This window comes from Schistocerca piceifrons, unplaced genomic scaffold (genome assembly GCF_021461385.2).
Source record: "Schistocerca piceifrons isolate TAMUIC-IGC-003096 unplaced genomic scaffold, iqSchPice1.1 HiC_scaffold_2356, whole genome shotgun sequence".
NCBI lineage: Eukaryota > Metazoa > Arthropoda > Insecta > Orthoptera > Acrididae > Schistocerca > Schistocerca piceifrons.
In genome coordinates, this window is record NW_025728290.1 from 1587038 (window position 1) to 1731216 (window position 144179).

Below are 144179 nucleotides of genomic sequence, written 5' to 3' on the forward strand. Positions count from 1 at the left end.
ACCTGCGACCGTAGCCGTCGCGCGGTTTCAGACTGTAGCGCCTAGAACCCCTCAGCCACCGCGGCCGGCTACCGTGCACAGATATACTGCGTACAACTACATTCAATATTTGAGAGTAGTTAATACTAATCACGAATAAGCTGCCACGATTAATGAATTGTAAAAGAGAGTCATCAAATTACAAATAAAGTAGAATGTCTTGGTGTAGTGTGCCATTTATTTGGAGATAAGGAGCCGGTCGCTGTGAGTGAGGGTGACAGCGAGACGAGAGAGAGTGTAAGTGAGCGTTTAAGGCACCATTTGTAATTGCGCAGCCGGCCGCGGTAGCCGTGCGGTTTCAGGCGCTGCAGTCCGGGACAGCGAGACTGCTACTGTCGCAGGTTCGAATCCTGCCTCGGACATGGATGTGTGTGATGTCCGTAGGTTAGTTAGGTTTAAGTAGTTATAAGTTCTAGGGGACTGATGACCTAAGACGTTAAGTCCCATAGTGCTCAGAGCCATTTCAACCATTTTTGTAATTGCACTGTAAACATTAGGGCAACCAATTGTATCTTGATACTCAATGAGCACAGTGCTGGTTTATTTCAATAAAATTGTTATTGTGTGAATGACGTTCAGCGTACGGTCCAGCCCTTGCCGGCTCACCTACAATTTCATCAATAAAAAATCGTGCCAGTTATTTGTAAAATACGTCAATATAAAAGGAATACAGGTTCTTGAAGTAGTCAAAGTATATTTAAACCATGGTAAGGTCTTTATAATAAAAAATAAAACAGGAAGTACCGGTATGGTACATGTGGCCGACAAGTGATGGCGCTACACTTCTGGTGGCGGAATGTTTACACAACTGGTCATAGGTTCAGAAGGAGGCTGTGACCTGGAAGAGAATGGCAGCTTTCCACTGCTGTCCCCTGGCATTGCTATTCCATGTTATCAGGGCAGATGTACAGAAGCGAAGATGCGGCCTGGACGGCGCAGTGTGGCTCTCGGTTTCAGAGAGGTCCCATCTTAAGTAGGTCCCAGCCACTACCTCAACCGAATGGATCGTCGTAAATGTGAAAATGGGCATCTTCAACAATATATTGTTTAAGGAGCTCCGTTAACGTTTCTTTCATATTTTTCATTTACTTATTCTTCACAACCTATTATGCGGTAACTTTACGTAGGCTAGATAACTCACGTTTTATACTACACTCACTTTAAAACACTACTAAACTGCAATATAATCCCTTCATCAACTACCCAGCTGCTAACAATGGCGTTCACAGATTGTGTTCTGGTACTTCTATATATTAGGTTGCATCCAATCTGTAAATGGTTGTTTCCGCTACTAGATCTTCCATTATAACTCCATGGTCAACGTCCACTGTCTGCTGTACTACTTGTCCATAGGGCAACACATCAACGGCGTAATAAGCGGTTCTAGAATTCTTTGTAATGTCTTAGGGTCCACTCTTTTATAGCCTCTTATACCAGTGTATTGTAAATTGTTGAAGATCCATTTCGTTGACCTCAGTTATCTACACCTACTAAGTACGTTCTCTAGCTGGGATGGCACCATTCTATCGTGTAGCGGAGTGCCTAGTGAAGTCTTCATGTCTTTCCTGCTACTGCGACTGTGCTATTGCCCAAGAGGCGCGAGAGTGACTCGTTCCGTAGTGCTGTTTTGGGATCCATCATCCTAAATGCCAAACGTTCCGTATTGGCCTCAGTCCCAAGTATCCATCGAATTTCCATCTGACTGCTATACTTCAATCAATAAAGGGCTCCCCTTTCCCTGGTTTCCAAGCTTAATGGACGAATTCCTATAATTGCTATCAGTGCCTCATTCCTGCTAGAGCAGTAGGCTCCTGTTAATCTTAGTAACATTCCTCACTGGCCTCTTCTGAATAATGAATCTACCTTATCAAGGCGCAATTTTTGAGCCTAATCTCTCGTACCATAACCTACAAGTGATTCTAATATACAGGCTGTCACATTTATCTTGACCACACCAAATAACTGTTTGTGCAGATGCAAATTACAAAATGTTTGAAGCAAATGATCTTTAGTCGTGACGGGGACGTCAATCAGCATGAATGCCTTCGTCGTAGCTTTGTTTTTTACGAAGATAAGAACAGTGGCATGACTATTTCAAATGGCATCCTGTATATTTTTATTCGGTAATTCATTTCTTCTCCTAAAGACCCATTCAAATATGTATCACAGTGTGCCGTTCACTGAAACAAAACATTATTAATTACATATCACAACATTGACGTTGACGCTCCCAGCGCTTAGTGCAGGTACTCGGGCTAATGAAACACATCCACGTGCTGACGTTGACAGACGACAAATGTAGACATAAGCAGAATCCACACACGCCATTTCGTCAACCATCGTCTGTTGAAGAGTTGTGTGAGTAGAATGCACACCAACGGTGAGAAGCTAGAAATGCTACTCATCTATGTGGAATGTAAGTAAGCAGAACAGTGATTGCAATACTGTTTTCGTAAGTACGGATACATTTAGTACAGTAGTTTAGTGCTTTTAAATATTGTTGTGTAGAGCAGGCGTACAGTAACGGCTGTCCTTGGTACAAACTGCATCGACGTAACGTTTCTTTTATTGCTGTTGTTGTTGAAGGTAGGCGAATTGCTACGCAGGCAGCGGAACTGAACAGAGGGTGATATCCTGACAAGAACCCATCTTACTGACTGATGTTTTCTCGTCTTGTTACGACACTTCAGGAAACGGAAAGTTTCAACCCACGACAACGCAATCGTCGTAGCACTCGCACACACGAAGCTGCCGAAGTTACTGGTCAGTGAATCCACATGTGAGCACACGGCAGCTTGAACACGAGACTGGCATTCCTAAGACCTGTGCACATCGTATTCTTACACGATATCGGTTCCATCCTTACCATGTACACCACATCAAAAATTGCATTTGAAAGAGTTCCAGAATCGTGTACAGCTCTGTCAGTGGGCACAGCAGCAAATCCTCGCCAACCCGAACTTCTTCTCCAATGTTCTATTTACCGATGAATGTTTCTTCTCAAACAAAGGACAGGTAAATACAAGGGACATGCGTTATTGATCCAGCGACATCCCACGATGGCTTAGACAGGTGGAACATCAGCGTCAATGGACAGCTAACGTCTGGTGTGGGATGCTTGGTACTACAATTATTGGCCCTTCTTTCATCAATGGTAGTCTAAACGGCACAGCGTATGCCAACTTCCTCAGACGAATTCTGCCTCCTCTTCTGGATGAAGCGCCGCCAAGAACCAGAATGGATGTCCAGCACATAATGCCTTGCGTGCACATCGTGTTCTGAACCTGCGAGATGAATTGTTCGAGGAGAAACAATTACTTGGCCTGTTAGGTCTCCTGATTTAAATCCTCTGAACGTTTTTATCTGTGGATGCATTAAAGACGTTGTTTATCGCGATATTCCAACAACCCCATAGGACATGCAGGAAAGTATCATGCTTGCTTGTAATTCTCTTCAGGAGGCAATACTGGAAGCAGTAAATAATTCTTTCATTCAAAGACTGCACCAGTGTATCGGTGTCCAGGGTCACCACTATGAGCACCTTTGAATGTTCTACTCAAAGGCAATGGTACAGGAGGGTCAATGTCAATAATGTATTATGTTTCTAACAGGTTTTCATTTGTTTTTTGACAACTCCAGCAAGTTTGTGATCCCGGGCTCAAGGTCAATGGTATGTTATGTAATTAACAACGTTGTGTTTCAGTGAATGGTACATTGTGATACATTTTGAATAGGACTTTCGGAAAGGAAATTAATTACCGAATAGAAAATATAGGCTGTCATTTAAAAAAGTCATACCGCTGATCATATCTTTATAAAAAAACATGCTGATTGATGTCTCCCTGACGGCTAAAGAACATTTATTTGAAACATTTTGAAATTTGCATCTGGACAAACAGTTATTTAGGGTGGGCAAGATAAATGGGACACCCTGTATATTGGCGGTAGGCTATGAATGCTTTCAAGTGAACAAGAAATGCAAGCAGTGGCTGGGGAGTGACACACGGTTGTAGCTTATCCGCGATGATATTCAATCTGTACACTGAATGAGCGGTACAGGAAAGGAAAGAAAACTTTGTAGTAGGAATCAAAGCTCAAGCAGAAGAAAGAAAAGCTTTGGGGTTGGCCGATGATATTGCAGTTCTGTCAGAGACAGCGAAGGACTTGGATTAGCATTTCAATGAAACGGACAGTGTCTCAAAAGGAAGACATAAGATTAGCACCAGGAAAAAGAAAACAAGGGTGAAGGAATGTAATGGAATTAAATCGGATGATTCTAATGGAAATAGATTAGGAAATGAAGCACTTGAAGTAAATGAGTTTTGCTACATGGGCAGCAAAGTAACTGATGCTGGCCGAAGTAGAGAGGATATAAAATGTATAATGCCAATGGACAAAAAAAGCATTTCTGAGGAAGAGACCATTTATTAACACAGAATATAGATTTAAGGGTAAGGAAGTATTTCGTGAAGATATTTGTCTGGTGTGTAGCCATGTATGGAAGTGAAACATGGAAATCAAACTGTTTAAACAGAAAGAAAATAGCTTTCGAAATGTGGCACTAGAGCGAAATGGTGAAAAGTAGATGGATCGATCACATAATTTATGAGGGGGTAATGAATACATGGAAAAATCCTGGAGATACTAGAAGGTATCAGATAGATTACATAATGGTAAGACAGAGATTTAGGAACCAGGTTTTAAATTGTAAGACATTTCCAGGGGCAGATGTGGACTCTGACCACAATCTATTTGTTATGAACTGTAGGTCAAAACTTAAGAAACTGCAAAAAGGTGGGAATTTAAGGAGATCGGACCTGGATAAACTGACTAAACCAGAGGTGGTACAGAGTTTCAGGGAGAGCGTAAGGAAACAATTGACAGGAAGGGGGGAAAGAAGTACAGTAGAAGAAGAATGGGTAGCTCTGAGGGATGAAGTAGTGAAGGCAGCAGAAGATGAAGTAGGTAAGAAGACGAGGACTAGTAGGAATCTTTGGGTATCAGAAGAAATATTGAATTTAATTGATGAAAGGAGAAAATATAAAAATGCAGTAAATGAAGCAGGCAAAAAGAAATACAGACGTCTCAAAAACGAGATCGACAGGAAGTGCCAAATGGCTAAGCAGGGATGGTTAGATGACAAATGTAAGGATGCCGAGGCTTATCTCGCTAGGGGTAAGATAGATACTGCCTACAGGAAAATTAAAGCGACCTTTGGAGAAAAGACAACCACTTGTATGAATATCAAGAGCTCAGATGGAAACCCAGTTCTAAGCAAAGAAGGGAAAGCAGAAAGGTGGAAGGAGTATATAGAGGGTCTATACAAGGGTGATGTACTTGAGGACAATATTATGGAAATGGAAGAGGAAGTAGAAGATGAAATTGGAGATAAGATACTGCGTGAAGAATGTGACAGAGCACTGAAAGACCTGAGTCGAAACAAGGCCCTGGGAGCAGACAACATTCCATTAGAACTACTGATGGCCTTGGGAGAGCCAGTCCTGACAAAACTCTACCATCTGGTGAGCAAGATGTTTGAGACAGGCGAAATACCCTCAGACTTCAAGAAGAATATAATAATTCCAATCCCAAAGAGACCAGGGGTAGACCGATGTGAAAATTACCGAACTATTAGTTTAATAAGTCACAGCTGCATAATACTAACACGAAATCTTTAGAGACGAATGGAAAAACTGGTAGAAGCCGACCTCGTGGAAGATCAGTTTGGATTCCGTAGAAATATTGGAACACGTGAGGCAATACCGACCTTACGACTTATCTTAGAAGAAAGATTAAGGAAAGGCAAACCTACGTTTCTAGCATTTGTCGACTTAGAGAAAGCTATTGACAATGTTGACTGGAATATTCTCTTTCAAATTCTGAAGGTGGCTGGGGTAAAATACAGGGAGCGAAAGGCTATTTACAATTTGTACAGAAAGCAGACGGCAGTTATAAGAGTTGAGGGGCATGAAAGGGACGCAGTTGTTGGGAAGGGAGTGAGACAGGGTTGTAGCCTCTCCCCGATGTTATTCAATCTGTATATTGAGCAAGCAGTAAAGGAAACAAAAGAAAAATTCGGAGTAGGTATTAAAATCCATGGAGAAGAAATAAAAACTTTGAGGTTCGCCGATGACATTGTAATTCTATCAGAGACAGCAAAGGACTTGGAAGAGCAGCTGAACGGAATGGACAGTGTCTTGAAAGGAGGATATAAGGTGAACATCAACATAAGCAAAACGAGGATAATGGAATGTAGTCGAATTAAGTCGGGTGATGCTGAGGGAATTAGATTAGGAAATGAGACACTTAGAGTAGTAAAGGAGTTTTGCTATTTGGGAAGCAAAATAACTGATGACGGTCGAAGTAGAGAAGACATAAAACGTAGACTGGCAATGGCAGGGAAAGCGTTTCTGAAGAAGAGAAATTTCTCAACATCGAGTATAGATTTAAGTGTCAGGGAGACGTTTCTGAAAGTACTTGTATGGAGTGTAGCCATGTATGGAAGTGAAACATGGACGATAAATAGTTTGGACAAGAAGAGAATAGAAGCTTTCGAAATGTGGTGCTACAGTAGACTGCTGAAGATTAGATGGGTAGATCACATAACTAATGATGAAGTATTGAATATAATTGGGGAGAAGAGGAGTTTGTGGCACAACTTGACTAGAAGAAGGTATCGGTTCGTGGGACACATTCTGAGGCATCAAGGGATCACAAATTTAGCATTGGAGGGCAGCATGGAGGGTAAAAATCGTAGAGGGAGACCAAGAGATGAATACACCAAGCAGATTTAGAAGGATGTGGGTTGCAGTAGGTACTCTGGAGATGAAGAATCTTTCACGGGATAGGGTAGCATGGAGAGCTGCATCAAACCAGTCTCAGGACTGAAGACCACAACAACAACAATCAATAGAATTGGAGAGAGAAGTAACTTGTGGCACAACTTGACCAAAGTAAAGGATCAGTTGATAGCGCACATTCCGAGGCACAAAAGAATCACCACTTTAGTATTGGAGGGAAAAGTGAGAGAGAAATCGTACGGGGAGAGGGGGAGAGCAAGAGATAAATAAACGAATGCAGGAAGCAGTTGAGAAAGATGCAGGTTCAGCAGATCCTTATGAGGAACTAGCCCTGAATATTCTTCTGCACGATCATGCTTTTGCTTATTGTTAATTACTGCGTCTTTTAGGTTCAGAGTAGGAGAGTCTTCTCTCACAATTGCTGATGATTTTTGTTCACAATCTAAACAGTCACTGGGATCGCACCTGCACCCAGGACGTATGGATCACTAGTGAAAAACGCTAGCAAGAGACAACGGTGAATCCATGTCTGGTTGCAGCTTCGACAACCTGGTACCCGTCATGTCTGGTGCCAGTGTTCTGTATGTACATCAGGGTTGGGCAAAAGGATAGAAAACAGAAATTGGAACACACATATGTATTTGGAGGTGCATACACTTAAACTCTGTACTTGTAGTGTTGGTTGCAGGAGGTCAAACAATGCTCACAGTTGTAAGCTCCCCACTGTAAGTTTCTGTACGAAATTTAGCCCAACTTTACCTCCCACTTTACAGAAGTCTAAGTATTACCAAAACTAAGTCACCACAAACTGCTATGCAACTTGAACTCATGTGTTAACCTTTGACTGAACAGAATCTAATTTGAACTGAACTGTATTTAGTGTCAGTACACCTTGTGCGCAACTGAAGTAAAACAAAATATCTGACACTAATCATTTCCATTCACGTCTCGTCTTGACAAAGGCAACAAGAAAACACACAGCTTCTACGCTAGATTTCTATTTTTAAATAAAATTTCCAAACAATATTCAAACTGATGCATACCACATGGTGCAATGCGGTAATGTGTAAAGGGAAACGTTCTTTATATAGTGGAATGGGGAGAGTAACTATTCCTGTGAAATGACATTTCAAAACGACGATTATAGAATGAAGCGTTTCTCATTATCTTCACACAGAGCGTTGGTCTGAACAACACTATGTTTAGCAAAGTGAACAATGATCTGAGAAAGGTCCAGTGTTAACAGATAATTCCTATAAAAACCAAACAGCTTAATCAGTTAATAACTTAATGTATGACTCAGTGGAGTGGGGTGATCTTTCTCTCAGCTCTGAGCAAATTATCTATGCGAACTATTACTCCCCAAATTAGATGCGCAATGCTGTAGTCATCTCAAATTTCTTCTCGTTACAATTAATAACATTATTCAAAATTTATGTTCTTTTCACCTTCCAGTATACAGATTATATTCGTGCTTGTTGTCCTTACACTAAATATTTCTTCACCTAACTGATACAATCACAAGTCAACACGGCACTACTGAGTACGCCCATCACCCGCAACACTTCCACTAAGAATGTATCAGACTGCGCAGAGGCAAAGACTGTGCCACAAAAGTAGTTTAACGTTATTATAACTTGCTCTCTCTCTGTGATGTAGACTTCAATAACTTACAAGAATCAAAATTACAGCCCACCTTGCGTATCCTCCATCTTCCCCGATAAGGACTTTAGACAAACGTCATCTCATATAGGAATAAGACGAGGACAAAGTTTTAAACATTATAAATAGGAACACTCAAGACATGTTAGAAATATTAAGAGAAAAATCGCTTTACATGAATATGAGTTGAAGAACTATAAGTAAAATATATTTGCAAAATTTCAGAACATGTGAATGAAGTAATCAACAAAAATCACCACAGCTAGGTTATTATGTTTCACGATGTATACGAGAATGTTCTGCACAGGACTGTTTTGAATTTTTATATCACAGTTTGTACTGAAGTGGTATGGTGACCTATGCTGTTTTTGAAGTACACAGGAAGTACGCTGGAGTGTCTGTATCACACAAGGCCCACATTTCTGAAGCATCGTCACATACGACAGCAGTAGTTTGCACGATGTGTCCTTGTCGCAAGCAGCCATGCTTTCTATAGCTCGTTGAAATAGTGTCACTGTTGTGGGAAGTTATGTGGAAGCAGTCTCAGGTGAGACTAAGCACATTCCTAAACTGCTAACTCTATACATACACAAAAAGTAAAATAGGTAGTAGTATCTGTTTGAAACATATTAGATCTATTGAGGACTCCAAAACCATCTTGTAGTATCGAAGAGTTCCTCATAAAGGTCAGTTGCAGCTTGTATCGCTGAAGTAACCCGGCATTTGGCACATAATTAGTAGACATATTTCTTTTGCCCTGGTTAGTCTCAATATTTATGGTGAATGGTCAATCAGTTAGAGTTTGCTACATTTACAATATACAGCTACCTATATTAAGACAGGAGTAATAAGATTTTACACAGTTGTACATATGGACTTCACCTGTAATGTAATGGTTACAACAAAAAGTAAGAAAATAATCGCATCACTGTTTTACAACATTGAATCACAGAAACATTAGAGAAGTAAATCATGCATAACAGTGTACAGTAATGTGCTTGATGAGAAACATTATTAAATGTATGTAGACTGACATATATAAAATACTAAATCTATTCATATAAATATGTGTGTGTGGACATCAGTGAAATACACGAAAGTATAGGGAGTAAGGTAGAAGGAGAAACATAAGGATAGTGATGACACACGAGAAATAAACACATGAGGATAGTGGTCATACACAGAGATAAGGAGAAACATAATGATTAGAAACACGGTTTAGGGAGTACCAAGGTTCACATCAAAGAATTTTATGCAGCCAGCCAAACATCAGTCTGTTATTGTACTTAACACAGTGAGTAATTAGCATGGTATCTAGTTATAAATTATTTTTTAGTTTGTGCACCTTTTAGTCGTTTTACCCACGATTTCTACAAAATTCCAACAAATACCACTATTTACTTTACCTCTTTGCTTTTTTCTGTCATATAGTTCATACATTTTTATAAGTTCATATTATTTAGCTCCATGGCCATTCCTAACCATATGTCATCTTTGTGCTTCCTAACCATCTCTCTTATTTGTCCTACATAACAATATTTCGTCTGATATTTACTCTGATTAATCATGTCATCTAAAACTCGTCTTTTTAATCATTTCTTTGCTAATGTAAATGTCGTACAACTTCCCTTTTTACCGTTATTTCTTTGCTTCCTCTGTACACCTGTTTCTTGATTTCTTACACATCTTTCTTAACTTAAGGGAGCTTACTGCAGTAATACGCTTAACGTAATTATTTTACTAATGGCGCTGCATCCTACAATGAAAATTTATACAGAGTATATGCATTATAAAGAGACTCAATAAATAGAATAGGAGACAAATACAACCCGAAAATTCCTTAAGCTAAAACAATGCATGTTATTACGTTACATCACATGTTAATACAAGAAGACAGTTTGACTGCATTGTCACACATGTGAGCATATATATAAAAGAATCTTATTTCATGCCATGGCAAAAAGAATAGAGCTGAATAGCAAAAAGAAAATCATTACTATCTTGCGTATGCCCGGTATCTCCTTTCTCTTCTTGGTTCACTTTTTATTCTAAGTAAATTGTCACACCACACGATTTATGAGTTTCATCATCATTGAGTATAGTCAAAAATATTTCTCAGATGAACAATACAATGCTGATGACCTGTGTAGTCCCTGAGAAATGGTTTATAAAATACTGTCAGTGTTCATTTTATTAGAAATTACTTATTCGGATTCCACACGAAATTTTGAAGTTTGTTGAATTTGTTGCGTAATAAATGAAAGTCTCCCGATTCTTGTCAAAGTTTACCTCACACGCAACGAGAGCCGCTCTGGGATATGGTGCACTAGCATTGTTCATTGCTAAGTGTTGCTGTGCGCTGCAATGCAAGAAATATATTGGAAATAGGTGACATGTAGTTCTATCATCTGGATACAGCTTTAGTACATTGAGTCTAGCCCTTCCCAAATTTTGTCACTGTGAGTTGTGATGTGTATTTCTTTGACAGTGTTGGTTGCTAATTGCAAAATTTTTGATGTGCTATGTGTTCTGCCGATTTCGTCTACCTGAATTGTGCCCGTGAGAATTTATATAATTACCATCTAAGTTACATTATTGATTATTTTTATTATTGTGGTAATTGTAATTACACCTGTTCAGCTGCGAGAATAGTGCTTCGTATGGACGATGTCAGTTATCCCATCTGTAATTGTTTCTGTGGTTGTGTCTGTTTCGCAAGTTCCTATAGTTTTTCTTTTCACGAGGCATAAAAGAATCTTAGTTTCTCTTGTGATTTTTATTGTTTTTTTTATGAAGCCGTTGTTCAAAAATGGTTCAAATGGCCCTGAGCACTATGGGACTTAACATCTGAGGCCATCAGTCCGCTAGGAACTTAGAACTACTTAAACCCAACTAACCTAAGGACATCACACACATCCATGCCCGAGGCAGGATTCGAACCTACGACCGTAGCGGTTGCGCGGTTCCAGAATGACGCGCCCAGAACCACTCGGCCGGTGAAGCCGTTGTCACTGTCCTACTGTAATTTCTGAAGTAACGTTTGAAATGCTTCTAAATCACCTTTACATCTGTTGGCCTAAATTACGTGGCTCAAACGTGTACGAAACTTTCTTGAACAAATGCGAATTAAGTCCGACGAACTCCATGTGTTTGATAAGTACTGATTTCTGCGTACCACGTTTTCAAAATATTTCCTGGGCAAGAAAGGTCAGACTGTTCAAAGGTTCCTAATAGTCTACAAAAGGGCTTGGTAGAAATCATGTACCCTTTGGATGTCTCTCACATGTGACAGCATTCTTGCTAGAGGTTCATTTTCCGAATAACCGTGTTCAAGTTGCCAGTTTGGTGGTAGAGAATGAAGGAACTGAGTAATCCAAGTTTGGGGATGAACTTCGTTACTCTGATTCCTGAAAACGTTTAACTTACATCCTGTCAATAAGAGACGCTAACAAAATTTACCATTTTTGTGTGAACCAGATTATTGATATTGCACCACGTTTGCGATTCGTTGTCGTATATGGATGTGAGTTTTCTCGTACAAAATCACCTTAACGCCACAAATTGTATGGTCACCAAAGGTTTCTGAATATGCATGTAAACGGTCAAATCAGTCCTTTTGGTAGTCATTGTTCAGCTTTCTTTCAATACACTCGACTTTTTCATGCATAGTGTTCCTATAACCCTTATTTTTTTCGATTAATGTTCTCATGATTTTCTTTAAAATTTGTTAATGACTATTATTCTGTCCGCCTTCGTAGCGCAGCGGTAGCGTTACCGCCTAACACGCAATGGGGGCCTGGGGTTGATTCTCGGCAGGGGAGTGGGTGTTGTGTGCCCTTAATCATCATTTTCATTATCACTGACACGCAAGTAGCCGAAGTGGAGTCAGCTACAAAGACTTGCAATACGGCCGCCGAACCCAGAAGGGGATATCCCGGCCAATACATGCCATACGAAAATTTCATTTGAACCTCTGTCTGCACTGGCTGACAAATTTCCCATTTTCATTGTCAGTTCACTAACTTTATCTTTCATTGTGCTTAACTGTTCTTTTCGTTCTTCAGAATTTAGTGTCAAAGTTTCCACTTGTTCGGTAATCTCTTTTACCGTTGTGTTAAGCTATTCATTTTGTTCTTTTGTGAGCGTAGGTATCGCACACGGAACTACAGTGCTGAATTTAGCTAACAATTCGTCCTTGTCATTACGCTAGTTCATTTTCATGTTTTCGTGTTCTGTTTCAAGATTATGTTATCTAATTTCAAAACTGCTAATTATTGGTTGAAGGTCATCTTTAATTTCTTCTCTAGTCTAATTCAGAATATCGACGTGCATGTCTTTCTTCTCACGAACGAGGACACCTTACTCAATCCAAGCATGCCTCTCCAATTCCCTAAATATAGGCTCCTCTGTCCTAAGACACCACAGCAGTAACACATGAGCAGTGGAGTAGTGTAATACAAACGCTTTGTCTTATTACCGACCGTGCTACTCATGTCGATTGGTAATGAAGACAGACAAGTCAAATGTATCTTCGTAAATATCATATATCTTAAGAAAACTTGCAGCAGGGCAATACGACACACCATACGTCCAAAACTGCTACAGAGTGGCTGCAGGAACATTCTTCTGAGTTTAAACACTTCCGCTGGCCAACAAACTCCCCAGACATGAACATTATTGAGCATATCTCGGATACCATGCTATTCAGAAGAGATATCCACCCCCTCGTGTTCTTACTGATTTATGGACAGCCCTGCAGGATTCATGGTGCATTTCCCTGCAGCACTACTTCAGACATTAGTCTAGTCCATGCAACGTCGTGTCGCTGCACTTCTACGTGCTCGGGAGGTCTCTACACGATGTTAGGCAGGTGTACCAGTTTCTTCGGCTCTTCAGTGTATATACAAGAACAATGTGAAATGCTTTTTCAACGTATTACATGTTATTTCTTTATATACCTCAGTCACACTTCTCAAACCCTTTATTCGTGTTCCTGGTTGCTAGCTCAACTACTTGACACGTACGTAGATGTCATTCAGTTACAGTAAATTTTCAATCTGTGTTTATAATAATAACATACATTTTCGAACACTACACTGCGTTATGGTTCTATAAAGAAGATATTGGCATCTGCTAAACAAACAGTAAGTACTTTAATGTAATAAACTTCTTGTATTGCGCATAAAAGCATATCGAAGGTAATGCTTCTGGGGATACAAGATAATTTGTCAAAAGTGGTAAAGAGAAATAAAACTCTATTTGCAACTGACTACTGAATTTTGTTCGGAAAAACGTTTCTTATTTTTCACACACAATGTAGTGCAAAGAATACGTATTGCATATGTAGATGGTTTGAGTGCACAGGATGTGAAATTCAGCATACAGAGCTACCACTTATATCAGGAACAATGGCTGTAAGGGTCGAGATGTGACCCTTGCTGCGAGGAATGATCGACTGATAAAGTTGGGTGGAGCGCTGTCTCTCGGTCTGGACGCGGGTTGTGGAAGTGGTGGCGACTGCACTCACTCACTGGACTCCTAGAATCCAGAGTTCTCATCAGTAACATGAGTGCAACTAATTGTATATAAACAAAAGATATATGTCAAATATCTACAGGAGAAGTAGCTCAACGATGTATAACCTGAATATAGTTATCTTCGATTTATATTTTATACTTTCAAAGAGCCTGTTCGTTAAATTTAATTATTTATGCAGTATTATAAAGAATTTTCGCTGATATTTTGTTAAGTCACAAAGCCGGTCTTACGTTTGGAAGGTTGCGTCGTTTACTGTCGTGGTACACGCTTTTTCCTGTTGTTGTTTTGAAAGTAATGGTTGAAAAGATGTAAATTTGCTACTTGCCTACCTAAGATTGTCGTAGTCAACGCTACAGAAAGGTGAGTGTCGTGACGTCTGACTGCCACGATGCAGCTTGACCAAGTTAGTGAGAAGATAGTGTCTATACTCGCTTGAGGCTTTGTTGCACAGAAATACTAACATTCCATGGCTACAACGCAATCGCACAGTAGATTTATTTGACGAGTGAGATGCTTCAATACTTTCAAACACATTCCTTCTATGCCCTCACGGTCAAATCGAAGTAGATTCATATGTCACAGATTCCGTTAAACTGCATGCTGTACAAAGTACAAATGCCCTTCCACCTCTCTGTACATAATTTCATGCTCCTTAAAACACAATCCTTTCACCTGACCTAGTCGTCAGATGTAATTCAGATTTCAGTTAGCTGCTCTAGTATTGAAACTCTTCATGTGCCGTCCTCCATCAACTATTCTTAATATCCTTCTTCTCTTCCCATTTTTCATTGAAATCTTCGATAGTAATTAGGTTCGATTCATTCTTCCATCAGTAGATCTTCTTCTCTTGTTTTCTGGAACCTCCTTCACCATTTTGGTGTACTTCATATACTTGATGTTTGATTACAAGCTCAACAATTCGTTACACCAATAGGCCATTTCTCAGTGTCTAGCAACAGCATCTGTCCTTTGCGTCTACAGTTTTGCGAAACCAGTTTATTGTAATGTCTTCTCACTTGTCAGGACAGCGTTTCTTTGTCGTTCTACTCTGTACCTAACCTTGTCTCAAGGTACTGCTTCAATGTCTCTCCCCGTCTTTCACCGCTCAACGGTCTCCTTCTTCACTGAATTACATAGATATAAAATTTTATCATATAACGCATGCCATTTAAAGGGTTTTTTAGTTATTTCGTCAGCTTCAAAGTGTAATCGAACTATTAGTGTAGCTTCACAATGATACTGTATTCTCACAATATGGAACCCACCTCTCTGCGCAGTGTCACGTACATCAGGAGTCCATGCTCCTTTATTTTCGCTTGCATCATACGAGAAATCACAATGTTTGAATGCAGTTGTATACCCTCTGAAATTACGTGGTTCATCTCATACATAGGCGTAGTGGAGTGCTATTTCAAACTACCATCCATTCGTTAGTCACTACTCGTGACTGTTTGTGCTTCCCTGTTTCGGGTCCACCGTTTTTCTCTATATCTGGTGTACTGGATCTAATAAGCAGTGTCTTACTATAGTACACAACCACCAAATTTCTGTTATTACCTGTGATTAGTTTATTTATTTCCTTTTGTCTAATTGACTGAGGTTCGATTGCTAGAACATCTAAGGGATAAGAGAAATGGTTGTGAGCATATATGTTTGATGGTTCAGTGCGTTGAGACAAGATATTCAAGTCGTTAAATGCATTAGCCTCCCTATTTACTGTTTTATATACTTATTTTTTAAAATTTTTAAATCTCTGTAATTTATAATTGTGTCTTTGTAGATTTGATACCTTTATCAGAGGTTCTCTCTATACTGCTCTGCCAAAGAAGTGTACAGGATCAAGAATGTACAACTGACACTTTATTTATGATTTCATATAATGCCAAAATAAAATGTAATGAAAATAGTGCCATTTCAGAGTTTATCTTAATTTACCAAACTGCTCTGTCCTTAAGAAAGACTACGAAAATATATACATTAATCTACTTGATTTTATTGTTATAAGCTATGCGCAACAACTGTTGCAGAAACAGTATTACTAGAACAGTACTTCTGGTTGGTATCAGTTATGATTGTTGTAGACAGATAATTAGGAAATGCCCTCAAGTCGTTAAGTGTGTAAGTTTCCAGTTCTCTGTTTTACATTATTGCTTTTATTTATAATTATATTTTCTGCTTATATTTTTGTAGGTTTGACACTTTTATCTGGAGTTTAGGGAGTGTACAGAAGCATGACCATGACCATGAACTTCACCTGTCTTTATTTTTACATATGGTATCAACCTAAAATGTAATTAAATCAGTGTTGGGTTTAGCTATATTGTTTATCGGGAATGTGGACATCTTTACGTTCTCTCATTTCATTTAATAGTTGAAAATTTTGTATCACAACTTCTACACAAACAGTGTCACTGGAACCAGTTGTATTTCGTCAGTATCTGTTACCATCCTTGTACACAGAATGAAGAGAAAATTGTTCTTCCCTTCCTAACACTACCTATCTTAAAGAACGTACGCCACACACAGGCTGTACATGTCCATACGTTAATGTTTGACTTGTGAACGATGAGGTGGCGCTGTACGTATTTCAGAGCTCTCTCATGATGTAAATGTCTTGGTTGTGTGCTGTCATTTGTATTGAAGCACATATCATGGTTGCAGCTTGCAAGCCCGATAATTTCGTAAACCATTTATATTCAATTTTTACCTGTACTTTTAGTGTTCAAGCTTTACTTTATCGTAAATGAGGCCAGCAGCGGTTACCAATGAAAACGTATATGGCTCTGACCCGAAACGTGTGTAGCCAAAGAAATAAACTTTTTCTTCTGTTTCAAATCTGACTTCTAGGCTCTCTAACCAATAGTTGCTGTATGATTTTTATTCCAATTATGTTTCTCTAATATGCATGCAGTTGCTTGATAATGGCTACACAGCTGAAACGTAGTAGTAGACAAAATAAAAATTAAATAGAGATGAAATGCAATCTATGCAGGAAACTTATTTCTTTCAAAAAGTCATAATATACAGTACATCTGTTTTACATGAGAAATTTAAGTGAAGGCTACTATAAATTCTCAGATAAATACTTGAAATGTACCTCCATCTGACATTGGTGAGTAGATGGTCCGTGTGGAATGACCATAAAAGCCATGAGACACTAAACTCTGAAACTCCTTTCCTACATTGCTGTGCACTAAGCGTGTTCAAAAATAGTGTTCTGTCGAAGAAGAAGGATATTGTTTCTGAGCAATAGTAAGCAGCGGTAAAGATCAATTCATCATCTGATTCGTATTTCCACAGTCGAGTACATAGAAGAGAAATCACTCAGATGACTGATGGCTGTTATTCCTAGAAGCATTTACCAATCACTAGGCCAGTTTCTGAATCGAAAGTGGTGCAGTAAACAGTAATGTATTGGTAAACTTTCTGCACACAATGTAAGTCGACCACTAGTTCGAAGTTAAGCTCCACTGAGTAATAAGGCACGTTTCCTACGTTTTTGACTGTAATGCATTTTATCTTGTAGGAACTTGCTGTTAATTTACATTTGTCAATAGATGGTTGTCTTATGGCGGCCGCTTTTCTGCTTCTGAATTAGTATTGAGTCCCCCAGTAAACTGAATTTTTTTAAGATGTTTAATTCTCAACTTCAGTCCAAGAGAAGTATTATTTGACTGCAGGTAAGGAAACCCTAAACCAGTTTTGGTTCTGGAGAGTAAACTACATAATTTTATTTAACTCAAAATGACTCCAAGACTTTAGTGTATGTTTTTGGAAGTTGAGTTTAACAATCGAAACAGATATTTTTCATACATCTAAAGAACGGGTGATCATAAGGTTACAAAAATAATACAAAAATAATATCCTAACACGATTAGCAGAATAAATTTTATTTTTTTCACGAATAAATCATTCAGCGTTTCTGTGGTATTTACCCTTGGTTCCCTGTTGTTACTGAACAGATATTTATATTGCACAGCTTTCAGTCTCAGTCTGCGTGAGTCTTCCTTATCAGCAATGTGAGTAGTTGCCATGGTATTGTTTTTACATAAATCATACCTTCTAGAACCAATAGGGAAACATACGTGACACATGGAAGCAAGTGAATTATGTACATTTTAAATATAATGCTTTGTAATTACCAAGTTTCATGCGTGAGTATAATGTGTCAGTATTGATAAGTGCGATGCAATGTATATATTTAATGAGTTACACTAAACTTGTCTTTTGCTACATTTTAACGTTAGCTCAACAAGTTTTATAGTTCGTTTTTGATTCCCTTACACTGCCTTCATATTATATCATGATACCGTTTGAGAAAGTGTATAAGGAAAACATACTTTAGTTCGTGACGAATGATTTTAATAACATTATTTGTGGTGAGTGATTTGTGGTAATACCAAGTTGTTTGGATATATATCAGTAGAATATGCCCTTTCTAGTAATGGAAATTATTTTTGTACTACACATCTGTTATTTGGAAGTATTATCTACATTTCATAGCCAGGAATAACACAGTAAATATGTCACCGTTTTATGGTTTATTCACTCAGTATTGATACAAGTAATTCAGTTATCCAGCGCCAAGTTGTAGATCAACACTTTGTGGAAAGTTATATAAATTGATGTTGGTTACACCAATGTCCAGGAAGTGCAAGTGAAATGTAGAATTCAGGCGGAATTACACGTCCATTGGCATACGAAGCGTAGTGGACGCTGAAGACCAAGTTCCAGTATACCATTCGGATTGAAAGTCCAGAGCGCAGCCAAATCGGCATCGAACAGCGGGTCCACCGCAATGTAGCTTTCCGGAGTTGTGGAGTAGAACATAGCACAATGATAAATGGCTTGAAGACGTCAGTAGCGGCGTTAAATGAGGCTCCATAGTTAATGGAGCCAGCGGCTGGAGTCACTTTATATTCCGGGCTGCCAGTCGCTGAATGTTACGGGTGGCCAGTCTCTGTGGTTTGAAGTGCGGGCGCGCGAATGCGGCATGCGATGTTAGCAGCGGGCTGCGCTCCGAGAAGTGAGCCGGCGACGCGTTTCTCGGCCGCGCGTAATGGAGTACGTCGCTGCTCGATGCGGAGATTTAGTAGTGGTGGATACCTCACTACAAAAGTCGCGTTTTCACTTACAATGTTTCTTTAATTAATTCTTGAATTGAAATATATAAAATAAACCGATTTCGTTATTGGCAATGCAGATTCAGCTGTTATCAAGTGTACAGAACAAGTAATTGACCTAAGGGTTATTATTAACTATAGAATGTGAGTTTTTCAGTTCAGATTGTAGTCCGTTAAGTAGTGAACATTTTATTGGTAGCGGTTGCACATAGCTGAATTTCATAAATTTGCTGAGAAACATGTTTGGTTAGAAAAGATAGGTTGAATTTAAATACCTGAGACGTATTCGCAGTTGCAGATATAGACAACAGTCAGCTGGATAGTGGAGTGGTGGGAACGAAAATTTGTGCCAGACTGGGAAACGAACCCGGATTTCCCGCTTTCCTTAGGCTCGCCAAGCATGACTTATGGCCAGGCACAAACTTCCATCCACTACCTGCACTTGCACATTCATTGTGTGTATTCCCGTACAAGCGAGATATTTTAATCGAAAGTTGCTTTCCCATAGTCAGTGAATAAATATGTTTTTAAATAAGTCACAAATTAAATTATCTGCCAGTAGAATGCTTAAGTTTTTAAAAGTTTCCATAGCTTGAGAGCAACCACAGATATCTTTAAAATATACCCATGTTGGTTATTCACTTAAAGTTTATCAATGTTTAGTTTATTGCAAACAGTTTTTACTCGATTTTTTTCCCTATAAAACATTTAAACACGAATATTCTGATGAGCCTTTGATCATTAGTTTTTATTCATGCTGAGTAAAGGTTTTGCTGATTATGCTAAATATTTTGCTACAATCTGAATCTCACATCATCATGGTCTGAGAAGTCGTTGACAATATGATCTATACTTTGAGGTTAGAATGTTGATGCATCAACAACAATGGTGTAAGCCTCAGTTGTGTTACATCCTATTTCCCTGATTGCTAGCAATATGAAAGTAATTTTCACGAAATGCCAAGGGATCTGTTAAAGCATAAGACATGGTATGGTATACAAAATTCAAACTTCATAATTACATCTCATTTTTCTTACAAGCTACATAATTTAACAATATTTGAAATTGTTATATTAATTTTTCAGTATACCCCGTTATGCTTTCTTTGACTCGTTTTATGTGTGTGTGTGTGTGTGTGTGTGTGTGTGTGTGTATTCTGTTCAATTATGTACTATGTTTAGCCATCCTGTAGGGCTCAGACCTTACGTTTGTGTCTCAACTGTGGAAATCATTGTGTTCTTTTCTCACTAGGTGTCCACCTGCAATGCGCAAGAAGTTGTTGCGGATACTAGCTACATAAAAGAACCGCCTCAGTGGACAGAGAGTTTTGGCAAAGCTGCAATTTCTTAATCATAATCTTCTTAGTCACAACTTTTCTTCTTTGGTGCTCGCAGTGCCCAAACGTTTTGTAATGAGATGATTACTAAGTGATATACCAGTTGCAGCAATCGAATGTACAATACCTTTAGCTCGTGGTTACAGTCTACAATATCTATTAATGTATTTCCAAAAAACTGACGATCACAATACACCGAAATGAGATCGTTATGATTTACTCTATAAAACCCATAAGAAGCAGTGTAATTGCTATATCAGTATCGTAATTATCTTAGTCAAATGGTGTGATGTCTCTCATATACAAAACATTCACACTAAATTATGTGAAGTGGAATGTATTAGTTGCACATAAGATTGTAATACTTATTATCTATAAGTTTTGGTGCAGAAGCGAAATATAAAAATTATACCAAGCAGATGTTGGTTTGCTGCTAGGGGCAAGTTAACCGGCACAGCTGACTTTTTTGTAAATTTGTTCATTACGAAGATATGAGCAGTAGTGAATCTTTTTTTAAGAAGACCTAGCATTTTTATTCAGTAATCCGCTTTCTCGACTTAAGACCATTTCAAAAACGTATCAAAATGTAGCATTCTCGTAAACTTGACGTTATTAAAAACATAATGTAAAATTTATGTAATAGCCCACAGTGTACATATCCAGAGAAATGTAACTCATCATTTGCAGGAGACGGCAGAAAAGAAATGGGAAGAAAAGTCCTCATCGATCATTTAGTCATCTCTCTTCACGATTCTATGAGTACAAAGTATACTAGCAAAGAGAAGGTAGAACTGCTACTACTGCGATTAATATTACTAGAAGTAGTAGAAGCAACAGTGCTTATAGTATTATTATAGTAATATCAGTACTGCTATTGCAAACCCGTTAAGACCGTTTTATGACTGTTTATGATATTACGATCTGTATGATTTTTCAGTAAAATATGACGCAAATATTTTGTATTTCACTTAGGCAAGATATCCATGAAAAAATTCAATACAAATTAAGTCTTCCGTGTTGTACCAAACAACTCCCCCCAAGTTGACCTGATTACTAAAAGTACAACGAAACTGACTATATATGAATGTACGCACATATAGAAGAAAGCATTTACCTAAACACACATGTGCAGATTTCCATTTTAAAGATTGGATCAACAGTATTATACTTTCATATCACTAACTGTGCTTAGCTGATATTTTTGTTCATGTACTGCTATTTGGTATACCATACGCATACCAGCAGTTGCGAAGGCAAATAGAGGCCACAGGGGCGTAGAACTGCCAGAGAGGGCGCACACACCAGTTTCCATGGCGCAAGTCACAGGCAGAAGGGGGCCACTGGCCAACCTAGCATGTTGTATGTACATGACTCGGAGTGGCGCGTTAGCGAAACAGAGGCGTGCAGCAGAGTATAAATAGGTGTTGTTTTTTAATAAGAGTCCCTCAAGTGTGGTAGCTCTCCTGGACGACGAGGAGTGTCACACCGCCGGGCTACACGCAGCAACAGATTAGGCGGCAGCATCCCAGTCCATGGCGGGTCGTTGGATCAATCCTCTGAGGCTGACGTGGGGTCTGCAGCCAACCAGCGGGGGGCAACTCTTCGGCTCGCTACCGCGAGCAGTCGTCTTGTCTCCCGACATATGCCGTAGACTTCTGAGGCGAGGGCCGCAGATTCGGATGCCGGATCTCGGGTGGTCGTTGCCGCCATGTTCTCAGCTACACAAACGAGAAAGAAGCAGCAGAGGGCCAGGCCTACGACTCCCGGCGGAGCAGCACGGAAACAACTGGGACGGTGGCCACTGAGTCGGCTGCTGGCGCAGCCATCCTGAGGTAATCGGAACTCTGTATCTGGCGTACAAGTCTGGCACGACTCAGCGTTGCGTTGCACAGGCTGCTGGAGTGCTTCCACAGCATTGCGGGGCCCTGTGACGCATACCGAGGTGAACAGACACTATAGTGGAAACAAATACATCATGTGGAAAGTTCTCGCAGACTTTCAATACGCCACATTTGGCGTCTGATACCACAGCATTTGGTGTTAGAATAGCGAAAGTCGTCTGTGCAGTACGACGTTGGAGCCTACTGACTGCAGTACAGTCACAAGATGTGGTGAGTGCTGACAAAACTGTCCTTTTGAGTGTTGGACGTTTTCTTTCCTTTTTTGTTTGTGTTTCGAGTATGGCTCCTGGCAAGCCACCTTTTAGATGTTTTGCTTATGCATATTATTTATTTTGTCAGAATAAGTGTTAGTGTGTTTGGCGCAGTAAGATGTTGTTTTTCGTGCCATTTGATTACTTTTGCATGGGGCTATGATGATACTGAGTTTGTTAATACAGAGGTGTAGGAAGTCAGATTGTTCTTGTACTTAAATGTTTTTGTTTGGATTAACTGTGAACGAAAGCAACACAATGGCAGAGTCAAGGACGCAAGGTGTGTAAGAATCAGAAGCGGGGCCCATTTTGATGGAAAATATAGCACAATTGACAGTGGACAATACGCAGTTGAGAAATGAATTAAAATCTAGAAGTGGACGGGAAGCCGCATCTGATCAGTTGTTGACGCCTAGGGTGCAGAAGATTGATCCAGCCGCCACAAGTTTCATTATTCTGTTTTCTGGCAAGGCATCTGAGGATGTGCGTTCGTTTGTGGAAGACTTGGAGACTTCAGCGGTGATGAATGATGAGCAGTTGTTACATATAGCCAAGATTAGATTAACGGGTGAAGTGAAAACATATGTAAGGTGTTCTGAGGCCTTAAGGAAGGCAGGACAGTTTAAGCAGTTAAAGGAAGGGCTTTCACAAAGGTACAAGATACAGAATAACGTTCGGTACTTTAGGGAAAGGTTAAGTATAATGACAAAGAGACAGGGGGAGACGGAGGACAAATTTGCTGACAGAAAAAGGGAAACTAATGAGTATACTTACGAGTTGGGTCAGACCAATGAAGCGAAGCGCATGATTCACGGAAAGTGCGTGAAGGGACTCCAAAAGATTTGTACACGGCCATTCATCTGGCAATTCAATGTGAGGAAACAGACATGGTAACATGGGTATGCGAGAGGCAAACAGTATTTGCAGCGGGTATAAAATGTTGTAAGTGTGGTCGTACGGGAAATGTGCAGAGGAATAGAGGAAGGGGTGGAAATCAGCAGCGAGGAGGATGGAGAAGTGGAGATAGAAGAAGTGGACAATCGTTAAATGACAGAGGAGGCCCAAGACCCACCTAAGGGACTCCCATCTAATTTCAATGCTACGAATACGTATGCAGAGGTGGAATGTCTAGTGATAGGATCCCTAGGAACTAAAAAGTTTAATTTTGTTGGACACAGGGGCGCAAGTGTCAGTGGCTACTAAGAAAATAATGGGACGAAGGAATTTAGACCCACCATGTTATGGGTTGCGCGGAGTGGGGGATAAGGAGGTCACGCCTTTGCGGTCGGTGACAGTTGACTTTCGCGTAGGGAAAGTCCGATTTAATGCATACATGGAGGTAGTACCATGGGTAAACGAGGGCTAGACATGATCCTAGGAATAGATTTTTTGCGTCAGCATCATGCCAAGATTGACCCAGGGCAACAAACTGTGGAACTTCGTGGAATGTTATTTTAGCTAGGGAAAACTGCTGTCGAAGCACTGCTGCCGCGAGGGGTATTCAACGTAATGAACAATTAGCATTAAGGCTTAATTCGCATTAGTGTATGTCCAGTGGCACCGGGAAGTTGCTTTGGGTAAGTGTGGAGTCGAATCTACCTGTGGGTACAGTATGTGTTATTGAACCATTGGAAGATAATGAAGATTTGATCTTCGTTGATCCATTATGGATCGTGGGACGACGGCTGGCATGAACTTCGTGATGCAATAATTTATCAACAGCCGTATGTATTGTAGAAATTTATTTTATTTTATGAACTTCTATGTGCTACCATCCCGAAACTGGTAGCACATAGAAGTTCATAAAATAAAATAAATTTCTACAATACATAAGGCTATTGGTAAATTATTGCATCAAGAATGAAGATTTGGTTTCATTGGGTTGTTTTGTGAAACGTAGTGTTGTACGCGTAAAGGAGGGGAACGACTGGCGAGTACTTCTCGTGAACGTGGATAATTTTACCGCTGTAGACGCGAATTTGGGGAAAGGAGTTTTAGTAGCAAATTTGGATCCAGATGAAGAAGACTGGTGTTCGAGAGGTAGGCGAAGCGATCAACCACTAACTGCCGATAGAACTGCATTGTGTAACAAAATTAAGCATTTGAAAGGAGGAGAAAGAGAGCATATGAAAGAATTTTTTTGGGAATATAAGGATTTGTTTTTTCCACAAGGGCCGTTACCAGCAACTCCATTAGCTCAACATAGGATACCAGCAGGGAATGAAGCACCTGATTACCGTGAACCACACAGAATACCGAGGTATTTGCAGCCGATTGTAGAGGATTCAATTGATCAGAGGGTATTATAGAGCATAGTGATAGTTGCTGGGGAGCAGGCCGTGTCGTTGTGCCTAAAAAATCTACGGTTGGAACTAAGAAATACAGGTTCTGTTGTGACTACCGATACCTCAACAATAAGACAGTAACGGACGCATACCCCATTCCAAACTATCGGAGACTTTGGATCACTTAAGACAGCGCCAGTACTTTTCTACGATGGATTTGACAAGTGGTTATCATCAGTTAGAGGTGGCTCCAGAGGATCGTCCAAAACCTGCTTTCTCTAAACCTGAAGGTACATTAAAATGCCATTCCGTTTGAAAAACGCTCCAGCGACGCTTCAGAGGTTGCTAGACAGTGTCTTGAGGGGTTTGAAACCACGGCAGTGTCTTGTCTATTTGAATGACACTATAGTCTGTTCATGTAGTATGGAGCAACATAGACAGCGGTTAAGGGAAGTCTTTATGAGGCTAAGAGCAGCTCGTTTGACGTTGAACCTGGAGAAGTGTCATTTCGCATTAGAAGAATATTTGGGTCATATTGTCAGTAAGGACGGAGTGCGAACAGATCCGAGGTTGTTACAGGCTGTAAGGGATTTTCGGGAACCGAAAACAGTTCAGGAAGTGCAGTCATTCATCGGCATTGGCAATTTATATCGAAAGTTCATTAAGGGTTATGCAGATTTAGCACAGCTGTTGACGCGATTGTTACGGAAGGGTGTGAAATTTGAGTGGACAGAAGAATGTCAGAAAGCGTTTGACAAACTGAAAGAAGTGTTAACATCAAGTCCGGTTCTTGTGTTTCCAGATTTTGAAAAGGAGTTCATACTAGCATGCGATGCATCGAATCAAGCATTGCGGTGTGTTATTTGTCAGGAAATTGATGGGAAAGAACATCCTGTACCCTACGTGTCTAGGCAGTTGAATGCAGCAGAGATGAATTAGTCAACAACAAAGAGGGAGATGTTTAACGTAATCTATGGAGTCACATATTTTAAATGTTATTTATATGGGAGAAGATTTCGGGTAGTGACAGATCGTGCTGCGTTGAAATGGTTGATGGGGTTGAAGGATCCATCCGCTAGACTCGCTAGATGGGCTGTGAGGCTTAGTGAATTCGGCTACGAGGTGGTGCACAAGCCTGGGAAGAAGCACGGTAATGTGAATGCACTAAGTAGGAAGGTGGCAAAAGTAGAAGTAATAGGTTATGACCTACCAGTATGGCAAAAATTACAAGACGCGGACAACGATTGTAAACTGTATCGGACTCAGCCACAATTGAATATGTACGACGGTCTTCTGTGCAGGGAAACGAAGTTAGGGCCAAGGGTAGTAGTATCAGCGAAACTGAAGGATGAGATTTTAAAGGAAGCACACGATTACATGTTATCTGGTCATGGAGGGTGCAGAACGACGAATAGGAGAGTGGCGCAAAGGTATTGGTGGAGAGGTAGGGAAGGAGATTTGGATCAGTATGTCAAGAATTGTATACAAGTGCGCAGAGAGCAGTTTTGAGTCGGAAACAGATGCAGCTACAACTACTACTGGAAGCGACATGTCCATTTTCTTTGCTCGGGATCGATGTCTTAGTACCTTTTAGGTGAACACCATCGGGGAACAGATTCGTTCTCACGATAATAGACCATTTTTAAAGGTATGTTGAGATGGTGGCTATGCCAAATCAACAGGCAGCAATGGTCGCGCAAGCGTTAGTAAATAACTGGATTTTGAAGTTTGGTTTACCAGAGACAATAATTACTGACCAAGGGACCAACTTCAAGTCGAATTTAATGAGGGAACTGCGTAAATTGTTGAACGTAAAGATGTTGAGGACGAGCTCGTTGCATCCACAGGAGAACGGAAGGACAGTACGGGTACACAGAACAATCGGGAAGATGCTGAGTTTTTATGTGGATTCCCATCACCGTCAGTAGGACGAGTATTTGCAGCATATTGTATGCGCGTACAATACAAAAGTTCATACCAACACTGGTTTGTCTCCATATGAGGTAGTGTATGGACGAAAAATGTCGTCACCGTTTGATTTAGTGAAGCTACAGACAGGAAGGACCGGTGACTCTGTACGTTAATTCGCAAGGACCATTCGGGATGTTTGAAAACGGATACAAAAGGCGAATACGAAGGCTTTGGAAATGCAGCAAGACGCAGTGAAGCAGGAAGAAAGTTTACCGCAGTATAGGGTGGGGCAATGAGTAATGCTGTCCAGCCCCTATACACAAGAAGAGAATACGAAGTAGTTCCTCACGATGGATGAAGGGCGATACCAAGTTGTTGAAACCACATCTCCTGTTAATGTTAAGCTTCAGCAGCCAACTAGAACGACGATAGCACACGTTTTGCGGTTATGGCCATTTAAGGGTTGCCCGGATATGATTCAAGGCGTGTCGCAGGAACGAAAGAAAGAGAGAGTGAAGAGAGGTGTTAAACGTAGAGAAAAACAGGAAGATAGAGTTCAGCATGAAGTACCGTATGCTCTGCGATCCAGAAAGTGGTAGAGAATTTGTAGTTTTTTTTTCGTGTCATGTACCATTGGGTTTGCGTAGACTAATTATGCATTGTATTTAATATATGTTTTCGAGTATTGTGAGCCTGCTAGGGACAGCAGTCTTTTTCAAAAGGGAGGAAGGGTGATGGTGATCCCTTTCATCAGGTTAGTGAAAAGGGAAATGTAGCGTCTGATGTATGTGGAGTGTTGTTGGAGGAGAAATCGAACGCAGTTCTGGAGAAATAGATGCGTCGGAGTAAATTTTGCGGCAAAGCCTTAATAAATATGTGTTGAACGATGTCAGAGTAGTACGATTTCTTGATTAAACTTATAGTTATTGACAGTGCTGGGTCAGGATAGTCGTGTTTATTAGAGGCACCAATTCACATAATGTAAACTTAAGAATGAATGTGGTCAGACATTCGGTGTTGAGTTTGGATCAAAAATAGTGAATGTCAGAGGAAAATCTGTGAAACTAAAAATACGGGACACATGCACGATGCAGTTAGTTTTAGCTGGGGGGAAAGGAATAGACTGTCCAAGGGACGTCGTGGAGACAAAATTGAGCTTCAATGCGTCGGGATGCATTGGACCTTCTCCACCTACCAGAATTTGGTAGTAGTAGTAGTAGGTTGATTTGAGCAAGGAGTGTTTCCAGAAGCGAAACGTGTAGACCTCAAAGGACGCGGTATTTTAATCAATGGAACTTAGTGTAACATAATAGGACCAACCTTCTATCTGTCAGCGTCAATTTCAGGAGTTACGCAATTGAATGTTATGCAGCCACAGCTGTACTGGATAAAAGCCACTTTAGAGTTTTGGCCAAGACAGAATCTGACCTTGTTAAATCAAACTCTGGAGCCAGGTCTGTTGAGATCCGTAAACCAGTTCATTTTAGAGCAAGAGGGACGCATATCAACCGGACAGCTTGTTCAGCATGTCGCTCAGTATAGGGAAAGGCAATGGCAAATAACGATCATTTTGAGCACCCCTGTGCCTGAACTTTGTTATGTGTTGTTTTCTTTCTACTCTAGCAGAGAGCCAATTCCCAGAGGGATCTGGGTGTAGTCCCAGTAGATTGGATAAAATGGTTCAAATGACTCTGAGCACTATGGGCCATAACTTCTGAGGTCATCAGTCTCCTAGAACTTACAATTACTTAAACCTAAGGACATCACACACATCCATGCCCGAGGCAGGATTCGAACCTGCGACCATAGTGGTCTCGCGGTTACAGACTGTAGCGCCTAGAACCGAGGGCATAGGCAAAGGGCACTAGACCACATTCAAGTTTTCTAATAGTAAGGAAATATGCCGACCCAAATAAGTAAAGAGCTAGTTAAGGGTCGACCTGGGGACCGGGTCTTTCTAAAGAGGGGAGTAATGTAACGGCACCACCGTTTAGGATAGGGAAAGCTAGAAAGTCTTTTCGGGTTTGCTGCCGGATCCTAAAATCAACTTGACTCGATATTTCGGCGATCCAACTGTTCGCCATCTTCAGGATCAAACGTAAGACACTTTCACTGCTGAAAAAGAGTTCGTTGTCAGATCATTTACGTAAAAAACTTCATCCTGGTGCTGCCGTTCCACCTAGGTTGTATGGTTTGCCTAAGTTGCATAAGGAAGGGGTTCCTCTACGCCCTATTGTTAGTAATTTGGGTGCACCGACCTATAACCTGGCAAAGTACTTATCATCTGCTCTCAGTCCATTTGTTGGCAAATGTGAACACCATATATCCAGTTCGGTGGATTTTATTCGACGATTGGGATCTTTGAAGTTGAGTCCTTCAGATCTGTTAGTGAGTTTCGATGTGGTATCCCTATTTACACGAGTTCCTCTGGAAGAGTCCCTTAGTCTGATCAGTGAAAAACTGGATGAAGAGCGGGTGAAGCTTTGTCGTCATGTGCTGACCTCCACGTATTTTTTATTTAACGGTAACATTTTTGAACAGAAGGAGTGGCTATGGGTAGTCCTTTGTCACCCATAGTCGCCAATTTATTTGTGGAGGACTTCGAGGCTATGGCACTGAGGACTTCAGCTTTGTAACCAACGTGCTTCTGGAGATACGTGGACGATACCTTCTTCGTATGGCCGCATGGACGTGATGCTCTTAACAGGTTTTTGGACCACTTCAACTGTCTTCATCCCCGTATCAAATTTACTATGGAGGTTGAAAATGATGGGATGCTTCCATTTTTAGACGTAATGGTTAATAAAAAACCATATGGAACTTTGGGACACAGCGTTCACCGAAAGCCAACACACACAGATTTGTATCTGCACCCTAAGAGTTGTCACCCACCACACCAACGTAGTGGCGTCCTTAGGACTTTGGTACGGAGAGCATATGCCGTTTCCGACGAAGACAGCTTAACTCAAGAACTTGAGCATTTGATGACTGTTTTTAAGGAAAATGGATACACCGAGAATCAGATTCGTCGGGCTATGGAATTTGGACCGTCTCCGGAGGTGTCCGAAGAGGAACATAGATCTGTGGCCTTTCTTCCTTATGCTGGAGGCTTATCGTTTAAGATTGGACGAATTTTAAGGAGATTTAACATTAAGAGTGTGTTCCGTCCACCCTCTAAGATTAGGGCTCTGCTCGGCTCTGTGAAGGATGATTTGGGACTTAGGAAACCCGGGGTGTACAAAATCCCGTGTCAATGTGGGAAAGCTTACGTTGGCCGTTCTATTCGCACAGTGAATGACAGGTGTGTGGAACATCGCCGTCACACGAGGCTACAACAGCCGGAAAAATCGGCCGTAGCAGAACACTGTCTGAATGAGAGACACAAAATGAAATTTGAGGAAACTGTTGTAATTGCCAACATTTCTGGTTTTTGGAATAGTGTGTATAAAGGGGCGATCGAAATTAGGTTTGCTGATAATTTAATCAACAGGGACAATGGGTTTCCTCTTAGCAAAACGTGGAATCCTGTATTATCTCGCATCAAAACTGAACGTTCTTCGGTGCGGCCTTGATTGCGATATATCGTTGCCAGCAGTGTTTCACTAAGGGCGGCGCCACCTCCCTGTTTTGGAAGTCAGAAACCGTGATGGGCGGCGCATGCGCCGTGTACTGAACGGTGGCCTATATAGGACGTCGAATTGCAATCTTGCGTCAGTTCTCAGCGGGATTCATCAGCAGAAGCAGCATTTCCTGAAGATGGCGAACAGTTGGATCGCCGAAATATCGAGTCAAGTTGATTTTAGGATCCGGCAGCAAACCTGAAAAGACTTTCAAGACTTATTACGCCGGGAAAGCCTACGTAGTTACATAGGGAAAGCTAGTTTTGTACGATATTCGCAGCAAGAGCGACAGCCAGGTGCGGGCCGGATTACAGTAAGTTATGCATTCCAGCAGCTGCGAAGGCAAATAAAAGCCACAGGGGCCTAGAACTGCCAGAGAGGGCGCACACAGCAGTTTCCATGGTGCAAGTCACAGGCAGAAGGGGGCCACTGGCCAACCTAAGTGTTATGCGTACGTGACACGGAGCAGTACATTAGCGAAACAGAGGCGTGCAGGTGTTGATGTCTAACGAGATTCATTCAAGTGTGGCAGCTCTTCTGGATGGCGAGGCGTGTCACATCGCCAGGCTACACACAGCAACAGACGGAGCGAGTGTCCCAGTCCATGGTTCGACCCTCTGAGGCCGACGTGGGGTCTGCAGCCAGCCAGCGGATGAAGCACTCTTCGGCTCGCTACAGGGCTGTGGCTGTCGTCTCGGCTCCCGACACCCGCTGGAGACATCCGAGGTGAGGGCCGCAGATTCGGACGCCGGATCGCAGGCTGTCGTTGTCACAGCGTTCTCAGTTATGCCAGCGAGGAAGAATCAGACACAAATTTCAATTCATACTTATTTTGCCCTTACATTGTCACTATTACCAGGGCTCTTCGTCATTTTAATTCATTTCTTCAGCTTCCAACGTTATCGTAGACAAGGATGAGACTTCAGTGTCTCACGGAAAATTTAATTATAAAGATCTATATGATCACATGTAGTACAGGACTTCCCCATTACGTCCAACGCTGGGGTTCTATTCCAATGGCGGAGAGCCGTGGTAATAGTGACAGTGTAAGAGTAAAATAAGCTGGAGGAGTTTGTGTGGGGGAGGGCATTCGAGACTTGGTTAGTTCGTGCACGGGTGATGCAGTGGTCTGCTTTTCTGCCTAGTAAGCGAGAAGACCTGGGTTCACGTCCTGGCCATAATATGAATTTAAATTCACTTCTTCTGCTTCCAGCGTCATCATAGACTCTTAGAAACATAAAGCATTTCCACTATGCAAATGATCTTAACCTTACTGTGCAGGTAAAAATGTATAACTCAGCTAAGACCAACTTAAAGGGACCCTGTCTAACAAAATAAAAGAGCAGAGACTATACCCTTTAAAAACTGAACTAAGCGCATTTACTTTAAGATACAGACAGAAATTTTAATCATATTGGGAGGAATAGCAACTAGGACACAAAGAAACACCTAAATATCTACGAGTATTCCTTGACAGGACTTTGACCAATGAAGGTCATTGCATCCAAACTGCTAAGAAAGTAGAAATTACAAAGAAATTAACCTCATATACCGGGGGAGAAAATCCTACCGTCCACAAAAGAATCGACAAAGGCCTGTTCTTCCCACTTCAGAGTACACCCGTCAAATCTGGACTAAATCTGCCCACAGGGGTATAGTGGGTGTCATCCGGAAACAAACGTCCCTTCTCACGGCCGCCTACACCCTACGGTAAAATCTATAACGTAGATGGTTTCCATGCTTCGTGTATTCAACGAGCAGCAACAGAATACAGTGAAGAGTCCTTAGATGAAAATCGTGTAATGTACCTTGCAGAGGGCACGATTCCAAAGACACTGAAATCCAGATGGATTTTCCTGAACAGTATGGGCATCATACCTCCAGAATTTATGCACCACAGGGAACTGAACCAATAAGAACCAAACTGCAGTGGCGATCTCGGATTATGTTCAGAAGACCATGAACACGTCTTGACCAGTAAAAACAAACCTATGAACGTAGAGATAACAAGATGAAAGCAACATTTTCTGTGTTTGTGGTGACGTGCGGCATGTGACCGACACACTAGATAGGCCAATCGGCACTAATAGCTGCACGCTCAAAGGTCTGTGGGTTCATGAACAATGCAGCCGTTGACGTCACCAATACTGAAACGAAATTATTAGAAGCGATGACAACGATGACAGACCATTGATGATGACAGATGATATCAGGCTAGCATGCTCAGTATATGTAATGTCAATGGTGACTATACAGTATTATGTTTCATTCACAGACTGATAATCAGGTAATTGAAAGAAATTCGCGTTCTCAGACTTTTCAGTTGTCACTGTGGATCAGAGATGCTACAAACTACTTGTTTTGCAATTTGTGAGCAGTTGTCGAGTGTGGACCATTAGAGCAATACTTTTACTGTGACATATTCAGGTATATACATAATTTTACCAACAACATGTCATCAAATAGAATACATCATAATGTTTCATTCTGTTAACAGTTAATATGACTTGAGTGCTCCTCAACAGACATAAATCTGCTCTCTGGTAATACGCTGGAAACATAAGAGTACAAGATGACCAACACAACAAGTGCTTCCCTAAAGTGTGAGCTGCAAATAACTTACGTATTGATGGTACTTCTGTGGTGGAAAAATGAAAAATACATAGACAAAGAACATTTGATAGAATTCAGCCCATGCCGTTCACAGTAGAAAACTGTTTTACAGTAGACAGACAAAAAGCTATCTAGAGAGATATTAAAGTTGCCATCTCTTGTATTTGACGACTCAGACATTTACCTTCGATATAATTCTTATCTTCATACATACATTTACAAACTCGAGTGGAAGTCATAAAAACAATAATTTGACCCATTTCAATAAAAAATTTACAGGTATCAGCATTAATTAGAGCGGGACAATTTACATTTACCGTAAAAAGCCGTGCATTTCAGTGGTGAACTTCTTTCATGACTCCTCTGTCTGTTGGAAATAAATACACCGTACAGTCGTGAAGTGGCCTATTATCTCTTTACATACAATATAAACTGAAGTATGTAAAAACTGAAAATACACAATACAAAATTGAAAGGCATGTGAAGTTGTCATTTATGTTACCTACAGGTAAAACTTACGTTAGAATTTAATAAAACATTTTGAAATGTTGTTGCAAGGAATCTAAAGAAGGCGAAACACTAATGTTTGTAGTATTATATTCCACGGCACAGTACAGGTAATAATTACCCACACTGTAGATTATTGTCAATAGTAGTGTTGATTAATCACTGAATATAGACATGTGTCCTCCATATCGTCTACAGTTCATTACTTCTTAAACACCAGAATAGCTTTATCAGCTATGGCTGCGCTGTAGTAAGTACGAAAACCATCAGTCCATTTGACGGACTGTCTAGAAGAGCTGAGAGGACAAGCACAGGACAACGAACTGCAACGCTTTCATTGTAGACGCTGATTTAACAGCAACATTCATACTGTTTTTTCTGAAATGCATCCGTAGTTTTATAAATTGTCCAGGGTGTCCCCAATAGCACTGCAGATGTAAGGAATATGGGCCGTACGTTTTGTAAAGCTAGTCTCTTGATACCGCTTTGATAATACCTGAGCGACTGCCACAGATGATGATAGTTCGTGACAATATTGGTGGAGATCAAACTCTAGACTGTAAAAGTCATTTAAAATTGATTGGTTCCCTAGATATGGTACTACAACAGATTTTTGTGATTAGAGAGAATGATTAAACCTCCTTTTCTAGCTGTTGGTAGACGTTTTATCGAGGGAAGTGTGCAGTGGTTGTAATAAGAAACATTGTCCTAATGCAGTATGTTTTATAAATATCTTCAGCGGCTCCTGTATGTGAGCAACCAGACAGTCCTAACTTTCATTTTTGTGCTATAGAATATGAATTGTATTGCTAACGCGGTAATGAGTAGTAACATGGGTAACTGAAATGTATGGAGAAGTGTAAGGCCGGACTTTGCTCACAAGTGGGTATCAGTACAGAAATAAATCTTCTTATTCTGCGGTATACAGGATGCACAGCGGTCCAAATGTGCAGTGCCTTCAAAAACCACACGTGAGATTTTCGTACTCCGTCGGCCATTAAGCACTCACTACACTGACGAGATCACAACACCTAAAAATAATTAATGTGGTGCGGTGAAATTTCGTTAATACATTTGTCTTTCGTCTATGTAACACATTTTAATGATTAACATTTCAAGATGACAAGTTAATATTAGTGTGAGATAAGCGATTCCAAGTGTTAAGAACAGGTGTAACCGTCAGAATGTTGAATGCAAGCACGCATTGTATTGGACAATTGCTGTATGATAATTTGTGGGATGGAGTCCTGTGCCTGTTGCAAGCGGTCGGTCAATACAGGAGCGGTTAAAGCTGTTTGTGGAAGATGTCTCCTATGTGCTCGATTAGAGACAGATCCGAGTGATCGGTCGGGTCAAGGCAACACGTCTATACTGTGCACAGTTCAAAATGGTTCAAGCGGCTCTGACCACTATGCGACTTAACTTCTGAGGTCATCAGTCCCCTAGAACTTAGAACTATTTAAACCTAACTAACCTAAGAACATCAGATATATCCATGCCCGAGGCAGGATTCGAACCTGCGACCGTAGCGGTCGTGCGGTTCCAGACTGTAGCGCCTAGAACCGCCCCGCAACTGTGCATAGTACGTAGGGTTACAACAGCGGTATATGGGTGGGAGTCATAATGTTTATAAATGTCCCTGGAATGTTGTTCATTAACGGCAGGTCTAATCACCAGACTAACGTACAGATCTGTAGCCAGGGTGTGTGGGATAACCGCGAGAGTGTTCCTACTGTCATACGACATTGCACGCCAGATAAAACTGCAGGTGCAAGACCAGTGAGTCTAGCACGCAGACAGGTTGGCTACAGGCCTCAACTGGTCTCCTTTCAACCAACACACGTCACTGGTACCGAGGCAGAACCAGCTTTCATCAGAAGACACATGAAAAGTCCATCGTGCTCCCCAGTGAGCTCTCGCTTGACACAACTGAAGACACAAATGGCAGTTCTTTGGAGTCAGTAAAATGCATGCTACAGTGCGTCTGGCTTGGAGATGAAGTAACCGAATGGTAATTTTTTGTTTATTCACTTTGGTGCCAACTGCTGCTCACATGTAGAAACACGCCTTGCAACTTTCCTTCTTGGCAATGCAGTTTATTTCGGTCAGTGTACTACTCCTACGGAAAAAATGGATAAGACGTTTTTGTAGGAAACTTAATGTAATTTTGCAATAGCATAAGTTTCTGCTAGAGGCCACATTTTTCGAGATACTCAAGAAAAACGAATTTAAAGGTCACTTTTGTACATCTTTCTTGAATAATTAGAAAAATACGGCCTCTGGCGAGGTTGGAGGTTGCATAAAACCCGTATGTAGAGGCAGCTGAATCACATCGTGTATAAGTCTTGATTAAGGTAAGGAAGGGGTGAGTTTTGGACTTGTCGTGCATCTTGAATCGAAAATGATAGGTGAACAGAAGCACACTTGTCATCTTCGTAGGAATCTACAATCGCAGAGCAATGCCAGTCTGACAGATCTGCTGGCTTTTAAAATTGCAAAATCATGCAGGACAGAAAATAACCAAATTTTACTAATTGTGCCTATACGGTACAGTACGAAAAAGATATGTCTAAATTTGTTAGTGTATTTGGATTATACAGCGAGTAAAATTTAATAAACAGCACTGCAACATAAGGGTGCAACTAAGGCTATAACCTGCCTGGTTATGTAGTCCAACTGAGCATGAATACAATCCGATGCTGCTTCAGTTTTATATCAGATTTCATCGACGGTAATGGCTGAAGAGTCGCAGTGTATCAGACTTAATGCAACGAGTGACCAAATATTTCAAATGAATGTGTGTTGGAGAAATTTCTGTGCGAAGCAACAGACGTACCACGTCTGTATGGAAGTGGGTACGGACGATGCAGGCGACTTACGGCCTTGAAGTATCTTATTGAAAGATAACGTCTAGGAGACCCGATCTTAATGCACAGCCATTCAGTTTACACAGAAATGTATTGGCTGCTGTCAAAACTACAAGCTACTCGAAGGTGAGTTGACTGTATTATGTACCCAATGATGGCCATATAATCGCCCCAGATTCAGGGCTTCTACAAATATGAAGGACATGTACGCAGTTTGGCAATTTTCGCTCTCCTCCCCGCTTCCAGAAGCGAATATGTCCATCGCAATACTGTTGGCAGGACAGAGACTTCACTGAAAAGACGACATGTTGCTATTTCTTGTCAAGTGGTTCCACAACAATGGTAGCTGTCTGGACAGTTTAGGTTCTGTAGATCCCGTTGTTCTTGCTGTGTGGCGGCTTATATTTGACTTTGTCATGGCCCTACGATTCGGCACGTTTGCGCAAACTATATACATGCTAAGACAAAAAAAACGACACGCAGCGGAAGGATTACCCGAATAGGACGGAAACCAGTAGATGTTATGTACAGGTACAGGCACCCAAATGATTACAATATCAGAATAATTGGATGATTTATTCAAGGGAAATGGCTTCACAAATGATGCAAGTCAAAAAAGCGTTGGTCCTTTTCTGACCTTTATGCACGTAGTTATTCGGCTTGACATTGATTGATAGAGTTATTGGATGTCCTCCTGAGGGACGTGCCAAATTTTGTCCAATTGGCACTTTAGATTGTCAGAATCCCGAGAACATTGGATGGTCCTCGTGGTAATCCTCTTCTCAGTTGATGAGAGATCCGGTGACCTTGCTGGTGAAGGTAGGATCTAACAAGCACGATGACATGCAGTAGAAACTCTTGCCGTGTGTGCGCAGGCATTATCTTGCTGAAAAGTTGTTTTCGTGCCTGTACAACCCTATCTTGGCCAGTAAAGTCGCCGGATCTCTCCCCAACTGACAATTTTTGGAGCATTGTGGTGATGTCCCCTCCCCCCCCCCCAGCCAGTTCGGTATTTTGACTACCTGGAGCTCCAGTTGGACAGAATGTTGCATAACACGATATCCATCAGTACGATGTCATCCAACAACTGTATCAAACAATGGAAAGCCAAATCATTGTTTGCACAAGGGCCAGACGTGGAGAGGCGCACCAACACGCATAACTACCTGTACATGTGTACCACATCAACTGACTTCCATCAAATTCGGATAGTTGGATAATTATTCCGTGCTTTTTTTTTTTTTTTAGTGTGTCACGACTCGATAGCGCTAGTTACGTGGGAACGTTGAGGTGCGTCATGGACTCAGTGACTCCATATTTGCTAGAGAATTTCCTTAAGCACGTCAGACGATACCTGAATGACACAAATGCAGGACGTTGGTTTGGAAGAGAAGTTGAAGAAGATGGACTTTATCGCCGGCGGCCTCCCCGGTCTCCAGACTTCACACCCATTGACTTTTCTCAATGTGGTTACGTAAAAAACCGTTATTTTATCCCCCTTACGCCTGACACTCTTGAAAGTCTGAGATATCGCATTGTTGAAGCTGTGGATTCGATAACGAGGGACCAGCTGCTCCATGTGTGGCAGGAAATGAGCCACCATTTTGATACTTGTCGTGGTGCTCTCACTGAACGCATAAAAATTTCCTCTTACCAGGAACGTTGGAATTGTGTTTATATCTTTTGTAGACTCTGATGCGGGTACACAAGCACCGACGTGTAGGCAAGCTGTTAGTGTGGCCCCTTGCAGTAAGTTCCACTTCTTCCGATGAAAAATGAATGAAAATGGGTATGTGTGGTACGGTATTATGTCATGAAGTTCCTATTTTCCAAAAGCATTTACTTGCGATCGATGCGGTTTTACATGCCTGCATGACGGTGCTACAACTACCTTTTGTGACGAGAGGCCCATCACGTCTTTTAACGCTCAGGGAGCTTTTGGCGGTATTAGCTAGGTGATCAGTACATTCTACCCATTGTTTTCAGTTTCATGAATCCCAGCTGATACATTCATCAAGTACAGGGAAAACTTATCGGTGCTTTTCCCGGAAATAAGAGACTCTCGAAAGTAGTCATCCTGTCGATTCCGATGCAAACTCTAATGAATCACTCTCTCTAAATGAAGCGACAGCTACAGGCTGTAGCAATGACCTACATTCATTGTCATTATACTATTAACTGTCTTTTCTAACTACTACAAAAATCTGTGCAGTGTGATACGACGTCGTGCCTAAAATTAAAAGAATAGACGTATTCTTTGCATATGCTCAAAATTAAAATCCGTTTGATGAGTAGCCATGTTCACTTTGTCGCCTTTTTATGTTTCATGCATCCAAGTGAATAGCCGCGAACCTATAAATGCTCAGCTTGTGACCATAAGTTGGTCCCACAAGAATGATTGATGTGTTGAGCCCAAATTCGTAGGACTTTTTTTCGCAGAACACCACATTATTGTGATTAATTGCATACTGATTTGTCCAGGTTCGGAGAAAAATTCTACGCATGACTCAGATATTTCAATAGATCGATAAGTACCACGGCATATGATTTGTGGATGTCCATGAGGAAATCTGTGCATGCAGATCTTTTCCTTGGCTACTGTGTTTTGAATTTATAGAAGTGGTATTTTGACTGGAAATTTCATATATTTCGCAACTTACATCAGTACCCCCAAATCAACACATAAAAATGCGAGCATTTCGTAAATTAATTAGATCCTGGGACTCCGTGTATGGAATGGAAACGGATATTAAAAATTAATATGATAATGAATGTTGTTCTTTATGTGTATAATTAAGCTATGGACAGTGTCTAATATTCTAAGAAAGAAGTATGTTCCAAGATTAAGGAGCCTAAAGCAGTCACCAGAAAATCACTAAGAGAACTCCAAGGCCTGATTTGTTGATGAATTGTTTTGAGCAGCAGAATGTTTACTAAAACTAACAACTTCGCTGTCATGACTATGCGCACAGAATAGTTGCTTATCTCTTACGTTGGACCAGATACATTTGAATTTTACGTCAACAGCATCTATGGAGTCACTATCTACTGAAGAAACTGCTTTCTGGAAAGTAAAAGTATATAGATGTGTTGGTATATTCTAGAGAGCTGGAAGCAACTTTTGACTATTTGTGTGACAGGGTGATAAAATTAGAAATTGTGTATTTCTACAAAATTTTAAGATGCTTAGATACGGATACTAATACCTTAAAATAGTGGTACAGCAAAATGTAGCATAAAAATGAACGTATATAAGTATAATTATTGGAATTACCATTATCAGCTGACGTTAAGGGTTGTCTGCGCTCTTTCAGTAAGATTTATATTAAAGTTTCAACTGTTCGCTGTCTGTTAAGGCATAAGCAGTTATAGCCAAAACTAGTTTCGGCGTATGTTTACGCATATAAATAAGAATTAAGAAATGATTTTGCGTTGTTTGCAATTGCGGAAAACTTATGTTGTTTATGTTTCAGCTTACAACTAGTTGCTGTTTGTGATGCCTGTATTAGAGAGAAGTAATACACAGACCGAAAACCTATTACAGTGACATACATTTATTAGGCGCTCAGCAGCGTTGTAATCTAGCGTTATGTGTGACAAGGGGCTATAACGGTTTTGACAGCAGAACTGCAAAGTTAAGATTTTCGATGGTAAAACATTGCACTCGTTTGCGGTTCTTTTGTGCATATGTGTGTGTGTGTGTGTGTGTGTGTGTGTGTATGTTTGTGTGTGTGTGTGCGTGTGTGTGTATTAAATATCATTGGTTAGGTCGGTACTATTAAATTCTCACGCTGCAGAACTGTTTCACCTGATTTTACCATTACATAGGACTCTTCAAACACTTAACTGAAACAATGGTTCTTGCTAAGTGGCACATCAAATTGTAGGTATCACTTAACGTTATCATCTGTCGTTGTCCGCCCCTGGTAGCTGAGTGGTTACTGCGACGAAATGTCATGCCTAACGGCCCGGGTTCAATTCCCGGCTGGTTCGGAGATTTTCTCCGCTCAGGGACTGGGTGTTGTGTCGTCCATATCATCATCATTACATTCCCATCGACACGCAAGTCGCCGAAATGGCGTCAACTCGAAAGACTTGCACCAGGCGAACGGTCTACCCGACGGGAGGCCCTAGCCATACGGCATTTCCATTATCTGTCGTTAACACTTCAACAGCAATGTGTAGCGTAAGGTAAATGTTCGTTAGTCCTATAGCCAGTACGATGTATTATCTTTGAAGATACTACACGGAAGTGACAAAAGTCATGGGATACCTCCTTATGTAGTGTCGAAGCTCCTACTGCCTGACGTAGTGCAGAAATTCGACTTGGCCTGTACTCAACAAGTCGTTGGAAGGCCCCTGGAGAAACAGTGACCCATTCTGCCTCTGTAGCAGTTCAAAACTGCGAACGTGTTACCGGGGCAGGATTTTATGCACGAACTAGCCCCTCAGATATGTCCTACAAATGTTCGATGGGATTGATGTCCTATGGTCTAGGTGGCCAAATCTTTCACTCGAATTGTCCAGACCATTCTTGAAATCAGTCGTGAACAATTGTGGCCCATTGACAAAGCGCATTCTCATCCATAAAATATCTATTGTAGTTAGGGAACATGAAGTCAATGAATGGCTGCAAATGGTCTCCAAGAAGCGAAACAGAATCATTTCCAGTCAATGATCAGCTCTGTTGTACCAGAGGACCCATTCCATTCCATATAAACACATTCCACACCATTATATAACCACCACCAGATGCACAGTGTGTTACTAGGAGCCTGGGTGGTTAACGCACCTGCCTAGAAAGCAGGACATCCCGGCTTCGAATCCCGATCTGGTAAACATTTTCAATCGTCGTCGCTGATTCCGCGTAATGTCACGCTGCGGATGGCATCAGTGATCCCCTTCAGTTTACATATAAAGTTCTGCGTGGCGTATGTTCTTTCAGACATGTCCGAAGTAACAGACACCACGCATTCATAGAATTTACATTATTGTTGGGCTGCAGCCTTCTTGGCAACTCAGGAAAGAAGAAAGGCACTTACAGGTAATCTCAGAGATTATCACCAGAAAGTCATACAGGCCATAGGGAGCCTGCAGCACGCTAGGAAGTGCTGCAACATGAAACAGAGTAAGACCAGAACTTACACTCCAGTCACTGCAAGATCAGAAACTTTGGATCCCTGTACGAAGACTGGTAGGTATTGTTAGTGTGTATCGTTCTTTGGGTGAATTTACAATTGAGATCACTAATGACGAAGACGATAAGGACAGTGTGGTGTAAAACAATAAAATTGCTTAGCAGGTGCTATGGAGATATGGGTAATTAATCAATGAGAATCAATGAGAGAAATTACTGGGTCTTCAATGGCTGTTAGCTGTAGACAATGGAGTGTCGGTCAATCAACGAGGAATCATTTGAAGAGCAGTGACGACTGAAAAGGAAACTTTTACGTTCTGTGGATTGATCAGATGTTATGCTGAGTGGTTTGTATGCTCTTTCACTAAAAAGCATTCTGACTTTACGTTCGAGTGGTATCTCAGTCTATTGTTGAAGCAGTTTTCAGGCTTGGAGTCGAATCCCTACACCCATTCTGATATACATTGTGACTTTCACACACCCTAATTTTCCATCCCATGATAGGTAATCTTTATTGTTGTGTGATATTTGAATCTTGAAGCATGTAATTGCTATTTCCTTGAGTTACGTCAGCCTACATATCTCATGTTGACGTCGCATCCAAGAAGCAATTGAATACTGACAATGGACATCATTCCGCAGATAACACGACTGTGTCCGCTGGCGGGTGGCAGCTGTGTGGTAAGGGAAGGTGTGGAATAAATCGCGCTGTCGAGAGCGTCACCTCAGAATCGCAGGATACGGAATATTTTGAGTGTTGGCTGTCTTCCATTTGCCACTTGGCGCCGAAGGAGACTGACGCTTCGTGCCGACATCGAATGTTGCCTATACGTGGTCGAAACACCAAGTCATGTGGTGAAAGGATGTGGTTAATTCCTCTCCACCTACTTGCTCTATTGCGGAGGTGATTCTACCCTGAAGTTATATTTGTACTGTCACTTTTTGAGCGACAAAAGTAAAATGAATTTATCATGTCTTATTTCATTTACTACATACTTGTCGCCCTGCATGGGGCGACTCTATTTTCAAATCAGTTTGCACTAATTTACTACATTATTGGCGCCCAACACACGGTGACATCATTTGCATTTCATTCCTTATTTACTATAATTTATTAAATTTTTGACTCCAAGCAAGGGGTCATGTCGTACGAACTCTTGCATTCAACAACGTACACTACTATGTGTACATCTACATCTAATATTTACTCTGCAATTTACAGATATATGTTTTGCAGTGAGATCATAGAACGAATTTCATACTATTTCCCGATCTTTCTATTTTCGAATAACGTGAGTGGAAAATGAACACACAGAACCTTTAATGACAGTTCTATTTTCTCTTATTTTATTACAATGGTCACTTCTCCCTACGTAGGTCGGAATCAATGAAAGGTTGTGATAACACTTGGACAAAATTGCTGACTTCAATTCTGGAAAAAGATTTCGTGATAATATTAAACTATATGCGCCTATTTAAGCATTTTTCGATGTCCTCCGTCAGTAAATTTGGTAAGGATTCCATGCTACAATGTAATACTCTAGAAACAAAAATACAAGACTATTCTGGGCAGACACTTTGTTAGTTTTACTACACCTTTTAAATATTCTGCCCATAAAATAAAATATTTGGTTCTCTATAACCACAGATTTTTTGATGTGATGGTGCCACTTTAAAATGTTTCCTATTGTAAACCCTATATATTTAGGTAAATACACAATTTTTAGTCTTCTTTCTCCGCCGTCGCTGCCATTAAGGTCTTCACCCGCAACCCTGGGCATGGGTTCCGTGTTATACCCCACAGGATTGGGTCCCTGCCTGAACTCAGCCATCCTAGCACTCCGGCCTACTGAAGTGTAGGATGCCCACCCCCGCGACGAGGACGCGCCAGGCAGGAATTATCCCAGTGGAGGAATAGGGAAGGGCACCCTACCTCCCTGGAGCCAGGTTAATGATTGTGTATGGTGCCACAATCAATGTGCTGAGAAGTACAGAGAATTAATAACACAAAAATTTCCAAAAGAAGTTTTCTGTGATGTAGAAAAAGAATGGAGTTTATTCAAATACACTTTAGTCGAAGCAGCAGAAAAAGTATGTGGCAGAACATATGGAAAGGAGAAAACCAGACAGACAAGTTGGTGGGATGATACCACAATCCAAGCAGTTAGAAGAAATAATGGAGCATGCAGAAAATGGTGGAAAACTAAAAATGACGAAGACCATAAAAGATATATAGAGGAAAAGAAGAAGTGCAAAGAAATAGTGGAAACAGCAAAGAAAGAGGCATGGGAAGAGTTTACAAAAAAACTTGAAGAAGATGCGAAGAGCAATAAGAAAATGTTCTATAAAATGATGAAAAATAAAAGGAAGGCTTCTGAAGTACCAGTAAAGTTGGAAACAGAGGACGGTACCATTATTGAAGATCCAGGGAATATAAAAGATCTCTGGAGAGGACATTTTAAGAAGCTGTTAAACGCTGAGGAGCAGGTACATGAGGAAACAACAAATAATGAAGAAATTGAGAGAAGTTCGGAAGCAGAATTAGGGCAAATTACACGGGAAGAAATGGAAAAAACTGTTAAGAAGATGAATGGGGGGAAAGCCCCAGCACCTGATGAAGTATCAGTGGACATGATAAGAGCAGCAGGTCCAGTGGGAATGCAGTGGCTGTATAGAGTACTATCAAGCGTGTGGAGAAATAGTAAAATACCTGACGACTGGAGAACAGGAGACATTGTTCCCATCTTCAAGAAAGGCAATAAAAGACTTTGTAAAAACTACAGAGGAATAACCCTCATGAGTCATACAGCCAAGAATTTTGAAAGAATTTTACTAAATCGAATAAGTGAAAAGATAGAAAAGGAGCTGAGTGAAGAACAGCATGGGTTTAGGAAAGGAATCAACACGATCGACCTGATATTTTCTATCCGTCAACTGATAGGAAAAAGTTGGGAGTATAACAAAAGGGTGATAATGGTTTTTATAGACATAGAAAAGGCATATGACTCAGTTGGCAGGAAAGACTCTGGGAAGAACTGAAGAAGATAGATATAGTAGATGGATACATTAATGTTATAAAGACAATGTACAGAGGCCACAATTGTAGAATTAGAACACCATTGGGGAACTCTGAATACCTCGAAATAAGACAAGGACTTAAGCAAGGAAGTATTCTATCTCCTGCGCTTTTTAATGTTGTGATGGAGGGAATGAACAGGGCAGTTAAAAATATAGTAAAAGAAAAAGACAAAAAGATGATTTTTTGCAGATGATATGGTAATATGGGGTGATAAAGAGGTAGATGTACAGTTGCAGCTTGATGCGTGGAAGGAAATAATGACAAGGTATGGATTAAAAATAAATAAAGATAAGAGTGAAGTAATGGTATTTGGAAGGGAGAAATATTACCTTGAATGGAGAACCTCTCAAAGTGGTAGAAAGTTTCACTTATTTAGGGAGTGAAATATCTAGGGATGGAAGAATAACTAACGAAATTAATATGAGGTTACAGAAGGGAGGCAATTTCTACCAAACAATAAAACATCTGATTTGGAATAAAGAAGTTTCAGAAAGAGCGAAACTCCTTATGTATAACAATTATTACATCCCTATTGTCACCTATGGTGGAGAAACATGGACAATGACAGAAAGGGACTGGAGCAGACTGCAAGCAGGGGAAATGAAATTTCTCAGAGCAGTTAAGGGAAGAACAAGAATGGACAGAGTAAGGAATGTAGAGATTAGAAAGACCTCAAACAAAATAGTATGAGAGAAGAAATTGAAAGAAAGAGATTAAGATGGTATGGGCATGTTAAGAGGATGCATGGGCAGAGACTCCCCAAAATTATGGAAGAACTAAAGATGGATGGGAAACGACCTAGAGGGCGCCCAAGAACACGGTGGAAAATGGGAGTGAGAATATCTGTTGAAAGGAGAGGTGTGACCTGGCAGCAAGTGGAGGAAGAAAAGTGGTGGGAGGACCGAGCCAAATGGAGAGGACTCGTCAGCACCCAGACCCGGCAGTAGCCGGAGCGGGATTCGGATATAGATAAACTTTTAAATTTGTGTTATCTTGTCACCGAAATTTAAGGAAAACCTTTTATCATTCTTGTAGAGACTCTCAGAAATTTTGCCCATTATGGTCTTGGGTAGCGACTTTGATTAGTAATCAAAACGTCCTCGGTCCCGGGTTCGAAACACACCATCGCTTGAATTTTGATTAATAATCAGCATTGGCGACCGAAGACTTCCGGCATAAGAAGTCACCCTCATTCTGCCAACGGCCTTGTCAAATAGGGTGGAAGAGAGGAGAGATCTTCAGGACCATCTCTTGAACTTGGGGTGGGAAACTACTCCTAAAGGTGGATGAATCAGCAACGACCAACGACATGAAAACGCAGAAGGCAATGGAAACCAATGCATTAAAGACACTTAATGTGTATCCACAGGACACGTGGCCTGTAACTGAAAAAGTGTCATGATGATCACTCCATTTGCAAAAGATTCCGAAATAGTCCCTGATACGGATCTCCGGGAATGGATTGGCAATGGAGAGGTGACCATGAGAAAACAGATTGAATAACCAACGAAACGATACCGATTTACGACTCAGGGTGCAGAATGACAGAAGCTTGACGTGGCAGGGGAAGCTAGAAAATCTGAAAAGGGAGATCCGAAGAATCGATCTAGATATAGTAAGGGTCAGTGAAGTGAAATGGAAAGAAGGCAAGTATTTCTGGTCAGATGAGTATAGGGTAATATCAACAGCAGCAGAAAATGGGGAGTAACGGGAGTTGGATTCGTCATGAATAGGATGGTAGGGCAGAGAGTATGTTACTGTGAACACTTCAGTGATAGGGTTGTTCTTGTGAGAATTGACAGGAAAGAAACATCGACAACGATATTTCAGGTATACATTCCGACGTCGCAAGGCGAAGACGAAGAGATAGAGAAAGTAAAGGAGGATATTGAAAGGGTAATACAATATGTAAAGGGAGATGAAAATCTGATAGTCTTGGGGGACTGAAATGCAATTCAGGTAAAGGAGTGGAAGAACAAGTTCGAAGAGAATACGGGCGTGGGACAAGGAATGAGACAGTAGAAAGACTAATTCAGTCCTATAAAAAATTTCATATAGTAATACTGAATACTCGGTGCAAGAATCATAGGAGGAGTAGGTATACATGGAAAAGGCCGGGTGATGCGAGGAGATTTCAGTTAGATTACATTATGGTCAGGCAGAGATTTCCAAATCTGATATTGGACTGCAAGGCGTACCTAGGGACAGATATAGACTTAGATCACAATGTAGAAGTGATGTAGAAGTGATGAAGTGTAGGCTGAAGTTTAAGAGAAAAGTTAGGAAGAATCAACACTCGAATAAATGGGTTACGAAAGTACCAATGAATGACGAGATACGCTTGAAGTTCTCTAAGGTTATAGGTACAACAATAAGCGATAGATCAGTGCGCAGTACAGTTGAAAAGGAATACACATCTCAAAAAAGGGGAATCACAGAAGTTGGAAAGGAAAACATAGGTCCAAAGAAGGTAACTGGGAAGAAACCATGGGTAACAAAAAGAAATACTTCAGTTGGTCGATGAAAGAAAGTAGTACTAAAATATTCAGGGAAATTCAAGAATAAAGAAATACACGTCGCTGAGGAATGAAATAAGTAGGAAGTGCAGGACAGCTAAGACAAAATGGCTGCATGAAAAATGTGAAGGAATCGAGATGAAAATGGTTGTCGAAAGGATAGATTCAGCATATAGGAAAGTTAAAACTACCTTCCGTGAAATTAAAAGCAAGGGTTGTAACATTAAGAGTGCAAATGGAATACCGCTATTAAATGCAGAGGAAAGAGTGGCAGAGGATTTGTTTAATGTCGTAGAAGAAGTAACAGAAGTCGATTTAGAAGAAACAGGGTACCCAGTATTGGAATCAGAATTTAAGAGAGTTTTGAAGGACTTTCGATCAAATAAGGCAGAAGGGGTGGATAACATTCTATGGGAATTCCTAATATCATTGAGGGAAGTAACAACAAAACGATTATTCACGTCGGCGTGTAGAATTTATGAGTCTGGTGACATACCATCTGACTTTCCGACAAGTATCATCCACACAATTCCGAAGACTGCAAGAGCTGACAAGTGCGAGAATTATTGCACAATCAGCTTAACAGCTCATGCATCCAAGTTGCTAACAAAAATAATTTGCTGAAGAATGGAAAAGAAAATTGAGAGTATGTTAGATGACAATCAGTTTCGCTTTAGGAAAGGTAAACGCATGGGAGGAGCAATTCTGACGTTACGGTTGACAATGAAAGCAAGACTAAAGACAAATCATGATACGTTCATAGGATTTGTTGACCTGGTAAAAGTGTTTGACAATTTAAAATGGTGTAAGGCGCTCGAAATTTTGAGCAAAATATTGGTGAGCTATAGGAAGAGACCGGTAATACGCAATATATACAAGAGCCAAGAGAGATTAATAAGAGTGGACGGCCAAGAACGAAGTGCTCAGATTACAAAGGGAATAAAACAGGGATGTACTCTTTCACCCCTACTGGTTGGTTGTTTTGGGGAAGGAGACCAGACAGCGTGGTCATCGGTCTCATCGGATTAGGGAAGGATGGGAAGAACGTCGGCCGTGCCCTTTCAGAGGAACCATCCCGGCGTTTGCCTGGAGTGATTTAGGGAAATCGCGGAAAACCTAAATCAGGATGGCCGGACGTGGGATTGAACCGTCGTCCTCCCGAATGCGAGACCAGTGTCTAACCACTGCGCCACCTCGCTCGGTCACCCCTACTGTTCAATCTGTACATAGAAGAAGCAATGATGGAAATTCAAGGTGAAGGGATATCAGTGAGACGATTCGCCGATGAGAGTGCTATCCTGAGTGAAAGTGAAGAAGAACTACAGGATCTGCTGTATGGAATGAACTGTCTAATTAGTACAAGATGTGGATTGAGAGTATAACGAAGAAAGGCGAAAGTAATACGACGTGTCAAAAATGAGAACAGCAAGAAACATAATATCAGGACTGATGATCACGAAGTAGATGAAGTTAAGGAATTCAGCTACCTAGGCAGCAAAATAACCAGTGACGAACCGAGCAAGGAGGACATCAAAAGGAAGTTAGCAGTCGCAAAACGGGCATTCCTGGCCAAGAGAAGTCTACTAGTATCAAACATAGGCCTTGATTTGAGGAACAAATTTCTGAGAATATTTGTTTTGAGCACAGCATTGGTATGGATGTGAAACATTGGTGACAAACTGCCTGTTGGCTTCCGTCTCGGGTTCTTCGGCAGACGTTCATCTCATGATGTTACTGACGTTTCGCCAGCACGAGTGGTTGACATTGTCAAAGCTTCACCTTCCACTGCCGGTGGTGAACTGGAGCCGAGCTCGCGGTCGCAGACTACATGTACCTGGCGCGCCAACGTCAGAGGGCTTCTCCGCGGTCATTTCCGGTGCGGTTCTCCTCTTGCTACCTGCGACGGTCGTTCGCTGCAGTACGGGAAGCCAGGATCCGTTTGCCTTAAGGCCTTCCTCTTTCTTGTTGAAACTGTTCGCGTGTTTTTGTAATTCTACAGCTTCTCTGAACAAGTGCGTGTGATAGTGCTTCTCTACAGCCAGAACTTCCGTGTAGTCGAATTTTATTACGAGGTCGGTCTCACTCAGTGCGTGCTCTGCCACGGACGATTTCTCCACCTGCCCCAACCTGTAGTTTCAAAACAACCATGTTTTCTGAATCCGTACTGTCATGTGCCAAGACATCGTTTTCAGATACTTCATTAAATTAATACAAACTATATGTACAAAAATCCTACCACAAAGCAATGTTGACAATATACAGCTATATCCTTTTTTGTGTAGGTGTGACCTAAACCACGTTGCAGTCATTAGGTACGGATCTTTCGGGTAGCGAGAGGTTGTATTCGATTGCTAAATTGGAGCTCCTTCATCAGTATACTCCGAAAGAATAGCAGTTTGTGGGAAGACTTGCCTTTGTTAAGTGACTTAATTTGCTTCGCCATATCGAGGGAATTCCAAATTTCTGATGCTGGCAACTACTTCAGATTCGAACTCGGTAATGTTTAGAGCATCCCTTTTGGTAAGGAATGCCGGAAAACCGTGGTTAACAACCTTAGTATCGCTGTCGTCGGTAACATTATCATTGCCTTATGTTGTTAAGAAATTGATTTTGTCTTGCCGCTGGAATAATTTACATACGACCAGGCTGTCTGAATTTTCTGCCAGATTTCGAGAGAGGGTTTCATTGTGGTAGCTCTGCCATGTCTGCAGCTCGGAAGACAAGATATCCGGCCGAGCGGTTCTAGGCGCTTCAGTCCGGAACTGCGCAGCTGCTACGGTCACAGGTTCGAATCCTGCCTCGGGCATGGATGTGTGTGATGTCTTTAGGTTAGTCAGGTTTAAGTAGTTCTAAGTCTAGGGTACTGATGACCTCAGATGTTCAGTCCCATAGTGCTCAGAGCCATACGAACCATTTTTGGACCAGATATCGCGTACAGAATTTGTCATATTATTTCAAATGCTTCACGAGGCCACACGAAAAATATTCTGCAATAATGGTAGTATCTGAGTAGTATAGAATATAACATTAGGTAGTTAATGCAATTTTTTGCCTGTCTGTGAATACCACCTCAAATTATTAGACGTGAAAAACTTTAAAGAAAACACAATACGTTGACATTAATTTTCACTGCTCCTGGATATGTAATAAATAAATCCTAAGTCTAATCTTCTCATCATTTTTCACATTATGACAACTGACCAAACACTATTATTGGGTTCTGTGTGCAATATCTTTGACGTCCCCTCTCGGTGAACTCACATAATCCCAATTTACACAACACTGTAAAGTAACCCATTGTGGGTGTAAGACCCTCCTGGATGTAAACACATTACACTTTATCAAGGCGGTTTTCTTGCCTTTTACCACTAAAGCTACATTTTAGCAAGCACACAATGTTTTGTTACTGTCATACGACGACTGAGTTGAGTTTTGTACAAGCGCGAGCTGCTGACAGAAGTTTTTGCATGGGTTGACACAGAAGCCAAATACAAGTTTCAGCAGCTGTATAGGGAAGAGTCTGCCAGAATCTGTGTTAATAGGCATGCATACATGTATATAATATGAGTCACTCTTCCTGCTCGCATATAGCGGGTGTTAGGGGTATAGGAGCAGACATTTGGTCACTGATAATTTTATATGTGTCCACTGCAGTGCGTTAGTTTTTTTTTCTCTGTGTGTAACATGATTACCGCAAACCATTAATTTACTAATTTCCACTCCTTTAACATCAATTTGTCGCTGAGATAGTCCCAGGATATATCTGTGGTACAAAATTGATTAATATGTAGAATTACTGCAGAGATAGAAGGTGGTCAGAAACAATTTTAAATGCTTGTAGCGGTGTTGAGGGCTAGGTAGTGCTGATAAACAATTGTTAAGTAAAATACTGGATACGATACGCCTTTTCCGCACTCACCAACAATGAAGTTAGACCATCAGGATGTTGTGAGCCCAGTTCAAGTGGCCCGCCACAGACGATGTCATCAAACGTTTAGTTCGTTTGTTTTCCTAAAACCGAACAAGAGAGCAGTTCGAAGATCGGACATGAGTAGAATGATTTTACCGGTTCTAGCTCACTAGCTCACTGACTAGCTCAATACCGCAATTTCTGACTGATTTAAGCGACTTTTTTTAAACTCACTCTATTTAAACCGTTCCCATCGATTTCTGAGCTTTAGCTCAATACCTCAATTTCAGTCTAACTCTACCGATTTTAGCTATTTACCTCATTTTTTCGTTCACCAACCGATTTCTAAGTTCTTCATTTCATATAAAAGGTGAATGTAAGAAAAAAAAAGTGTACGTCAAATTCATTCATTTTTTTTCATTCTATAAAAGGCGAACGTAAGAAAATAAATTTAATGACTCATTTCCCTAGGTGAAAGTAAGAAATTAAATTTAATATAATTTGTTATTAAAGGTGAACGTAAGAAATTAGAAGGTGAATGTATAAAATTATTCGATTTCCTCTTTAGCAGCCATAAACATTTTGTTCTCTCCTGCTGTCTGATTGCACATTTCATATAGGTAAGAAAGTCACATCGCTATGCTTTCAACTACCTAGGTTCAACTACTTTTTGAAAACAATTAAATCTTATCTATTTTAGTAATTAAATTTGGAACAATGATCAGTTAAATGGAAGTTAATGTAAATGGACAACAAAATGGAAATGGACAACAATGACTGTTGATATGCGAACGTTCGAACAGAACAGCAACTGAACTAAGGGGCTACAGACAGTGTCTCTTGAAAGACAATTCAGCGGACATTGCTGCGTTGGGCCTCCGCAGCAGTCGCCATGTTCATTCACTCCAACTTAATGCTGTTCGTCGGTGACGATAAACCGCGACGGGACGTCCACTGAGCGGCGACAGGAGGCATTTTCAGGTGAATCACATTTTCTGCTCCATCCGGCAGATTGCAGTTGGCATGTACGGCTTGAAACGTTTGAAAGGGAACACCCTCTAACAATAGTCGCAAGGGTCCAGTTTGTAGGAGATGGCGTTGTGGTCTGGGGAATGTTTTTGTACAATCCTCGAGGTGATCTCGTTATTATAGAAGCCACAACGAATCGACACAAGTATGCATCTCTCCCCGGGGGCAATGTACACACCTATATCCAGTTTTTTTTCCTTGGTACGATAGCACAGCTGGACAATACAACGCCCCTCAAAGTTCGCAGTGGATATGTTTGGTTCGAAAAATACCACTATGAGTTCACAGTACATCCCTGCCCACCATCCTCCCCGGCTGTAAATCCAATCACACCGTGGATCCCGAACCGAGAAAGTTAGCGCAGCTGACCACAATACTGGAGTTAGCATGACTCCCTATTCCTAACCTCACTGACGCTCTTCCTGCACCTCCCACAGTGTTCCTCTCTGTTAAAGGTGGTCACATTAATATTTGTGTCCAGTGGATGCGTTGGGGTAAAGTGATAAATCCTTCACTTGGCAAAGGCGGTGACGTGCTTTGAAAAAGACATGTGGATTGGATGAACACAGCTAATGGGATAACTGTGGGCAAGGTGACGTAATTGCATGTGACGTCCAAACTCTGTGCACCTCGTGAAATATGCTCTTATACATTCAATCACCGTGTAGTCTATCTTCTACATAATTTTGGCACAATAGTGTATTTATGTGGGAATGTGAATATCCTGGAGGTTATCTGTTTCTATCCATATGCTAGTACCACCGTCTCCATTACAAGAAAGAGACGTAATGTGGGCAACTGAGGGATGGTCTTCACTCCAGCGATGAATGTGCAGCTAATTCCACCCGTTACACTTAGACACGCCGTTCTCTGGAACTTCTTGAGCTCCTTAGCTGTAACTTCTACTTTATTCCACCCTACTGAAACCGCATTAGTTATAAGTCTGATTGCAGAAGTTGGTAGCCAGCATTTGCTCTTGGTACATGGACCACAATTATTTCCCACTGCCCGTTATAATGAACATAAGAGCGTTTTCCATCTTAGAACTTACATCCGAGAAACCCATGTTAGTTTTAGCTTCCACTGATAGAATTTTGTCGAAAGGCTTAGCCTACCAGCCAATGTCCTGGATATGTTTACTCATGGACAGTTTTACTGCGACTGGCTATTAGATCCTGTTCCTGTTCCTTCCATAATTCTTGTGCAATGTCAAAATCAGATTGTGCCTTTGTTCTAACTGTACTTTCACCATCATTCTGGCTCCTGAATATCGTACATAATCTGCCAATCTGCCAACATATAATAGTCCCAATGTCATGCTCTTATGCAGCTCTAACAATGCATTGGAAGGTTGTATTTCTAAAAAGCTATACAATATCCAAAACGAGGCAGAGAGCAATTTCTGGAAAATATACGGTTTCTTCTATCTCTCCAGTAAGTTAGTGAGCTACTGTTTCTCATGATTTACCTACTAGGTATGAATGTTGGCTTCCATGTAAGGGGACCTCAGTTAACCTTCTTTCCCTAATGTGCAAATTAAGCAGTTTTTATAATCCCCTTGATTTGATAAGTTTTCCCTGGCTTTGAATTTAAAACAATACTCATAGTCCTACAACAATTTGGACTGATTGTTGCTGCTACACTGACTTCAAAAGGTCTACATGGGAGTCTGATTAATTTTGGTCATGCTGGCTGTAGCAGAGCATTTCCATCTGGGCCCGCTGACCTGAACAGAGACACATTCTATCGACCACAGAAGTTTCTTGAAGCCACCACACTCTTTGGCAGATTCCCAGTTCTCCTGAATGTTACCTGCAACCCAGTAACTCGCTGGGATTGAATCCTGGTCTGCGTTACCTGTCAGAGTGCCAGGAGGGAAGTGAGTCTTGAGGAGCACATCCCACGTTTCATGTGCAGTCCTTGTACAACCATCCTCCTTCCTTAGTATGTCTCTTGAAATTGCCGGTGTTCTGGTGAGGATAATGGGAAGTCTGGCTTCATCTGTTCATGAAATACCTTCATTTCTACTGCTCAATAAAAACACTGGATTAGGTGAGCGCATCCCAACATTTGACCCTTTGTCCTTTCCTTCTTAGCTGCTTTCTTCGCAGTTCAATGTTATTATTCGACCAAGGTACATTCCTGTTTGTGCACTTAATGATGATAGAAAAGTTTTCATTGTACAAGGTCACAATGACAGACCTCCCTACTTCTGCCACTTTCTATAAAGCTACTGGACTTATTATCGAAATTTTAAAGCGAACTAACAGTGAGTATAGATCTTTCTTATACGAGTCACGGTCTGTGTTCCTAGGATTTCTATATGCCATGGACTGTTTATCACCCACTGAAATCCCAATGAAGTGATTTGATAATTTATTATCTTTCTTATTAAAGTAGATCAAAACCTGTATAACTCAACTATTCCCTTCTTCGGTTCAAGGGTGTATGTTCCCTACCACAATTCCAAACAACTAGATTGATCTCCATTCGGTATTTAAGTAGGTAATCACCTGTGCTGTTAGCATTACAGCCAACAACCAGTTGTTCATGCATGTGCAGTCAACTACCAGTCTCCTGACTTCCTAGGAAGGAGGAACACTGTTCTTGCAAGGAAGGAAGTCCAGTACAATTTGCCCCGTTCTCACACCCAAACACTGTTTCATCCTGATAGTCACAAAGTCCCTAGAAAGGAAGTTCACCTTCGGTATGAATGAAGTTCCGTTTTTAATATAAAGAGATATTTTGAGGTATTCAGGTTTCTGCTATAAATCAGTTTATCTTCAGTTACTCCAAGTCATGGTACGCCCTCTTTATGTAAAACATGTTCCTGGATGAGTGCTACATCCACCTCCTGTTTTCCAAGAACGCGTCTCAAAATGACAGATATCACATTAATACGTTGCAGGTTTATCTGCAACATTTCCATTCGCCAGCTTGCCTCTTCTGATATCCTTAGTCATCCTGCCGGTAACCTGTGAAAATCCTAAGTACGGTTTCTGGTCCTGTTCTCGTACTGCTTTCAGGGATTTCTCAACCACTTCCACTACTGTGAATTGGCGATTTGATGCGTCTTTCGGTTTATTTTTATCCCTGTCGAAACTTGCTTGCTCTGCGCTTGTAATTTCGAATAGGGTCTTTGGAGAAAGGCCCTTATCCAGAACCGCCTCTTCGTGGTCTTGAATAGTTCCTCTGCGGTCCTGACCAGTAGCTTCTCATCTTCCTGTGGAGCTATATTGGCAACTGTCCCCCCTCCCCCCTCCCCAGACACACAGATAATGATTAGAGCACCCATGTCCAGAGAGACTAGATTATATTAGATTAGATTAGTACTTGTCCCATAGATCATGAATACGACACTTCGTGATGATGTGGAATTCGGGGCTTTTGCATTCTCCAAAATTTTCAGCGAGAGCTTTCTGAATTAGCTCTTTCAGCTACGTGGTGTTAAAATATGGGTATTCTATTTGGATTGTCACCATCCAAAAACCGAGACTGCAGCACTAATGAAAGTGACGGACTTCTCTGTCCCGTCCTCGTGTAGCAAGCGGAATGGGGCTGTTTACCCCTTGTAGACATAGGCTTTTCTTGGTGGTCTTCAGTTCAAATTATTTTAATTTCCTATTTTTGTTTTCAGGTAGCTTTGCCTTCGTTTTCTCTTCGTTCTCTTAGAAGTGTGCTTCTCTTTGCTACAGACAGGTTTTAGGTCTGGATTTATTGCAGCTTCTCAGTGTCGTTATCCATTCCTTGGACTGTTCTGTCGTTTGATCCAATTGCGGAACGGCTTCCATCAGCTCAAAACAAAATGTCTTGGTATTCAAGGTACCATAAACCCTAGCAGTTTTTCAGTTAATTCCTGTATGCTCCATCTTACGTCCCACGAGAACTCGGAATGTATCACATTAACACAAGGGGATACCACATCGGTGTAGAGTAATGAATCAGGGAGTTTACCCAGTATCCTCGACATAGGTTCCTATCTGCTACGCATCATTCACTAATAATGGAATCACATCTTGCGTTAATCTTCCTATAGTGTTTCAAAGAGAAACGCACTTATTGTGAAAGGGTCAGTTAGATCCGCTGAAAAGGAAAATGCATTCTTAAAAGGCACTTAAAAGTATCTTTTGTAGATGGTTTTCTACGTAGAAGAAATGACATTGGAAATGATCAACATTTATTGAACATAATTATTACAAAATTTTAATAGAAAAATAAATTATTGTTACACGTAACTTCAAAATACTTTTTTGTAGCAAAACAAACATTAGAACTTAAATTTCAACTTTTGTTGCAGGCAATATTTGTTATTAAATTTAAATTCAATTACAAAACTTGACTTTGGGGAAATATATTGAACTCAATGTGTATGCCTGTCGCTTTAACTTATTCAGTTCTTGCAATATATGTTTGCGTGTTCTAGGCAGTGCAATGATTGATGGCACTTTGGGACATGAAGTGTATGGGAAGCCGACGCACACCGATCTGTATTTACGTGCAAATAGCTGCCACCATCTTGCCCAGACAATGAGTGTTCTCCGAACTTTGAACCACAGGGCGCATATTATTTCTGACGAAAGCAGTCTGCAAGATGAACTTTCCCACTTACGAAGAGTGTTTGCCGACAATGGGTACTCTCCACAACATACACAGAGGGCACTGAAAATGAAACGGAAAGAGGCCACAAAGAAAGCAGAGGAAGATGAAGAAACCCTTAAATCGATGGCCTTCCTGCCACATGTGGGTAGCCTCTCATCAAAAATAGGACGGATTCTCGGCAGACACAATGTAAAAGCGATTTTTCGTCCTTCACCCAAGACAGCTGCACTCGTGGGCTCCGTCAAAGATGATTTGCTACTCCGAAAATCTGGAGTTTACAAATTTCCATGTGAATGTGGCTTTTCTTACATCGGACAAACAACTCGTACTGTTCAAGAAAGATGTACAGAACACCGGAGGTGCACACGACTTTTACAAGCTAACAAGTTGGCAGTGGCAGAGCATTGTATTTATAATGGTCACAGTATGTTGTATGACAACGTCGAAATTTTGGCAACTACATCATCCTTTTGGGACTCGATAGTGAAGGAGGCACCTGAAATTCACTTGACGACGAATTTAATTAATAGAGATAGTGGTTTCTATCTTGATAAATCATGGAATCCGGCACTCGCTGCAATAAACTCACAAAGACGTCGTCACAGTGCAGCTCACGTTGATGTATTGATATGCCAACACAGATCGACTGCAGAGTCATAGATACAACTCGTGCATTATGCATGTCTCTGCCGCCGACTAACGTCTCTGGCACATATGCATCTGTGGCCGCACGCGCAGTCGCGCGGTACACGAGTATAAATGGACGGAGCGAGCACTGGAGCGGCAGTCTTGCGACTCACTCTGAAGATGACTGGACGGTATACAGCCGAAATATTAGAAGAAGAAGGAGATTTCTTGCGGTTGAACACCCGAAACTTAATGGAACTAACTTTGGTCGTGTTAAAACCTTTTTGGTTATTCTGTGCTCTCGCATTTGTTTGGGTAGCTCATGTTCAAATTCTCTTAGGAATAACCGCCTTCTGAACAATTTATTTTGATTGCAATCTGGGTTGAGATGTACATACAACACACAGGTATTTATTGCAGCAATATTTAGCACGTTATAGAACAAACAGACGGGTCATCGTATGGTACACCTTTTACAGGAATAAGTGCTGGCGAGTTTATCTGTTGTGCCAACTCCTCCTTTCGGTTTGTTGCAATGTCGTATTATTTCAGGCTTCTTATGCTTTCTAGAGACAAAATACAGCATGGTGTATTGTAAAGAGTTATAGAATAGCTTTATTTTCCTTTTTGGCTCGTACGACCAAAGTTACATCCCTCTGGAACCCAAAGATGATTGAACGTACAGGTCTGGTATTGCTTGGCTGCATTTCGTCTGCAATCCCAGAATTGCTGTTCTGAGAGTTCCTACTCATATTACATTTTTCTTAGAAGTTTCTTGGCAAGATTATACACCGTAAAGCATTTATCTGTGGTAATGTTTTCCTCAGTTTCCTCAGCATTTTCAACAAACCTCAAAAGAACATTTGTTTCTCGTGGTCCATTTTCCAGTTTTTACGTCAGATAACAATCACAATTTTACCTCATATTTTTCTCTGCGTTTTGAAGGTATATACTGCCGGAAGGTACGCCTTCCTCTGAATGGAACCACTTGCTTATCCAGTGTGACATCTTCGTGAGGAACGAACATTATGGGCAACTGTTCCAAAAACATTTCAAAGAAATTTCTGGTAGCAGCCAGTTTATCATGATGTCGCCTAGCTGGTCGATCTTTTTTGTTGTCAAATCTGAGAAATCTGTTGACCGTATGGAAACGCTGAAGTGACATCGTTGCGCGAGAAACTGGTGGAGCATTCCTGTTGTCCCATAGCTCTTTAAGAGATTCTCCAGTAGGTTTGTACAGACAAGATAATGTAAGATGTCCCAAGTAAGCCTTCAGTTCCTGAATTGTTTTAGGAGTGGAAGTCGCATTTTTGACTTGCGATACCCATCTCATTTCTCTGTTGGTTTCGTTCAAAATCAATATCATCTTCTCTTCGGTTATGAACAGATACTTTAGCTTCGTCAATCCGTTAAAGAGCAAACCCCATAGGCCCTGGAACAGGATGGAAAATGTTTTCACGTCTAAATTAAAAATCTAAAACAAAGAAACATAAAGTATACTAGAATTAAATACAGTGCAATAAAATAAATTACAAAGAAACACCATAACACCTAAACCTGACAATAAGCAAAAAGTAAAAATACAGTGCATACAAACCCCAAGGATTTTTACATGATAGAGGTTTTCATCTCCTTAGACAGCCTACACAGAGAAGGTAAAAGGATAACCGTGAGAAGCCCTGTCCCAGCATCGCGTTCTCCACCAAAACAATCACTAATGCTTGGACCGGGTTCCGAACCCAGAAATACAACTATGACAGCCCAGCGCATTAGTCTCTAGACTATGATGCAGTGCAATAATAAACATAGTATTCCCATAAAATACATTTTCGTATAATATATTTATTATGCTCACCTTGCTGTTGACTCTGTAGGAAGATTTGTAGACTAATTGTGCCATTACTCCTCCAACTACATCAGTTTCTGTATACAACGATACACCGCTTTTATCTGCTTCACAATCACATCAATATCCTCTCTTCCAGCTGATACGTCATCATCATTACTTGAACCATCAAGAAAATCTAGAAAAATCAGAATTAACGACGGAATCATCTACCATTTCATCTTCTGACTCATTCAAAAGCCTTTCTAACTGATAGCCACTTATGAAACTTCTACCCATTTTGGCACGCAAAATCTGGCTAATGACGTACTTGTTATACTTGTACCTATTCCTACCAAAATAACAATGTGAAATGCGTCTGAACCATTGTAGACCATACAGTGACAATCCCATTTATTTCAAATAAAATGTTGTTAGAATTCAAACGACATCTTTTGCCTGAGTCTAAACGACCCATTCACAATATGTGTGTCAAAGCTGTGTGTGTCCGATATTATTTTACATTTTCAAATAAAACTGAGGATTAAGCAACGTCCTTTAGGATATAAATATTAATCGTGGTTTTCAGTTAATTTTAGTAAACTAACTGAGTAAGTTAGATCCATTCACAATAAGAAGGTTAAACGGCCAGTGTTTTAGGAAAAGAACTATGGGTAAAGATGCTGGGAGCAATAGGGGGTCTTCAGACATGTGTCTTCAGGTTAATCCAATGAGACCTGTCTGGCTTGGGAGAGCCTGCCAGCAACCATGGTCAGCCTAGCGACAGGACAGTGACATACGGAAATCTATCATTGATTAAAATTTATTTATTTACTAGTCAATTCTAACACATAATAAACATCTGTGTATATGTACTCCTCCAAATCTCGTCATGTTATGTAGGTTTTATTGCCTAATTGGCAAACGTTCTGCCCTATTTTACGATATTTCGTATTTCGTTACTTGTACAAAATATTTACGTCTCGGGTGGAAGGACCTTTCGGTAACAACTCAACAAAGAAAGTAAATAAGAAAGGCGAGATACACTGTAGGTTTGGTTTGTGTTCTCGTTCAAAATGGGCAGGTAATATAGCGACCTACATAAAAGAGTATTGGAGTGTACGCTACATTTGCCTCTCCATCCTGCTTCTTAGAAGTAAATACGATGATGCAGCCGTCCTAACCAGACTTCGGTTGCTGGGTAATGGGTATGTAACAATAACTACTTCTCATCTACTGAAAGTGCTTTCACTCAACCTGAGGGCCAAAAGGTGAGGAAAAGGGTGCTGTAGGTAGTCACTATGGACACGAAAGCAGCAATGAGGCTCAGCCGCACGCTGAGAACTCCCAGCAGGTTGGCCTCTGGGCGTCCAGAGGACACCTGCCGCGCCAGCAGCCGCAGCTCGCGGTGGGCGGCGCCGCCCACACGCCGCCCCTCCAGCAGCAGCTGTGAGCACAGCCTCTGCGTGCGCCTCGCTTCTGTCTCCACACAGTGGGCGAGCACGACGAGTATCGTCAGATGAGCAAGACTGAGGAACATACTCAGATTCCCTTGCCAGCTATTGATATTACTCATAGCTAGGTACGATAATTTTGTTCCAAGGAAGTATACCTGAACAGTCACAAACATTGAAATTGATATGAAATATGACACTAGAAAAACCTCATGAGCAGAGACAGCTAATTCTGACAATTCATGCAGTTTTACATGCACTATTGTGAGAGTTCGCACATAGTCTGGTACCCTCCAAAGAATTCTAGGGTGTGGTTGTAGACTCCCTCTGTACAAAGACTGTTTCTTTACAGAAATGTTACCAATATATGCAACGTCGTTACTTATATCGCGAACGCAAACATTCAAAAGTGAAAGTCTGTACCTAATCACAAATTGTAAATTTGCAAATCTCAAAAGTGACAAAGTGGTAGCAATAAAACCGCCCACAGTAAAGACTAGACTTAGCCTATGGTCATGAGATTTAATAATCGTCAACATTGGTAAGTAGTATGAACAACCGTAAAAAAATAGCAAAACCAGTTGTAGTTTTACTATCTTCTTCTCACTTGTATTCACAGGACCAATATGAGTCATCAGAAGTTTGTCACATGATACTATCAAGTTAACCATTGTCTCGTATTTTTGTGTATTGAAGAAAACATCTGACACTATCGAAACTAACGTCATTGTTGACAAACTCACTAATCTGAAAAGTGATATGACGTTCACTATAGATATTGTAGGGAACGGTCTGCAGTAGAAGTGTGCGGAGAAAAACCCAGAAATCAGGTGTGATATGCTGGTGAGAGTTTCAATAACTAGATCCGATTTTAATTTCTTCACAGATCCAGTTTTCATATCAACCGTAAATGGCATGAGACCAAGCAACTTGCATGTGAAGTGGAATGGCTTGGTGGCCAATAGAAGTGCCTTAGTGTTTCCTGGCAGCAATGGGTGAGATTCATTCGCTGACATCACCTGCAAGAGGGAACAAGAAAAAAAAATACACAGTAATCATACTTCACAATAACACCTATTTTAAAGGTAGTAATGAACCGGTTTTCAGATTTCTGGGCCATCGTCAGATAACCTGACTAAATAGGAAGCCAATATATCACAAGTACATGACATTTAGCAAAGATATAGCGAAACAAAAACACAAATACAATGAATTTAATAAATAACATACGAATGAACATTTTTTATATTACTTTATAGTGAAAGATCTAAAGTATAAGAATGTACAGGCAATAACGGCACACACTTGAGAATCGTCACAGAGTATTATGTTACATAAACAAAATAACTAATGTATGGAATGATCACACACGAGAAAGTGGTAGCAGAGCAGATGAAAGAGTCTGTGGAATGTGGAGAATAACAGTTATACAATTCATTGAAGGGGAACTAACATATATAAAAATTATAATCTTATAAACTGGACACACAAATATTGGTACATGTAAAATGTAGGTAATGAAGAGGTGGATTAGAATCCAAAAATACTCCTGCTGAGAGATGATAGGAGAAAGTACACAAAAGTTCAGGTAAACTATGTGATCAAAAATATCCGGACACCCCCAAATACATACGTTTTTCACATTACGTGCATTGTGCTGCGACCTACTGCCAGGTACTCCTTATGCGAGATCTCAGTAGTCATTAGACAACGCGAGGGAGAAGAATGGGATGCTCCGCGGAACTCACGAGCTTCGAACGTGGTCAGGTGCTTGAGTGTCACCTCTGACATATGTCTGTACGTGAGATGTCTACAATCCTAAACATCCCTAGATCCATTCTTTCCGATGTGATAGTGAAATGGAAACGTGAAGGAACACGTACAGCACGAAAGCGTACAGGCTGACCTCGTCCGTTGACTGACAGAAACCGTCGACAGTTCGTAATGTGTAGTGGGCAGACATCTGTCCAGACCATCACACAGGAATTCCAAAGTGCATCAGGATCCACTGCAACTACTATGACAGTTAGGTGGGAGGTGAGAAAACTTGGATTTCATGGTCGAGCGGCTTCTCATAAGCCAAACATCACGCCGGATAATGCCAACCGACGCCTGGCTTAGTATAAGGACCATAAACATTGGACAGCTGAACGGTGGGAAAACGTTGTGTGCAGTGAAGAATCATAGTACATAATGTGGCGATCCGAGGGTGTGAGTATGGCGAATGCCCGGTGAACGTCATCTGCCAACGTATGTAATGCCAACAGTAAAATTCGAAGGCTATGGTATTATGGTGTGGTCGTGTTATCCATGGAGAGGACTTGCACCTCTTGTCGTTTTGCGTGGCACTGTCACAGCACCGGCCTACACTGATGTTTTAAGCACCTTCTTGCTTCCCAATGTTGAAGAGCAATTCGGGGATGGCGACTGCATCTTTCAACACGATGGAGCACCTGCTCATAACCCATAACGCATAACGCTAAGGGTGGGCCAACACAATATTGAATTCCAGCATTACCGATGGAGGGTGTCATGAACTTGTAAGTCATTTTCAGCCAGGTGTCCGGATACTTTTGATCACACAGTGTACAGAAAGAAATAGTGCAGTATTACAGACTAAGATAAGTAATCAATCGGGAGTAACAATAGTTAAAAAGAAATGTCTGCAGGAAAAAATTACGGTATAGAAAAGAAAACGGTCGCCCGAAGGGCAGACTCAACTCATAGAAAGGTCAAAATAGCTTCCGGTTAACTTAAAAGCAAACATGTCCAAATTAGGAGTGTAAAAGGAACTCCAACGTCAACCACAAACGAAAGCGAACATCAGTGGAGGTAGTACTATGTTTCGTATGTGGATAGAAGAACATAAAATAGATATGCGTATGTAAGGCATTAGGGATCCATTATTAATATCTGAGATTGAAAGAACTTTACAGGACATGTGATCGAACGAATCACAAAGCATAGATAACAATCGTTCGGAGTTTCTGAAGTGACTGCAGGAATTGGCAGCCAAATGTTTCTCCAAATTAGTGTGTGGAATCTCCAGGCAGTCTTTTGGACTTTCAGAAGAGTGTCAGCCACACAGTTCCTAAGGGAACAGGGTAAGTAAGTGGCGAGAACGGCTGCCCAATACGTCTGACAGGACAGGCGTTAAACTTTCTGACCAAATGAGTAGAAAGAATTTTGTGAACCTGTTACACAGGACAAACGAAACTAAGCCACGGCAAAGGCTTTTGAAATTCCCGAAACAATAAGAACGATATATATGGAACGACGGGTGATGAACAATAAGAATGGTAAAATAAGAGAGAAGGGCGTTAGGCAGGAACACAGTCAACTTTACCAGTGTTCAATCCTCAAAGTAAAGAATTAACGAAATAAATAAAAGGAAGATTCTAAAGTGGGATTAAATTTCGGGGTGGGAGGATGTCGCACAAGACTTGCGGCTGACATAGCTCCCGTCTCTAATAGGATCTTTTTTATGTGATGAACTGTCTATTGACTACACTGTTTGAACTGAGAGTAAATCAAAGAAAGACGAACGTGTTAAGCAGTTGCGGAAATGTGATTAGGAGTAAAAATAACATCGACAATGGGGATAACAATGTCGACGAAGTAGAAGCATTCTGCTAAAGGAAGTACACTAGTATCAAATGTATGTCAATTTGAGGAACAAATCTCTACGAATGTTAGTTACGAGCTCATCAATCTGTGAAGGTGCGTCATGGACTGTGAGAAGATAGGAAGGAAATGGAAGAGTCTGAAACTTGTTATACTGAAAGATGCTGAATATTACATAGACTGATATAAGTATCCAGGTGGTAGCCACAGAATTGACTAACGGAGCAATATACGAAAAATAGATTAGAAGATATGAAGTTATTTATCAAGATATCAGAGAACATTCCCTATGTTACTATACGATAAAAAATGAAGGGGACTAGAGGGATGAGAATAACACAATTAATAACTGGTTACGTATGATCGAGATGCCACGATGTAATAAGCAGGTCGTGACAAGGGGGCGGGTTGAGGAGCGAGGGGAAATCGTCTGAGGTCGCGCCATCCAGTGTGCTGACGACCAAACTAAAGAAAAAAAACACTTTTATGGATAATAATGGGAACTCCACACCAAAGGTTTCCTAATATTTTGTGCTGTCTTCTCAGTGTCCAGAAAACTTGAATTTTTGTTAAATGTCACAGTCTTTAAATAGTTCTTCATTCAGTGAAATGCCACCTAAATGGTAGATGTACCAAATGAGGAAAATGCTTGTTATGATAACTTATTACTATTGTAGAAAGCAATAAGCGGAAGAGTAAAACTGGCCCAGAGTTTTCAAAGAGAAGTATCTAGTGAAACTGTACCCATCATTGAGTGTTATTGGTTTCGACTCACGGCAGGGAAATATGAACTTAACTAGCAGAAAGCATTCAAGAATGAGGATCGTTTTGTGAGAGAGGGATGTATGCATGATTCGAATTACTACGAGAGTAAGAGGAAATAAGATTCAAATGTAGTAAATAGCAGAGACCTAATCCGCGCAATACTAAAATTTAAATGTATATGGTCTGGAGATAAATGGAGGCGAGAGGACAACTGGTGAAGTTTCTTGTTCCAGTCGAAGAGGCAGGCAAAGACTGGTTCTACGTGGTAATGGATGTCGAATATCGTCTCACAGTAGGAAATACGGAAGATCATCGTGTATGAGTGTCACTGAAGATCACACTATTCCAGGAAAAGTCAAGGAGAGAAATTCACCCAATAGTGGGTGCTTATTTGCTGATGACTGTTGTAACTGTGGTGCTCTGTTTGACTTCCTAAATGTGTCAGACAACCAGTCTTAAAGTATCAAAGTCGTTAGTTTCTTCAGAGCTTAAGAGAATTCTAAATTACAAATGGTTAGAACGGAGCATGGTGTCAGCTAGACTGAGTCAGCAGAGAATTACAGCTTGGTCCGAAGCGGCCTTCCTCCTGCCGACAGTGTGTGACGTCAGCAGCTCCGTCAATATGTGTGCCTTCTTATATAGTCTCCAGGCGGTCGGTGAAATATCTATAGGTATGCAAATCTTAGGCTATCGATTTCACTGTGCAAAGGCAGACACGATAAGAAATAGTATATCCCGAATTCATTAGTAATACGACTACACGATAAATACACAAGTTTTGCTATTATCCTCAAAAGATTTAATTTCAAGCCATAGTGAATAATTATTACCAGGGTGGAAACACTACTTTAGCGCAAATGCAACGTGTCGCCACTTTTCATGTACGAAACTATTGATTGCATCCGATTGTGAGGGTGTGGATGTGAATCCACAGCAGAAGTTTATATCTCCTTGGCCCGACTGCATAGATCGTACAGTAACATAAAATAGTTTCAGTACAAGATTCTGTTTGTAAATTTGACTGTAGAACACGAATGGTACGAAGTTATTAAATTGAACTAGTAACTGGCGTGAATTTAAACAACTATAATACCACGACTAGCAGGTTTGAATTCGAATATACCATTACCGAACCTTAAAGAGTTGCGAGACAAATAAAGTATTATCTAGATACGAAAAAGAACAATAAAACCGAGTAACCTAGATGGAGGCATACAGCGTCTGTTGCTTTAAAACGCCAGTCGCTTTCGTCATTTCAGCATGAGGTCATACGAAATAATGAATAGCCAGTTTCACGCTCGCTGGTGGCGAATTCAGCGCAAAAGCTGACACAGTCACGTACCGCATGTAACCAAACAGCTCCAAATGCAGGATATATGGACGCTACCAGAGGGCTTGCATGAATGAGTTCCAGCCAGCAGCAAAGCTGCATCCCGCCAGCTACTCTGATGATCAACAACCGACAACAGAAACTACGTGAGTGACAACTAAGAAGGTGCGCTAATAAAAGAAAAACAAGCCTTACGGGTTTCCGGACTGCGATTAGTGGTTTGATTTGTACAAATATTCCTCTATACGTTTGTCATTTCCATTGTGACATGCATCTGAACCTAGAGGTAGAATTACAGCGATAGAAACTGGTCCCTCTTCATGATTCGTGACCTGGAAAAACATCGTCAGACGTTCCTGTGTGTTGTCTAATCCTAACAGAGTGTTAGGTCTGTGTGACCGCTTGTTTTCATAATTAGTTGAAGTATGACGTAGGATAGAAATGCCGTCTGTGTTTTACATATACGATATGTGGGTTTTCATACACTAGTAGTTAGCTAGTGTCTGTGCTTCTCGGCACACTTTATGTAGACAGGTGTTTCTTTAGCTTAGTAACTGTTTCAGAAGACCAGAAAGCTAAGATCATCAGTCTCCTATTCACTCCCCCCATGAGTGTGCATACTGAGATATTGAGTAATTTTTTGCATGCAAATTGGAAGAAAGCGTTTAAAATATTTGCATGCATCTACATCACATCTACATCGATACCCCGAAAGCCGCCGTATGGTGTGCGACGGAGTGTAGCCCTACCCCGTACCGCTAGTAGCCATTTCCTTTCCTGTTCTACTTGCAAATAAAGCGAGGAAAAAACGACCATTCATATGCCTCCGCATGAGGCCTGATTTCTTGTATCTTCTCTTCGTAGTCCTTACGCGCATTGCGTGATGGTGGCAGAAGAATCGTCCTGCAGTCAGTTTCAAACACAGGTTCTCTACATTTTCTTCACTGCTGTTTCTCAAATAGAACGTCACCTACCCTCCAGCGATTTCCATTTGAGTTCTCGAAGCATCTCCGTCAGACTTATGTGTTGTTCAAACCTGTTGGTAACGTATCTAGCAGCTTGCCTCTGATCTGCTGCGATGTCTTCCTTCAGTCCGACTTGGTGCGGATCCCAATCACTCGAGCAGCACTCAAGAATATGTCGCACTCGCGTACTATATGACGTCTCCTTTGCTGGTGAACCGTTCATTGCTAAGATTCTCCGAATTAACCGAATTAGACGATTCGTCCTCCCCACCACAGTTCTCACATGCTAGTTCCACCTCATCTCGCTTTGACTGTGTCAAGTAGGACACTAGTAATACTGTGTGCAAAAATTACAGGTTTGTTCATCCTACTCATCCGCATTACCTTAAATTTTTCTACGTTTAGGGCTAGCTGCCATTCATCACACCAACCGGAAATTTTGTCTAGTCGTCTTGTATCTATCTACAGTCACGCGACTTCGACACCTTACCATACAGTACGGCATCATCAGCAAATAACCGCAGACTGCTGACCAGTCTGTCCACCAAATCATTTAGGCCTATGTATATAGAGAACAACATCGGTCCCATCACATATCCCTGGGGCACTCCTGACTACGCCCTTGTCTCTGATGAACACTCACCATCGAGGACACCATACTGGGTTCTGTTACCTAATAATGGGTAGCCTTGAGGGATGAAATAGTGAAGGCAGCAGAGGATCAAGTAAATAAAAAGACGAGGGCTATGAGAAATCATTGGGTAACCGAATAGATATTGAATTTAACTGATGAAAGAAGAAAATATAGAAATGCGGTAAATGGAGCAGGCGAAAAGGAATACAAAAGTATCAATAAATGAGCTCAACAGAAAGTGCAAAATGGTTAAGAGGGATGGCTAGAGGACAAATTTATGGATGTAGAGGCAGATATCACAAGAGGAAGACAGATACTGCCTACAGGAAAATTAAAGAGACCTTCGGAGAAAAGAGAACCACCTGTATGAATATCAAGAGCTGAAGTGGTAAACCAGTTCTAAGCAAAGAACGGAAAGCACAAAGGCATCCGCACAGGATCGCGGCACGGTCTATGATGCCTTGCCACGGTAGGCGCGGCTCCACCGTAGGAGGTTCGAGTCCTTCCTCGGGCTAGGTTGTGTATGTTGTATTTAGAGTAAGTTAGTTTAAGTTAGGTTAATTAGTGTATAAGCCTAGGGACCGATGACTTCAGCAGTTTGGTCCCTTAGGAACTTAACACTAATAAAAAAAAAAAAAATTGCAGGAAGCCGGAAGGAGTGTATAGAGAGTCTATACAACGGTGATGTACTTGAGGGCAATAGTCTGGAAATGGAAGAGGACGTAGATGAAGATAATGTGTGAGATATGATACTGCGTGAAGAATTTGACTGAGCACTGAAATACCTAAGTCGAAACAAGAGCACGGAAGTAGACAACATTCCATTAGAGCTACTGATAGCCTTGGGAGGGCCAGTCAAGACAAAACTCTACCATCTGGTGAACAAGATGTATGAGACAGTCGAAATACCCTCAGACGTCAAGAAGAATATAATAATTCCAATCCCAAAGTAAGAAGGTGGTTATGGGTGTGAAAATTACCGAACTGTCGGTTTAATAGGTCACGGCGGCAGAATACTAACACGGATTCTATACAAAAGAAAGGAAAAGCTGGTAGAAGCCCACCTCGGGGAAGATCAGTTTGGATTCCGTAGAAATATAGGAACACGCGAGGCAATACTGACGTATCATAAGACAGGTTAAAGAAAGGCAAATTCATGTTTCTAGCATTTGTAGACTTAGAAAAACTTTTGACAATGTTGACTGGAACACTCTCCATCTAATTCTGAAGGTGGCAGGTGTAAAATACAGGGAGCGAAAGGCTATTTACAATTTGTACAGAAAACAGAAGGCAGTTATAAGAGTCGAATGGCGTGAAAAGGAAGCAGTGAAGGCGAAGGGAGTGAGACAGGGTTGTAGCCTGTCCCAGATGTTATTCAATCTGTGTACTGAGCAAGCAGTAAAAGAAATGAAAGAAAAATTTGAAATAGGATTTGAAATCCATGGAGAAGAAATAAAAGCTATGAGGTCTGCTGACGACATTGTAATGCTGTCAGAGACAGCAAAAGGCCTGGAAGACCAGCTTAACGGAATGGACAGTGACTTGAAAGAAGGATATAAGATGAACATAAAAAAACGAGGATAATGGAATGTAGTCGAATAAAATCAGGGGATTCTGAGGGAACTAGATTAAGAAATGAGACACTAAAAGTAGAAGATGTGTTTTGCTATTTGGGGAGCAAAATAACGTATGTTGATCGAAGTAGAGAGGATATAAAATGTAGATGGGCTATGGCAAAGAAAGCGTTTCTGAAGAAATTTGTTAAGATCCGTTTAAATTTAAGTGTCAGGAAGTCTTTTCTGAAAGCATTTGTACGGAGTGTAGCCACGGATGGAAGTGAAACATGGATGATAACCAGCTTAGATAAGAAGAGAATAAAAGCTTTCGAAATGTGGTGTTACAGAATAATGTTGAGGATTAGATGTGTAGATCACGTAAAAAATGAAGAGGTACTGAACAGAATCAGGTAGAAGAGGAATTTATGGCACAACTTGAATAATAGAAAGAATCGATTGGTAGGAGACGTTATGAGGCACCAATTTACTTTTGAACGGAAGTGTGGAGGGCAAAAGTCGTAGAGACAGGCCAAGGGATGAATACACTAAGAGGATTCAGAAGGATGCAGGTTGCACAAGCTATTCGGAAATGAAGAGGCTTGCTCAGGTTAGAGTATCATGCAGAGTTGAAACTAACCAGTCTCTGGACTGAAGACCAAAAGAACACAACATGCTAGATGAGGGGCCAATGCCGAAGGCTCCTCTCTGTAAAATCGAACTGGTATTCCATCCGAACCTGATGATTTATTTCCTTTCAAATCTTTCAGTTGTTTCTCCACTCCAGTTACGCTTAATACTATGTAATACATACATACGAGAGTCTGTCCGACAGTCAAATGATGGTATGTTAGTACGGTTCCCTTGTAGCTGGTGTTCTCACGTTATACGCTAGCCCCCACCCACGAATTTCTCGAAGCAAGTTTGGAAACATTAAACTTTCTGGCAGATTAAAACTGTGTGCCGGACCGAGACTCGAACTCGGGACCTGTGCCTTTCGCGCGCAAGTGCTCTACCATCTGAGCTGTCCAAGCGCGACTCCCGCCCCGTCCTCACAGCTTTACTTCTACCAGTACCTCGTCTACTACCTTCCAAACTTTACTGAGGCTGTCCTGCGAACCTTGCAGAACTACCACTCCTGAAAGAAAGGATTTTGCGGAGACATGGCTTAACCGAATTCGAGTCTCGGTCCGGCACACAGTTTTAATCTGCAAGGAAGTTTTATGTCAGTACACACTCCGCTGCAGAGTGAAAATCTCATTCTGGAAACTTCTCCCAGGCTGTGGCTAAGGCATGTCTCCGCAATATCCTTTCTTTCAGCAGTGCTAGATCTGCAACGTTCGCAGGAGAGCTTCTGTAAAGTTTGGAAGGTAGGAGACGAGGTACTGGCAGAAGTAAAGCTGTGAGGACGGGGCGTGAGTCGTGCTTGGATAGCTCAGATGGTACAGCACTTGCCCGCGAAAGGCAAATGTCCAGAGTTGGAGTGTCGGTCCGGCACACAGTTTTAATCTGCCAGGAAGGTTCAAGTTTGGAAAGTTTGTCACCCTACAGCAAAACTGGCAGAAGTAAATACCTAGAAACTGTAGTTGACTGGGTGCCACGGCAAACGTATCCTACCAATGACTAATTGGATGTGGCAGGAAATTCATCACCGTGATGGACAACGTTGGGGGAAAATGTACAGAGTTGTCGGCGCAGGCAGCCTCAAGTGTAGTCACGCTGAAGAGTCTGGTTCCCTTTTGGACGATGGGTGAGAGATAAATCGGAGGATTATGAGAAGAGATGAAGTATCCAAGAGCGTCCTGACTTTGGCTTTTGGAGGCTTCTCATTTCTACTGAGTTTTCAGACTTTTCGTCTGGTCCTTGCATTCATTCAGATTATCCCCGTTATCCTGTGACATCCTGAGTCAAACGACCCTTACTGTTGTTCTATGCTTGAATCTTTAGGAACCCGCCTGTTTCACCTCCTCTGACCTCAAATTCCGAATATAACATAGACAATGAGGGGGTCATGATCGCAAACAATATATGCGGCGTGTACGTTAGGAACTTCCAGGTATCCGCTCTCGGAGAGGACAATAGCACCGTATCCGCCGCCGCTGTGCAGCTGTTTTACCTGACGAGTACGTAGGGAGGTTACGCGTCACGAAGGAAGAAGTTTGGACGCTTTGAGTGACACCTCGAAAGCTGTGACAGACGCTAAAAAAATTGACACTGAGATTCGGCAGGAAGCAACGTACTCGCAACGTCCGTGACTGCACATAACACCAACTCACGTCGTGTGATGAGAGAAAGTGGCTAAATTCGTGCACTACATACCTTATTACTGAATTGTGTCTATGTCCAGGCAATCTGGTCCAAATTCAATGTCAGTGTTTATAATTTCTTAGATATTGTAAGAAATGTAAATATTTTGCAGCTCTGTGTTTTATCATTTTAGTTTCCTACATTTTGGCACCAAGTGTAGTTCCATTATCATTTCATTTCCTTATTTTATTGCAGTGAAGGGTGATTCAGTATTTTATGTAAGTCTGCACGCAGTCCGTTCACATTATAAATACTGGTTGTATGTATGTACGTCCCACATCTTCTCCTAAACCACTGGAGCGATTTTAAACACACCTGGTCCACATATCCATCGCTGAGCGGCAACAGTCGCTGAGTAGGGGAGCGGGGGTGGGCGAAAGAACCATCTACCTATTTCAAAAGATATTGTGTCATAAACAATGAGATGCGTGGAAAACTGCTGCATCATGTTTGATCTTTAATTTGATTGCTTCTTTGCTACTCACCCTATTCCTAACATATTTCGCAGACAGCATCCACATATGTCGGAGAATGTACCAACAGAAATCTATCACTGTACGACACATATTTGTAGACATATGAAGTCATAAGCATTGATATGTGTGAAGAACTTAGGCTTCTTGCAAAAAGTTTTAATACATTTATTCTTTACTACTATGACACTCCTGCAGTCGAGTCAACTTCAGGAAATCCCTGTCGTCTGCTTCTGCCACTGACAACTTTCAACTACGAGACGAATACGGCCATAGGTGAAAATAATAGCATTCTGTAGAGCTGTGAAGAGGCGTTGCCATGGTGACTTGTACGAAACTGCGTTGTAGACGTGTGAAACCACAGCGTCTAGCTTACAGAAACAGTCGGGAGACACTGTAATTATACATTTCTACATTATGCATATTTCTTTGTATGACTGTTTCATGTTTTAAAAGACTTTTTTCACGAATACGTAGAAATCAAACATTTTTGATATTACGATACGAATAAATTTCATTTTTTTGTTTTCGCTTCTAATAGAAAAATTACGAAATGAATACCTAGGCCCTATAGGTTTTTCACCTACTTGTCTATAAAACAGTGTTTCAATTTTCCCTAATTGCTAGTAGAAAGTAAGTTATTATCGATTTCATACTATCGTTATATGACACTCTTCGGACAGCAAGTGTACATTAAAGGAAGCTTTAGAGACGGCTGCTTGTCACTCGGGCAAACCTCTAAGGTGAACGCGGTTTCCAGCTTGAGCTTTCTGATCTTTCATGTATTTTAAGGGCTGTACTCCACTCAATGTTGTTCGAGTACAGATTTTACCTTAAGCCAGACAATCTCTCAATCAGAGAACCTATCATCTCGTTTTCCATTAATCAAATAACCTTGTGGTAAGCGATTGTCACGACTATAGCTTACACGCTACATATCCTTCGCTATCGAATGCACATCTCTGGTAGTTTACCACTTCATATGGTTCGCAATTGCTCATTTTGTTGTTAAGACTTTCGGGACCGACATAACGTTGGTTAATCAAGATGCCTCTTTGAAAACTCATTGCGAAACACGTATTTCAAAAACTTTGAGAGATTTTATTGAACTAAGGATGCCCTGTGGTCTAGGGATAGCGTCTTCGGCTACTGATCAAAACGACTTTGGACCAGGATTCGATCACATCCACCGATTCAATTTTCAGTAGAGTATTCATCAGCAGTGGTCACTGAAGGCTACCAAAGCATAGGCAGTCACTCTTCATCAGCCAACGGCCTTGTCAGCGCGGCGGAGCAGGGTTGTGGTGGGAGAAAGCCCCTAAATGTCGGGATAATTAGTAACGATTCACGACAAGTTTCAGAAGCCACATCTAAATAAATATTACATAATAAGTATGGGCAGAACACTCGATTAGTTAGTGAAAAAAGAGTGATGATGATCACGCCATCACTCAAAGATTACGGATTAGTCCCCCAAATTCGAGCTAATTGCAGGGGAGATCCAAGTGGGTACTGAATATGGGAGACAGACTGAATAACCAGTTCTAGTGTAAACTTCCCCGACTTGCAATGTGGGATCTTCAAAGTTTACTTCTGATAAGGAAGGTAGAAAATATTATAATGCTCAGTCTGGATATAGTTTGTGGATCAGTGAAGCGAAATGAACGGAAGAAAAGATTTTCTAGTCACACGAATATAGGGAATATCACCAGCATTAGAATGTGGTATACAGGTTTGGGACTCTTTATTAATAGCACGGCAAGGCCGATCTGATTTAAGCCATCATTAATACTTCAGATGTACAATCCAAGGTTTCAGGGTTCACACGGTGCCCCATACTAACAGACTGTTAACCAAGGTCGAAGCATACACAACAGGGTCCCAGACATGTGAGTGGCTCGAGGACAAGTTACGTAATAGAATCCAGTACGTTGTCCTCGACGGCGAATGTTTATCAGAGACAGGATTGCCCAAGAAATGTGTGGCTGTTTGCTGATGACGCTGCGGTGTACGCGAAGATGTGTTTGTAGGGTAACTGTAAGAGGATACATGACGGCTTACGAGTAGACAAATGTCCTATTTCGTGTGGTGAACAGCAGCTTGATCTAAATGTGGAAGTTTTTGCAGACGAGTAGGAAGAAAAATCCCATCACATCCTAGCACAGCGTTGGCAGTGTGTTACGTGCACAGTCACGTCGATTAAATACCTAGGCGTAGCGTTGCAAAGCAATCTAAAATGGAACGAGCACGTAAGGATGGTATTAGGGAAGGCGAATGATCTACTCCAGTTATTGGGAGAATCTTAGGAGTGTGTAGTTCATCAATAAAGGAAACCGCGTGTAGAAAACCATTGCGGCACATTTTTGAGTACTATTCAACTTTTTGGAATCTCCGCCAGTCCGGAGTAAGACTGACGTCGGGGAAATTCAGAGGCCGTATGTTTCAGCGATAACTTTGATCGACAGATGAGTTTTACCGAGATGCTTTGTTACCTTAAATGGGTATCCCTGGAAGGATGACGACGCTCATTTAGAGAAATATCTTCAACACTTCGAGGTTCTGTCGGCAAATGTGTAAATATTAATTTTAATTTTAATAATTAACAGCATCAGTTGCACCGTTTACCTTGAACTTACCTAGGTTTCAATCGGAATAACTCAACGTCCTTCAGAAAACAGTGACTACCGTTTGTCCATAGTGGACATCGTCAAGCTAAAAAGAAATTAACATTTCGAGAAACACAATTGAGAACATTTAGACAACCGGTTTTTAATCTGACTGCACATCGAATCTACTGCTGCCGGCGAACATTTCGCTTAAGGACGAAAAACATAAGATAAGAAAAATTAGGGCCGTTATGGAAGCAAATAGTCGGCAGTTTCTCCCTCGATCTGTATGCGGGTGGAACAGGAAAAGATGTGACCCATAATGTTACGAGGTACTCTCCGCTATATGCCATATAGCGACTTGTAGAGTATCTGTTTTGTTGTAGACGTAGATAACGCAAGCAGAATATGAGTTATACGTCGACACTGACCGGGTAACCCAGTATAATATAGGAGAGATGAGGGTATGATGACCGTGGTGGATTGGATCGTTGCTACAGGGGAAGGGATAGCGAAAGGAGTTGTGAGAGAATATGGGCTCGGTAGTAGCAATGAGACAACAGATAAAAGTATTTAAATTTACAATACGTTTTAGCTGCAAATAATGGACACAATGTTCAATAATCACAGCAGGACTACTACTACATGAAAACTCATGGAGACGCAGGCATCTACGGCTGGATTATATCATGGTGAGATAGAGCTACCGATATAACACACCAATAATTACAGTAATGTACGCTTTACTGTTTGGAATTACAATTTCGTAGTGCTAAATCCGCATGAAATGGACAATGTAGAAGAGATTTTTAAATCTCGTTGACTATGTAATACATTTGCAGTTAAAGTTCTTTACCCACAGAATAACCGATGAGAATATAAGTCTAGTTGTACCTGTAAGTTAGTTACAATTTTGTTGTAGCTCCTGTTTCCCGTAATTTATGGACACTCAAACACTGATCGTCGTGTATGGGACGGTGACAAGTACGCTGTATGGTCTTGAAGTACAAATTATTGATCAAACTTTTCACGAATAACAATATAACTTAGTAACGGATACTTACTGCTTCAACTGAATGATGGCGTACCAAGAAGTTCTATAGAGCTACTTGACTGTACAGTTTCCAGTATCTTGGCGTACATACGATGCAACTAATGACGTAAAAACAGATGGATCCGGCACAGACGTCGCGGTGACGCGTCGTCGATCCGCACCTGCTGCTGTCTCTAATTAATGACGTCAATATACGCTACCTCCATTACTTAAATGAGCACAGCTCGTAAGATATCGACAACGGAACATTATGCAGCAGCGTAACGAGTTGACTGCATAAAACTGAATCGTTGAAAAATGATTAATGTGAAATATGTGGAGGTTGAGGAGTTACTTATTACTTTAAATTGAGTGTTAGATCAGTATTTTCAACGGTTAGTTTAGCTGTTTCTTTACTTCCATTACTTCATGAAGTAGTTATCGCGGCATTACCGCAAAGATGACTTAGTAACCAGAATCAACTACAAAAAGACGGCCGCTGTGGCCGAGCTGATCTAGGCGCTTCAGTCTGGAACCGAGCGACCGCTACGGTCGCAGGTTCGAACCCTGCCTCGGGTATGGATGTGTGTGATGTCCTTAGGTTAGTTAGGTTTAAGTAGTTCTAAGTTCTAGGGGACTAATGACCTCAGATGTTAAGTTCCACAGTGCTCAGAGCCACTTGAACCATATCTGAACTACAAAAAGCGTTTCACTGTGAGGACTGCGGTAGCCGTGGTTTGGTGCTCCCGAGCGTCCGGACGAATGAGGACATTCGTCACACACAAAGGATGCTGGAGCACAGATTTCAAACACACTGTTTTGGTGTCGAACTGGAGGGTCACTGGTTTGCTGCTCGGTAAGTTGTTGTAATTCATCGTCGGCATTGCGAAACTGCAAAATTTTGTCGTTGACCATTCGGTGAGGTAGTTAAGTTTTATCGTTAAATTTTAATCAGTTCAAGTTGTGTAATTGCTATGGACAGTTGGAATAGACTTGCTCTACTTGTTTCATTAGTAATATTTTGTTTCTCTGCGAGGTCAGTAGCTAAGAGGCTTGTAACAGAATTCGACTTAATCACTTAATCTGAAGACTATTACAGTCAGTTCAGTCCCTTTTCCATCAGTTTAATTTACAAAATTCCTTGTATCAACCATACAGGATTCGTTCACATTATAAGTACGTATTTAAGTTTTACCTAACATGTATCGCTTGTAAATTAAGGCTGCCATATAATTTTATTTACTTGGTTTCACAAGTCGGTTGTACGACGTGGTATCTAAATACTCCCACGTCGTACGATTTCTTTGCCACTGGTTTGTTATTTAGAAGCATCACCATGACTGATACTCTGCAGCTAATATACGATCTCACCATGCCGTACGGTAATTTTGGCTCTACGAAGAGAGAAATTCCAACACTTTCACATAATATTTCAAATCAAAGATCGCTTTCAGTATTATCAATATTACGTATGCCCTACTACGAACGCATTTTTCGGGGTGTGACAGCGTAGCAACTAGCGGAGACGATGTACTTGGCTCTACACAAATGTACGTGTTCGATGTTTCGTATTGGACCATCACGATTACTAATCAGTGGACACTGCTTATAGGTCGAGTTGCTAAAATACATTCACTACCGCTAAAATATTACAGATCGTTTTTCTTACTTACTTACCTTCAGTTTACATCATCTATGCTCACTATTTACCATAGAGCTACTGAAGTAAGTATGAACAGGTACTACTATTTTTCATTTTGTAGGTCGTTTTTATTGATCTACTTCCTTCTTTGTAATTTGGGGTTTACTGTTGATTATTGTGACGGAATGTTGATTATTCGTCTGCAATCGCTTATCTGTTGAATATATATAGAGATTTCGGCGATTTAGTGGAAAGTTATTATCATTTTTCTATTAGCAGCTGTTCCGCTTATGTTCTACAGCGGATTAGTGTCCTATACGGTAGAAGTTTTTTTTTTGTTTCTCTCGGTATTCATTCATGTGTGGCTCGGTTCTCCCGTCAGGTAAACTCGTCGCAAGTCTTATAACTGATGCCACTTTGGCGAATTGTGTGTTCATGATGAAATGATCATGAAGACAACACGACACCCAGTCTCCGGGAGGATAAAATCTCCGAACCGGCATGGGAATCAAACTCGAGCTCCTAGCATAGTATTTTGCTACTCTGATGACTCACCTATCGCGGTGGACGTCAGGAGATGGAGAGAACTTGTAACGAAAAGCAGTAGTTTGGTAGGAATCTAGATAGGTGTGAGAAGTCCAAACTGCTGTAGCAGACTGATTGTAATAACATTTAACCGTTGTAGTGTTGCTTTGAGGGGGGGAGCAGGTGATAAGTAGTGTTGACACTGCAGTCTAGAAATTTACCTGCTGTGATGCTTTGTTAGATAACCCTGCAGATTCTACCACCTGTCATGTTCAAATTGAAAAACCGAATGTTGGACTTATTTGCTTACCGGACTTGATATGAATGTTAGCAGCATAAAGGATAAAATAGAGGCTAAGTAACAGAATAAGCGGAATAATTAATGGGCTATGACAAGATATAACAACAATAACAAAATAACTATAACAAGAAATGGTGCAGGTAAATTAAAAGACCAAGTAGGAGATAAAGCAAAGGCACATAATGATAAGTTAGAGGTTACTGCTGGCAGATTAAGTGAAATGGTGGAAACTAATTCAAGAGAGCAGCACACTAACATTAATGCATTAGAAGCACAAATTCAAGATTTAGAACAAAAATTAGACTCCAGTGAGGAAACTGCTTGAGGCAGGTTTACTGTCCTCACTATTTAGGGTAGTCGCATTCTGAGTAGGAGAAAATCTGTACCAGAAAACAGATTTGTTACTGTAGATTTTTAATGAAGATGTGAATAGATATCATGAGTCATTACAATGACGTTTCCATGTTTCATTTAATTAGAGGAGTGTGTGAAATCTGAGACAAATCTGTCAGGGAGAATGACACTATTCCAAGTCAGTAATATTAAAGGAAAGGGTTTACTGATACACGTCTCTTGGACTTGGTCTGTATTTGTTATCATATGCTTCTACAATGATGAGCTACCTGTCATGTTACTTGTCAGTAAAATGGCCTTGACCTTAAGGGTCTCCACTTTTTTCGGCAGTGTATTCAAGTTCAGTGAATTTAATTCTTTTATTACGCCGCCTTCGTTCCAACGGTCACCCACCCCGCTTTACATTCTGTACGCTATAATCCGTAACCCACCTTGCACGTGGAAGTTCATAGTTCTGAGACCGATATCTTTTTCATTCTGTCCTGCTCCATTTACGAATGATGCATAAGCAAACTGTTAAAAAGCCAGTTCATGAGCTCTGTTTTCTCAGGTTTTCCCACTGTACTCATTTCGCGGAACATATTTGGGAGAAAGCAATGTGTTTTCTGTTTTAAGAAATTTGAACACTAAATCTGCCTGTCAAGCAAATCACTTGTCTTGTAAGTTTACCACTATAGCTTCATGAGCATCAAGTAACAGTCTGACGCATACTAAACTAAACTGTGACAAAACTTATTGCCCCTCTTTGACTATTCTATATACTCCTGTGGATATTATCCCAAAACATTGGCAGAATCAGCAACGATCAGCGGGCATGAGGAAGAAGTGAAATACTGTGTCATGATGATCTGTCCATTGGCAAAATATTCCGGATTTGGTCCCACATTCGGGTCCCCAGGAGGTGCTGCCGAGTGGGCGGTGATCATGAGAAAGAGATGGAATAACCAATGAAAGGGTGACACTTTACGAGCCGGAGTGTGAAATGTCGTAAGTTTGAACGTAGTAGGAAAGCTAGGACATCTGAAACGGAAAAATGCAAATGCTCAGTCTAGATATAGAGCAGATCAGTGCACTGAAATGGAAAGGATTTCGGCTCAGACGACCACAGGATAATATTAACAGCAACAAAGAATCGTGTAACGGGAGTACGATTTGTTATGAATGGAAAAACATGACAGAGACTGAGCTACTGTAAAGAAATCAGCGACCGGGTTTGTGTCATCATATGCGACATCAAATCAACGCATACAAAGATTGTTCAGGCGTAAATGACGACACCGAAAACACCAGACGAAGAGATACAGAAAGTATGTGAGAATACGGTTATTCACCATGTGAAGCGAAATAATAGTCTGATAATCATGAGGAATTAGCACGCGAATGTATGGAACGGAACAGGAGAAAGAGTTCCTGGAGAATGTAGGATAGGTCGCAGAAGTGAGGGAGGAGAAAGACAAGTTGAGTCCTGCAACAAATTTCAAATTGTGATAGCGAATACTCTGTTTAAGAGTCAGAAGAAGAAAAGGTGCTCTAAGAAAAGAGCCGGGAACATGGGAAGATTCCACGGTCAGACACAGATTCGGAATTCAGGTATTGGATTGTAAGGCGTAAGGTTGCGCGATATTTCTGTAGTGGAGAATGATACGACGCTTTTGGAGATCGCTAATGGTGGGGAACTCCTGTAAAGAATGTCCCTCTAGGCAATTCAATTGAAAAGGATTGGACATCGCTAAGACGGGCAGTCGCAGATGTTAGACTGTCGGACATCGATACAAGGTAAGTAACTCCCAAGAAACCCTGGGTTACAGAAGAAATATTGTAACTGAGGAGGAAGTTGATAAATGTTCAGGGAGAAACAGTAGTACAGCAATATAAATAATTTGATAATGAAATAAAGAGAAAGTGCACGGCAGCCAAGGCAAAATGGTGACAAGAAAAATCTGAAGGAGCCGTAAATGAAATTACCGTCAGAAGGACTGACTCAGCATATAGAAAAGTCAAAATAACTTCCTTGTAATGAAAAGCAAGGATTCAACGGTAATTCCTTTGTTACAAGCAGATAAAACAACGAATAGGTGGAAAGAGCGCACTGAACGCCTGTATTAGGGGGGACTGCTATTCTGACTTGATAAAATACGGTACTGAAGTCGGTAACGGACACGTAAAAATTTCAGCATTAGAATCAGAATTTAAACCAGCTCTGGAAGACTTGAGATCAAATAAAGCAGCTGGGATAGAAAACATTCCCTCGGAATTTCTAAAATCATTGTGGGAAATGGCGACGAAACGACTATTCAGGTTAGTGTGTAGACTCCATGACACTGGCGATATAAAATCAGACTTTCTGAATAATGTCTTCCACACATTATCTAAGATAGCAAGGGCAAAGGGATGCGAAAACTATCGCACAATCAAGTTAACATTGCGTGCATTCAAGCCGCTGACATGTGTAATGTACAGAAGAACGGAAAAGAAAACTGAGGCTATATTAGATGACGATCGATATGGCTGTAAGAAAGGTACAGATAACAAACGGCAGTTTTGACTTCGCGCTTTATACGAGAAGCAAGACAGAAGAAAAATCAAGATATGCCCATAGGATATATGGAAGAAGGGTTCGAAGATGTGAAATGGTGAAACTTCCGAGAATAATAGAAGTAAGTTACAAGGAATTACGGGTTGCATACAATATTCATAAGGACCAGGAGGGAGTAAAAGATAGGAAGACCATAAACGAAATACTCGGATACGAAAGGGTGTAAGGCAGGGATTCAGTATTTCGCTCCTACTGATCGATTTATACTTCGAAGAAGCAATGACGGAAGGTTCAAGAGTGCCATTAAAATTTAGGGTGAAAGGATAGCAGTGACGAAATTCGCTGATGACATCATTATTCTCAGTGAAAGCGAAGAAGAATTACAGGATCAATTGAATCGAATGAATAATGATAACAGACTGTGGATTGAGGATAAATGAAAATAAGACAACGAAATGAGATGCAGCAAAAACGTGAATAGTGAGAAATTCAACATGAAACTGATAGTCACGAATCAGGTGAAGTTAAGTAGTTCTGCATAAAATTCTGACTAGCGCAGACAATGGTGGTATTTCTATCCAAGAGCATTCTATTGGTATCAAACGTATTTAATCTGAGTTAGTATTTTCTGACAATATATGTTTGGAACATGGCATCGCGTCGTAGTGAATCATGGACAGTGCGAAAACTGGAACAGAGGACAATCGAATCGCTTGATATGTGATGGTACAGATGAACGATGGATATCAGATGGACTCTGTGTCTGACTCCGTGGGTGCTCTAATGCTCGCGGACCGCACGTCACCCGCTCCCCTCACCCCCCCCCCCCTCATCATCAAAATTTTATTGTGGTACACAGTCTCTGACCTCTCCCCCCCCCCCCCATCCGTAATCGAAATGTTTCAGGTACGCAGTACAAACACAACGTGGGCAACATAAATGAAACAGAATAAATGAAAAACAGAGTAAGTAGGGAAAACTGAAAGCTGTCAGTTCTGCTGTGGCGTTGGTTCTTGCAAGTAAGGGGTAGCGGTTTTTCGTCCTCCGGGAACATATAACAAGTGCTTAGCAGGATAAAGATTTCAGCCGCCTGATTTGCGTCAATGGATATTCACTCACTCAGCAACGTTCTTAATGGAGTAGTATGTTTTAGTTTATTTTTTATTGCGTAATACAGATTCAATACAATAGTTTACTGTCACCATTTATTTGGTTTATTTCTTTGTTGTAGTTAATTTTTGTAATGCATGAAGTCATTGTTCGCTCATTAGTGAATAAAAGTGATTCGGCTACATTTCCTGGCAGTGGTTGAGATGGCTCCGATCCAGCTGCTTTATCGAATGAAAAAATGAAAATTGGTCACATTGGTGGAGGCCGTTCTTTCAAAAGGCTTTGGAAACACGGAGATAAGTGAATGCTGTATGACAAAAAGTGTGGCAAATAGATTTATTCTGTGTGTGATTAAGTGAGTTCCTTTTGCGAAGAAAACTAAACTAGACGAAAATAAAATAAAAGCATTCGATCACGTCGAGTTTTGTGCTTGGAACAAACATTAGAGGGGCGTACTTGTCATGAAAAGGTGTAATGATCATAAGTCTTGCAATAGTTAGTCTCAGAGGGTAAGGTGGGAAAATGAAAGTCTGCAAGAGCAGCTCTGTTGAGTGTTATCTACACTGCTTTGTGTCACAGTCCATCGGTTAGTAATCCGTCTTGTGTAGTTGAAAATGTAATTATAATGCATTGTTAGTGTTAGTTTTTGAACATAACTACAATTTGTCCTCTTGGCGGCGGTGTTTATAGTACAAATGACTATCGGAAAATATATCAGACGAAGTAAGTCTTGTTGTGGCTCACGATCTATGTATTTTCAAAAAGGTTGTAATATGCTGACAATACTATTCGATAATTGTGGATGAAAATCTTCATGTACGTCGACACAATACAGTCCACAATAAGAAGTGTCAAATATTCATTGCATTTTTACTTTTGGTGGTCATTCACACAGTTTTTCCATACACGTCCTGTGATTCATTTGTGACTTTTAGCTATTTTACTTAGTTATAATGTAATCGTAAGCATTAATCTAGTTTAACTTCTTGTTCTTGAAACTGGACGCCAAGTTTAGTAACTCCTATTTTAATAAGTATTATGTTTCAGTTAAAGGGATTTTTACAAAATTTACTGTCTTCAGAGCATTAGTAATGTTATTAGAGTATTAGTAATGTTAACAGCTACAAGCAACACCTGCTGTTATTGTATAATTTATCGTTAATTGTCAATTTCATTTGTAAAACGACTCCCAACATTCGAAAAATATGGATAACAATCTTATACAATTATTCTCATGCTCACTATTGTCAACTACAAGCATTCAAGTGGCAGGTGTGGACCACTGGCGGCGTCAGTTACTGCTATGATTCACTCGCTGCTGCACCTCCACAAGATGTCGTAATGTTTTCATCTCAGCTGAGACAGCTGTTTTTCTAGATACTATCAGGAGTTCAACATTTGTAAGTTGCTACCATACTATACTTACGAAACTCTGATACCGCAGTTTCGAGTTCTTTGGCTTATCCAGATTATTTTTCAGGTTCAAATAATATACCCCTCAGTGATGACTCATAATTATCTAAGATTAATGATACAGCTTCCGATATCCATTTCGTTTGATATCGCATGATATGTGCCTTTTACAACTTTGGGAAACAATATTGGTTTAAGGGATGAAAATAATCGAGTAATGTGAATACTTTCTGTCTCCTTCACAGTAGTGCTCTTAGTTTATTAACGACCTCTACTTCCTATGTATTTTGCATTATATTAACCTGAAGATGCGATTTAATATCGAGAAACCAGTCACAGTTTGACCTCACAACAAATGAGAATTCACAGATACAAGCAGACTCTTCAATTTTTCGGAAGACTTTACCACAACATTTTTAAAAATATCTTTCGAGTTTCGATTTGCTTTCGGTCTCTCAGTGGTCACAATTTTTTAATTAATAAATTATTTTCTTACTACTATGGCCTGTTTGATGAACTTCGTGGCCATTCCATGAACCACTCCACTAGAACTCCCACAAACTAAAAAATCTTAAAATATAAAAAAGAAATTCTGGAAGTTTAAAATTAGAAATTCGATATCATAAAATTCTTGATCATTATTTTTAACCTTCTTCATCACCTTATATCTCAGTTTAATAACACAGTCTTCAAAAAATTTAAAATCCTAACCATTAAGTAATTTCTAGTATCTGCTTGGCAAAATAATTTTCTATTTATTATAAGGCACCATTCAAATTTTTCACCATATCTGGTTTTGAAATATTTACAGCAATAAATGTAATATAAATTTTTTACTTCTAACTCAATAACATTTTAAAAAAAATTTTAACAGTGTGCATCACTGAGCTTCTTCCATAGACGCCCCATTAATGTAGATTCAAATTTTATTAAGATTCAAATTTTTCACTCAAAATTCTGTGTTGAGGACCATGTGTTAAATTTTTTCATACCATACAAGTGTACGATTCCGAATTTTATCACTGTATTTGGGACATATCTTTGTTGTAGTTTTCTCTGTACTTAATACATACATTCTCACACAACATGTTTATGACATAGCTAATGTAGACTCTATGTGTAAAAGGCAGTGTCCTGACTGACCATCTGGCTGACTGTCTCATCATCACCCAGCCCAAACTGCTGAAGATAAAAACTTGAAAGTTGGAGACTATGTCGACGTTATACTGTAGGCTCAATTGAAGAAGACGTTTATCCAAATTTCAACAATAAAGGGGTGAAATAAGTGTTGAAGTTTTTTCCAGGAATGTCGCTATTAATGTAATTTTGAAGCTAGACGTTTGAAAATTGGTATTTGGTTTCTCAGTCGGATATAAAGAAATACACATTTCAGCTTTTTCTGGAAATTTGACCCTATAGGGGTGAAATAGTGAGTGAAAGCTTTTTTTGGAAATACATTATTGTTAAAGAACAATTTAAGCATTTTTAAAGCTGTATTTATGAACACAGGTATTTGACTTCTATGTTACAAATAAATAAATGTGTTTCTGTGTTCTCAGAAACTGAACCCCTAAATAAGTGTAATAGGAGATGATGCTTTTCATGAAAATCATTTCTAAGGCTATGTCTATGAAAATTTTAATTTGGCTTATGACTTAGAAATGAAAAAAATGTGTATCAGTTCTTTGGAAATTCAACCCCTTGAGGGTGAAATCGGAGACGAAATTTTTCATGGAAATATTTTAACGTGCAAGCATTTTTTAACATAAATTTATAAAAAATTTTATTTGGTTTGTCTATTAAAAATAGAGCATATCCATCTTACTCTTCTTGGAAATTCAAACCCTAAGGGAGTGAAATAGGTGGTGAATAGTTTTATTAAATATTTCATTGCAAAAGCATTTTTAAAGCTAAGTCCTTTAAAACTGCTATTTGGCTTATCGGTTGGAGATGAAAAATTATGTGTTTCAGTGATTTTGGAAATTCAGTCGCCAAGGAGGTGAAAGAGGGACAGACTGATTTACTGATTCATCATCACTGAGTCCAAACCGCTATGGATAGAAACTTGAGGCTTGGAGAGAGTGTGGGACCTATAATATAGTTATCATTTAAGAAGGGACTGTCTGAAATGCCATTCCTAAGTGAGTGAAATAGATGATGAATAGGTTTCTGGAAGTATGTCGCTGTTAATGGAATTTAGGTCGCTATTAAGGGAATGTTGAAGCTACAACTACGAAAGCTGGTATTTACTTTCTCAATCAGAAAATAAATAATGCATGTTCCAGAATTTTAGTAAAGTCAACTACAAAGGGGGTAAAGTAGTAGGTGAATGTTTTTTTGAAAATATATATTTGCTGATGAACTACTAAATGATTTTTAAGGTTATATCTAAGACACCTGATATTTGACATCACAGTTAGAAAAAAATACATGTTACAATGTTTTATGGGAATTCAGCACCTAAGAGTGTGCAGTAGGGGATAAATATTATCAATAAAATACTTCGTTACTTTAAAAAAATTTAATCGAAAGCTAAATTTATGAAAACTGGCATAACTCCTCCGTTAGATGTAAAGAAACGTTTTTAGGGGGTCAATGTTGCTATGTAAATATCCCTACAACAACGAAAAAAGCCATGATCAATAAAAACTTCCGACTTCAGTTACCAGATTCGTTTTTTGGTCAGAAGAACATGCAAAATATATCATGATTGTATAGTCTTAATGAATGTGAAAAACTTAGAAGCTGTTGCAATTTGTGGAAAACATCAAAATTAGTCTAAGGAAAAGAAATCTCTGTAGACCATATAGCATATGTCAGCAAAGCATCAGCCACTAACCCAGTTTTAAACAAGATGGAAGGGTCTTATGTTGATAACACTGTCTGATTGTGGACTCTCTTTAAATCTAGAATTGCAGCAGAGGCACCCAGATAATTATTTCAAGGATCTAAATTCTAAATTTACAGAGGAGAAACTCCATATCTTCCATTCTTCATAGAGATATTTTGTAATTTGGTGTGATCGACCAAGAGTCAACTGATTAGTTCTGCTTCTTGTCTGAAAAGAAACGAAAATGAAATAAGGCATATCGAAATCGGCAGAATTTTAGTAATTGGCGATATCTAGTTCTAAACTGTTCTTTCCATTGAATTCCACTATCTCTATGGTTTGTGGTTAAAATATATGTATGGGGCTCTTCAAGTTTTTTGGTCCTTCTCATCCTAGCTAGAGTGATTATTCTGGTTCTTATCTAACCACAGGAATTTCCATTTATTCGACATATATTTGTCTTCCTTAGGAAATGTTGTCACATGTTGAACACCAGCATCATTACAGTCAGACCATCAAAAAATGGCATCTCCATCATTTCAGGCTCATTTAAAAATTACAGTTAAATCTACTTCTCAAAAAATTTGTTTTGTAGTCTCTGAATAACCCGCGAAATATTTCCAAACGATAATGTGTTTAATTTCTCTTAGTTTTCATCTTCCTATCATTAAACATGTGACACTTCGTGGGTTATTCATTGACTGCGAATGAAGTCAATTGCCTAAGGACAGATGAAGAACTTAAACGATGTTCCATTCTAGATAAAATATTGTTTCGATTCTGTATAGTGAAAACCTCACAGAGCTTTGTCACATAGTTGTCAATCAATTTTTTGTTGGATTTTCCCTCTTATGTTGGATAATCTGTACCACAGCCTCCAATAATACTAAATCTAATTTGATCCATTATTAGTGGATTTTGAAAGCCTGCAACTGTGACAACAATAGGTTTGTTTATAAATAAATCTTCTGCTACCAGCCATGAATTTTCCTTATTTACTTTTCACACAATGAGTTTTGAGAAATGATAGCCATTTTTAAGTGCTTTTTTTCTTGTGTATTAAGAAATTTCTGTTGATGTTGTCAATGTGTGAGAGTCTGTTTCATTTTGTTGACTTGTACCGCAATATATAAGAAACACACGACTTTTTAGTTGTTTATCGATTCTTTTGATGAAGTTATTGGCGAAATTTAGAAGAATTTGTACTTACAGTTTTCTAATGGTCCATTTGTGCAGTTTACATACACTAAACATCACACAGGTTGTATTAGTTTTTGTTACTTTTTTGTTTATTAAATGTGAAAAACCCAATCTTTATTTTGTGATTTTTTAAAATATTTGCAACTTTCTGTGACACATTGCCCATGTATGGGATACTAGATATACATTTGTTTTACCCTTTTTCTTCTGTATTGCATTTTGCACCTGGCTCTTTCTTCAATTTGTCTCAGGATTGTGCCAACCATGGAAACACTGTAACCACTGGCAACTCCAACCTATTTCGCTGTGTTTATTTATTGTTTTATGTTTTCTTGGTTGAATGGTAGATCTGTTGGCCTATGTAGCACTGACCTGTATGCTGCCTGTTATTGGATATTTGGGTGATGTGAGGTTGCAGGGATTGTGGTGTCAGTCCTTGTGTTTTCCTATAAATATTGAATGTGCATGCATTGTTGTGTCTTGTAATATTTAGGTCCACAAATCTGATGCTTTTATTTTGTCCATGTTCCACTGTAAATTTGATTTTCTCTTGTAGATTACTGAAATAACTTAGAATGTCTGTGATGTGTTTTTATATCCTCTTCCCCTAGTGTGTCATCTACATATGTCCGATAAAATTCTATTTTCTTTAGGCAAGGTTCTTGGCTGTTAAATAATTTTTGGTGTAACTGATTTATGTATATGTCAGATCTGGAACCACATATACACGATCCTATTTGCTAGGCCATCTGATTGTTTGTAAATGTTGCCATTAAAGGTAAAGTAGTTGTAACTTAGGGTTAGCTGAAGGAGTTCTATAAATTCGACAATCTCTGTGTATGAAAGTTTCTTGTGTTGAATAAGGTTCTTTTGTATTCTGTTAGAGCTTTTTGTATGGGCATGTTTGAGTAAAGGTTAGAGATATCAAGTGATATAAATTGTGTATCTATGGAGAGCTTTCTTGTTCTTAGTTACTATTATGTTGTTTTTTATGGAATATGTTGTTTCATATGTATAATTTTTCATCATTCTTTTATTCAGTTTTTGTGATAGTTTGTGTACTAGGTTATTTATTGACTTGACCATGGGATGTATCGGATTTCCATCTTTGTGTATTCTAGGCTGTGCTCGTAGGTGCGGTGCTTTTGGATTCATGCATGTAAGGTATTTCTTTTCAGTTGCCCTCAATAGCAAACGTGTGTTCTCTAATTGTTCCTTAATTTTGCTTTAATATGGTTTGGTTGAGTCTTTTCCAATGTGCTGAATATTATTAGCAGCAAAAAATTAATTTGTTTTGACAATGTATTCTTTTTCTTTAACCACAACTAATGTATTGCTTTTCTCTGACTTTACAGATATGGACTGGTTATTTTTCAGTTTATTATTTATAGATTTTACATATTTTTCATAGTTTATTGTATATTGGAGCTAAACTTATCTTTATTCATTTGTTTCTCAAGAAGCTTGCTTACTTTGTGACCTGTTGCCGCTTTTGTACTTGAATGTAACTTTGCAATGTCTGTTGCATTTCTAGGTGCACCAATAACTTGTTTCAGTGTGTGGTTGTTGAGCAGATTGTTTTCCTTTGGTTGAATTTTCTGTCTGTGTTGTTCACCACTCTACTTTAAAAATGAGTGTGTGCCTTTGTCAGTTAACTTCAGGTTGGACCTCTTATCTTGTTTGAAGGTCATGGTCTGTAGCTTTTGTTATGTGTGTTGCAAGTACTCCACCAACTAAATAAAGGTCATGATATGGATTTGCGAGAAGAACTGGAGACATATTCACATTTCAGATAATAAGAAGATAAAATATTAAATGAAAAACTCAATAGTGAATCAGTGAATTTCTTCAGATGTTTCGATTGTCTACTTACAGGTAAATAGTAAAATTATTGTAAAATAGATTTAAGTAATTTATGAGCCATATTGTTAAGATAAATAACCTCTGTACAAAAGCACATCTTAATCTGTAGAAGGCCAATATTATTATCTGTGTGGACTACTTGTAAGAGCATCTTTGTAACTGTTTTCTTTATATAAGATAGTTGCGTTGTGTTAAGTGTAAAACAAGTTGTGTGTGATGTTTAGTGTGTGTGAGACTTAGCACAAATGAACCATTAGAAAACTGTAAATACAAATTCTTCTAAATTTCGCTGTTAACTTTACCAAAAGTATCGATAAGAAAAATGTCATGTGATATATATATATATATATATATATATATATATATATATATATATATATATTGCAGTACAACTCAACGAAATGACGCAGACTCGGACATATTGTCAACATCAATAGAAATGGCTTAATAGCAAATAAAAGCTCTAAAAATGGGAATCATTTCCTGAAATGCTTGTGGGTAAAAATTAAATAATGAACAATCGTGACTGGTAGCAGAAGATTTATTTATAAACAAACCTATTAATAATACTAAAGCTCATGTACAATTGAGATGATTAGGATAAACCAAACTATCTCTAAATTTTATATTAATCATTATGGGCTTGAAGGGAATATATAGACAGGGAATGTGTAAAACTGACACCTCTCTGTTTTGTTCATTATTTATTAAAGATAAAAATTGATGAGATCATTTTTAAATTAACTGTTGCAGTAGCGCCACTGAAGGCAACTAAATTAATAATTCCATTCATAACACAAATGTCTAAATTCTGAATAGGATCAAAAATTTGAGCATACACACGATAATGTGTTTCTTGAGTTAGTGTCCCTCCAATTTCAAAATTTTTCTTAAATGAAATAGGAATATAAGTTTCTGAATGAAAATTATCAGCAAGCTTTACAAATGTCAACTAAGTTACTAATTTTTATTAGTTGATTCAAGTTGAATAAATTTAAGCACATCATTAGCAACATTTTTTATCAGCATCAGTAGCTTGACCACTAAATCCAAGCACACCTCCAGTACAATCTTTTACATCTATATATATATAATTCAGTATTGCTCTCCTACCTTCCAAACCTCAGAGAAGCTCTCCTGCAAACCCTGCAGGACGAGCACTCCTGGTAGAAAGGATATTTCAGAGACATGGCTTAGCTACAGCCTGAGGGATATATCCAGAATGAGTTCGAGTCTTGGTCTGGCACCTACTTCTCATCTGCCAGGAAGTTTCGTGTCAGTGCACCATCTGCTGCAAAGTGTATATCTCATTCATTACTAAAACCATAGGTAAAGCCCATCTATCTTTAAAAAAAAAAGATTGTGTACCACTCAACTGAAATTTGAACTTATCTAATATTAATAAGTATTTATAACATTAAATGGAAATAGATAGGGATCCTAGGACAAATATTACAAAAATTAAAGTTGTAGGTCTTCAACGAACTCTATTTGATGTGTAATAATAGTTGTAAGAAATTGTGGAAAAACAACATTAACCACTGACATTTATGTTTTAAATTGATAGCAGCTCAACTGGAATAAAATGATGCACTTTAAATTTATTAAAAATGTTTAGAACGACCAAAATGTTCGGAGTTGATAAAAATATGTAAAAAAATTCAAAGCTAAAATAATTAAATAAGCTACTTTTATTGAAAAGAATAATGGCATTTTACCACTGAATGAATATGAACGTAAACCAATTCTTATGTTTGATGAGTTCATTCATGAGAATCAGGATGTAGTGAGAGAATGATTTACAAGTTGCAGTTAAAGGAAATAGACTGTTTTGATTTAGCTGTGACATGTTCAAAATGACAAAACAATTAATAAGGCTTATCTACATCCTTAAATATTATTACACAAGATGGTGCCAATTTAATTCACAGGTATCATAGTTTCTTTCGTGGCGATTTAAAATCTGAAGATTTTAAAGACAAACTTAGTAAATGTTGGTATGAGGACCAGTTCCTTTTTTTTTAAATAAACATGACTAGGAAGCCTAAACAAGAAAAGTACAGATATAAAGTAATAAATTTCTAAACTAATAAAAATTATTTCTATTAATGTTCTTATCTATAATAAATGTTAACAAATTATGGCCAATATGTTGTTAAAAAAGCTATACACTGTTAATAAATAAAGGAAGAATGAAAAGAAAAATTTAAAAACTGGAAGACAAACCTAAAACACGGTATGAATCCTATAAAAACGAGATCAACCTCTTATTGACACTTTGTAAGGGATAGGAGATAAAATCTTGAAAGTTGTTGAAGATAAGAGAGGATGAATTACAAATTGTGCGTTATCAACACCACCACCACTATTCTGATGAATCTGACAACATACCACCCATAAAACACTACAGAAGTGCACAGGATCACACTATGATAAGTGAGTTACAAGTATAAGCTGTGATGAAGGGTCATAAAGAGTTTAATTAAGATAAGGGAGGGTGATGTTAAAATGTCTATAAGTGAAAGAATACTGGAATATATCAACCATAGTGAAGATCAGGTTTTTGGATTAATACCTGTTCGCTCATTTAAATTTGTAGGCAAGTTATGAATAAAATTTAATGGTGATATATTAACTGTGAGTGATAGGATGTATGAAGGTACAAATGGGTTGATTAATCATTTACCTAAAACAGATCTGAAGATATAAATCCAAAAATTGATGCTGTTGATTTATTAAATTTTGTAGATATTTTGTACCATTCATAAGCTTTATATTCTGAAAAGAATCCAAATAAAATAAAATGAAGTAGCGGTAAAAACAATAACTGTTTGATACAATACATTGTCGATATCTGTTTCCCAACATTGCTGCAGATTTGGACTCAAGTGTAGATGAGAAAACAGGTCAAGGTTTAATAGAAAGTGTAAAGCAAATCCACTTGACAATACCTGGTTAACTAGCACATGGTGATAAAGGTATAAATTCATTAAATGGAGCTTGTAAAAAGCATCATATAATATACACAGTTAATGAAGATTAACAATTTAGACATCAAGTCGATAAAGAACATCAGTTAGCTACAAAAGAGAGAATGTATGCCAAAGATACATTACTTGGCGAAAAATCAGCAGCAAGAACAGTTGGAGAAAAATATACAGGAAACGAAAATTCATTGTGGATGTTAATGAAAACATGATGTATAAATATACTAATCATTATAAAAGAAATTTTGTGTATAAATGATTAAGTCCTGCATTTATTATACTTTGCTACCTGAAACCAAACAAGAGTCAGTTAAAATTAAACTAAATCATCATCAGTTCATATGATTAATAATTTTAAACTGATGCACAAAGCGACAGAGAGGTAAAACAACAGTTGGTAATCTGCTCATAAGACTAGGAATAGTTGTTGGAATATTATCATTGAATACCAGACCAAAAGAAAGAAGGTTCAGAACTAACAAATTATTAAGGTGGTTTTCAAACATTACTATTATCTGCACTGTAATATTCACAACTATTTGTTCACAAGTTGGTGGAGCAGCTGATATGGAAAAAGCAGCAATGGGCAAGAAAAATGGTGATGCAGAATTAGAAGAACAAAAAGAAATAATTTAGCATTGGGGAAGAATATCCTCAAATGTTAAGTAAAATTTGATACAGAAAAAGTTGCTATGAAATTAAAAACTAAACACTTGTGTGGTATATTCATGACTGATAAATTATCTAATAAACAAAATATATTTGTGGAATAGTTAATTTGGTTACATCTGATCATGTGCATACAGATTGGATGAGTTGTCATAAGAATAATGATAAAAGATTTGTATTTGAATCATTTGCTGATAGTTTACAAAGCCAACTAATTAACTACTTGGAAAAAATGAATTTTACTTCAATACTGAGAGAAAAGATAATTTTAATGTCATATATATGGTCTAATATGTGTACTTGTGCTAAAGCTAATGTCAGATAATTATAGGTTTAATAAAATTTTGACTCTGATAAATGGACATTTTTGGAAATAAAGGGTAGCTAAAAGGCGGCATCAACAATGTAAAATTAAAGTTAGACATAAAAATGTCCTATAGTGAGTAACATCGGCGCTCCCACATATCGTGTAGCGAAGCATCTTACTTCTCTGTTGAGTCAACAAGGAAGATACGTTGATGATACCTTTGTTGTTTGGCCTCATGGTAGGGATAATTTGAATGTCTTTCTAGAACATCTGAACTTGATCCACCCGAACATTCGTTTTACAATGGAGGTGGACAAGGATGGTTGCCTTCCCTTTCTTGACGTGTTGGTGGACGATGGATCAGTCTACAGGAAACGTACTCACACCAACTTGTACTTACAGGCTAATAGATGTCAGCATCTGGCTCAGCGTGAAGGGGTACTTCGTACCTTGGTATACAAGGCACATGTCGTTTCTGATGCTGAGACTTTGCCAGCTGAGCTGTCCCATCTTGAAGTTACATTTCGTCAAAATGGTTATAGTGATAGACAGATTGAACGTGCATTGCGCTATCGATCAACTGTACATAGGGTGATTGGTGATAATTCTGAGTCAACACCTAAGTCTACTGCCTTTTTGCCTCATGCAGGAAACACGTACAACAAGATCGGTCGTATTTTACGGGAATACGATGTGAAATGTGTTTTTCGACCTCCATCTAAATTTAGAGCACTTTTTAGTTCCGTTAAGGATGATCTTGGACTGCATAAGGCGGATGTATATCGTATTCCTCGTAGCTGCGGCATGGCATATATTGGTCAAACTATCAGGACTGTGGAGGACCGACGTACTGAGCATAAACGGCACACACGATTACAGCAGCCAAATGGATCTGCTATTGCCGAACATTGCTTGGATACTGGTCACCCTATGTTACATAATAACACCGAGATATTGGCATGAACATCCAGCTATTGGGACAGTGTTATTAGGGAGGCAGTTATGATTAAATTAGCGACCAACCTCGTTAACAGGGAGGGAGGTTCCTGTTTAAACTCTGTTTGGAATGCAGCTCTCTCCCTTGTCAAAAAACAGAGGGACAGAGTCAATGCTAACTCACCTGCATATTCATAGTCTCACTATCGATTGCTCTGACTTTGGTCATCTTTGGTGGTACTAGTGTTCAGTGTGTGTGTTAAGTTTCGTGCTTCAGTCCGAGACTGAGGTTTTCAATCTTTGCATGTACGCCACCTATCCATTGCAGTTTGCCTTGAAGATGGCGGGGTGATCTCCAGCCGAAATATTGGTGGTCACTGAAGGTGTTACCTGGCTGTATTCCTGGAAGTTATTTGAAATATATAATTGTAATCAATCAATAATGGTACAAAAATAATTTTGTTATTGTAAGATCAAAAGACAGTGAAGTAATTTAAAATTTAATAAATTTTAATCTATATAAATGGATAACAATTTCTGGTGCCTCTAGTGCAGAAAATTCACTGAAATCTATAATCCTCATGGAGCAACAATTAAAAATAGAAGACTGAGGACTGAAGGAATTTGCACAATATGTAAAACTAAAAAAATAAATATTGTGACAGATATTTGAAGATGATGGTCTGAATATTCGTGAAGAAATTACTATCGAATTACTTAAACTACTGAGAAAATTTTTTAAGAATTAGTGGATTTTCGTTTAGTATAGGTGCTGTGTGGCAAGCTGATGTAATAGAAATGGGTTCTGGGAACTTAATATCTAAAATAAATAAAGTAGATAAATATTTTTAACTGTTATTGGCGTTTCTTCCAAAATTTGCGTGAGATATACCAGTTAAAGTTGAAAAGACCTAAAAATGTGGCTGAACTTTCTGATAGGATGTTTAAAGTATGAACGTCAAGAAATGAGCAAACAGATAGTCGAATAGAATTCTGCAATAAAGATTTTAAAGAACTCATTAAAAAATACAACATCAACCATAACTGAACTTTTTCAAAAATAAAAATATGTTTTGCAGAAAGTTTTAACTACACACTCAAAGGAAGAATGTGGAACAACATTGACTTGCAGGGGAACAATACATGGATCAGTGTAATTTCAAAATTAGTTGATGAATAGAATAACACAAAACATTGAAGAATAAAAATTAAGCAGATAGAAATTAATGAAAAGAATTATGAGTGTACTGTCATTGTATCTAATGATCAACAAAAATTAAAAATAAGAGATAAAGGGAGAATCAGTAAAATTGATGTAACTTTTGATAAAAGTACTTAGCCAATTGGTCAACATAAATTTTTGATACTGGAAGTGTTACATTTCTGATCCAGTCAGAAAAGATATAAACCATATGTTAAATGGTTGGGTCTTGGTAATTCACATAACAGTTGGGTAATTAAAAAGAAATTTTTTATAAAAATTTTTATATAAAAATGCAATTTGTTATTGAAAATTTACAACTGTTGGACACTGATTACAATATTAGATACGCTTATTGTTCAATAAAGGGAGTATATTTGGATACTGAAGTAAAAGTTCATAAAAGTGATATATGGTTTGAATTATTTAAGAATTGTTAACTTAAAGGGTTCAATCAGATGACGGATTTAGTGAATTTATTTTTTTAGGTGTATATTAACATTTTTGTGAACCTTATATTAAATAAGTAGTTGGACTTCTCTTTCATCGATAGTGATTAACTATATTACCAAGCAATTCTTCTTGTATGTAGCCATATATATTATTGCACTAATTGTGCCAGCAAATAATGTTTAAACTTTCTTTCATTCTCTGGTGCAATTTCATTTGGTTGGGATCATAACTATGTCATAATATTTCTTCAGTATTTGGCTGATTGCCCCTAATATTGTTCAGCTATTCTTGTTGGTTTCTTCTTTGTACTCTAATGACATAACAGTTGTACTCACAGGTATCATCGAAAATTCTTAATAGAATGAAAGCCTGTCTTAAATTTTTATTGGTTATCTCAGGTACAACATGGAGTAACAGTACATCTGTTTCTTTAGTTTATTGTCTCTAAAACAATATTAACAGTTTCACTCAGATTTTCTATTCATTCCTTCTCTGCTTTGAATATTTCTTCATTATTTTTATTTACGTCATGTATTCGTTCTACAAAATAAATTTTGTTCTATTTGGTTTGTGAGGGAACGATAATTTCCTTATTTATCTTATATCCTCCATGTTCAGGAAACGATGGCAAAATTTCTTTAGGTACCTAGTCTTGGAATTAAAAAGTTAATTTCATTTATGATTGTATAATTAATGAATATAAATCCAGTTCACTGCTAATATTGGTACCTGGATATGAGATAAGCGGTTTGTTACCCTCAAATCTTTATTACTTTCTATGTATGTATTTTTCTCCAGTGTGATATAAGATTATTTTATTTGTATTTGTATTGTGTAATATTTCAGCTACATCTTCGACTTTAAACCAAGGATTACTATTTTCATCAATAATCATACATGCGAACTTATCATTGTACATGACATCATTGTTGATGAGGTCTACAACTGACTTCATTTACATAAAATAAAAATGTCAGATATCTTGAGCCAAATTCTATGGGAGGTTCAGTCAAAATTTGATCATAAATACTTGGCGTGTTCTCCACAAACTAAGACAGACTGTTGAAGCAAATATTGAACATTCCTTTAATTTTACACCAAAATAAATGTTAAGTATGCATTTACCAATTTACAGCCTGTACATTCATATTCTCTGATGTAAAGTATTTCGTCTTCTTTAGGTCTTCCACTATTACAACCAAATAAACTTCCTAAAAGAAGATTTTTAGATAATACATCACCAACTATAAATACTTTTTCTTGGCTTACTGGATAGATGTGAGAATGTAATTAATTTGTTATTTCTTCATGTCTACCATACCAAAAATTATATTTTTAAGTTTAACACATTCTTCATCTTTTTTTAAATTGTTGTTTATAACTCCCTATCATGTGAAAGGTAAATTTTACTGAGTGGTAATGATTCATGAGAGGAGTCATTGTTTTACGCTGAACCCAGTTATTGTATGGCGATATGTGTGGAAAATTTCCTTTCAGAGTTAAAAGTAATCTCAATGAACTCCTTTTACTCCTCTTTTTATTATTAATCATTTAATTACTGCTTCCAATTAATAATTGTTATTGCTGATTCAAGGAAGTAGTTGTTTAGTATTCAGCCTACCTTAGAAGAGAATTTACATCTTTGAAATGAATGACTAACAAAACAGACTTCACTATACGACATTTATGTTCAAGGGAATATGCTATGTAGAATAGGGATGTGCTGACACCCATTGACTGTAAACAGTAACCGATGACTCTGCCGGTCGTCGAACTGTGTGACGAATCTGTAGGAATCTTAGTCTACATTAACTAAGGTCCAATTCTCCAGTCTATCGAAGTGGATTTGTTTAGAAGTCTTTAAATTAATGACCATATAGAAATTCCATAGTCCAAAGAAATATCTCATATGCATGAAAAAATATTAAAAAATGTGAAACCATAATCCTTATGCTGTCAAGAAAAAGTTTCATTAGCTTATTATTCTCGCATAAAATCAGAAAATGTCTTTCAATTAAAGATGACAGCCTCGCAAACATGCCTTCTCTCTTAAGCCATAATACATTTGTTCATTTCATTAACATCAGAAACTAAACTATAGCTTTTCACAACAGTTAACATTGAACCAAAGCTCTCTTAATTCAAGTAATAGAGAGATAATCAGCGATAATGCTTCTTTCTCACAGTCAGTTGTGCACAGGTATGCTTCAAATAATATCTTGTTAAACTATGTATCTTTCATTCCCAAGTGACGTGAACTGCTACAATGTCCCTCCTGAGCGAAATTTTCTCAATCACACAATGGTCGTCCATGAAATATTATTTTGGAAGGGACAATGCAGTTACTGTATGATCTTAATAGCAATAGCTTAGCTGGTGTGCTACAGGAGAACAAGGTAAGTCTATCATAAATTGCCTCTGTATGTTGAAGCAATTCATGTAGCCTGGGATATTCGCAAATTTTGCCACCTCATTCGAGCTCCTGTCCCCACGAAAACCCAGAAAATTGTTGGGCACAATGGTTAGTTAACCTTGCCCACATTTCTAAGTTCTACAAAAATAACATAGAACCGAACAAAATTTAAATACATCAATTGTACAAAAAATATGATATGTTTTGAATTTAAGTGATTGAAATTAACTTGATAGCGGAATACTAATATTGTAAATTGAATGTTCATTATGTAAATGCACAAATGAGAAACATTTTTTTCGACAGTATTTTTATGGAAGAGACAGCATGAGAGGTGGTTTTTGGTGGTGGAGCTATCACTTTGAAATCAAATGCATGAAAAGACTAGTACTCATCAAATACGAATTGCCAGTAATAACTTTCTACTGAATAAATTTCACTGAAAACTCATATGTTCATTGACACAGTCAGAAACATCTTCACCCTTAACTTTGAATAATTATCTTATTATTAATTACCCAACATTTCACACTGATATTTTCATCAGAGTCTCTCTTTCTTTCATGTGGTGTTTCATAAACTGCTACTCATAACAGCATTTTAGATGTTGGTGGGTGACCTTCCACTCTACATTCCCTGACCCGATGTACTATCATACATATGCACCAGGGTTTGGTACTTTGATAATTATATATGGCCCTGTACACAATCTTTGCCACATCCTGTACTTCTTGTTTAATAATAAAGACCTGGGGTATGTCCTCGATAAAACATTGTTTCCGATCTTGTTTCCTAATACTCTCTTTAATTTGTTGTTAGAATTCGCTTTTCTTATCCTTGCATTTTCAGTAATGTTCATCTCCTCATTCTTTTCTAGCTTACTGAACATTAATTCAACTGGTGTAAATTCTCTTGTACTGTGAACTTCTTTACAATACTCTAGTATACATCCAAATAATCAATCCATCTTGAATGTTTTTTGGACAGTATGTCTGCAAGAACAATTTAATTCTTTAGATATTCTCTCCACTGGACTCCCTTGTGGATTGCAGTGCTAGGTAAGAACAAGTGTAGCTTATGCTCCTGACAATGCTCTCTCCTAGGTAAAACTTGTGAAGGTAGAAGCAGTGTCAAATATCACTGCCTCCAGTTTCCCCACACTTGGAATGTATTCCTGTATTAGCTTTCTCACTATGGGTGAACTCATTGTGGCCTTTACCAGTTACAGTTTCACTTACTTCCTGAATACATCTAGAAAACCAATGACATATTTACAACCATCCCTCGATTTCGGAAGAAGGCCACAAACATCAAATGAAACCAAAGAAAGTGGCCTGTCAGGTATAATCAGGTTCAACCAGCCTTTTTACCTTGATGATCTTCCTTCAATCTTTGGCACAAATCACATGACCTTAATGTAGTGGCTATTCTTCTTTTACCATTGGATATTTAGAAATATCGCCTAATCTTCGATGCACACTAAGAGGCACTGAAGTGGCTCCATGCTAAATGTGTGTACCACAACAGATTTTCTACTCTATCGTAGGGTATAAATGCACACCTGTTTCTAGACTTTTCACACCCCCTGTGAAACAGTACTCCATCTACTACCTTGAAATATTCTCCCAGATTGGCGTCGCTTTTTTGTTCCAGCAGCCATTTGATCATACTCCAAAGCAGAACCTGCTCTTGCAGTCCTCTATGTTATTATGTAAATATAAATAATACCATTGGCACGCTGCAACCTTTATTAACAAAATCTGAAGTACATCTTCTGCTTATCTTACATACACATCCCCTTGTAAGCTTTCCAGCTTCCATCATAATGCATCCGCAATCAGGTTACCTTTGCCACTGATATATTCAAAGGTAAAATTCTACTCTTTTAGAAACACTGTCCAACAACTCAACCTCGTGGGTAGCATCTTCCGTGCCTGTAGGAAACTTAATGCCTGATGATCACAGAATACTTTAGAGATTGGTATAGGTAATAGTGAAATTTTGTAAATCCTCATATTATTGCTAACGCTTCTGTTTCAGGAGGTGGTGTAACCTCTTTTGCAACTGCTTAAGATCCTACTAGCAAATAATATTGTATAGAATGTTATGTGCCCTTCAGTTTCCCTGACTTGGAATAGGCATGCACACAAACACAAAATTTGATTCATCTGTCTTTAATCCAAATTCCTCATTCATATGAGGATAATACAGTCATTGTGCGTTTACCAAACTTTATTTGATTTTCTCAAAGCCTCGCTGACATTTTCTGGTCCACTGTCAATGTGCATTTATCCTCAGTAAATTCAAAAAATGTTCAATAAGGACTGGTCAGATACAAATGTGTTGAAAAATGATGATAGGCCCATAAAACCTGTCAGCTATCTCTTTGTACATGGCGTTGGGAAATTCTTTATTGCACTGATCTTCTTCACATGGCTTAAAAATTTAATCCTATTTAAATCGAAGTGATACTTCTGCAAGTTAGCTGTGATTCCTGATTCTTAAAATTTCGTGTGTAATCTTTTCAGAGTTTTGATATGCCCATCCCATGATCTTGTAGCAATCAAAACATCATCGACAAACCAAGTTAGGCTGCTTCTCAGTTCAGGTCCTAAGACATAATCCAAAGCTGCAATAAGCATTCCTGCAATTATGGTTAGTCTGAAGGGAAAATCTTTAAACTGATAACTTGGTCTGGCATAAATTAATATGGTGTACTTCCTCGAGTTTTAGTGCAGTTTTATTTGCCCATAAGAGGCATGCACTCACACTGGTATTATTATAGTATAGATTAATCATGCATCCAGTGAAACATGAACTTTTTCTCCCAGTTTGGGAATTACTAAAATGGGGCTACAATATGGACTTGTGAAAGGTTTAATCAGATCCCACTTTAACATTGTTTGTATCTCTTAATTTACAGCTGCTGCTAGCATCCATGGGACAGGATATTAACTTTGGCAATATGTCTTGTGTGGTTTGATGTCTAATTTACATAAACAGTCATTTATCACACTGGGTCTTTCATTAAATACATTGATAAATTTAGACGACAGTCTCATCACTTGAACTGTCTGTTCACCAGCTCGGGTGATTCGTTGATTTTTCGTTGTAAATGGTTAAATAGCTCATTCACATCTGTTACTTTTCCCTGTTCTGGACACATGCTCCAGCCATAATTTCTCAGCAGCTGTATGCAAGCTCCCTCCCAATACTTCCCACGTATATTTCCTATTGGCAAAAGTGGTATCCCGATATCTTGTGCTTCACTCTCCATTCTCAAAATATCATGTGCAAAATTTATGTTGGCGCGTGATTCCCTAAAACGAACCAGCCCTAGGATTCGGTCAACAATTAAACCCTCAGCAATTAGAAATGAGCTCTTATAGGTTCCATTCCCAAAATAAACAATTATAAGTGCTGCCTGTTAACGTGTTTGGAGTTGGTTCAGAAATCACCTATGAGTTTGCAATTACTAACTGGATATGCTGGAAATTTTGCTTCCTGGCTGAATCTGTCAAAACAATTGGCTGAAACCGCATTTATTGTTGCACCTGTGTCCAGAATGGTCTTTACTTCATTATTTTCAATTCTGCCCTTAACTGCTGACATCGGAGGCAGCCTCTGTAGAACCTTACACCTTGTCTGTTCTGAGAGTAATTCATTTCTAAGTAAATGCCTGTCATTGTATCGTGGCATAGCCAAGTTACTATCACTTGATTTCCAATTCTTTTCGACCCTAACACTGGAGCTGGTGCAAGTCCTTAGGCGTTTTCCTGATTTGTGTTGGTAGTCCTGTTTATATTTTCACGCACATCTGTTGTTACAGGCATGTTCAGATGTCAGTCCATCGGATTCGCATTCAATGTTACACTCATACTTGGTTCTGTACATTCACTTGGTTATTGTTCCAGGTTTTATTTTCACTGTTGTACCTTGCACAACATGAGTGATATCTACTGTTGGGTCTTCTGTTTCTGCCTCGGTTCAGCCTATAATTTGGCCTGTAACCTTATTGTCTTTGGTTATATCCATTCACAATCACCCGTGGCTGCGCTCACACCTCATTTGTTGACACCGGCTGCGCGCCGATCGTTTGTCGCAAACCGTTGACATTTTTGTTTATTGTCTGTCCATTATTCTTTGCAAGCTTCTTATCATCATCTTGGATCATATCACACTTGCAAATGTTGACAAAAATTTTACAGTGTCATGTTCTGGAATTGTCATGAGCTTTTCTCTCGTGGCGATGGGCAATTTTGACTGTACTATCTGCATGATATATTCTTTGCTCATCGGATTATCCCAGTATTTTGCTTTCTTCAGGTATTTTTCGAAATATTTACACAATTCGCCAGATGTCACTGTAAATAATTCTGTGTTTTGTACCTCTTTCTTTAACCTCTCTTGCGCTCCCAACGACCAATATTTCGACAGGAATGCTCGCTCAAAGCTCTTCATACACAGTGCACGATTTTATGGCATCAAGAACCCACATTTTGCTTTCTTCGTGCATGTATCCTGTTACATGCTGTTTCTTTTGGTAGTCGCTCCAATCTCTTTGTGACTAGTCAGTAAAACACCTTGGGAAGACATGAAACAAATCACACATTCATTAATCTATTGTAATAGTAATGCATACACAAATGACAAAAGTTAGACTATGACACATGTATTAATACATTTTCATTTAATCTGATTAGCCTTCAAGTTTAACTTTGTTGTGATTACTTCTTAGCACTCAGAAAAAGGAATTTACACAAATTAAAATTCAGTATTATTCAATTCTCACACCACGTCTAGATGTCCTGCCATATAGGACTACATTGTAACTCCCACTAATCTGAAAGGTAAATTGTTGAAATTTTACTGAGATGTAATGATTCATAAAAGGAGTCATTATTTCACCTTGATTTCATTTTATGGAGAATGATGTTGAAAATTTCATTTCGAGACAAATGTATCCTCAATGAACTGCTTTTATTCTTCTCATTATTATTAATCATTTAATTACTGCTTTCAACTTATTATTATTATTATTACTGATTCAAGGAATTAGTTCTTTAGTACTCATTCTCTCTAGGAAAAGGGTTTACGTCTCCGAAATGAAAAAATAGCCTAACAGACCGCAGTAGATGACGTTTATGTTCAGAGGAATGTACATGGTAGAATAGAGGTCAGCTGCCACATACTGACTGTAAACAGTACTGCCTCTGCCAGGTGTCGAATTGATTGCTGAATCTGTAGGAATCTTAGTCTACGTTAACCATGGTCCAACTCATCTTTTTGTAAAAGTCTCTCCATCAAAGTAGATTTGCTTAAAAGTCTTAAAATTAATGACCATATAGAGTTTGAGGGTAAGAGCTGCCACAGTCCAAAGAAACGTCTCGTACGCATGAACAAATATTTGAAAAAGCGAAACTATAGAATGGAGAATAATTTACCCAATAAACACTTTGTTTACACTGCCAGGGAATTGGTATATTGGCTTATTATTCTCACACAAAATCACAAAATGCCTTTCAATTAAAGATAGTGGCCTCACAACCATTCCTTCTTCCATAACCTGTAATCATTCAGCCCTACTCATTAAGGTCAGAAGCTAAACTATACCTTTTGCAATAGTTAATATTGAACTAAATCTCTCTTAGTTCAAGGAATGGAGAGAGCATCAGTGATAATGCTGATATCTCACAGCCAGTTGTACGTGAGCATGCTTCACATAATATCTTGTTCGGTAAATTCTCTTTTACTCTAGCATGACACAAACTTTTACATGCTGTACTTGAGGTTTTCTTTATGTATCAATTTCATAGATTCTTTTAGTTTATATTCACCATACCTTCATATGGATGCTGAAACTTCACGTGTAAATTTTGGAATAATTCAGCTTCTTTCGTTTTAGATAATAAAATGTAAGAATACAAACTATATTCATATGTAAATATACTTCTGTTTTTGCTGTATTTTGGAAGCACCTCCGAAGGGAGTCTGGAAATTTTCGCTAAGCTTATTTTGTCTTCTGGGCTCATATAATTTTATTTTTAAACTTTTGCAGTTCTCAAGTGGTTGACCATAAAAGTATATATTTTAAATTTTCTTGTGTGGAAAGCAATTTCACTCGAGTTAGAAAAGAGTCAGCTAAATCAGAAACTGTTTTACTGTAATGTAAGTGATTATCATGTTTCTTTTCCCAATATTCAATAGGTTCCTACATTTGTTAGTGTTGTCTTCATTATTAAGTGATATAAACCATTTTAAAATTTTCCAATTTGTTTCTCAACACGTTTTCCATCTTTTTTTCTTCAATAATATAATAATGATTTTTTAATTGATATCTTTTGGGTTTTTTGTTGCCAACTGTAACAACTTTTTAGAGCTCAACTCTAATGATTTAAAGAGTAATTTCAATTAAACTAATAAAAATTATTCTAAACAAATGGAAGTGTCCAAGAAGTCTAAAAAAATTGAAATAGCCATGAAAACTGGCAATTTTCACTCACATAAGTGTACAATATATTTTATAAATATAAAAAATGTGTTAGCAAATACAAACTGAAGAACGAAAGAAAGTGGTACAGATGCTTAATATTGTTTAGAGCCTCCGTGAGAGTGGAGATATGCCACAACACGATGTGGCATGGACTTGACTAATATCTGAAGTAGTGCTGTAGGGAAATGACACCATGAAACATGCAGGGCTGTTCATAAATCCGTGAACGTACGAGGGTATGGATGTCGCTTCTGAACAGCACCCTGCAAGGCATCCCAGACATGCTTAATAATGATCTTGTATCAGTAGTCTGGTGGCTGGCGGAAATGTTTAGATTCAGAAGAGTGTTATAGGAGCCACTATGTAGCAGTTCTGGATGTCTGGGGTATCGCATTGTCCTACCGGAATTGCCAAGTCAGTCGGAAAGCACAGTGGACATGAATGGATGCGGATGATCAGACATGATGCTTACATATATGTGTCATCTGTCAGCTCATATCTAGAAATATCAAGGTTCCCATATCACTCCAACTGCACAAGCTCAACACCTTTACAGATCCTCCAGCAGTTTGAACAGACGTCTGCTGACATGCAGGGTACATGGATTCATGAGGTAATTTCCATATCCTGCACGTCCATGTGCTTGATGCAGTTTGGGAAGAGACTCGTCCAACCACGATACATGTTTCCAGTCATCAACAGTCCAATTTCGATGTTGACAGCACAGGTGAGGCATAAAACTTTTTGTAATGCAGTCATCAAGAATACACGAGTGAGCCTTCATATCCGAAAGCCCATATCAATGATGTTTAGTTCAATGGTTTGCACACTGACACTTGTTGATGGCCCACCTTTGAAATCTGCAGCAGTTTGTGAAAGAGTTGCACTACTGTAACACTGAACGATTGTCTTCAATCGATGTTACTCTCGTTCTTGCAGGATTTTGTACTGGGCACAGAGATGTTGGAGATTTGATGTTTCACAGAGTTCCTAGTATTCACGGTACACTCGTCAAATGGTCGTACAGGAAAATACCCACTTCATTGCTACTTTGGAGATGCTGCATCTCATCACTCGTGCACCAACTATAGCAGCACATACAAACAGTAAACTGCCATTGTAGCTCCTATTACCGATATAACTGTGGCAAACTCTTGTCTTATATAGGTGTTGCCCACCACAGCGCCACATTCTGCCTCTTGACATATATCTGTATTTGAATAAGCATGTCTATACTAGTTACTCTTTTGCTTCAAGGTAAAAAATAGGTGTAGTGCTTTGCAACTGTGGAAAATATGTCAACTCTAAATATTTTACAGATAATTTAAAAATAATTTCGAGCAATGAAGATTCTAAAATTTCACTATTGACGATAAATGATGGACAACAAATGCACTGTAATAAAATTATTACTTATCAAGAAATTAAAGATTTTGGTTGTCTGATTTAAATAATACAACAATTGACAGTGTTCCAGTAGATGTAAGATTTTCTTCCGGATTACAATAAATAAAGATGGAAGTTAAATAAAATTAGTTGATGTTCACATGATTTCAAGCTTTTCACTAATGTAATAAAAATTTTAATTTATAAATAGTGTTTGAAAATGGATCTTTCCTAGATGAAGTTTATGCCTAAGAAATTTGTAATCATTATAAAAGAAATAATGTAAATAGATATAGCAGAGTAAAGATTTGATTAATTTTATTACATTAAATAACTGACTTATTCCTTCAAAGATTATCAATAATATGAGAGTAGCTGAGTTCAAATCTGCAGCTATAAATCTTGCTAATAGAGGCTACTACAAATTAAAGGAATCAGAATTAATTAATTAATTAAACTATGTTATCAGAATTTGCATTTCATCGAAAAGAGTAAATCAAGGCTAAAATGTGGAGCTAATACAACATACTTTTACAGATTTGATGATGATGTTTTTTGGAAAAAGTCGACCACCTAGGGAATGAAAAGCAGTTAGACTGGACCCTGTGTATCCATTTAGTAGTAAACTGTTTGAGCAAGAAAAAGAGGGCAAACCATCCAAGAAGGATTAATTTCATATTTAAGAAATAAACTCCAGATTTAATGAAAAATTTAAAGCTCATCAGTTGACTATAAAATTGTGGTTGGTGATGTAATATTGGGAAACTCGATTAAGATAGTGAGAAAACATATTGTGTAACAAAAGCATTCAATTCTATGGTGCAATTAGCTAAAAAAGCAACTAATTTTTGTACAGGATATAAGTTGTATATTGCACTTGAAAATCCAAAAATGGATACCCAATTCCTTAGGTTATAAGGCATCAGATAATATTCGAGAATATGTCCAAGTTTGATACAATAAATTGAGATATATATACTATCATTTGATGGAACTATACATACAGTAGTTGCTTTATATAGTGGTAGACATATTAAAATAATAAATTTAGCAGATTATAAAAATGTTTATTGGAAGAATTAATAATATTGATAAGTTGTTTTGTCCTAGAATAACAATAATGATCGTAACACATCACACAAATATCATCTTTGGAAGAAGATAAACTAGTGGTCAGATTATGAAAATCAGAGTAGGACTTAAATACAAATTACAAAAAGAGTTAACCAACTTATTATGTAATATTTTTACTCTGTTAAAAAAATTTGAGCAACTACTTGATATTCAGATAAATGTTGTATTTGCTGAGAATATGAATCCAGTTATCTATCATGGTCCTGGGAAAGCAATTATGATATATTTGTATGATAACACAAAACACAATACAGAAGAAAATAATATATCTATGAAAATTGCTAAAATGTACTGTTATAATAAAGAATGCTGAATAACTGACCTAGATGTTTGGGATAGAGATTATAGATGTAGAGAATTTACGCGCAATTTGTTGGACACCTCCAGAAGATAGAGTGGCTTTAAACTATTTAAAAACTGTAAACAAGCGGTAAAATTAGAAATAATAATGTTGTATCCAATAGAAACTGCAAAAAAGGGTATTTTTGGAGGACAATTTAATGTTGAAGATATATTCACTGGTAGCCAAAATTGTAGCAAATACAGTTGTTACATTAATGGAGACTTCAGCAAATATTATGTTTTCTAGGGCTCGTAAAGCCTTAAAATAGTCACAGGCAAAGAGTTTAAATGTTCTGAAAAAGAATTCCCGAAGAGAATTTCTCTCAGCTACATTGAAAGTAGGTGTGGTTTGACTGTGAAGTTCAGCCAGAAGCAAGTATACATTTCCAAATCTCATAAAAGTCACTGTTTTAATAGTGCTACTCTTTATAAATTCAATACAAATGATGAATTCCTTAGGTATCAGATATCTGAAGAAAACAGGAATTATGCATTTGTAGCTCAATATGCTAAAGGTTATTACTCACAATTCATTCTAAAGTATTGTGTTGCCAATACTACATACTCTGGAAGTAAACTGATGTTATTGAAGAAAAACAATCACATTTAAAAAAATGGATAACAGTAATTTTGGACCAGATTCTCTTAGTACCTTCCCAAAAACATTTAATTTGGAAAAAATGGAGTAACGTTATTTCCACAATTGTTCAATACATATGAAAATGAAAATTACATGGGAGCTGTAGCCCTGAAATATTTCTCAAATCGCATACTCAACAAATTGTGTTCAATATGCTGAAAAAGTTAACGATTATCGTAATTCTGATGTAGATATGTTGAGAAGAGGTAGTTTAGAGCTAAGGAAACAATACCTGGAGATAGCTAATATTGATCAATTCTCTTATTTAACAGTAGCTGAAGTCAAGAGAAAACAGCTACATTGCATAGAGAAAAAAATTACAGTTAAAGATCTACATCGAGATAAATAGTTTAAAGCATAATATTTGACAACCTCTTAATGGTGGTGAAGTAAATATAGCTGGGGCAAGAGCATACAATTTTGAAAGGAAATCATTGTTTATCAATATCATCGTTGTATTTGGTATGGCTGCTAAAAGTGTTTTAAAAAGAGACAATTATGACAAAAATAAAGTTTTGATGGAAGCGATATATCAAAAGACTTTAGCAAGAATTAGTGTGTACGAAATTCTGTATACATATTAGCGGAGATGAGGGAATGTGACTGGCTTAGCTCAGCAGAATGTAAAGTAATTAAGAAACTAAAACAGTTACTTGAAGTAGTCGCACCTTTAGATCCTAGAGATGCTTTTTATAGTGGCCACACAAATACCATAAATTTAAGAGGTAAAGCAATTTATGTTAACACAAATATAAGTTTTGATGATGTTTGTAGTCTTTATTCAACTGTGCACTGTCATGGTTATTATCCTAACAGATATGAAACTAAAATATCTTAACCATGATATTATTCTAAAAATGGTATGGATTGACCAAATGTAAAATATTAGCACAAAGAGGATTATATCATTCAGTTTTGCCAGTATGAATACAGACCAATAAAAATGAAAAGAAGTCCCCTACTTTGTAAGCAACATGTACAGAAGAGAAGGTAAGTAAGTGTAATTGCAACTTTGATAAACGAAGTTTTATTGGAACTTTGGTAACAGATGAAGTTAGGAAGTCAGTGGAAAAAGGATGCAAAATTTTAGATGTCAATGTGGTGAGGGATTTTAAAAATTACAGCAGCACACTGTTTAAAAGCTTTGTGAAAATAAGGTTAGAAACCAGTCCCCTCTATTTTAAAATTAAGAATATATATATATATATATATATATATATATATATATATATATATATATATATAAATCCATCTATATATAACTGGATATTGACAAAAGAAACTCCAGGAAAACCAACTGTTGCTAAGGTTTGTCCGAGTATGTTACAGTGTTACAAGAATTTCATAAAGTACTACAGGATTACTAGTTACATAATATAGACGTAAATTACATTAATGGTAATGTGGTGCATCCCCTCCCACACCCCCCCCCCCCCCCCACGCCTCAGCGATACAGATATCTGTACTGTAGATGCAACCACAATGAAGGGGTATCTGTTGTTGAGAGGCCAGGCAAATGTGTGGTTCCTGAAGAGGGCAGCAGCCTTTTCAGTAGTTGCAGGGGCAACAGTCTGGAAGATGGACTGATCTGGCCTTGTAACACTAACCAAAACGCCCTTGCTGCGCTGGTACTATGAACGGCTCTAAGCAAATGGAAACTACAGCTGTAGCTTTTCCCAAAGGCATGCACCTTTACTTTATAGTTAAATTATTATGGTGTCCTTTTGGGTAAAATATTCCGAAGGTAAAATAGTTCCCCATTCAGATCTCTGGGCAGGGACGTCTCAGGAGGACGTCGTTATCAAGAGAAAGAAAACTGGCGTTCTATAGATAGGATCATGGAATGTCAGATCCCTTAAACTGGTGGGTAGGCTAGAAAATTTATAAAGGGAAATGGATAGATTAAAGTTATATATAGTTGGAATTAGTGAAGTTCTGTATACAAGGTTATAAATACAAAATCGAATAGTGGTAATAAAGGAGCAGGTCTAATAATGAATAAAAAATAGGAGTGTGGGTAAGCTACTACAAACAACATAGTAAACGCATAATTTTGGTCAAGACAGACACGAAGCCCATAACTACCATAGTATTACAAGTTTATATGCCAACTAACTCAGCAGATGACGAAGAGATTGCTGAAATGTATGATGAGATAAAAGAAATCATTCATATAGTACAAGGAGACTAAAATTTAGTAGTTAAGGGTGACTGGAATTCGATAGTAGGAAAAGAAAGGGAAGGAAACGTAGTAGGTGAATATGAAATGGGGGTAAGAAATGAAAGAAGAAGCCGCCAGGTAGAATTTTGCACAGAGCATAACTCAATCATAGTGAACACTTGGTTCAAGAATTATGAAGGAAAGTTGTATACTTGGAAGAGGCCTGGAGATACTGGAAGGTTTCAAACAGATTATATAATAGTAAGACTGAGCTCTAGGAACCAGGATTTAAATTGTAAGGCATTTCCAGGGACAAATGTGGACTCTGACCACAATGTATTGGTTATGAACTGTAGATTAAAACTGAAGAAACTGCAAAAAGGTGGCAACTTAAGGAGGTAGGAACTGGATAAACTGACAGAACCAGAGGTTGTAGAGAGTTTCCTGGAGAGCATTTGGGAACGATTGACAGGTATGAGGTAAAAAATACAGTAGAAGAAGAATGGGTAACTTAGAGGGCTGAAATAGTGTAGGCAGCAGAGGATAAAGTAGGTAAAAAGACGAGGGCTAGTAGAAATCCTTGGATAACAGAAGATACATTGAATTTAGTTGATGAAAGGAGAAAATATAGAAATGCAGTAAATGAAGCAGGCAAAACAGAATACAAACGTGGCAAAAATGAGATTGACAGGAAGTGCAAAATGGTTAAGCAGGGATGGCTAGAGGACAAACGTAAGCATGTAGAAGCACATCTCACTAGGGGTAAGACAGATACTGCCTACAGGAAAATTAAAGAGACCTTTGGAGAAAAGAGAACCACCTGCATGAATATCAAGAGCTCAGATGGAAACCCAGTTCTAAGCAAAGAAGGGAAAGCAGAAAGGTGGAAGGAGTATATAGAGAGTCTATACAAGGGCGATATACTTGAGGACAGTATTATGGAAATGGAAGAGGATGTAGATGAAGATCAAATGCGAGATATGACACTGCGTGATGAGTTTGACACAGCACTGGAACACCTAAGTCTAAACAAAGCCCTGGGGGTAGGCAACGTTCCATTAGAACTACTGACAGCCTTGGGCGAGCCATCCCTCACATAACTCTGCCATCTGGTGAGCAAGATGTATGCGAAAGACCCTCAGACTTCTAGAAGAATATAATAATTCCAATCCCAAAGAAAGCAGGTGTTGACAGATGTGAAAATTACCGAACTGTCAGATTAATAAGATTTGTCCCTGATTCCAGAACAAAGAAGTGTTGTTTATGCTAAATTTACTTAGGTAAAATGGGGTAAATAACAGAATGAAACCTTATTTTAACATTACTCTGTCGAAATCTACAAAGTTCAAGTAGCAAATATGAGAAATTGGAAGTTCTGCTAAGTAAATAACAATAGGACATTGACATGCATGCCTCATGTAGTAACATACTCTATAATTCATTTTTCTGTATTTAGAAATATTTCTGTAATGTATTATACTCAGTGAAGAAATTAGAAGCTTAGATAAAGGCATATGTATGGATTACAGCTGGCATTAGAAACTAATCAGAAATTATTGCAATACAGCACCATTTAAATGCAGCTTTGAAATCACATGCAAAGTATATCAAGATGGCAAAAAATTGGAGGAAAAATATCAGGAAATGATTCAACTACGAAACAAGGAAGTAACAAAATGAAGTAAGTATTCAAAATTATTAACGTATCACTGTGGGCAGGAATATAGGAAGGCTCAATAATTCACTGTAAAAAGTGCAGGAAAACTGCTGAAGATAAGTACAAGTTTCTACCATATCAAATAATAATTTTGAAAATGTAATATAAAATTTAATTACAAACCGATGTAACACACAGGATGAGTTGAAAGTTTCAAAAAATGAAGATAACATGCATCAGTTACAAATAGAACAATTTTTCATTTTCTGTATTTACATAGTACTACGCAATGTCCTTGACACATGGACGCTTGTCTGAAGGAGCAGACAATTCAGACCATTTATGGCTGTCTGGAACAGAAGATATATATTTGTAAATTGTAAATATGACTAGACTTCAGCTGTAAACTTATTGGTGACACATGAAAATTTGTGCCAGACCAGGACTAAAACCAGGATTTCTCACTTATTACCTGGAAATGTAATTAAACTTTTTCGTATCTATATTTGACAGTGTCTTTATGCTATTATCCGGTGTCCTTCAGACGTGCATGTATGTCTCTGCGACATTACATTCTGTGGGCCTGATGGTATCCCAAATAATTCCATTAAATGAAGTTCAAAAACTCTCAGCTAAATATCATAATTTATCGTTAAATGTGGGAATATTCTCAACGAGCGTAAGACATTGAATAGTAGAGATATCTCGCTTAAAGGATGGAAATAATACATACAAAACTAGAGAACATTCTCATACTTCCAGATTTTTTCTAAAATAACAGATGGTGTCGGGCACAAGAGGCTACATAGATTTGCGAATGTGACTCCTCCTGCCGCAACCTCCCCATCCCTACGGCTACACTGCCTCCTGCACGTGGATACTTTGCTGATGAACCATGGGGTTAAATAACTGGATACAAGAGACGACATATTTCGATTTCTGATAACCACAGCACTCTCCTGTGGTATATTTTTGCAGCTGCGATGACTCGTTGAGGTCTTCCTGACCCTCATTTATGAAGAGATCAGTCCAATGATGCTGGCTTTCTCTGGCCTTTTACGAGGAAAGATTTTGGTTTAAACATCATTCAGGGATGACAGGAATAGACAAACGTGATTTTTCTTTAAATTAGAAAGGTCAACGTTTCAGAGTGACTGTTAGAACGGACCATCCCAACACAAAATGAATATGTAGTAGTAGAAGTTTCATTAATCGGTACAAGGCCAGTCTGTGTAAAAGAGCGTAACCTCAGTCGATCTCCCCTTAGTGTACAATAAACTTTAGGGAACAAATCACGTAATGACGTTTTCACTCTGAAATGGAGTATGCACTGATATGAAACTTGCTGGTAGATTAAAACTGTGTGCCATACGGAAACTCGATCTTGGGATCTTTAGCTTTCCCGGGCCAATGGTCTACCGATTAAGCCACCGAAGCACTACTCACAGTCCCACATTCCACCAGTATCTCATCTCCTACCTTTCAAACTTCACAGAAACTCTCCTGTGAACGTTGCGGGACTAACAATCTTGCAAGTAACGATATTTCGGGCACACGACTTAACCCAGCCTGGGGGGATGTTTCCAGAACGAAATTTGCACTCAGAAGCGGAGTGTGTGCTGGTATGAAACTTCTTCGGAGGTTAAAAGTTTGGAAGTAGGAGATGAGGTACTGGCGGAAGTCATTTAGTATGTAAAAGACTAGTGCTCGCCCTTTCATTCACGACTCGCTGCCAGTCACCACACACAGTATGCATATATAAATTGATAATGGAACAGCATACATGCTATCAACTGACAGAAGGGCCACAACGACGATGTTTTGTTTCCACATGGGTCTCTAACTTTCCATTTGCTTCTCTGAAAAACTAAGTCAGTATCCCTCTCCCGGAGATGTTGAAGCCAGAAAGAGGATAAGGGGTGAGTATTATAGCTTGCCGTCATTTGAGAGTAAGGTTTTAAAGAGAATATTAAAAATTGAATAAAACATTATAGTACGAAAGTATTGAGTGAAACGATAGAGCTGTCTTATTATCATTATTTACTTTTGTTACATTTATTACCAAATACTTACTCTGTGTTAGTCCAGGTAGTCTTTGCTGTGTGGAATACATTGTTTAACAGGTACTTTTCATCTGTCTTTTTAAATAAATGTGTTTGATTAACATCTTAAATCTCTGTGGGAAAACTGGAGCACAATTTTATTCCACGGTAAAAATTGTTGTTTCAAACTTTACGTCTATATTTTTTGGTAAGTGTGAGTTCAGTTTATTTATTGTTCCACGGCCATGGACAGAGTCTTCTATTTAGTAATCACCAATGTTATTTTTGATGTGCATAACTGACCATTAAATGTACTCATATTGAGTAGTTCACATCCACAGTGTTGTGATAATCTGTTCTCAATGATCCCAATTTATAATGTTGGTTACAGTGCTTTCTGTATTTTAAAAGCATCACTCACATTTTACAAATTAGGTCTCCAGCAAACGAATGCGTTGCTAATATTTGAGTGCACATATGAACAGCAAGGAATTAAAAGACACAGACAGTGACAACACTATATGTGCTCACCATGCTGGTGACAATGTGTTTACAACTATCTTTGTGTATTCACACCACACAAGATGAGGATAAGTTAGCCCGCAATTCTAGGGAGTTATTTGTCTTGGTATATAAGTGCACGGTGGTTCTTGTATCCATAAACATATCCTAACGTGGTGACAAATTTAACTAAAATGTATTAGCTCAGTGCCTGTTGGAAAACATCCATATGCTTACCATGTGCCGAAAAGCGGGGAAATGGCAGAGTTCCTGTACGGACTGGAGGAGAACCACACACGTTAATGTTTGGAACAGTGGAAGAAACAATGCAGACGTGTAACGAGTGTGGACCCATTGGGCTCCTCTTCAAAGATAGCCACCGCTATTTAACATCCCTGGTAACGATATAAATTTGTAGCATAATTTGCGTTTGTTTTGTGAAGGCCTCGTATGGATTTTCAAGTGGATAGCCAGATCACACATGTATAAACCATTCCTCCTCTGGTTCTGAATTGACAAATTTTGCTGAAACCTATCACAGTTTAAGAACAGAGTTCAGGACAGAAAAAGACTCATCTACTAACACTGAACAAGTACTTAGCAATGCGAACAGGCTCCTTTTGCGTAGCAATAGTGTATGTACCTTGCATTATTAATTAAATACATAATTAATATGTTGATGTTTAGCCTGTTTCTTTAATTCCGAATCTGTTTCATTATTGTGAACAATGTACACACGTAAATCATAGCTGTGTGAGTGTTAAGAATTTTAAAATTTCTCGTTTAGAGTGTGTACAACTGACTAAAAGTGATTTCAAAAATGGTTAAAATGGCTCTGAGCACTATGGGACTTAACATCTGAAGTCATCAGTCCCCTAGAACTTAGAACTACTTAAACCTAACTAACCTAAGGACATCACAGACATCCATGCCCGAAGTAGGATTCGAACCTGCGACCGTAACGGTCACGGGGCTCCACACTGAAGCGCCTAAAACCTCTCGGCCCCACCGGCCGGCAAAAGTGATTTCCTTTTATATCTCCCCCAAAACATCAGTAACAGATAAGCGAAAGTTTACAACATGCAAAGTGGTGCATTTAAGAGAATAAATCACTGAGAGGCAAAATAAAAAAAATTAAAATTTACAGGAATCGAAGAAAACGTGAGGGTACTGACTGGATGTATGGCTTTACGTTATAGTATTTCTGTGACTCCACAATGAAAAAGACTTTTTTTAAAACTTAAAGCTTGGTGGCGAGCAATGTACAGGTAGAGGGAAAAAAATTATAGAAACAAACAAAAATAATCTACAAAGCTTCAGTTGGAGTGATTTTAACGACTTTTTACTAGGCAATGAATCATAGTAGATAGCTTGTGTTTTGGCGAAAAGTAATTAAATACGAGATATGTACTGTATGTATTTCAGTAAACGACAAATTGTATCAAGTTGCATCATTTGCGGTATCTACACAGTGAAGAAAGTGATACAAAGCTCGCACATTACCTACGTCTTCTACATAAAAAAGCACAGTCTGTACCTAAATAGAAATTATAAAGCTATATGAATTGACATACTTGAACAAGTTACTGATACTGGACAACTAGAATGTCACAGGAATGTATCAGTGTATGACCCAAATATTACGTTTTCATGAATGTACTGTTAAAAAGGGACAGATAATATTTACTTGTCGTATGAACAGTGTGTCACTTCACATATTTCTGGTAAAAAATATTCGTCGGGAACATAAAGAAAACTGCTAATATACGGAGACGCAAAAACCACTGTTGGAGTATCAACTGTGATGGAGAAGAATAAAACGTTATAATAAACTCTATATGCTACCATTGTTTCGTGTAAACTTTTTTGTGGCTATTATACAGTGGGTACCTATTTTGGCGGTGTTGTTAGTCAAACCGTTATCGATAATATACATATATATTTATAACATTTATTTTGCCATTAAAATACATCATTAATATTGGTTTTACTGGTATTTCTGGTTAGGAATGATTCTCTTCCTTCAAATTCACCAAAGTAATATATTCCACTATTTGTTTTATGCAGGCAGCAGATAATAATGGAAACCTTATGTGTGTTTTTAAGTGTCTTAGAGCCACTCAACAATGACGTGAATATCGAAAGGCTCTATAGAGTGCGCCTTCTCATCGGTTCATACGCTGTAACAGAGTGCGATTGCATGTACTAAGAGATCTAAATGTTTTCTCTTCTGTTCTAACCGGAATACTGTGGAAATAAATACGTTTCGTCAGGGAGCTTTGTCTGCCAGTGTTTATCGTTGTTAGTCAGCTGTCCAAATGTGCACTTGATTTTCTGTGATGTACAATATGATAATTTGTTGAAAATAGGAACCCAAATGTATTTACTGAATATGATGTTTTCTTTTTTTTCGTGTTGATCCTCTATGAACTGTGCGGTAACAACCAACTTCATTTTAGTGTCTAGGTCTTGCTCTTGTTCCAGCTTTGTCTTCCTGGCAGTATCATTTGCGTCCACCAAGAAGTGCCTGTTTATGCTCTTCAGACAAAGATCCTCTCCGTCTTTTGGACGTTGATGCCATTTTAAAACCTTGGTAGTTGTTCACCAATCTTCTAAATAGGTTCCTGTCAGGAATTTCTCTCTCTGACATACCAATCTGCCTAAGACATTCTTTACATTCATCAAACCATCTTGGCCTTGTTTTCTTACAATGGAAGAACCTCATATTCTAATTCTTGGTCAGTCACCGTCCATCCTCATGAGATGACCATAAAATAACAATCGTCGATTCTTAATGGATGGTGTGATAAGTTCTGTCATGTTGCACAAGTCCTCATTTGCTCTCATTCGCCATTGTCCATCAACCCATTTATTACCTAGGTTATTCCTTAATATCCTACACTCTCCCTTTTCCAGACACTCTTCTTGGTCAGTTGTAATGCCTGGTCTAACTTCCTCATCCTGACATTAATTGCTTCTTCTTCTAATCCATTCTCCTAGACGACTTTACCGAAATACCTGAAATTCTCAACTCGTCAGATTTTTCCCAGATTTCCATTCAGGTCCATGACAGATGTTCGTCATATTTTTTAATTTTTTGATCACATCCACGTACAACTACAACAATTATAGTTTAATTGTTAAAAAGGGCACACAGTTATATATTCGAATTTTTTTGGTTTTTTGACGTAGTCATGTGCCTGGTCATCTACATCACAGAGAACTTTGTTTGAATCATTTGTTGCCGCTAGTATGAACATTGCTGACGCAAACTAAGACTGAAGAGTAAGTGATGGACGATAGTCTCACTCACAGAGAGCACAATGTATGTTGTTCAACTGCAGTGCCTGCTATGATCCTACAACTTATTTCTGTGACTGAAATTTGTATTTTACAAGAAGAAACTGGGTTGTTTATAAACTTTAAAAATTCTATTTGTATGTGTATCTCAATAGTGTTAGGCACAAAACGAAACAATGTCTAGTTGTATGTTTATTAGCACAGATTTGCAGCTTTACCAAACTGACATTGGTATGCACACAATCTAAGTCTCTAGCTGAGAAACTTTTACCTTGATATATGTCCTCTCGAACTACATCTCGTCATCACTGGTTATTAGTAGTATAAGATAACTGTGTGCATAGACGTCTTTGATCTTATGACTTAGATCAATTAACTTGACTATATTACTAGGAACCAAAAATTTTTCTCCAATTTGTTACCATTTATACATGCGTCCAATACGATAAATTAATTGTGAAACCTCTACTCCTACCCGAATAAGTAGCCTGTCGCATTCACACATTCTAAGTGTTTGTATACTTAGGGTGAGACGCCGAAGACTTTCGCATCAACTTAATTTAACTTTTTAAAGACATCTCTAATCTGTTTCGCCTGGATGTCCAGTGACAAGGGGCTCAAGAAACAATGACACGATGTATTCTCACAATTTTGTTAATAACTGAGATACTGGCATCAGCCTAGTATAATTTTTTAAATGGAAGTGTAATTATTTTTGTCACCAGAATAACATATATCAATGAGACCGATGCAATGATTTAACTCCTTTGAAGATCTAACAATAAATCCATAGGGGTTTTCTGCTGTTGTTAGGACCATTTAATGCCACGTCACCATAAGTTTACACAACTCTCCAAGGAAACCTGCTCTGCCGACGGAGCGTCTATTGTGGAGACAAAAGACACATAGTGAATTATGTGTTGCCCTTCATAAGAGATCACTGAGATACAGTCAGTGCGCTGTTCACATACAACAGGTTTGTCATGAAGTGTGGTGCAATTCATGTGTTGCTTGTTGAAAACGTACATATAGTCAAATCGACAGCAGTGCATGAACTATTTCCAGAAGTACAACCCCAATTACTAATGAACTGTTGGTGGATATACTCTTTATGGATGGCGATTGTCCACGAAATACGTCAAAATCAGCAGATCTGTACACAGGTTGGCCCTGTCCAGATTGTCCCACTTTCATTAAAACCACTTGAAGAATGTACGAGACCGGAAGTCTTGTCCTCAAAAACACGTGTACGAAAGAAGACTGGTACCAACGAAGCTATTGCTGCTGCAATAAACTGCCATTTCGTTGTTGCCCAGAATATAAAGAAATATGAGATACTACACACTGTTGACCTCACACGGACTGTATCTACGTCCAGTCTCAAGACATCTAGAATGTCAGGCATACCACTAAAATGTGGAGATATTATTGACTACAGACTAAAACATCGATGGCACGAATTGATAAATAAGACATTGGATCCACAACAAAAAATTAATATGTGCCTATGGAAGGAGAAACAAAACACAAAAATAGACAAATGTACGATTTTCACCTCCACATTTACCATAGGTAATGCATACTATCGAGTTTGTTCATTGCTTCCGTAATTTTTCCCGTCTTTTTTGATACATAGATTATAAACAAAATACAGATTCGTTTTACTGACTGTTGTTCGATTCAGTTTAGAAAATTTCTCTTTTATGCTGGTGGTGTAACTTCGTATACACAAAACAGATGACAATGGCTACTCCTGCTAGGTTTCCTGGAGACATACGAGATAGGCTAAGATTCGTCACTTTCTTATCAAGTCAGCAGCTCAGTTAGCGGAGAAAGGAAGAGATAAGACACAGCATCTGAAGCAAAATTTCAATTGGTTTCGGAATTAGCTAGCACTTTGAACTAAGTGGACAAGGCAGTGCTGCAGAAGACATTATCCCATGTCCATAATCGTAGCTGAAGCAGATACCTTGCAATGTGAAAGATGAGACTAGAGGTCAGTTACGCAAGAAAGTACCTTTTTTGAATCAAAAATTTTTACTTTAGGTACTCAATGTGATATCTTAAGTAGGAATTTATCAGGTCATGTCAGCTGGATTTTCAGGATGACTCAGTCCCACATCCGTAAGTCTCTATTATGACAACTCAGTTGCCAAACAGAAAAGATTTTTAGTTGACAATTTGTTGCATTCTTTGGAGATATAGACATAAATGTACCGGCATTTGTCTTGCCGCAACTGGATGGACCTACAGTGTTAGCTCATATATTGCATACCGACTACATCACGTTTTGGTGTTCAACTGGCTTTTAGAGAAAATATGTATGTCGCCAACTGAGCAACATGAAATATGATGTTACAGGAGAATGTTGAAGATCAGATGGATTATTGAAGTTATAAATGACGACCTCCTGCAGTGGGTTAGAGAGCCAAAGCACGCAACTTGGGAAACACAAATAATCAAAGAGATAAAATGACGGTATACCTATAAAGACATGAGTTGACTGCTGTTGAAGAGCTGCTGTAAGGGAAGCACCTCAGGGGCAATCGTCCTGTGTAATGCATATCATCCATGATCTGAGGTACTGAAATGCAGAGTTATTTTGACACCCTAAATGAACAGAGGAATGTGTCAGACCAACTTCAGTGCTGGCGACCTGAACAATAAGAAATAGCATCCTTTTTTGAACCGTCAGTTACGTAAATAAATGAATGAATTGTTTTTGTTAATATGGCTGTGGCTTATCAATTCCATCAAACGGTCTTGTTTCGACAGATATTAATGTAACATGTGCCACATACTATGTTACAGACTAAAAGCCAGAGCTGGACCTATTATATTTTCTAATCAGATGACTGAATCTGTATATGTGTTTAACCAATTACAGCAAAAACCAGTGTAGCATTGTTTTGCTCATCTGGACGCTGTAATTTGGGTTTTCACTGCTTTTTTTGAGCTACACCAGGAAAAAGTTGTGTATGTTCCATGAAAAACACTTATCCAGTGTAGTAACACATCTTATAGTGACCAGCCCTAAGAAAGGAACAGACATCCACATTACAGGTGCACGGAGTGGGAAAATATACCGACGATTCATACGTAACGTTCCTAGTAACTTTTGAGGTTACTACTAGAGTACATCAATTACGTTAATCTAAATAAGAAAGAACATCCTAAATAATAAACTAATTACACAGTCATTCTACGGGTGACTGAATTTTTGGTAGTCAATTAGTTACGCAGTTCGATAATGTTCCTCGGCTCTTATCTTACGAGCTGAACTCAATCAAGTAATGGAGAAACTGTCTATTGATGTCATTTATGAGACACAGGAGGAAGTGTTTATCGATTAAGCGTCACCATTGTGGTTGATCAAGTGGCATCAGTTTGATATCGTCAGCTGCATTGTGTGTACAGCATGACGCAGGTAACTAAGAAATTAAGTATTTTTATATAATTCTTTAGCCTCTTAGAAATCTTTAGAGGCAGTAATAATCCGACGTTCGACTAGTTCCTTCTGGTAAGTTTACTAATGATTTGCAATCCGCAAAAAACTACTGCAATTGTGACAATCTGGTAAGCTGTACACAACTTCAGATATCCTTTAAATTACTGACACTTTCAATCGTAATTATGATGATAGAATCGTAAATCACACTCAAATACGAAATTTCCGAAGTATAAAACACGAAATTCAAAAGTATTGCATAGTACACAGCATTTAATATCTCTTCAATACCATCCCATTTACACAGATTTTGCATGTGCCATATCCAACGAAAAAAATGCTACTTAAAAACAAAAAAGTCATCAATTGCGTATGTGTATCACACCGGGAATACTGCACAACACAGTAAATGTCGACGATATGCGGTGTGGACTTTGTTTGGAAAGAAACTTGTTGCATTCTCTCACGGTACTTAGTGTCGACAGTATTAATGGTCATTTTACTCCTCCCGCTGAAGTTCGCATTCAGTACTGTTTGCATATGTTTCGTGCTGGTTTCGCCTACGGACTGTTGCAATACTCTGTGTTCTATGTTGTGCATTTTATGTTACAAGCTTCTTCACGTTTTAGAAGACATTTTCAGGGAAACAAGGGTGATTGCGAGAACAAACCGAAAAGAAAAATCATAATTACGTTATTACTCTCGAAGGAGGCTCCGGAGATCGTGGGTCACTTGCACGAAAATACTAAGAAGATATCCCTGAACAGCCACTGAAGGTTATTCGGTGTATTCCAGTTTCACTCCGTATATAAGTTACTTTTTCAGTGCCCACTTTTAAACTCTGTGGCTGGTCTTCTGCTTGTGTCACCGGCGTGTATATTTGAGTTACTGTTGTAAGCGTCGATTTGCTGTCGATTCTGACGAGAATAATCATACCACTTAACTGTTCGAAGTAACTCACTTCCAGCCACACATTCGCATTCATAAAGAATCCTACTGTCATTATACCATTTTCTGCTGCCGCTGATATTATCTAATATTTGTTCAACCGCAAACTGATATCTTCTTTCCATTTCACTTAAGTAATTCCATCTCTACCCACATCGAGCGTTCTCAGTGTTCAGATTTTCTAGTTTCTCTATCACATACAGAATTCTGATATTTCACACTGCAAGACGAAGAACGTTACCCTTGCTTTGGTTATTAAGACTTTTTCTCGCAGTGACCTCCCATTTGTCAGACGCCACCTGGAGTTCCGAATGCGGTCCAATTCGGAATTTTTTGGAAATGCACTAATCATCTCGCTATCAATAACTGGCCACATTTTCTGTGGGTACGCATTATATCTCTTTAATGTTGTAGTTTCCAAATCACTACATATTCATACCGTTGAACATCATTGGTTATTAGGCCCTTTGGGGGCATGTCTCACACGAGTCTCCTCTACCCACTTTGGCAAAGCTTTTAGCACATCAAAGGGTGCTTCATTAAGTCTGCAGCCACATTTCGCCATTGATTCTGGTACTTTTAGTTAAGGACTGGCGTGGAGTGAAGTGTGGATCAAGAGCATTTTTTATTAGTAGCCGAAGATGTTACCCCTAGACCACAGGACATCCTTGCGTTTACGCGACCTCTCTAATCTCGTCAACCTCTAATATTGCATCTAGTAAAGAGCGAGTTGCAATATGAATTTGGGAAGAATCACTTTGATGAATCCAAGTTATATGGATTCCCAAAGTTGCATTGAAAAGGCGAGGCACTGTAATCCATACGAAGTCAGACGATGGCAGCCAAATGCATTCGACAATCTGGATATGTAGCCTTTAATCGTTGTGGTGTAGCACTCGCCCACAACAGTTTTATTCCGTTAATGAGAAACGAAGTGAAAGATTCACGCATTAAGAAATTTGCATGCTTAGGGTACAAGCTCCACTGTAACAGCATGTAGTCAGATAATCCTGAGCGACAAGCATCTGTCTCTAAAGCTAGCTTCGCTGAACGCTTGCTGTCTTTAGAACGATATGTAACATGAGTATGAAATCGACAATAATTTTCTTTTCTGTAGGAAATAGAGAACATAGCAAGAGTATTTTATACAAAAATGAATGTAGATGGAACCACACTACAGTGTAGTAAGGTGAGAGACTGATATCCAGATGACCCTACACTGGGAGCTGAAGTATAATAGACTGAAGATAACGAAGACTGAAAACATTTAAATTCGTCACAGTCTTTCACAAACCATCTGCGCAAAAATAGATTGTAGACCGATCTCACTGTGCATGGACATAACTTTGTAATTGGGAAAATGGAGGCTGGTAAGTGGAATTAACCACTTTGTGTCACCACATTACAAAGTCGATGTTACGTGCACCCATGGGTATCTGGTGTGCTGCCGGAATGACGTATAGATTTTCCGCTTTATCTTTCTTGGTGTCGCTTGTCCTTTAGTTGACAGCTCTTAGCTTTTATCTTTATTTATCACAGCTTTGGAGGTGACACTTTAAGCATCGTAACTAGCTCCACATGCCGTCCTATCTGTACAAACGCTCCCCAGGTGAAACAGCTGCTATTTTCCCCACCAGCCGCGGCTACTCTGTGGCTCACAACACACTCGTGGTTTCTATTGTCTACAGTAACTAATCCGCAGAGGCGTTGTCAAAGATATATTCCACAGTTGAGGTCAGACAAGGGGAATGCAGTTGGATTCTTAAAGATTCAGGCATCTGATCAGAGAATTGATAATGAGGACGTCACAGAGTGACAGTAGACACCGGTATGTAAGCACTGATGAAACTCACTCAGTAAACAAACTAAGAAATGGGTAGACATGCCTCCAGAAACAAAGTCAGAATGCTTTGTGTCTAACAACAAACGTCTCCTTTGATTCTTCTCAGAATCCTCTGACTCATCTCCGACTCTCCAGCCAAGAGATTGCAAGACAGCTGCAACTGAACAGATCACGAGGCTGTCCCTGCTTAGCAGTTTAGTTCATTTTCCCCACTCTGTCCTTCAGGGCGCTGAATTTCCTGCCGCATCGTCTTCGTCATTGGTGGACTCAATTTGCAATGTCATGTAATGTACGATCGATCCATATTGAGTAATCATCGCTCAGTTTTAAAAAGATACAACATATTGAGTTCTGCACGTCTACAGGTACTAGACCAACAATAAGTGTAACACAGGGTGACGAAATTATAAATAGCGAGAAAACTGCAAAATTCTCAGGTTTCTATACTGATGAGAATTTCAAATTCTTACGCTAAGGACAACACACACACCCATGCGCAAGGGAGGACTCGAACCTCCGACGGGGGAGCCGCGCGGACTGTGACAAGGCGCCTCATACCACGTGACTTCCCCGCGCGGCCCTCAAGAGTTCAAAATGCGTGGTCAGTAGACTGCTCATCACATTCAACAGGTCTTGGTAACTCTTCCTCACTGTTACAGACGACAGCAACCCCATCACAAAATTGGAGCATTGATGTCCTTTCACCTTGCATACTAATCCCATGTCTCAATCATTCTTTTATTTCTTTCGTTGACACTTTGCTATAAAGTTTGAACAGCGCGGGACATTAACTATACCACTGCCTTAACCCTTTTTAATTCAGATACGTCTCTTATGGATTTCTATTATCAATGCATGTTACTGGTCGTTCCCTAGAGATTATATGTGTTGTTTTGAGAAGTTCAGATAGTTAAACCCACTTCATAGTGCCCAAGTTTTGCTTGCGTTACGTAAATGATCAGGTAAGCAAAATCTGAAGTTACAGCTGTCAGACGTGTTCTGCTTTACTTGTCGCAATTTCTTGGCGTTGCTAACTTAGGGACTTAGTAATAATCTTCTGAAAGCCACGAGGTTTTTTATCTGCAGATTCCACACACTAAGTTAGCTGATCTTTTGGCTGCCACTTCCTCCAATGATTTTATACATACCAAACGAATGTCATGCATAATTTCTGACTTGTTTGATCGCAAATCCTTTAAATTTATGTATCACTCTGTCTTCTGAACCACAGCAAAGAATTAATTTCCCTTCTAGAGATCGTCAGTATGCTCTTCCCATTTATCCGGTCTTTTACACGCAGTTAACACTGGAGTTCTTCCTACACTTTTAATGTTGACACCTTTACTTTTAATTTTACCGGAACTTATTATGCCATTAACTTATTTGCACTTCTTGCTCACTACACGTTTAAGTGACTAATACTTCTGTACACCTATCATTCCTCCACTTTGTTGTATTACCCACATTTTCAATATGTTTATGTTTCTTGTATCTTTATTTGTATTTCCAATTGCTATTACAATCCGTTTTAGGTATCTTGTGGCAGCAAATGGCTCTAAGCACTATAGGACTTAACATCGGAGGTCATCAGTTCCCTGGACTTAGAACTACTTAAATCTAACTAACCTAAGGACATCACACACATCCATGCCTGAGGCAGGATTCAAAACTGCGACTGCTGCAGTACCGCCGTTCCGGACTGAAGTGCATAGCCACTCGGTCAGCGTCTTGTGGCAGCATGCGTATCCGCTTCAATGCCAGTTCCTCACGAAATAAACTAAACTACCAACTATGTTATTCAGTTTCGCAGTGCAGTAGCTACAGCTTCAGACAACACTGATCAACTTCAGGTATCTTACTTCTGTGTATGTTCATTCTTACTGACGATTCTCTTAAATTTCTGCCCTGTGTATTGAGGAGCGACAGGATATGTGTTGGGGTGAAGGGACGGGGGTGGGGTGGGGAGGAGGGTGGGAATCGCTAGAAAGCCTCAGGATCAACTGCCAACGAAACTGATATGCTGACTGCAAAGACATTGGTTCACATGAAGTCGAACAGAGTAATTACAACTCTGTAGAAACGTATCTTTAACCTTATGGTTAAAAGAAAATTGTTTAAAATGTTTTTCTTTGAATTATAAATTACTTTACCGAGCGAGGTGGCGCAGTGGTTAGCATTCGGGAGGACGACGGTTCAATCCCGCCTCCAGCCATCCTGATTTAGGTTTTCCGTGATTTCCCTAAATCGTTTCAAGCAAATGCCGGGATGGTTCCTTTGAAAGGGCACGGCCGGTTTCCTTCCCCATTCTACCCTAACCCGACCTTGTGCTCCGTCTCTAATGATCTCGTTGTCGACGGGACGTTAAAAAACACTAACCTAACCTAACCTATAAACTACTTTCTTAAACAACAAAATAAAAGCTTCTTGTTAGACAAATGCCCTTCTGAAATGTGTATGTGTATGTGTGTGTGTGTGTGTGTGTGTGTGTGTGTGTGTGTGGAGCGAGGGGGGAGGGCGGGCGGGTGGGTGGATGTGTGTGTGTGTGTACAGGGTGATCTCAAGTAGATGTTAAACAATGTTTCATTGATAATGAAGGTTAAATGAATAAATTTGAGATAACAGACCCTGATCCCGAGGCGACCGTTTCCCAAGTTGTAGACGAAAACCGTTCAGATTCGCGTGACAGTGACTTGCTGCTCAGATTTTAGGGGTCGCAGTTCCAATGAACCAACGAGCCCATAGGTGTAGAGGTTGGGATGACGACTCAGTCAGTGCTTTAGTAGACTGCTGTCTGTTTTCACGAGTTGAGGCCCTGACTAAGATGAGCTCTAACCAAACGGAATTGTACCTGGTGACTGAACTTACAGATGTATTTTCGTGTGTGGGTAAGCAAGTGAAAGTACCAGAGAGTGGAAAGGTTGTACAGGAGCAAAATCCCGCATAGATGACAAAGCCTCAGTCCGCGATTCCAAGACTGTAGGGCTGCAAGGTTATATGAAATGGAACGAGCATATATGAAGTGTAGTAGGTAGGCGACTGCAATTTATTCGGAGAATTTTAGGAACAGGTGTTTCATCTGTAAAGCAGACCGTATACACGACACTAGAGCGACACATTCTTGAGTACTTACAATGTTCTTTTTTAGCTGAATATATAAATAGAAACTTTCATATGTTCAGAATATAAAATCATTTAAAAGAAATTTCTACCATAGTATATAATATTTTGTTTTGCTTTTTTTCCAAAATTCTTCAGATCGTGGCATTTAGGCTACTGGATTCTTAAATTGCAACAAGGGTGCCGAAATCGCACTCATTTCTACCATTATGCGAGTTTTTAATTGACACCTTGTTTTTCAAGGTAGGGATATGCTCCTTAGTAATTAGTTATGTGTTTCTCTGATTATGGTGCACAACAAAGCTTTACACGTACTCAAAATACTGCATTATTGATATTCAAAGCAAGGAAATTCATTTACATTGCTCAGGCGCAGTGTTCAGCTTACGCACAAAGCTCACATGGAGAAGTCATTTCATGCTTTGAAATACCAGCACAGATTTCATGAGCCCGTTTTCTGCAAACTGTGCATTGAAACAGCTCCTCCACCACACTTTTCTCACAAATGAAGCAAAGCTAGTCATCTGCTGCAATTTCAACCAAAATTTTTTCAAGACACGATGAAAGTGAACAGGTCATATTTTCTTTGCTATTCTGCTTCCTCATGTTTCCTCCTGCTGATCTCTCAAGACCATCAGTTGATTTCAACACTTTCTCTGAAATTCGAAGAGACTTTTTGTCACAAATCTCTTGTAGTGTAATCTTTAAGTGCTTGAAGTCAACAGTGCAGCCTTCTGAGCACCTTTCTTTATTCGTTTTCCTTGTTTGGTAACCAGTTTTGACAAAGGACGTAGTTCTTAGACACTCGCAACATAAGACGAAATTTTTCCTTTTCTGACCAAAGCCTGAAACGTCTGGTTACCAGTTTTCAGGGCGGAAGACTACACTACACCCTACCTAACCCAAGCACTTTGTTCTTGGTCTTCGACTCTTATTATTTCCTCTTAGCTCTTGTACACATCGTTTATTATCTGTCTTACCCTACAGCTTACCACTTTTTCCTCAGAATTTCGAACAAAGTGCACCATTTGACATTGTCGAACACTTTTTCCACGTCGACAGATCCTATGAACTTGTGTCAAATTTTATTTAGTCTTGCTCCCATTACCAACAGCAACGTCCTAATTGCCTCTCTGGTGTCTTTACCTTTCTTAAAGCCAAACTGATCGTCATGTAACAGATCCTCAATTTTCTTTTCCATTCTTCTGTATATTGTTCTTGTCATAGACACAGATGCATGAGCTGTTCAGCTGATTGCGCGATACGTCTCGCACTTCTCAGTCCTTGCTGTATTCAGAACGGTTTAGATGATGTTTTTCTGAAAGTCAGATGGTATATCGCCAAACTTACATACTCTGCACACCAACGGGAAGACCGTTTTGTTGCTACTCCCCCAATGAGTTTAGAAACCCTGATGGAATGTTATCTATTCCCTCTGCTTCATTCAATCTTAAGTCTTCCAAACTTCTTTTGAATTCCGATTTTAATTCTGGATCCACTATCCGTTTCCTATCGACCCCTGTTTCTTCGTTTAACACGTCGCCGCCTCCTATAGCCCCTCAATGTACTCTTTCCGTCTGTAACGTTATTTTATAAAGGATTTGTGTTTTTGTGTGCCAAAGAATATGCAGTGCGTAATGTTTGTGTCACGCAAATTTACCGTGTTATGTGCTGTTGAGCAGATGGTGTGCTTAATCAATTTTACTGCAACCGAAAAAAAATTAAACAACTTAAACTGGAAAACCAGTATGCAATGCCTGTAATGTAATCAATCCCTTCCAAATTTACTCATTCTCGTGACCACCGAGTTCTAGGGCCTTGTGCAATAAACTGATAAAATTCCTTATACAAATATACAATGAAATATATTTTCCTTAGCTCTTGAGTCTCAGCGGACGTAATTCTGTTCTCTCCCCAGTAGGCATAGAAAATATTCAATCTTGTCACAAGTAAGTGCAATGCCGGTAGCAAAATATCTTCATACATATAACAACCATGCAAATGTTCAGCGATTATTGTGGATACTGGCTCAGCGGTGTGCAATGCTGCCCGAAACGAAGCTGTTACAAGCATTAATACTTTTCAGATTCTGGCACATTAATATTTTATCTGACTCTGATTGAAAAATGATTTCTTTAAAAAATATTAAATATTAAATAAACACAACATGGAAGAGGATGAGGCACTGATAAGGGGGTATGCTACGACCGAAGGCTTTAGTTTGAAAATCGTATTCATAATAAGATTTCACCTTCACAAAACCTGATACGGAACATATTACATTAACTTCAAAATCAGTGAACTTCTCAACTGTTCTTTAATTCTGACTTACTGCCGTAGTTAAAAGTACTTGGACTGTTACATGACTAAAGGTCTGACATCATTTGACAAAATAGATTCCTAAATCTAACTTCCCTGTATCAGGTTGATATTACACACAAAATATCACAAATCGGGTACACATAATAAAGCTATACATCAAAGCATGTGGAAGATACTTCGTTCCTACATTCAAGGGTCGGTACTGTTAGAATTAGCAAAATCCACATTGCGTTGCTGCATACTTAAAACTAAATTTACAAAATTTCATTCCCTTACAAATATGTTCCAGTTGCTTTACCTCTGAATTACAGAATCACTCGTCACTTCATTTTATAAAAACTGTATTATGCTGCGTCCACAGACCAACTACTAAATTCTCACAGGTAGCCACTAGCTTTAAGTCTTATATCCTACCTACAACAGAATGCAATCGCAATTGATACTGCACTCCGCGCACCGCTACTTACAATCTATTCTGCCACTCAGGCAACTTCTTTGGTTCAGTGGTGTCTAAATACAATGTCTTCTACATATGATCATCGTTTCAGGTCTTTTTCAAGAATTATATTACAAAATCGGGCTACACATACAAGCGGGCCCCTGACACACCTATCCGCTATCCCCTCTGCATTTAACAAATGGTTCAAATGGCTCTAAGCACTACGGGACTTAACTTCTAAGTTCACCAGTCCCCTATAACTTAGAACTACTTAAACCTAACTAACCTAAGGACATCACACACATCCATGCCCGAGGCAGGATTCGAACCTGCGACCGTAGCGGTCACGCGGTTCCAGACTGAAGCGCCTAGAACCGCTCGTCCACTCCGGCCGGCCTGCATTTAACAGTCGAATTCCCATTGCACACTTAATGTTACAAAACTTTCTTTTAACTTCACTAAAAAATGAATAGGCAGAGAATGTTATGATTATATGAAGGCATTGAGGAGTATTAAGCGAGAATTTTGTACCTCACGATCAGGATTTGGATGATGGTCACCTTAATTTGAGCACTGCGTGAGGATAAGACAGAAAATGGGTATATTTTCACATATAACTTTCGACTCGCTCGTTCTCGACCAGTTCCCTTATCTCAAATTGATACATTTAACTTTCTCCATCATCCCAGAAAGTTCACGGAATAGTCCTATATAACCATAAAGCTGCATTTCGTTTTGGAATACCTTTAAAATTTTGTTAGGCGCGGGAATGTACGGTGTACACATTTGTAACTGAAAATTAATTTCTTTTTCCCCTTGCAGATGATATCAGCCAACGAATCCATCACCCCCTTGGTGCCAGAAATCACTAAGAAACTTTTGTTGGCCATCGGACCGTTCCACCTGACATGCAAGTTATTAGGTCTGATGCCATTCACAGTTGATATTGAAACCGGAGAAGTGAAACGACGGAAATCGGATTTGGTTACCGTGACAATTGCCAGCATATCGCAGCTGATTTCCGCGTGCATTTTAGTGCATTTCTGCTGCAGATTGTTGCGTACATACTCTGTAGTAGAGATTGTCTCACTTTGCAGCGTGCTGAGTTTGTTGTTAATGACCTTCGTTTCGATATCATCAGATGTCTTCTACAATGCTGAAAAATATGAGAAAATTCTTAAGCTGATAATGTCGTGTGATAAAGCTCTGATGACTCGTATCACTCCCGCAAATACTTGTGAAGGAAAGGTAGTAAACGTACAACTGGTTTTTCTATTTTTTTATGTTTTTTCACTGTACGTATTTCTGTCTATAAATAGTAAAGAGGAGGATTACAGGAAGGGTCAACCGTTTATTACAGGCAGCTATCTTGTGACCGCTTTATCCCTTATAAGGTTTGCAAATCTACAATTAGTGATTAAGTGCAGAGTTTCACTTCTGAATGTTTGCATTCAAGATCTAAGAAGCAATGTGGTTGCAGCATATTGTACTAACGTTCCTGGCATCAGCCCACCTGTGAACAAAGAGAATTTACAATTTCGCCGTGCAGAGCCCCAGTGCATAACAACATACGTGCGATCTCTCAGACGAGCATATGCAAATCTTTGTGAAATATCAGAACTGGTAACCGCCACTCACGAGGCTTTCCTAACTTTATGCTTCATGGCAGTTACGCTGCTTGCTATACTCCAAATTTACTTTCACGCAACAAAATTATCGTACCTCGGTTCGGGTAATGCCAATACATGGCTAGGGAAGGTTAGTTCATTTCTCAGCCTAGCTCAGATAACAGTTTTCGTCGTCCCGGCTCACCGTTTGGAGACAGAAGCGAGGCGCACGCAGAGGCTGTGCTCGCAGCTGCTGCTGGAAGGGCGGCGTGTGGGCGGCGCCGCCCACCGCGAGCTGCGGCTGCTGGCTCGGCAGGTGTCCTCTGGACGCCCCGTTGCCAACCTGCTGGGTGCGCTCACCGTGCGACTGGGCCTCGTGGGTGCCTTCATCTCCATGGTGACCACCTACAGCACATTGCTTCTCACCTTCTGGCCCTCAGGTACAGTGACATTCTATTCCACGATGTAGTTAACTTTGAAATTCTCGTTCTCTGACATCTGAAGGCTTTGAAAGGATGGCAGCACTGTTGATTTCAGCCCGGCGATGCAGGATTCGGAGGTAGCAATTGCGCACACGTAAGTTTTGTTACAACTAGAGCAGTGACAGATTCCGTGAGTGTACTAAGGTGCTCAAAAAACCAAAACAGGACAAATGTGTGTTTCCTACGACTACAGATATTATTAAAGAATCCGTTATAAATATGCGTGCGGGGGTAGTAACAAATTCTTGTGGATTCCAGGGCACAGTAGCCTCTTTTATAACTAAATAGTAGCTTAGCCAAGCGAGCAATGGGCTTAGGTGAAATCGTAAATTAGAGATTTCCGTATCAAGAAATGCTCAGTCAATGACAATACGAGAAACCACTGTCAGGGTTCAATTGGATTCGATCAAGGTCAAAAAGATCATATAGAATGAAATAACCTTGTTCCCTTGGTTTACTTATAGGAATAGGAGCAGATGAGTCATAACAACGATTACGTGCGTGTTCTTAAATCATGGCGAATCCCCAGCCCACCTGTTCCGAATAGAACTGGAGGAATCCCCTTTTTGTGATATATGTAATTAAGAAGGAGACGTGACTCATCTACTGTTCTCGTGTACCAGATGCAAGACACAACAAAAATCCTTCATCAACACATTTGCTAACGCAAACACTCCTGGTCCAGCTTCGGCTGTAGTGTTATTGTCAACCCAAAAGAGTGATGTTAAACCACTTAAAAATATGTGACCTAACTGTCTCGACAAGCCGTGTTTGTGACGTGTAGATTTTCGTTAGTTTATGTTTCCTTTATTTATTATTGTGGTATAATCACTTATGAGCAAGTTATAGTGGTGACATGTATAAATTATTATTCGTACCTTAAATATTTTTATAAACAGCTATTCACGGAGCGTACAGTAGGACAGCGATTATAGAAGGTACTCATAAATGTGATGGACGCAAACTGCATGTTAAAGAAATAACATGTCGCAAATTGGAGTGCCCATATGGATCATGATCAGGAGCAGGACGTACAATATATTTCAAGATTTAGGTTACTTTGAGGTGTTCCGACCCTGTAATTAACATAGTACCATAATATTCGTTAGATATGTTTACCATTTAGGCAACAAAGACCACAAAGCATGATAAAATCCTGGAGAATATAAAACATAGATGGAAGTTTTTGACTTAAAACTGAGTCGTTCATAATTAATTTTTAAAGAAGTGGATGAGCCGTCACCTTTGCTATTCAAATGCGGCTGGGTAAAGACAGTGTGTGGAGAAAATCCGATACGAAAAGCATCATATGGAAACAACAGAAGGTAGCATCTACGGTGCTGGCCAACCAAAGCGCAGCACCAAAAAGGACCAGAGATATTGTAGCCACAGTGCAAAGATCACATGATTGAAATTACACAACCATGAGAAGAGAGGGAGATGATGCCATTGCTGGCTATAACCACTGCTAGAAGCCTTACAGGCCTCAGCATTGACTCACAGACACTCTGGATGTGTTGTTGGGGTATGGTGCTGCCACATGTTGCCAAATTTGAAATAGTCTACCTACAGGTTGCGTATCCAGAACCAATATTTCTGCAAGCATCGACGAAATGTCGAACAGGGAGCCTAGACAGCAAAGCAGTCCGATGGGCGACGAAAAAGTTATGAACATCGCGTACCACGTGTGGTTTCGCCTTATCCTGTTAGAATGTGGCAGTCAGCAAGTTCCGAAGGTATGCGAGGACAACAGGGTCCAACACTTCAGAGATGTGGCGCTGGATGATTAGCGTACTGATAGTGCATACTAGGGAGGGCCGGGGGGTGCGGGACTGAATCAAATACGACACCAAACCATAATTCCAAGTGCAGGACTAGTATGGCAACAGTTCAACAGTCTCTCACCGCAGTGTCTGTAGACTCAAATCAGACCATAGTGGTGGCGAAGGCAGAATCGGAATTTGTCGGTGGAAACTATGTCGTGACGTTCGGTTGTCCATGTGGTACCGTCATTGCTTACACCATGTTGCCAACCCCAACGCAACCATAGTTCACATGCCGTACAGCCGCGGCCAGCCATTGTTAGCGCAGACGCAATGCTGTCAAGTTAGACAGCGCAGGCGCAGCCCATGCACGTAACCCCCTCCGCAATAACACAGCAACGCCGAGCCGGCGTACCCACGTCAATTAGCTATTCGACGGTACCACACCAATCACGTTGTTCGACGTCGCAGTAGGCTCATCGACGGCGGGCATATTCCAATCATGCTCGGCCTTTATAACCACACGCAGCTCCTCACTCCAGCAGTCTCACCCGGACTTTGCTATGGCTGATGCCACGACGCCATACCATTCGGACCATCATTGTCAGGATTTCAACCGCACTCTGGAACTGGACTACCCAAGGGAATCTGTTTCACGGGAATGCGACTTTGGCGTCATCCACGGACTCTGCTGATAGTCGTCTCAGGGGTTGCTCTAGATCATTCGTTAGTGTATAGTATTATTGTCTTTCGAATTTTCTCTTGTTGTGGAATAAACTCGTCGTGTACTCATGCATGCTGTAATATATTTTTCCTCCTTCATGGACACGACACGCAATGGCGGCAGAGGCTGATTCGTTTTCTGCTCTGGTGGCACGTCTTCACTTTCTGTGGCTGTGTCTCATTACCTCCAACTGGAGATCTTTGTGTGTTTCGTTTTCTTTTCTTTCTTTTGGGGCTAGGGATTCCAGAGCGGATGACATTTAGAGTTAATGGTCTTCCTTAGGAGATGGTTTTTGTTTTCTCTTGAGCTTGTCTTACTTGTCGCTAATTTCTTTCTTTCTTTTTTTTTTTCTTCGTCATGGCAGCCATCTAGCAAGAGGAACCTGTGTCATTCTTAGCTTCCAGGCGATGCAATTTGCTCAGCTGATGAACTAGATGTCATTGCTGCTAGAGTACCAACAGCTTCTTCCGCAAGTCCTGCTTCAACGCATCGTCCACACGGTTGACAACAGCATCAGACACCGTTCGGTCATCATTCCGCAAGTTTGATACTGCAGTAGAGAAATGGGACGAATACAAACTGCAGCTGTTTCAACCCTATGTGGTCTACATCATTTTCGGTGATGTCCAACGCTCATATTTCTTTTGCTGTGTTGACAAGGTCATCTCGCGTATTTGCATTAAGCTTTCCCCGTTACTCCGGCTGAATCTGTTCCTGTATCGGTAGTCATTGCCACTCTCGATGAGTATTTAGACTCACAGGTGTTGATCGCCGCCGCTCGCTATAAGTTCTATTGAACCAAGCGCCAACCTACCCAGTCCTATCAGTAGTAGATCGCGGTATGACCGACACCTGCGAATGTCCTTTGGTAAGTCTTGCCAACGGCCTTGCCGCTGTGGTAACACCGGTGTCGGGCTGGGCTAGCACTTGAATGGGTGACCACCCGATCTGCCGAGCGCTGTTGGCGAGCGGGCTGCACCCAGCCCTTGTCAGTCAAACTGAGAAACTATTCGATTGAGAAGTAGCGGCTCCGGTCTCGTAAACTGACATGCGGCAGGGAGAGCGGTGTCCTGACCACATGCCCCTCCATATCCGCATCCAGTGACGCCTGTGGGTGACACTGAGGCTGGTCGGTACGGTTGGGCCTTCCAAGGCCTGTTCGGACGGTGAGAGAGATTTGGTAAGAGTTACGTGGACGCCATGTATGCGGGACGCTATTTTTCAGAATGCTACTGATTCCCGATTGCAAGCAGAGTTCCTCTGACTGTCGAACCTTTCACCTTACGATGTCATTCGTATAATCGCGGTACAGGAAGTGTTTGACACCGCAGAGCTGGAAATGTCACCTCCTGCAGGTCTTTCCCACATGGAATGTCTGCTTCTTCTGGGCACCGTAAACCATCTACGTCATGTCCGCGGCAGTCCCGCAGGGCGGAAAATTGCTATACTGCCCTCAGTCCTACATCTCTCGTGAAAGGGATGCCTGTCGTTTCTCTCGAGCCAAACGTTTGTTTTGGAAAAAGGTTGGGCACATACAAGTCGTTTGCTCAAAGAAATTACGGGGCCTGTCCGTCCCCATGGCCTCCCATTGTTATGAGGCAATGAATATCCATCAATTTGATGTCAACAGTGTGGGACTCCTGACCCATTCGGTTTCTGACGACTCCTTCCCGGTTCCTACCTCAAGTCCACTAGGCAGGACCCGTCCTAGGTTGTCGGTCGGCCCCAGCATCCCTCTGTGGCTGTATGTGAGCCAAAAAAGATGCTCATTCAGCTGCGTATTCCATATCAGATTGTACAATTCCAGCTGGATACTCTGGCTTCTGTGATCTTGACCAACAGGTGCACGTTCGAAAAGCTCAGCTCTCCATAGCTCGAATCTCCGGCACAGGCTATTACCAGGTACAACAGTGATCGCATTGCGATCCTAGGCACTTTCACAGTTGTAGTGCCACTGTACATCTAAGGCAATTCCCGTCACAGTGCTTTATTCTTACAACGGTTCTAACAGTTTTGGCATTAATGACCTCGACACCTTCAGACTCCAAATCGCTGATTAACGATTCACTCCCTCGTCTCCTAAGACAGCTTCATGAATCTCTGTGACAAATGGTTCAAATGGCTCTGAGCACTATGGGACTTAACTTCTGAGGTCATCAGTTCCCTAGAACTTAGAACTACTTAAACCTAAATAACCTAAGGACATCACACACATCCATGCCCGAGGCAGGATTCGAGTCTGCGACCGTAGCGGTCGCGCGGTTCCAGACTGAAGCGCCTAGAACCTCTCGGCCACAACGGCCGGCAATCTCTGTGACAGATACCGTCCGATTCATGAGGACTCTCTAGGTATGTCAAAAAACTTTTTCACCCACATTGCTTTGAAAGATACCCCCCACCTGCGAATTTTCAATGCACGAGATATTCCTCCACGCCATTTGCGAGGATGCTGCGACAGAGTTGAGACACATGAGGACGTGGGGGTTATCACAACCTTCTCCACAAGTCAGTAGGCGTCATTCCTCGTCATAATCTGAAAAAGCAAGGGGCAAATGTCCACAGTCCACAGTCCACAGTTAATGCACTGTCTTTCACAGATGCGTATCTTTCTCTTGCCCTGAACAGTTAATGGACAAATTACAAGGGGGCGTTTTCTCCTCTAAGATCGATCTGAAGGGCTCCCATCTAAAATTCCCATTGAATGAGGAGACGAAATCCTTCCCCATCAACAACGCTCATATCAGGCTGTTTCAATATCAGTGTCTCCCCTGTGCAGTATTTCTGCCCCAGCCATCTTCCAACGGTTCTTGGAGCAACTAACGTCGAAGGTTTCTTCCTGCTGCAATTATCTGGACGACATCGTCATCTCGAGCAGTACTCCAGATGAGCACCTCCGAAACCTGGACTGATTTTTTAAAACCCTCACCGATGCAAAACCCAGGTGTAATCGGATGAAATGCGGATTTTTTTGCACCCAAACCGAACACATCGGTAACGCCATTGACTTCCATGGTGTTTGCCCCTGTGCCAAACACTTGGTGGCTATTTGGAAGCTCCCTTCCCCGAAAAATCTTACTGAACTTCATGCAGTTCTTGGCAATATATCTTATCTTCGCTTCATAGCTAATGCAGCTCAGATTGTGGCACCGTTAAATCCTCTCTGGCAGAAAAATGTCATTTTTGTATGGTCGCTTGAGCAAGAAACTGATTTTCAGACGTCAAAGAAAGTCTTGCTTAACGACAGATGTCTAGTCCGTTTTAAACATCAGAAAACTGGTCCTTGCAGTGGAAGCCTCGTCATACAGCAGTATGGCAGTGTTGTCCCACAAGATCAGCCTTGTGGACTTCCCGACTGCTTGTGCACCAAAATTTCTTAACAAAGCTCAGATAAAATACAATGAACTTGAGAAGGAGATATTGGAAATTGTCTATGGCGTGTCCAAGTTTCATCAGTAACTTCATGGCCGGAGGTTTTGTTCTGCTCACAGACCACAAGCCTCTCATCAGTTACACTCCTGGAAATTGAAATAAGAACACCGTGAATTCATTGTCCCAGGAAGGGGAAACTTTATTGACACATTCCTGGGGTCAGATACATCACATGATCACACTGACAGAACCACAGGCACATAGACACAGGCAACAGAGCAGGCACAATGTCGGCACTAGTACAGTGTATATCCACCTTTCGCAGCAATGCAGGCTGCTATTCTCCCATGGAGACGATCGTAGAGATGCTGGATGTAGTCCTGTGGAACGGCTTGCCATGCCATTTCCACCTGGCGCCTCAGTTGGACCAGCGTTCGTGCTGGACGTGCAGACCGCGTGAGACGACGCTTCATCCAGTGCCAAACATGCTCAATGGGGGACAGATCCGGAGATCGTGCTGGCCAGGGTAGTTGACTTACACCTTCTAGAGCACGTTGGGTGGCACGGGATACATGCGGACGTGCATTGTCCCGTTGGAACAGCAAGTTCCCATGCCGGTCTAGGAATGGTAGAACGATGGGTTCGATGACGGTTTGGATGTACCGTGCACTATTCAGTGTCCCCTCGACGATCACCAGTGGTGTACGGCCAGTGTAGGAGATCGCTCCCCACACCATGATGCCGGGTGTTGGCCCTGTGTGCCTCGGTCGTATGCAGTCCTGATTGTGGCGCTCACCTGCACGGCGCCAAACACGCATACGACCATCATTGGCACCAAGGTAGAAGCGACTCTCATCGCTGAAGACGACATGTCTCCATTCGTCCTTCCATTCACGCCTGTCGCGACACCACTGGAGGCGGGCTGCACGATGTTGGGGCGTGAGCGGAAGACGGCCTAACGGTGTGCGGGACCGTAGCCCAGCTTCATGGAGACGGTTGCGAATGGTCCTCGCCGATACCCCAGGAGCAACAGTGTCCCTAATTTGCTGGGAAGTGGCGGTGCGGTCCCCTACGGCACTGCGTAGGATCCTACGGTCTTGGCGTGCATCCGTGCGTCGCTGCGGTCCGGTCCCAGGTCGACGGGCACGTGCACCTTCCGCCTACCACTGGCGACAACATCGATGTACTGTGGAGACCTCACGCCCCACGTGTTGAGCAATTCGGCGGTACGTCCACCCGGCCTCCCGCATGCCCACTATACGCCCTCGCTCAAAGTCCGTCAACTGCACATACGGTTCACGTCCACGCTGTCGCGGCATGCTACCAGTGTTAAAGACTGCGATGGAGCTCCGTATGCCACGGGAAACTGGCTGACACTGACGGCGGCGGTGCACAAATGCTGCGCAGCTAGCGCCATTCGACGGCCAACACCGCGGTTCCTGGTGTGTCCGCTGTGCCGTGCGTGTGATCATTGCTTGTACAGCCCTCTCGCAGTGTCCGGAGCAAGTATGCTGGGTCTGACACACCAGTGTCAATGTGTTCTTTTTTCCATTTCCAGGAGTGTATTTCATCTGGCCAACCTTGTGTCTGTCAAAAGCTCCAACGTTGGGCGCTTATCCTGGCCAATTGCGACTATGATATTCTCTACCATCCCATGATACGTCACGTCAGGGCAGGTATCTTACCTCGTCTTCCTGCCGGATCAAATGCGGAATTTTCGTCCTTCTGAGAAGGTTTGCTTTCACGTTGAGCAGATCAAGGTAGCCATAGTCCCTACGTTTTCGATCTGCCACCATAAAATAAGCACGGCCATGAGGTGAGATGATACCGTCCAGCTCCTTCGCCAGTTTAGTCAGTCAGACGGGCCGACTCGTAGGGGTGTCTTCGGCGTTGGTTTTCCCAATAGGACGCCATTTCGGTCTGAAACTGAGTCGTGCTTTTACACCCATGAAACGAACAAACCTAAGAGCAGATGCTAGCATTTTTGCAAAAGCAAGTGGTCACTCTACTTCTTAAAGGACATTAGGGTATCGTCTATATGAAACAATTGGTCAGGCAGCACTGCACGTGGCTAGGGATGGGCCAGGGCATTGGACACATGATTTTACACTGCAAGGGATGCGCTGAGAACCTCGATGCACCTTCCCATCATTATTTTGACTGGCCAGGACCAGACACCCCCTGGCAATTAATTCAGATCGATTTCGTAGCGTAGTTTTGATGCTGACAGTGGACACTACTTCCAAATTTCCTTTTGTGATTCATCTGAATTCCCTGATGTCGGCCAGCATGATTAGAACTTTAGCAACTGTTTATTGTAGGAGAGGGATTACTAGCTACCATTTTATCTGGTAATGACCCAGAACTTCAACAGAATTTGTGTCTTTCTGTAAAGTCGATGTTATCACCCACGACTGTTGCCTTTGTCCCCACAATCCAATCGGGAATCCGAATGGCTCGTGCGTACAAGGTGCAAATGTCGAAATTAATGCAGTCCCACTACAAGTAAAATGCTCCGCTCCTTTTCTTACCGACAAATCGTACTATGCCTCACAGTGATAAGTCCCTGGCTGAAATGCTGCATGGCAGACATAGTATGCTGCATGTCCTCTATCCTCCATATTCCCCATAAGCTACCCTGTCTTCCCCAAAATTCCAGGTCACTCATAATGTGTACCTCAGGGTTTTCAACAGTGGTCATTTGTGGGAACCTAACACTGTAAGCCAATCTGTGGGCAGAGCAACCTATATTATTCAGGAAAGGTAGCGACGCCATCGACATAGATAAAAGAATAAGCTGCACCCTTAGGGATCTTCTCAATCCTGCTGTGGACCTTTCCGTTCCACAACATGCTCCAGCAAATGGTGTCTCGCTTAGCAGTCATCCTCGGTGGGTTTCATATGAGATACCTGACTCTTCAGGATTTCGGTGTCGTGACCATCATCACCGCAGCTCCAGTCTTTGGAGTTTGGAGCCTGGGTCACTTCAGTCAGAGACCCTGCTCCATCCACCACAACAGCCCCAGTTGCTGCAGGCCCTGGTGTCACAGCCTCTGTCAACAGAATCATGCAGTGGCCCTGCCACTACTAGTGCTGCCATGACCTCTGCCATCCCAGCAGCGGTTTCAACATCTGCTGCAACGCACATGGATCTGGACACACCTATGCTAACGTGGTAGTGCTTGCACACAGAAGGGCAGTTTTTCCATGGACCCATTCAATGTTAGCCAGTGAAGACCCACCTCCTGGTCTGACCTCTCCTGGTCAGATCTCCATATCTTCGCCATGGTCCCGCATGGTACTACACCACAATGAGGCATTTGAGAGGGGGGCGGGGGCAAGAGTGTGGTTCATCAATGCCTAGACCATAGCGCCAGCCACCACGTGGCTACAGGTCACATGTCACATGTCAGACAGCCTATGGCCAGCTGTTCTTAGCACAGGCACAGAGCAGGCATTTCTCACGTACATAGCTGCCTCCACGGTAACATAACAACACCCAGCTGGCGTAACCATGTAGAACAGTTACACTAGGCTACTGCCAAGCCACAGCAGACCCACCGACGGCGACCATATTCCTACTCGCCCTTGGATTTTACAATCACATACAGCCCCTTACTCCAGCGGTCTCGTCTTGGACTTCGCTACCGCTGATACTACGATGCTGTGCCGTTAGGATCGACATAATCAAGATTTCAACCCTGGTCTGAAACTGGAGTAACCAAGTGATTCTGCTTCACAGCACTCCGACGTTAGCATCATCAATGTTACAGCCATCCCAGTGGCTGCTCTAGATCAATCATTGTTGTATAGTACTATTGTCTTTCGGCTTTTACCTTGTTCTGGAGTAAAACTGCTGTGCAGTCACACCTGATGTTATCTGTTGTTAACAATTCATGGACACCGCGTCCGTCGTTCATGACACAATTGCCGCCTCAATCGCATATGGTGTTGAATATGCGGTAATCGGAGTAACGGATGCTTGCGGACACTCCATTCTGCTATGAACGAGATCGGATGGTACGCGTGGACACTCTTTCTTGCTTAACAGACCGAATTAGTTTTGATATGGTTCGTGATGTGGCAGAGCAGTTCATTATTGCCATATATACAATGTGCTTGTCATCAAGTGTAGTGATGTAACGAGGTGGGTGCAATCGGTCCCGTTGGTCCGTCGCTCCCTCCTGCATCCAGTGATTACAGATCCGCATCACAGTTGCTTGCTTCTAGCTCACTAATCACCTAATTCTCTGAAGGATAATACGCCATACCTAAAGGCATCTATTCTTTCTCGGTCGAAACCCGTAACGTGTTCGAGAGACGCTCAATGTTTTGTACGAGGCATACTGAAGCTTCTTACGCAAAACAACACCAAGAACGAAGAATTGCACTGCGTCCAATTGGACGTCTGTTCCCCTTTTATAAAGTGCCTACAGGTGGATCTAATAGCGCCCGTGATGTGCGTCTGCGCTGAAATGCTAATTATGCTCATCCCTCGTCGCCCCAAACGCATACTTCAAATTTCACCTTGGTGCTTCCTTCAGCGTGCTGCAGTTTCAGTGGTCAGTAATGTGGGTGAACTGCCTAGCAATTGCAGATTGCATTGTCTTCATACCAAACACAGCAATAAATATCAAAATCCAGATAGAAACCGGTCGGGGTGGCCGAGCAGTTCTAGGCGCTACAGTCTGGAACCACGCGACCGCTACGGTCGCAGGTTCTAATCCTGCCTCGGGCATGGATGTGTGTGATGTCCTTCGGTTAGTTAGGTTTAAGTAGCTCTCATTTCTAGGGGACTGATGACCTCAGCAGTTAAGTTCCATAGTGCTCAGAGCCGTTTGAAACTGATAGAAAGCCTAATTCTGCATGCTGGTAAAATTGTTTTACATACTGCTTTCCGAAAGGGAGAATTTATTACAAACGTTAGTAATTTTGGAGGGAAGTTGCTGGGAAATCAAAACCAAATCAAGACAGTACACTCATTCAAGTATTGGGGTGAGTGTCTAAGCACAAACAACAGTGCGTAGGACAATCTAGATTAAAGACTAATAAAACGTTAACTGGCATTCCAGTCCACCAGAAAAAGAAGAACTTCGCAATTAAATATTCTGATAAAGCAGTGAGAGCTGATGCTCCGCATGGCACCGAAACACTAGAGGTGGTATGGAAATTTTTAAAAATCTGTTTTACAAAATCATGATTTCGGTTTTATAGTCATTCTCAACTACATGTCGAAATTTTAAAATACATACATCAAAAAAGTTTTGCATAACCCCAGTTACCAGAACCCCTGAAGATAGACGTTGACTGCAGGTATTGTATCACAGACACAACGGGTATTGTATCACAGACGCAACCCTTTGACTGTTCACAGATGTCACTAAACCCGCACAAATATGTAAACAACCAAGCATCAGCAGCGCCTGTTAGACGGAGGGGGTCCGACAGACGATCAGTTCCAGTCATTCCACCAGGAAGAAAGTACACGCCTCGTGATGTCTGTAGTTCAACCATGACTAGACGGTCAATACCACTGTTCGATCGCGTCCGCATTGTTACATTGTGCCAGGAAGAGCTCTGAACAAGGGAAGTGTCCAGGCGTCTCGGAGTGAACCAAAGCGATGTTGTTCGGACATAGACGAAATACAGAGAGAGACAGGAACTGTCGATGACATGCCTCACTCAGGCCGCCGAAGGGCTACTACTGCAATGGATGACCCCTACCTCCGGATTATGGCTCAGAGGAACACTGACAGCAACGTCACTATGTTGAATAATGCTTTTCGTGCAGCCACAGGACGT